Source organism: Periophthalmus magnuspinnatus, chromosome 10 (genome assembly GCF_009829125.3).
Source record: "Periophthalmus magnuspinnatus isolate fPerMag1 chromosome 10, fPerMag1.2.pri, whole genome shotgun sequence".
Lineage (NCBI taxonomy): Eukaryota > Metazoa > Chordata > Actinopteri > Gobiiformes > Gobiidae > Periophthalmus > Periophthalmus magnuspinnatus.
Window position 1 is genome coordinate 16,858,412 of NC_047135.1, and position 144,179 is coordinate 17,002,590.

At 40.2% G+C, this 144,179-nt stretch overlaps 4 protein-coding genes across 7 annotated transcripts in view; all 4 read right to left on the reverse strand.

The window, feature by feature from the left end:
• Positions 1–2,235: 2,235 nt before the first annotated feature.
• On the reverse strand, positions 2,236–61,828 carry slc36a1 (solute carrier family 36 member 1). 2 transcript variants are annotated; one of them, XM_033974093.2, is made up of 12 exons: positions 61,629–61,828; positions 53,197–53,254; positions 45,170–45,269; positions 44,128–44,218; positions 43,263–43,351; positions 36,535–36,624; positions 33,892–33,976; positions 32,352–32,579; positions 25,588–25,686; positions 21,522–21,688; positions 19,815–19,984; positions 2,236–3,761 (listed from the first exon to the last, which is right to left on the reverse strand). In XM_033974093.2, exons 2-12 carry the CDS (start codon positions 53,228–53,230, stop codon positions 3,487–3,489), a joined length of 1,428 nt encoding a protein of 475 aa, XP_033829984.1. In that variant the 5' UTR covers positions 53,231–53,254; positions 61,629–61,828; the 3' UTR covers positions 2,236–3,486. The 2 variants fall into 2 exon arrangements, with proteins under 2 accessions (XP_033829984.1, XP_033829985.1); XM_033974094.2 differs by lacking the exon at positions 53,197–53,254 and having other exon boundaries at positions 61,629–61,822.
• Positions 61,829–73,787: 11,959 nt separating this feature from the next.
• On the reverse strand, positions 73,788–108,297 carry LOC117377644 (long-chain-fatty-acid--CoA ligase 1-like). Of its 2 annotated transcripts, XM_055224571.1 has the most exons (23): positions 108,224–108,297; positions 97,536–97,633; positions 94,043–94,129; positions 93,710–93,939; positions 90,063–90,174; positions 89,402–89,466; positions 89,222–89,323; positions 88,299–88,398; positions 87,234–87,409; positions 87,123–87,155; positions 86,732–86,783; positions 86,549–86,622; positions 85,725–85,802; positions 84,905–85,039; positions 84,562–84,696; positions 83,960–84,055; positions 83,809–83,881; positions 83,189–83,277; positions 77,954–78,070; positions 77,401–77,544; positions 76,836–76,940; positions 76,660–76,731; positions 73,788–75,046 (listed from the first exon to the last, which is right to left on the reverse strand). In XM_055224571.1, exons 4-23 carry the CDS (start codon positions 93,893–93,895, stop codon positions 74,906–74,908), a joined length of 2,085 nt encoding a protein of 694 aa, XP_055080546.1. In that variant the 5' UTR covers positions 93,896–93,939; positions 94,043–94,129; positions 97,536–97,633; positions 108,224–108,297; the 3' UTR covers positions 73,788–74,905. The 2 variants fall into 2 exon arrangements, with proteins under 2 accessions (XP_055080546.1, XP_033830001.1); XM_033974110.2 differs by lacking the exon at positions 94,043–94,129 and having other exon boundaries at positions 73,792–75,046.
• A 2,323-nt stretch (positions 108,298–110,620) lies between these two features.
• st3gal5 (ST3 beta-galactoside alpha-2,3-sialyltransferase 5) lies at positions 110,621–128,255 on the reverse strand. Of its 2 annotated transcripts, none has more exons than XM_055224725.1 (8): positions 128,138–128,255; positions 127,626–127,742; positions 121,037–121,157; positions 120,255–120,464; positions 114,079–114,203; positions 113,016–113,202; positions 112,185–112,343; positions 110,621–111,618 (listed from the first exon to the last, which is right to left on the reverse strand). In XM_055224725.1, exons 2-8 carry the CDS (start codon positions 127,688–127,690, stop codon positions 111,364–111,366), a joined length of 1,122 nt encoding a protein of 373 aa, XP_055080700.1. In that variant the 5' UTR covers positions 127,691–127,742; positions 128,138–128,255; the 3' UTR covers positions 110,621–111,363. The 2 variants fall into 2 exon arrangements, with proteins under 2 accessions (XP_055080700.1, XP_033829994.2); XM_033974103.2 differs by having other exon boundaries at positions 110,632–111,618; positions 127,626–127,737; positions 128,138–128,155.
• Positions 128,256–129,659: 1,404 nt separating this feature from the next.
• polr1a (RNA polymerase I subunit A) overlaps positions 129,660–144,179 on the reverse strand; it is a 55,279-nt gene continuing 40,759 nt past the window's right edge. Inside the window, exons 29-38 of the mRNA XM_055224751.1 lie at positions 138,390–138,557; positions 137,671–137,806; positions 136,061–136,218; positions 135,334–135,463; positions 135,134–135,241; positions 134,203–134,463; positions 132,837–133,037; positions 132,048–132,165; positions 131,641–131,805; positions 129,660–129,784 (exon numbers count right to left, since the gene is read on the reverse strand). Coding sequence (XP_055080726.1) covers positions 129,684–129,784; positions 131,641–131,805; positions 132,048–132,165; positions 132,837–133,037; positions 134,203–134,463; positions 135,134–135,241; positions 135,334–135,463; positions 136,061–136,218; positions 137,671–137,806; positions 138,390–138,557 — 1,546 coding nt within the window. The 3' untranslated portion in view covers positions 129,660–129,683. The remainder of the gene's footprint in view (positions 129,785–131,640; positions 131,806–132,047; positions 132,166–132,836; positions 133,038–134,202; positions 134,464–135,133; positions 135,242–135,333; positions 135,464–136,060; positions 136,219–137,670; positions 137,807–138,389; positions 138,558–144,179) is intronic.

Consider the following 144,179-nt stretch of genomic DNA (forward strand, 5'->3'; position numbering starts at 1 on the left):
CCATGTTTTGATGTCTGACGCTCTGTTATTCAAGTTAGACTTGAATAACTGATCTTTATTTATTCATTTTTTGATAGCTTAGCATTAGCCAACAGTTTTTCAGTGAGTCACTCTCACCTTTTGTTGAAAATCAAACACCTAAATAGGACCATAAACACTTGTATTCACGGGCTCTTGAAAATGTGTTGTTTAAATCCATGGCATTTTTTTTTACTTGACTTCTTGACTTTTCTTGACCCCCCTCATGGTTCAAAATTGTGTATTATAAGCCTTTTAATTGGTGTAAAAGTAAACAAACATGTACCGGCAGACAAGCATCGGAAAATATGGTCTTTAATGACATTATGATCACATGCAGAAATAACTTTTCTTATTGTTCAGGTCAGATGATAAAACAAAAATCTACTTTAAAGGTCTTACATTACGCAAAATTGACTCACGTGAGCTTTTCACCATGTTGGAATGTTACCTTCTCAAAAACATACACAGCGTTGTGTTTTGTTTCATTCACACATTATTAGTCTGTCTACATCTCCAAAGCTCAAAATGGTCATGTGCAGTAGTTTTGAAGTTAGCAGCTACCTTTTACTTTTTGTTCAGTAGAAATGAGCAACTCCAGGGCTGAAATTATCCAAATTGTTCTACTGAAGGTGTATGGACTTTAAAAACACATTGTGTTTTTCTTCCCAAACTGTTCCACTCTGTGATGTCATGTAATGCTACTCAAAGTGCTCCAGACTAAATATGCAGGGTTTGTGTGTCAAATGTGTGAACAAAACACAATCCCAGATGAGGAAATAACATAGCACAGACCAGAAAATAGTAATAATATAGGCCCTTTAACTGTAGCTGACAAACTTTTACTGCTACCATGTTATAGTAATTGTTTTGAAGAACTGACCCCATACCCATATATATATATATATATATATATATATATATATATATATATATATATATATATATATATATATATATATATATATATACATACATATATGCATATATGCATATATGCATATAAGATTTAACACAATTGTGGAAAATTGTGGGAATGCATTTAGATATAGGAATACTTACCATAATTACATTTAAAAGCTTGGAGCAGACAGGAGGAAAAATACCAAAAAAAAAAGTTCAAAATAAAATAATAAAATATTGGACACTTCAAAGTTGTGGCAAAAACTTTTACATCTAGGTGCAATAAAAACATTGAGCAGATTAAAAGCATGACAGACAATAGGGCTGGGTGATACTATGACATATTTGACATTTTGTATTGAGTGCATAACTTGAAATTGTAGAACAAAATGTAATCTCTTAAATAACTCAATCTTGCAGAAAATTATTTACCCATTTATGAATATTTATCAGAATAAAAAGCTTTCGTGTTATATAACATAGCAGCATATCTCAACCTATAGAATCAATATTAACTTGTCTTTTTAAATCAATGACCTTCAGATGATGATCAATGATGACCTTCAGAACAAACTCATTTTAGCCTAGAATCTTTAAAAACACCACTGAAAATGTTATAAATGTTTTCCAATAAATAATTTCCCCATGCAGCAAAGAATGAGAATTTTGAAAACGTATAAAATCTGTCAAATAATACCTGTATTTCTGAAGCAATAACCTATCATGATTTACATTAAAGTATCTGATTTTTACCATTTTAAAAGTGTGGAAAATTGAACTAGTTTACTATCACATTTCAAGCATTCTAATCATTCACAACTCCAGGCCAGAGTAGCAACTAGCAACTAGCATGTCAATAGTGCACCATCCCTTCCTGGTTCACGGAGGACATAAAAGGTTTATAATTAAAGAGCACACAGCGATCTCATTTTGACCCTAAAAGCTGCTTTTACAGTATATCTGTATGGGGTTAGACAAATGTTACTTTATAAAAAACCTTTAATTTAATGACATTTAAAATACATTTTGACTATCACCCAGCCCTAGTCCATTAGATAAGAACTAGTTAAAAGCCTTAAAACTCAGACCTAATGTTATTTAAACTACAAATCTACTATTACAGGATTATAATATTGCACTGTTTTACACCAAATAAGGCAAAAATGTAAGTGCACAAACATTAAATGAAATGAAATCTGTGTTGTCATAATTATGAATTATAAAACAAAAGGTGAGATCATACTTCATAATTTAAAGGTACACTATGTAACTTATCAACAAAATGTATATACTTATCTATCTCCATGGCAGCAATAAATATGTGTTGTAGTCATAAAAACACCTATTTGAATAAATGCAAGATAGACAAGTTTAATGTCATACTGTGGACCTTTCCAGGCAAAGCAATACCATTCCTATGGTCCCCATTACATAATGCATCTTTATCAATATTATATGGACACTTTTATAATGTATTTAAATTTGGTACATTTTTGAGGAAAGCCAATGGCAATATAATCAGTCAGAATGTTTTTATGGGGGTAATCAGTAATGAAATATATTTTACAGACAGTTTGATTAAAGTTTAATAATTTATTCATAATGACTTCTTTAGACATAACAGGATAGGCGTCAACATTTTCGACTGGTGAAATTACAGTTTACACTGGGAGGTATGAACTATACAAGTTACATTCTGAATGCATGGCAGTAAGTTCACCATTGGGGTTTTATGTTGCTGGATGACATTTTGAGGATCCATTAATGAAATTCCTTATGTCTGCTTTTTGATAGTTGTGTGTTCAAGACAATTATTTTGTCTTAAAAAAAAGTTGCCATTTTGAGGGCTTTTAACCATTTAAACCATTTAAGCATGTCATGATCTTAGGTGGAGGACAGGTGTCTACACATTCAATTGAACTTTATAAATACTGATTAGGGATTGGTCCACAAACCTACACTATGTCTCGCCATGAACATTGTACCAGGTTTTGTTTCATGTGGATAGGGCCCATAGTTACAGAGATATTAACCATTAAAAGCTATTTAACATTTTAAACGCAAATACTACCTCACAGTTCCAAAAAAAACAAACAATTATTTTAACAACTATGGGTAGCTTTGAATGTTATGACTCTATAAATGATTGTAGACATGACATGCTGGGGCTACATAGAGTAACTGAGGAGTGCAATACCTACTTGTCAATGCCTGAAGTCCCTGGTTAGTATTTGGGCTGGCCCTGGTTAGTATTTGGATGGGAGATAACTGATAACACTAGATGCTACAGTTGGGCAAGAGTAGCTCTAGCACAAACTGATGTGTCTTTAGGCAGGAGACTTCACCCTCCTTGCCTAGTATGAATGTGGTGTGTTTGGATGTTGGTGACAGTTGAAGGGGCCAATTGGCAGCCTCACTTCCAATGCATTATTATTATTAATGAAGTAGTAGTAGAAATATAAACATGGTTGGACTCATGTTGCACATGGCCCCAAGACACATTTACATAATATAGAGGAGAAATCTGAAAATGTCCGACAACTCCACCTATATTAAACGTTTTAACTATTGGACCATGTAGGAGGCTGTGGCTTCTATGTGTTTCTGGACATTCCTGGCGATGATTTGTTCAATCGCGATGTACGTTCCTGCCAAAAATCCAATGAAGCCAACAACACTGATCACAAGATTCTTAATGGAGACAAGAGGAGAGAGGCCATCGTTGTGGAACACTGCAAGCTGAAGGAGAGGAGGGAAAATCAGGGCCAGGAAGCTGCTGCTGACGGAGCCCACCAGAGAGATGACCAGGTCCAACTCTGGGATCAGCACAGCCAATGCACCTGAGGACAAAGACAGAGAGGGAGGTTAGAACTGCGGTGGTGGAGAGTGTTAAGAGCACTTACACAGCAACCCAAAGGTCAGCGGTTCAAACTCCACTTGGTTCTGTGCAGACTCTGCACACCTGACTGGGCGACAGGTGCGTCGGAGGAGAAGCACTTTGTCTGAAAGGTTAAGGAAACTCCCGCACACTGTCTCACGCTTGATTCATTTTTATTCTTACAACATTTCAGTCCCTCTGACCGAAACGGTCCCACTGACTTGAGGAAGGTCAGAGAGACTGAAACGTAAGAAAAAAAGTGAATCAAGTGAGTGAGTCAAGGGACAGTGTGCGAGAGTTTCCTCAACTCCACTTGGACCAGACATGCGATCATTGTGTCCTTAGACTTTGACCACCTTGCTTAAGTATGAATGTGGTGTGAGTGCTGGTGATGGTTGGAAGGGGTCAGTTTACCCCACCAAGTATGAATGAATGATACACGAAAAAAATGTTACATTTTTACAGGGCTTGGCAACTGATATTTGGCTATTCAAAATGTAAAAAAAATTAGGTAAAATAATAATAATAATAATAATAATAATAATAATAAATTAAAACTGCAAGGAGTGATAAAGGCCCTCGCCACCCCTTGCGACTGCGGGGTACATGCCACCATGGAGTTCCTGCCTCTCGTTCCCGCTTACATGAGGTGGCTTGGGCATCTGCTCAGGATGCCTCCTGGACGCCTCACTAGAGAGGTGTTTTGGGCATGTCCTAATGGGAGGAGGGCCGAGGGGGCGCTACCGAGTCATCTTTCATTATTTTTTCTCTGGGTCTTTTGTGACAATTAGAGCTCCTTGAGTTCTAAATTTTGACACCACTCACTGGCATGTCAGGGCGTGTTTACTACTTGATTTTTGCCATTTTCCAGGTTTCAGACGCGGTTTTAATGAGCCTAATAATAATAATATTAATAATAATAATGGAAATGCATTTTCCACCCATTATTTTTCTCCCAAACCATAACAGCTACAGTCATGTGACTTTCTCACATTGTGCCCCATCACAAATAAGGCCCCTGTGAATTTTTCCATAAGTCCATGACAAATCATTTGTCTTCTGCAAATTTTTGAAAATGAAATTTGAAGAGGGCGCTAGAGAGTCATTTTGTGAAATAGTGCCATCATTTGCATATCATTGCGTTCGGCTCACAAATGTGCATAAGCGCTGTATTAGTGTTTTCCTAACATAAATTTAGAAAAGAGAAATATTTTATTGAAATATTCCAAAAATTGCGATTTTGTTGAAAATTCACCATGACCACACACAAAGTCATATCCAAAATGTAATTGATAATCTTTAATAACACATGGGTTTAGTGGGATTTGTCCAAATTTGAAGTGTTTGTGATAAAAACTGTGAGGAGATGTCCTGAATGTGAGGGTGTGCACTTTTGTCATTCCTGGGTTTGATCCAATATGGCCGACTTCCTGTACATTTTAGGTCGAGCCATAATATCATTTTTGTCAGGTCCTGACATGTTCTATTTTTTGATGTGAGTTTCAGATTTTTACGTTGACTTTTTTCTGAGTCGGGCTCCCATTGGCCCCATGAAAATCTAAGTTTGAGGTGGCGCTACTGATTCATCTTTTGTTATTTTTTTCTCGGCATCTTTTGTGACAATTAGAGCTGGTCGAGTTTTAATTTTTGACACAACTCACTGCCATGTCGGTGCGTGTTTACTACTTGATTTTTGCCATTTTCTATGCTCCGGACGCAGTTGTAATGAGTCCCTCGCCGGGACGTCCCAGGCTCGGGCCTAATAAAAAATAAGGTAAATGCTGGGTTCCAGTAAATGAAACGCAGCAAAAGTTATAATTTTGTTTTATTTTAAGTTGAAATGGCTGAAGACAATGATGTAATGAACCATCAGCCTCATGTGAGGACAAAATTAATATTTAGAAGTTTCTTATATCTTTTATCATGAGCATTCACACAGACAGTGGCTCCCTCTTTCCTGCATCACTCACAAAAACTAAAACACAGCTCTGCACATGCCAGTCTATCTTTCCCACAGTCAGGGTATAATTTAGCTTATCTAAATGCAGAACTACTATTTCAACTACAAAAGCACAAATAATTCCCTCATGACAAACCGGAAGCTCTAAACAATGACTGAACCCCAGCAGTGACTGTGGCCTGAGGGAAACTGTGGATGAGGTCAGACACACAGGACCAAACAAGAGCGCCTCCTGCTGAGTGACACCAGCATCACACGCATGACTCTCAATCTCCTTGTTAATAGGAGAAATGCACCCACTGCTCTGCACCTATGGGAGATGATCGCTTTCACCTGCGCCTTTAGAGATGCGAGTGCAAACAACCGCAGGCTTCTGAACCTAAACAAAAGGCCCCACTAAATCCAGTTTGAAACCAGACTAGGATGCTGAGGAGCGGAGCAGAGGCAGTGAAAGATATAAGCTGGGAGTTAGAGAGGCGATTCAGTCTGGTACAATACAGTGTGAGTCATCCCAGAGTGTGTGTGGAAAAACAAAAATAGACATTTAGACTGAAGGTTTCACAAGTGCCATAGATCTACTAATCGTATTCTGCCCCGCCCACTTTTGCCTATAAATGCTAAACTGGGCTTCCGGTTAAGCGAGAATCCCATTCAGGTCAATGGAGACTGAGAAAACTTTCACCTATATATCTCAAAATGCTTCAGCCTTTTTAAAATGCACAGAAAATAAAACACTGCATCATGGATCTATAACCATATATCCACAGCTTTAACAAAGGTCGGATTTTGGATTTGGGTTTCTACAGTATTTTAACAACAACAAATTTTAATTTTTTAAATCCTCAAAGCACCTAAAAGTTAGCTTCATAAGATCTAGCCTAGCCTAACTCCACTCTAGCAGCTATCGCTGTGATTGGTCAGAAGTGATTACGAGGTGCACTTTTTTTATATCAAACGCTGGATGGCGCTAGGCCAGTATTCATTAAGTAGGAAGGGGGAAAAAAACACTTTTTTGATATTTTGGGCCAATGACCAGAGACCACAGACAACCAACACAATGCCAAAATTTGGTTCATCTTTTTGGTTGATCTTATACTTTTATGGTGAGAATATGTCAATTATGCAAGAATGTGGGAATATTTCTGAGTTTAGCAAAAAGCTTCTTGACCCCTCCTCTTGACCCATCTTCAGCTCCATAGTTAAATAAAAGACACGACAAAAATTAAACGAACTGTTCAGACAGGCTACATTAGCATTAGCGCCTGGTTCTATTAACGTGCACATGGTCCTCCTAAGCCCTCGGACCCTCTCCCTTCACATGTCTACTCCCGCAGCAAGGCCTTCTGTGAAAGCTGTGTAATATTTTTTTGATCTGCCCACCAACTGCTTATCTTCATGAAGATGTTATTGCTTTGCTTGGAATGTTTCTGCAATCCCTCATTTGTCCAGATCGGGTTAGGTTTTATTTTGCGATGGAACCGAACTACCCTAAATGGACTCAAGTGACATTAGGGTAGTCGAATGGACTTAATAGCAGATACTGTAAACAACTAGGGTGTGCTAGTTTCAGTGTAGTTATTTCCTCCCTTCAGACAGAACCCTGTTCCGTCAGAACTGAAGAAGCTGCTTGGATGAGTGACAAGTAACATTCACCAAAAAAAACAGTTGACAGAATTAAATGTTTTCTTTTGTTTTGCTTGGAATATTGCACAATATAGAATTGCGTGCTTCTCAAGGTATTTTAAAACACGGTAATTTAATAAATTCTACACAGAGTAAATAAGTTTAATGCCTTACTGTGGAACACTTAAAGGCAAAGCAAGGCAAGTAAAAATAAGTTACGAAAGTTATACAAATAAAAGAAACATACACAGACTACTAATATAATTTTAGATCACTAGTACTTATACTTATTTTGAAGTTGATTCTGAGGTGAATCTTTGTGTAAAAAATGTTAAGCCACCTCAAGCCTGGCTTTGGGCAAATGACCAAAAATGTGGCTAATGTGGTTAATGTGGCTAAGGTTAATTGTGTGGGTGCATTTCCACTCTGCAGAACACTAGCTTTTGTATTAAACTTTGCACAGACTCTGGAGAAACAAACCGATCACAGGAAAGGTGCTAATGCATTAGCTCATGCTACTGACCTATATTCAGCAATGCAGCCCAGGGCCCAGGGACTCATCTCCCGATCTGAGGCTATGACTCAGGACTTAGCCGGAAGATTAGCCTATTGTGCATGTTTTGGATTGATAGAGGAAAACTGAAAACACAGGGGAAACCCACCCAGATGCTGTAAGAACGTGCAAACTCCACACAAAAATGCTCCATATGAACTAGGTTTCACATCCAAAACTTTCCTGAGAGGCAAGAGCTTAGCGTTTTCTTTTTAAAACCACATTGTGTAACTTGTTGGTGGAGAGTCCGTATGGGTATTGATACTTTGACAACCACGGTGTCATCAAACAATCAGCATTTTTCTTGAATTGTGATACATTTAAAATCCAAACCTCAGATTCTAGATTATTTTCATCAACTGCCCACAGCTCTATTTCATCTGAAGCAAAACACTTTTCAAAATTAATTAAAAAGAAGATCCATTTGCCCTAAAACCCTCAAGGCAACAGAAATGACACTGCATTTTTCATTTGCCCAAATATTCAGTTTAATTTAGTGTGTTTACGTGTGTTACGAGGTAAGAAGTTCCACTGAATCAAAAAATACAATTTGAGAAAAGAATTAACTATTACATTGTATTTCTCGCTGAAAAGAAATTGTGATTGTAAAAATAATTAAAGCCGCAAGCGGCATCAAATGGTCCTCGCGGGCCGTGCTTCGCACTCAGCCAACCTGGCAGTCCCTGAGAGTGGCGCCACTTGCCTGTGTTTTCTTACAGCTTTAGGCTGTATTTGTCACCAAAGTTTAAACACAGTGGAAGGACTGATGCACAAAATGCAAAAACATGGGTTTTTCCAGGCATCGCCATGGCAACACCGTGCAAAATACAAACTTGGCCCCCGCACTTTTTTGACGGGGGTGACCTGAAGAGTCACTGTGCCAAATTTCACAGTCTTCAAAGAAGCTAATACGTTGTAATACGACTTTTAAATGTATGAAAATTAGGATATTTTCCCATTAGGATAACATGGGTTTTTTCCATGGCAACACGGTGCAAAAAACAACATGGGTTTGATTAACTTTATTGAATGGGATGACCCAATGGAATTTTGTGTCAAATTTGGTAACATTTCGGAAAACAAAATTTTCGGCCATCCATACAAATATATTAGATATTCTGAAGGGGGCGCTATTGTGCCAATTTAGTTTATTTCATAGTGAGTAGGTTTAGGCCAAAAAGTTTTACAATTGATTTGAATTTGAGCAAAATCTAACTTCGGAGCTAATTTTCACATGTGAAAATTTAAAAAATTACAATGGAATTTTGCGGCTTCGCCGCACGCAAACCGTGATAGGCATAATCATAAATTTGATAACTTTTGATGTCCCACTTGTCTAGATGATGTACAGTGATTTTCAGACCTGCCGGTGAAGCCCCCTCAGAGAAGTTGATTAAAATGCCACGTGAGCGATAATACTGAAATTGCATGAAAAAAGGTTGTCTTGTTCAACAAGACAAAAACATCAATTAGCTATTTTGCATTATTTAATCTTTGTAAACTTTGAGTATCCTCTTAATCCACTCAATAACACCAATCTGAACACCCATGTGAATGCCTGTTTGAATGACGATGTGAACGCCCATGCTAACACCCATGCAAGTTTATTTGTATAGCACAATTCGTACACAAAGTAATTCAAAATGCACAATAATCATAAAATTAACATTAAAACAGAAGAGTGCAGAATAAAAACCTTTCAGTCAAATGCACAGCTAAACACAACTGTTTTGAGCCTGGATTTAAACATTGTCAAAGTAGAGTCCATGCGAACACCCACACGAATGCCACGTGAACGCCCACGCGAACGCCCACACGAACACCCACAGGAACACCCACAGGAACACCCACACGAACGCCACGCGAACGCCCACGCGAACGCCCACGCGAACGCCCACGCGAATGCAGGGAGATTCATTGGCGACCAGACATACATTTTCATAAAGTATTTCAGAAGTGTGTATTCTAGATCCCCGGCACACAAGATTGTAAAATCACTTATAAGCTCATGGCGCTGAACAGTTCATATGCAAGGAATGTGTTAGTAAAGTGAAGAATAACTATAGACCAATGCAAACAGTTTAAAAAGAACAAATATATATTGAATAGATATTCAAAATAGCCAATTAAAATCCAATGTCACCACCTATAGCAAAGAAACATGGACTAACAGTATTACAATTCATGTGAGATGAACAGTTGACACGGGGACATGTATAAAAGATGTTTTGCCTTGACAAATGTGTCAGCTTTGTAACTGAAGCATTCTTCTACAAGAATATAATGTAAAACCAATCTCGCTCAACAGCCTTTCAAATGCCACTTATAGAAAACATTAAAATGGTTCTTGTGAAAGGTGCATGGATAGGCCTGTTTACAATGTACTTAGACTGGATCTTTAATGAGTTTTTGGAGTGTTCTCAGGTTATAAATACAGAAATTGTGTTACACTATAAAAAATAGTCTCTGCTAAGTGATTTTCAATAGCAAAGAAAACATTGCTGTGATTTAGGCTTAGTAACTTGACCTACTTTGTCTTGAAGCTTTTGGAAAGATTCAAGATATTATAATCGCAAACATCTCAGCTGCAGTTGTGTTGTCAGTATCAGATGAACAGGACAGATGACTTTTAGGCACCATGACCTTCCCTGGTCTGAACCAAGTTTAACTCTGCTCCTCAGGCTTTTACTCAAATCTGCAGTAGCCAAACACAAGGTCATCAACAAAACACTACTCTGACCCACAGCAAAAAAAAGGAAACGTATAACCCATTAAAAATAGGGCTGCAACTAATGAATATTTTGAAAATCAATCACGATAACAACAATGTTGTTGTTAAGCCGATATATTGCTACACAGAAATGCTGCAATAAACATTAATATAACTACTTTATGTCACTTACACAAAGCAGGATAATCCCAGTAACCACATTTTAAAATTTGCTGTATCATTAAAAGTCATGAGCTGCAGCAAATAAATAACAGAATGAACTTATAATTAACAGTAGAAGTTATTTATTTTACTTTACAGCTCAAATCTTACATTAATGCATAAAATGGCAAAAATCTTGCAAAGAAAATACACACAAGTATGGAACCCCAAAATATATTGTTCCAGCTATCATATATTGAACAATGAGTCGATACAGTATTTATTGTGCCAAGCCTACCTGTGTATAACAGGTAGGCTTGGCACATTTCCCATGTCATTTTATGTCATTAATCCTCATAAAGTTAAACACACTTTACTTAATAGTGTTATAATGTTTCCCCTCACCATGAACGTAAAACTGAAAGCTACAGCTGAAAGAGTCCTTGTTGCATGTTTGAGTAATCTTTATTCTCACATTCAAAGCAACGACATCTACATAGAGACAAGTAAAGGGTAGACACAGAAAGGCTAGATATTGCATCCTTTAAATCTCCATATGTTTGCTATTAGACTAAGTGGGCATGTGTTGTGATATGGCGGGTCAGGTTCTAAACAGTTGTGCATCCACAAATCTATTTGTGTGTTTTAAAGGTTAAGTATTTGACAGAGTAACACTGCACCTCTGGACCTCTGCTCCAGGAACAACAAGACAAAACAGAATCCAGAGTCACACCACAAAGCCTCTGTATGATTTACTCACATCACAAACAGTTCCAGAAGTGTGAGCAAAGTGAGAAGGAACTGAGGAGAAAGAGGAGAGGAAAATAGAGGGGGAGAAAGAGAGAGAGAGAAATGAAGAGGGAATCAAAGGGAGAGAGAGAGAGAAAGGGGGAGAGGGAGAGATGGAGTGAGGGAGAAAGGCAGAGAGGAGGAGAAAGAGAGGGAGAGAGAGAGAAATGAAGAGGGAATCAAAGGGAGAGAGGGAGAGAGAAAGAGGGAGAAGAAGAGAGCAAGGGAGAGAGAGGGAGAAAGACAGAGAGGGGGAGAAAGAGCAGGAGAAAAAGCGGGAGAGAGAGAATCCATCAGCACACTCTCTATGTTTACATACTACATAAACCGTATGTATACATGGACCTAGCTAAACCACTAGGGGTGTGTCAAATAGGAAGTGAGCATGGGCGAACTTATGGCTCCAGTTTACTTCCAGCCCTCTCTCTGTAAATGCTCATCATTTTGATCTTAAAATCCTTGCCCTACATGATGCTTTTGTCTGTAAATCAACATATGAACATTAACCCCTTAATGTTCTGGCCGTCGCCTTTACATTACAACTTTACAGCAATGTACGTATACTTCTGCGTCACTCACACAAACAATCTACACATCAAATGAAAGCTACGGCACTCATCTTTCTGAATATTTAAGCTATTTACACCTGTAATCACCAGTGTAGACAGGAAAGCCAGAAATGTGGATTTGGACTTCACTTACCTTTGAGTGCTCTGGTTCTGTCAAACATCAGCGTATTCACACAAAGTTGGCCTCATTCGTTTCGTACAGGTCCAGAGAATATAATCCAGTGAAGAAAATTATGTCCACAAAAGAAGTTAGATCCTCCATGTCCATTCCGCTGCAGGAAAGTGAAATCTGCTCTGTCACTTTTTTGCATTTCTTTTGTCGATTTCAAGCATAATAAACGTCTGACAGCGACAACTTTGTTCCTCAGTGCAAACCAAACTTGTTGTGATGGACACCAAAATTGGCCAATAAGTTGGGGGCTGTGGGTTACTGGAGCCCCGGAAAGTGAATCAGTGCTACAGATGACTGAAAGTACGGCCCACTCTCCCCCTTGTAGAAGGGGGAGAGTGGGCAGTTACATTATACACGTTTAGTGATGTTTTCCCCTTAGAGCCAATGAGCAGCTGAACACAATGATGCATGACATGCAATGGTTTCCCGTAAACAGACGGAGTATGCTGTGCGCGTAAAAGGAGGAGACTGGATACAAAGATCCATGCGTAAAATTATGTGCGCATAATTATGTAATTTTATGCACTGTTTTGCAGCAGTTATGCATTTTAAACATGACGAAACGGACAAAACAAAGGAAGTATGGGACCGAGGACACTGTGGATGTTTGTACAAGTTAAACTAGAGGCATCTCGGACCTGGAACGGTTCATGGAACCGAGTGAATATCTCATGATGAGATTCAGGAGTAGAGGACCCCAGGACGCAACCGGGACGCAACCAGGATGCAACCAGGATGCAACCAGGACTAAACCAGGACGCAACCAGGACTAAACGAGGATGCAACCAGGACTAAACCAGGACTAAACCAAGACTAAACCAGGACTGAAGCAGGACTGAACCATGACTCAATCATGACTCAACCAGGACTAAACTAGGTCTTGGACTGGACCAGGACTAAACTAAGTCTTTTGACTGAATCAGGAAGAAACTAGGTCTTGGACTAAGCCAGTACTAAGCCAGGAGTAAGTCATTATTAAACCAGGACTAATGGTACGTTCTAGTCATCCTTAGACATCGGATTTCTCTAGTTCTGACTTGCACATGAGAACTGGAGCGCATAGTGATACCAGGATATTCTGAGATAAAACATCAACTGAATTAACAGCAGTACAGGTCACAACACAAGTCACAACTGCGCCCTGCACCAAGAAATGGCACATACTCACGTTATAGCCACTGGGTTTTAACATCTGTGCCAAGTGACAAAAGCAGTGTATTTTCTTATTGGTAACAGAAGAGTTGAAGAAACAGTGAGTCCAGTGCAGGACTTTTACAGTGTCTCACAGTCAAAGTGTGCTTAATAATATCCACATTCAGTCACAGTCTGCAGTATTCGCGTGTAAAGTTGAAACCAAACACATAATATGAACCAAACTCCACAAAAAAAACTCCTCCTCGGTTCTGGTAAAAGTGTAATTCCCAAGTAAATGTGGTGTAGCAAATATCCATGTGGAGCGCGTGTGCGTAAGATGCAGCCAAATGAGTCCGCGTAAAGCGCCATAATCATCCTCTTTCACTCGGGAAACCGCAGAGTGATATCTTATAGTTATCAAAACAAAAGTATGTGTCCGCAGCGCTGTCTTTGTTATTAATCGCCATAAGGAGAAAACAAAAGTGAAACTTAAGTGCATCCGCATGAGCTTCAGATGGCAAATAGTAGTATAATAATAGCCTCATCGTAATAACAGATATTGAATTTATGATTAGGTATCATTACAGCTCCCTTCAAAGGATAGTTCTAAATCCCATCAACTTATTGACCCCCCAGACCAAACTGAGAGTTTCACCCCTGGTTCCAAATGAAAAATTATGGTCTTATCAATGAATGGGAAATTAAATATGAAAGGTATAAAAGTAAATGGGCAAACTACATTTCTTACAAGTACAGTGGGTACAGAAAGTATTCAGACCCCCTGAAATTTTTCACTTTGATATATTGCAGCCATTTGCTAAAATTACTTGTAATTTTTTTCCTCATTAATGTACACAGCACAAAATATTGACAGAGAAACACGAAATTGTTGACATTTTTGCAGATTTATTAAAAAAGAAAAACTGAAATATCAGCCACAAGTATTCAGACAAAGGAACTGCCTGAAGAGCACACAGACAGAATTGTGGCAAGGCACAGATCTGGCCAAGGTTACAAAAAAATGTCTGCAGTACTTTAGGTTCTTAAGAGTACACCTTTAAATGGAAGATGTTTGGGACGACCAAAACCCTTCCTAGAGCTGGCTGTCCGGTGAGAGAGGGGAAGAACCCAAAGATCACTGCAGATGGGAGATAGGAGAAAGTTCTAGAAAGTCAACCATCACTGCAGCCCTCCACCAGTCGGGGTTTTATGGCAGAGTGACCTGATGGAAGCCTCTCCTAAGTGCAAGACACATGGTGAGCAATAAGATTCTCTGGTCTGATGAGACCAAGATAGAACTTTTTGGCCTTAATTCTAAGCATCAAAAATGAAGCATGGTGGTGGCAGCTGTGGGCATGTTTTTCAGCTGCAGGGACAGGACAACTGGTTGCAATTAAAGAAAAGATGAGTGCGGCCAAGTACAGGGATATCCTGGACGAAAACCTTCTCCAGAGTGCTCAGGACCTCAGACTGGGCCGAAGGTTCACCTTCCAACAAGACAATGACCCTAAGTACACAGCTAAAATAATAAAGGAGTGGCTTCAGGACAACTCTGACTGTTCTTGAAAGGCCCAGCCAGAGCCCTGACTTAACCCTTTAAGGACTGAGCACACTATAGTATACCGGTATAGCTCGCCTCGACTTTTATTATTATTTTTAGCTATAAAATTTATGTTAAAGCAAGAATCAGAATGTACTGCATTTTTTTCACACAACTACCTCTATTTTACATATCCATCTGTATTTTTCCTTTGACGCATTATATAAGTGACTGGGAAAATCTCCGCAGCATCTGCGCTCTCATTCGTCACTTTCGAGGGACAACGGAGGCAGATTACCGTAATAACGGTAAAATATTTAAATAACCCCATGCCTCTGCTTTGAGACGGCATTTGAATTTACATGAGAGCACAATTAGTTCCAGAGTTATGGTAATGGAAAGTCCACAACTGCGCTCTATCGGCGACAATAGCATCCACCACTATAGGGTTAAACCCAATTGAGCATCTCTGGAGGGACCTGAAAATGGCTGTCCACCAACATTCACCATCCAACCTGACAGAACTGAAGGGGATCTGTAAGGAGGAATGGCAGAGGATCCCCAAATTCAAGTGTAAAAAACTTGTTGCATCATTCCCAAAAAGATTCAAAAGGTGCTTCTACTAAATACTGAGCAAAGGATCTGAATACTTATGGTCGTGTGATATTTCAGTTTTTCTTTTTTAATAAATCTGCAAAAATGTCAACAATTTTGTGTTTCTCTGTCAATATGGCGTGCTATGTGTACAATAATGAGGAAAAAATGAACTTAAATTATATTAGCAAATGGCTGTAATATAACAAAGAGTGAAATATTTAAGGGGGTCTGAATACGTTCTGTACCAACTTATTACAAACACAACACCACTATCTAGTGGTCAAACAAGTGAACTGTAACATGTATAATGAACCGCACATAACACATACGTAAACACGTACATGACGCATTGACAGCAACCTGAATATGTGTCTAGTTTGTTAATGTAAGATATTAACAGTTAATCAGATAAAACTAAAGCATAAAAAACAAGCTAACAAGTTTACTCTTGATCTCACTCCAAATCTCTAAATGCAATGAATTCTTCGTCCTCAGTGTCTCTTCTGAACAACTCTGCCTGCTCCGGAAGTAGATGAAGCACCGCTCCAGAAATAGATGGCTGCCAACAAACTTAGGGTGTCCTTGCGCAGGTGACATTGTGACAATAACCAAGATGTGAAATTATACATTTTAATAATTTTACATATAACTCGCACATATAAGTCTCACCCCTGGCCAAACTAAGTGCGATTTATAGTCCGGAATATACAGTATTCCTGTGATTGTCCTGTGTGGTCCCTTCTGTTCACTGTGAGCATAAAAGAAGGCTGCTTGAGTCCTGTCTTAGGACTGACCTTTACCAGACCTGAATCAAGACTCCTATTTAGTGCTAGTTTAAGTTCAGGTCTGGTGCAGTCCTAGTTCAAATGAGCTCAAAAGTGACTAAACATGTGGGATTTTAATATCATAAGTAAATATGACTGACACATGCGGTAAATTTCGCACATTGCCCCTGATGGAGCGCTAATCCTGCGCGTGCATATTGAATCATGTTTTTAGCGTCACTCTTGGTTTGCAGACATTTGCCACCATTTCTCTGGGATCACTCACTCTTTGAATATTTGAGATTGGACTCATCTCAGTCCCGCTCTGTGTACAGCAGGGACCTCTTGCGTGCTTCCTCATGTCCAGTGTACAGACACAGCAGACCCACGCCCTCTGCGTGTATGTGCTGAGAGAGAGAGGGCGAAAGATGAGTGCAGCGGCTCACAGACCAGAGCAGGGCACTTTGATCCTGTGTTTTTAACTAACATATGTGACCTGCGTTAATGCGCGACAAAACAATTAACCGTGATTCATTTTTTTGAGTTAATGTGATAGAACGCACTAAAATGCAGAGCCCTAAAATATATGTGACTTATATATGTGCAAATTGCATTGATGCTGAACTTTTAAGTATTATGCCATGTAATATGTAATAGAGAGGTGTGACTTTTGAAAGATAATCAATATTGAAATTATTAGTATGAAAGAATATAACTTAAAGTGCATACAGGTTAGACTACTACTGTGAGTACTATGCTACTAAAACATAGTTTGAGATTTTACTAATAGTCTTGCCTAGTCTTTTCTAATTTTGTAATTCTGGTGAAAGTTATAATTTTATTTCCTGTTTGGACATGGGTAGCAGATATGACATACATAGAGGCAACCATAACATTAACAAGGACCAAAACTTATCTAGATTACAATAGTTATGGTTTGACAAATAAAACTGCATAACATTACCTTTATTTTGTTGTTGTTTAAGCTGTCAGAAGATGACAGTTGATATTGGTTGAGGGCATCCATTTTAGAACTCACTGCTACTTCCTGTATTTTACATTTCTTCTCAAGCTTGCCTCTTAACTGATGTAAAATTATCATGAATATTTACCACACGCACTATCCAACCAAACCAAGTCATAATTAGAAAAAAATAAATAAAATTCTTAAATGCCCTTTAAATGTTTCTTATTTGAATTTTTGAAGTTAGGCAAATTTGTCCAGTATGTAATATACAGAAGGGTATGTTGAGAAATAATATGCAACAATCATGCAAAACCTGACACAGGTACTAGCTTATACTAGCTTATAAAATGATGCAACAATCCACCAAACTCTCTCTAATAACAACAGTAAACAAATGAAAAAAGTACGTAATTCAATCCGCTACAACATCTCTTCCCTTAGACACATGAGGAACAGCCTGACAGTAGAGGCCGCTTTTACATATTTTAATGCCATGATTATTCCACACCTGACCTACTGTGTCTCCTGCTGGTCTCAGGCCAATGAGAGCGCTTTAAAATCTCTCAGATCCACCTATAATCAGGCAGTAAAGGCACTCGATAAAAAAACCCTCCATTATCACCACTGTAACATCTTAAGTAAATATAAAATGTTCAGTTTCAATAATTTAATTTTGTATTCAAATCTAAGAAAATTCAAAATTATTAATAATGCAGCTTCACCTACATTAAAAAAATTTACTATCCTTTGTTCTGAACAAACTACCCGACCCACTCGTTCCTCCGTAAACCGAAATTGCATAGTTCCAAAAAGATCCTCGGCCTTTGCTCAATCGGCTTTTTCTAATCAAACCATTAGGCGGTAGAATCAGCTTCCAGACAGTCTGAAATTGTCTGTGGATTTTAATAGTTTTACTAGAAATTTGAAAAAGTACATTTTAAATAATCAAATGTGTCCACATCAGTCTAGTTAGTTGGTGCTGCTCTGTCCTCACTGTATAAACCTGCACATAATGATTTTTATATTAGTCTGGACTGGGGGGGACATACTGTATTGGACATGGGGTCATTTTTTATTGTATTTAATTGTTATTGTTGTATGGCAAATTGGTAGTTGTATATTGTAATTGTTAATTGATATGTGTTTTTAAATGTGTGTTCACCTGCCCAGGGACTGCAGATGGAAAGTAGCAGTAGCTAAATCTGGTACAAATCATGTTTTCCTTGTAAGATTAATGAATTTGTACATGGTCCCTGTCAAATAAAGAAAACAAGAACAAGAATGTTTTTATTTCACCTTTGTAATTATCAAGGGTGTTTGATTCACCACAGGAGGTGGCAATCACTTTATCTCAAACCAACTCATTTATTTTTCCATTTCAGCTTTGAAGAGTGGTTTATCTGCTGAGCTCCTGCTGTTTTAATCTAAAAACAACTTAATTATTGGCAGAGAACTCACAAAACAAGTCTGATGACCTCATATCACGGTCTTGGTTTAGATGACGTAAAAATCCTACAATGTCAGCAACAGTTTTCAGGAAGTTACAAATATACTAATTTTATAAGTTTCACAAAAACATTTTAATTACAAACTACATTTAAAGGTGCTGTACTTATGGTCTTAAAACATGAAAAACAGAACTAGTTCATTTTTAAATGGTTTGCAGTGGTCCAAAGTTACTCCTCACTTACCTTACTGCGTTGAATAATTAGGGTGCTCTGAATGCATGAGAGCGCTTGAAAGCTAAAAGAAACTACAAAGTTTTGTATTAAAAATTACTGTCTATTGTATAAAAATAGTGTTAAACTCATCTATGGTTTATCAAAATCAGTATTGATCCTTTGTACCAAAAAAGTTAACATTTTTAGTAACATTACATTAACTCACACACTAAAGTGTCTTACACAAGGACACAGCAGCAGCAGCAGCATGTTCTGTCTGTATGGTTTTGTACTCACACACCATGTTCCCACTCAGTAACGTGAGTCATGTGTCTTGCTCAATGACACCGACGCAGTATGCTCTATCTGTATATTTTTAACATGACAAAACTAACTCCCACACCAAATGCCCACGATGAGTGGGTGATGTGTCTGACTCATACCACATACACCTGAGACTATAAAAGTTTCAAGTGTATGTGGTATGTAGCTCGAGGACACAGCAGCAGTATGGTTTTGTATTAACATGTTGTGATGACAAGTCTAAAGGTGTGTGACGTGTCTTGCTCGAGGACACAGCAGCAGTATGGTTTTGTATTAACATGTTGTGATGACAAGTCTAAAGGTGTGTGACGTGTCTTGCTTGAGGACACAGCAGTAGTATGGTTTTGTATTAACATGTTGTGATGACAAGTCTAAAGGTGTGTGACGTGTCTTGCTCGAGGACACAGCAGTAGTATTCTGTGTGTGTATGATTTCAGGTGAGTAAACTGTCTTGCCTGAAGGCACAGCCGCGGCATGGGTTCATACTCACATGTTATGATGACCAGGGCCGTCCTCATGAGCAGGTCGACCGGCCGTTCCCATCGCTGTTCAACTCGTGCCGTGAGAGGAGGAATCAGGATTTCAGCCGGAACATAAAACTGCAGCGCAAAAGTGATGAAGATCCCAAAACAGTAGAGCAGCTTCACCGCCTGGTATGTCCTGAGGGAGAGTAGGGGAGTAAACTATGTAATATGCACACTGTTATTCATTTGTTCACAACATTCTAAACTGTCCATAGAGCTCAGGATTAAACATCAAAAATAGTGAACTACAATTAACCAGTGTTTCCCACAGGTTTATACTGAGACTATAGAAGCACAAATAGGGATGCAACAATCCAGCTTTTTCAGGTCTGAAACTTTGACTTTAAGTATCTGCCGATGCCTGATATTTCCTTAATAAAAAAATACAGTTAACTTATTACACAAGCAATCCAATCCAAATGTGTAACTGTTATTTATACTTCAAATAACCATGGAACAGCCTCGTATGATAAAAAAGTTCAAACATTATGAGATCAGCCTGTAAATAGTCTTATTACATCCAATGAAAGGCCCAACCATCATCTTAACTGACATCATGGAACTGATATTTTGTCAATATTGGTGTCAATATTCAAATACCAGTATCGGTATTGGTGCGTGCTTAGGTACAAAGGATCCATATTTGAACCCATATTTATTTAATACAATTTTTTCAGTAAATATATATATATATAAATGTTACTTAATGCCCCCACTGATCAAAAAACCACTGATAACAAATTAAGTATAGTTACTTACTCTATGGTTTTGCCAATACTATAAACAAAGTATTATCTGTGACACCAATTGTTATTCAGCTTCTTTTTAAACTATAGGCACCACCATAGTCTCCTCTATTAATGGAATACACTGGAAAGTAACAATTATTTTAGTAGTCGAGTAGTCAGACTCAGCAATTAAGTCAATTTATTATGCATTGAGGCTTTAAATACCTTATCTGCCAAATGGAGATTAAACAAATAGCAAGTGGCAAATTAGTTTGTATTATTGTGAAAATCTGTTTTTAGTTAAATAATGGTGAATAAAATTGTACTGTAACTAAAATTTAAAATGTCTCCAGGAAGAGAAGCTGACCCAGTATGCTGCAGATACTAATGGGGATCAAAATAAACAAACAATAAAATGCTGACTGGAGGCTTCTAAATAGAGACTCTCTGAACAAATTGTGATACTGATGAAAATCACAATAATGAGACCATCTTTCTTCTACAATCTGTATGGTCCAGATAAGGGTATTTTTTTAGTAGACTAGTCAAGATTAGTCAATTAATAGTTGCAGCCCTAAAAAATATTTTTTTTTGCAAAATCCATCATTTTTGGAGAGACATTAGCCAAAAAATATAAGCTATGGACAAACTCGTAAGAAAATGATCAATGTAGTGACTACTTTTAAATGTATGGTGAGTATTTAGCATCTTAAAATCTAAATAGATTTAACGTAAACTGACTAACTATAAGAAAATACTATAAGGTGTGACCACACACTCGATCTGTATAGGTCAGTTGAACATTTAACCCTTGAATGTAATAAATAAAACAAACAAATATTATCTGGCTTCTGTCTTTGCAGACTATAAAAGTAATGTTTGAGCTCAAAAGTGGATAACCCAGACTTGATATCTTTTGTCACAGAGTTAATCTTTTCTTCATACCAGCAGTTGGGCAGGTTGAGTGTGATACTGCCCCCTATGGAGTCTCCAAAGCACATGTATCCGATGGTGCCCAGGCTGATGTACAGAAAAGTCACGATGCCCATGCCCAGGAACAGTACCAAGGTGAATCTCTGGGGGCGTTGCATTTTATTCTCCAGAGGCAAAACCTGGCACACAACATAGAACAACATTTACCAACTATAGGACAACAAGATTAATCATACGTGAATCAAAATTTAAATGGACGGAACTGGTAAATCGCAAAGGCTGCAATTTTGAAGTACCATAATTTCCTCCACAAACAACAAAATCTCCTGTGTTAGATCTTAGATCTGAAATTAAATATTTTAATAATTTCACATATAAGTCGCATCTGAGTACAAGTCGCATCCCTGGTCAAACTATGAAAAAAAGTGCGAATATAGTCTGGAAAATACGGTATATGACAATATGAAATGATTTGAAAATATATTTCTTGCACAAACTTTTAGATATGATTTTTTTTTTTGTGTGTGTGTGTGTGTCGACCCTTTCTGCATTTAATGTTTTGTGCTTCCAATCACATCAACTTGCATCCTTCCATTTTCTTCTGCTTATCCGAAACCGGGTCACCGGGGGCAAGCAGGGACTCCCAGATGTCCCTCACCCCAGACAGGTCCTTCAACTCCTCCAGTGGGACCCCAAGCCGTTCCCAGGCCATCCAAGAGACATAGTCCCTCCATTGTGTCCTGGTTCTTCTCCGGGGCCTCCTCCCGGTGGGACATGCCCAGAACACCTCCCCATGGAAGCGTCTGGGAGGCATGCTGAGCAGATGCCCGAGCCCCCTCAGCTGGCTCCTCGTGACGTGGAGGAGCAGCAGCTCTACTCCGAGCTCCTCCTGTGTGACTGAGCTCTTCACCCCTATTTCTAATGGAGCATCTAGCCACCCTGCGGAGGAAGCCCATTTCAGCCGCATGTATCTGCGATCTTGTTCTGTCATTACCCAGAGCTCATGACCATAGGTGAGGGTAGGAAAGTAGATTGAGGTAAATCGAGAGCTATGCCTTTCAACTCAGCTCCTTCTTTACCACGATGGTCCAATACAGTGACCGCATCACTGCAGACCCTGCATCGATCCGCCTGTCAATCTCACGTTCCATCTGTCTTTCACTTGTGAACAAGACCCTGAGATACTTGAACTGCTCCACTTGAGGCAGAGCTTCTGCTCCGGTCATACAGAGACCGCACAGCTGTTAGAAAAGAGCCCCAGACCCCATACTCTCGGGGCACCCCCAAAGGAAACCACAAGGGACACGGTCGAATGCCTTCTCCAGATCCACAAAACACATGTGGACTGGTTGGGCAAACTCCCATGAACCCTCAAGGACCTGATGGAGAGTATAGAGCTGGTCCAGTGTTCCGCGACCTGGACGAAAATCATACTGCTCCTCCTGAATCCGAGGTTCGTCTATCAGACAGATAGAATAGACCTTACCGGGAAGGCTCAGGAGTGTGATTCCCCTATAATTGGAACACACCCTGTGGTTTCCCTTTCACATGAAGTGAAGACCGTCGTGTCAGGTTAGTTTTACCTTACTGATGGTGTGTTGTTGCAATAGTAATCCTGCTCAGTATGAGAAGAACCGCAGGTTCAGACATTTGGTGCACGTGCTTGGCTGAGGAGCCAATGGGGCGACGCTACCATCTGTGGGATTATGACTGAACGCCTCTAAGTCAGAAGCCCTCCTCCTATCTCGCACCTCATGCTTGTGGAGAACCTGGTCCTAAATGACTTGCAGACGACCTGATTCACATAAACTTCAAGTTATAAATCATATGCTTCTTTAGGATCCATTAGCAATGCAAACACTAGTACCGTATTTTTCATAGTTTGGCTGGGGGTGCGACTTACTCATATGCGAATTATATGTTAAATTATTAAAATATATAATTTTATATCTTCGTTATTGTCACACTGACTTGGTTATTGTCATGCAGACAATTGTGCACTGCCCCCTAAAAGAAAATCATATTCTGCTAAGCCTGATGACAGCCATGCAGAAGAGGAATTTGGAAGTTGTTCAGAAGTGACACCGAGGATGAAGAATTCAATGGATTTAGTGATTTGGAGTGAGATTGAGAGTAAACCTGTTAGCTTTTTATGCTTTAATTATCTGATTAACTGTTAATACCTTACATTAACATACCAGACACCTATTCAGTTCACTGTCTATGCTTCATGTAGCTCAATAAATATAAATGTGTTAAGTTAGTGCTAGTATTATTATAACTTGCATTTAAAGATAAAATGTCTGCACTTGGTCTCAGATTTTGAGAAAGTTCCCCCAAAAATTCGACTTATAGTCCAGTGAATGTTTTTTTCTTCATTATTGTAATCGTCCGCACAGCAACCTTAGCGGTTCAACGAGGAAAAGAGCAGAGTTGAGACAGTTTGTCCAGTGCAGACCCCAGTGCATTTATTTGAACACCAAAAATATTTACAAAAACAAGAAACATTTTAAAAGAATCGGCATGGCAGTACCTCTTGTACCCACAGCACACTCTCCCTAGCCAACTGAGGTTTGCTCCTTTTATAGAGCACCTCCCTAATTGGCTGAGCCCACTCTGTATTACAGGTAAGTTTTCTCACATCGAATTCTATTGTTAAAAATGTGCTCTAATCAAACAGTGTAAATACACTCACCTAAAGGATTATTAGGAACACCTGTTCAATTTCTCCTTAATGCAATTATCTAATCAACCAATCACATGGCAGTTGCTTCAGTGCATTTAGGGGTGTGGTCCTGGTCAAGACAATCTCCTGAACTCCAAACTGAATGTCAGAATGGGAAAGAAAGGTGATTTAAGCAATTTTAGTGATTTAAGCGTGGCATGGTTGGGCCGGTCTGAGTATTTCACAATCTGCTCAGTTACTGGGATTTTCAGGCACAACCATTTCTAGGGTTTACAAAGATTTGGTGTGAAAAGGGAAAAACATCCAGTATGCGGCAGTCCTGTGGGCGAAAATGCCTTGTTGATGCTAGAGGTCAGAGGACAATGGGCCGAGTGATTCAAGTTGATAGAAGAGCAACGTTGACTGAAATAACCACTCGTTACAACCGAGGAATGCAGCAAAGCATTTGTGAAGCCACAACACGCACAACCTTGAGGCGGATGGGCTACAACAGCAGAAGACCCCACCGGCTACCACTCATCTGCACTACAAATAGGAAAAAGAGGCTACAATTTGCACGAGATCACCAAAATTGGACAGTTGAAGACTAGAAAAATGTTGCCTGGTCTGATGAGTCTCGATTTCTGTTGAGACATTCAAATGGTAGAGTCAGAATTTGGCGTCAACAGAATGAGAACATGGATCCATCATGCCTTGTTACCACTGTGCAGGCTGGTGGTGGTGGTATAATGGTGTGGGGGATGTTTTCTTGGCACACTTTAGGTCCCTTAGTGCCAATTGGGTTGGGCATTGTTTAAATGCCACGGGCTACCTGAACATTGTTTCTGACCATGTCCATCCCTTCATGACCACCATGTACCCATCCTCTGATGGCTACTTCCAGCAGGATAATGCGCCATGTCATAAAGCTCGAATCATTTCAAATTGGTTTCTTCAACATGGGTAAGTTAAAATTTGCAACAATTCAATTACACAATCAATTAATCAATTAATAATCATTTATCAATAAAACATTTGAAATTTTTGTGTATATTGTCCTTTCTTACTGCTAGCCTCAAAGATAGGTCCATGTAATGGACTAGCTATATTACAATTTTTATGCATTTTTTGGCTGACACAACTTATACTTTGGAGTGATGTATAATCCGGAAAATACGGTAAATGTAGTAGTTTGAATTATAGGCAAGACACTTCACTCATCTTGCCTGTGTATATAAATGTGGTTTGTGATAGGGGTAAAAGATATCACAATTTAAATGGACGCATCGATACTTTTGTTACTTCATCTAGACGTGTTCAAAAAGTGAATGCTGAACAGAATCCTAGAATTTAAACATAAATCGCTAATTGCAATCATAATGCTTTGGTCAGCCAGTCTGTATGAAAACTCACCACTCCGATCCCTTCAAAAGCAAAGATGGCTGTTCCAAAGAAGAGAGGGTAGTCTTTGGCCCGTCCTACTTTAGGCAGGTTGATTGGATACGTAATATGCTGCAAGAAAACACAAACAACATAATTAAATATTATTCTTATTCTTAAGTGTGACAAATTCGTTCAAATCCACACACAAGTCATAACTGAACCTAATGGACTCAGAAAACTGTCTGAAAAAATTATTCTGAATGAGTTGTTGCTTCAAATTTCATCAGCATGAGATAAATGGCCTCAAATGAGACACAAAATTGGATATCGTGAAAGAAATTGTTAGTTCTTAGAATCATTTCATTCATTCATTTTAACAAAAGATTCCATGTTTCGGTCTGAGTCATGACTAGCATAATAATAATAGTTCATTATAAAAAGTGTCAGTGAACTAGGTCAAAATACATTGCTTTTGGAAAAATAAATTCAACCTGATTTTTAGCATCTTAAAAACAAACAATAAGAATTTCTTTTAAACAGTTTGCAGCAGTCCAAAGTTATTCAGAGCCTCCTAATTATTCACCACGAGTTTATAAATATGTTTCACAACTTTCAAAATAATGGCGTTTTGCTGTCACAGTAAAGCTGACAACAGCTAGCGGGCCAACAGTGTACTTCCTGATTATCAGACAATAAAACACTTTCTAATTACATCCAGACAGTACACAGGACTTATTTTGACCTTAAGAGCTGCTTATACATTATATTTGTACTGGGGCAAGACATTTTGCTCAAATACATGGGAAAAAGTTAATATAATAGCACTAATAGTGTTATGAGTTGTAATAATTAAGATACATTTTCAGCAAAAGAAATTAATGTTTTGGTCTGTGTCATGAGAGACATAACAGTTCATAAAAAGGAGGACAGGTCAGTGTTTGTAAGGCACATCAAATAAACTCTTTACAGCTGCAATCTGGCTGACATTTACAAACACAAAGTAGACTTAGCAAAAATATAAATAAGATGATTTAATCTGGCTGTGTGAAGGAGCGGTTTGGCAGGTCTTTCCTTCCTGCTGCTACCAGACTGTACAATGAACACTGTTAACACTGAACATGTGTCATTCAACCACACCTACATGCAATACTCAAGTCACTTTACGGAGATGTTATATTAGAGTCTATTTTTAATTTTTATGTCTATTTTTTAAATTATTTAAAGCTATTTATCTATTATCTTGTTTTATTGCATGTACCATTTTCCTTCTGTTCTTTAACTGTGCGGTGCAATACTGGAATTTCTCCACTGTGGGACTAATAAAGGCATATCTTATCTTAATTTGTTTTAATACATAGTTAATTCAGAATTTCATACAAAAATAGACATATTGTAATATAAAAAGCAATCATTTTCTTGAGCAAATGTATTTGCCCATTTGTTTTGAAAAATGATAAATGTATTTTATCTGGACCATAAACTAAAGGTAGACTACTAACTTGTGAATGTTTCACATTATTAAAATAGAATTGTCATGACATTAAAATTTCAAACTTGATTTTGATATTAAGGAATAGACTCTATACCGATTACAATACAACGATAATAAAAACTCTTTCGTTAGACAATAGAATGTGGTTTTCAACATTAAATCCTAGTACCTTCTTGTATGTGACCATGCATCTTATATCTGTGTAATCCATGGTTCCATAGTGGCCCATGTGGTGTATACTAGTCTATGTGGTCTTGTTTTGATACAACTCAAGATCATTCAGAAGTTATTCAGGAAAGGTTAAATTCTGATTTTCAATACTTTTGACAACCTCGTATTAAACATCTATTTCTATGGAGAGATTCATGAAGAGGTGACACAGAAAGCATGTTTTCAATGTATTTGTGAACAATAAAAACACTTGTAAAGTATGGCATAAAACTTATCTATTTTAAATTTATTCAATTACAACATTCAGGTCAATAACATCACCACGGAGACCAGCAGATGATGCATACTCTCTAACCGAGGAGTTGCACAGTGCACCTTTAATATCTCCCTACTCTACCACATAAAACAAAAAACTATATTTTTTCACGCCACAATATTTTCCATTTCAAATGATGCATGTGCAGACCTAAACCCCAAAGGCCAATGTTCTTAATGCTGCACATTTGTCCAGATTTTTTTTTTTTTTTTTTTACACCTTAGAGATGGGTGAAAGTGTCTTATGACACAGAATGTGTGAAAAGGCCAATGTGATGATAAAACACAATGTTAGGAGCAGAACAGGTCATTTGCAGCTTCTGTCATGAGAGGTTTTGATGTTATCCATAAAAAAGGCAGTAGGGGCCAAACCAATCCTCCACAAAAAGGAAGAGCCAAGTGTAATATGATCAGGACCATAATAGGGTGATCTATAACTGAAACAGTTACAATTTTTTCACAGGACTATTTAGTATCCAATGTAATCATAATGACTGACCTGCATTTAACTGGAAATAAATAAACTGCAACTATTAGAGATGCACTGATCCAGATTTTTCAGTTTCAATACAATATTGATACTTTGACTTTAAGTATCTACCAATACCTGATATTAACAGATAGTGTAGGGATAGAAAGTGGAACGTACTAGTTTTCTGTAATGATGTTTTTACAGCCCTGCAGTGTTTCAGCGCCTATTTGTTAAAAAACCACAGCTTGCCATTTTGGGACAATTTAAGTAGTAAACACGCCCCGACATGGCAGTGAGTGGTATCAAAAATTAGAAGGCACTCTCTCACAAAATGGCTCACTAGCGCCCTCTTAAATTCCATTTTCAAAAATTCATAGAAGACAATTTATTTATCGTGGACTTATGAAAAGGAGCCTTATTTGTGATGGGGCACAATGTGAGAAAGTCACATGTTTCTTTCTATCTTTTATGGTTTAGGAGAAAAGTAATGTGTGGAAAAAATGTCCATTATTATTAGGCCCGAGCCTGGGACAACATCCCGGTGAGGGACTTATTAAAACTGTGAACAAAACCCGGAAAATGGCAAAAATCAAGTAGTAAACACACCCCGACATGGCAGTGAGTGGTGTCAAAAATTTGAACTCAGTGAGCTCTAATTGTCACAAAAGACCCCGAGAAAAAATAACGACGACTCGGTAGCGCCACCTCAAACTTTGATTTTCATGGGGCCAATGGGAGCCCGACTCGGAAAAAAGTCAACATAAAAATCTGAAACTTAAATAAAAAAAGAACATGTCAGGACATGACAAAAATGATATTATGGCCCCGCCCTAAAATGTACAGGAAGTCGGCCATATTAGATCAAAACCGGGAATGACAAAAGTGCACACCCTCACATTCAGGACATCTCCTCACACAGTTTTCATCACAAAGACTTCAAATTTGGCCAAATCCCACTCAACCCATGTGTGATTAAAGATTATCAATTGCATTTTGAATATGACTTTGGATGTGGTCAGGGTGAATTTTCAAAAAAATCGCAATTTTTGGAATATTTCAAAAAAATATTTCTCTTTCACACATTTTTTGTTTGAAAACGCTAATACAGCGTTTATGCACATTTGTGAGCTGAACGCAATGATATGCAAATCAAGGCACTCTCTCACAAAATGGCTCTCTAGCGCCCTCTTCAAATTTAATTTTCAAAAATTCATAGAAGACAATCATTTTGTCTTGGACTTGTGAAAAAATTCACAGGGGGCTTATTTGTGATGGGGCACAATGTGAGAAAGTCACATGACTGTAGCTGTTATGGTTTAGGAGAAAAATAATGGGTGGGAAAAAAATTCCATTGTGATTATGATTATACAGTACATGAAGCCATTTTTGACCCCCCTGAAAGTGAACGAAAAGTCAATTTTATTGGACCCAAAATTCAAGGTTGGTGAAAAATGTATTAGTTTGATGTTCAAAAAAATTAACGTATCAAAATGACTCAATAGCACCATCTCAAAAATCAAAATACATTACCTCAATGAGAGACCTTTTTCATCATAGACAAATTAAATTTGGTACAAACATAGAACATGTCAAGACAAGTAAAAAATTATATTATGACCCCACCCTAAACCCTACAGGAAGTCGGCCATTGTGGGCGGAACCCCATTTTTTCAAAATTTTACCTCTCGCATTTGGATTTTTTGCGCCGTGGATTTTCATTCAAGAAACTTGCAAATTGGTCAAAATGAACTAGATCTATAGGCTACTCTCCTGAATTTTTTTAAGTTATAAAATGTGGGTGTGGCCAGCCTGCAAAGAAAAAAGACGTTTTTTGAAGTTTTAAATGGCCCGTAACTCAAACGTGCAGTGTCCTATTTCCCGGCATTAATATACGTTTTGTTCAAAATCTTGATCTGAATGCATAGATACGCGATTCACATATGTCAAACATTACATCCCCCTTGAACTTTTGAATTGTACTCAAAAAAATTACTTTGTCACAAACATTTGAAATTTGGCATGGACATCCCTATTGCGATACTGAGCAAAAAAGCCATTGACACCATACCTCTATTTTCAAAGGTGTTGCCATGGCAACGTCTGACATTTCTCATTGAAATACATGGGTTTTGGTTCACTGGGATAAAAAATAATTACTTTGTCATACACCATTGAAATTCACAACACATATTCCTCTCATCATACTGAACAAAAAAGCCAATGAAGACATACCTCTATTTTCAACCGTTCAGGCGTGACAATGTCATAAATTCTCTCATTTGAATGAATGGAGTAGTATTACTGAGACGCTGATTTTGGGGGGAGGGGCGATGTAAGCAGGAATGAAAGGCAGGATCTTTACGGTGGCATGTACCCCATGGTCGCAAGGGGTAGCGAGGACCTTTATCACTGCTTGCAGTTGTAATTAAAATTTGTTACAGTATTTCTAAAAGCTGTCATGTTTATATACAGTATAGTATTCTGTTTTGTTCTATAATATTGTGCTTTGTCTTTTTTTTTTTTTTTTTTTTTACGAAGGTTTAAACTTTGAGAGTGTGTAAACAAGAGAGAAATGTGAGAAAATGTTAATGCCTGTCTGAGAAATTGTAAAAAATGAAGTTTTCTACTTCGGGTTTTTCGTTTATCGCGGGTTATTTTTGGAACATAACCCCCGCGATAAACAAGGGAACACTGTAATGTACAAGCTCTGACATTTTAAAACTTGATAAAATACTGAAAACAAAAAAGTGTCTTTGAGGTACATTTGGTTAAAATAGACTGCCATTTTTCCATTGTTCTGACATGACTCTTGAGTCCCACTTTTGAATGTGATTTAAGTGTTCAAAGGCAAAAGTTACAGCAGAAATGATAGTATTGCTGAATGGATGTATGCAGGTTCATCACATTTATTTCAAGTTGACCTGAAGTACAAGATAAAATTGTACTAAAGCATAGGAAACAGTTTCATTAACAGCTCTCTCCATTCATAGTGAAGAAATTGCAAATGTTTCGGATTGGTTACTCTTCACCTGTCCCACCTTGAATTTACTTTAAACCAAGCAGTAACTGACCATTAAATAAAAAGAGAAAATATTTGTTAAAAAACAAAAAAACAAAAACTACCATGACTGTAAATAGAAGCCTTTCTAAAAACCTTTTCAATGGTGGCAGAACAGTGAGTCTGGGATTGGCTCGTAGAGACAAGATAATTGCAATGATAAGTAAAATGCCCAAAATGTACTGCAATTATTATCTACTCTTTTGATCATGATAAACCATATTATTGTTTATTGTCCCATTTGTAGCATGACATCTAGGCCAGTCATCACAAATTTTGAAGTATACTGATTAAAAAAGATATAAATAATAAATGATAAATGTTATTATGCCAGTGGCACAATGTCCCTAAAGCGGCATTTCCCCCAAAGTGATTCTATATGTACAGTATTGTTAATGAACATGAGCTGCAACATATCAATGAAACACTTAACCCTTTAAGGACTGAGCACATTATAGACCAGTATAGCTCGCTTAGATGTTTATTCTTTTTTAGCCATAAAAATCCTGTTAAAGGAAGTATCAAATGTTTTTCACACAACTACCTCTATTTTACACATCCATCCATATTTTTCCTTGACGTATTGAATAAATAACTGAGAAAATCCCTGCGGCACCTGCGCTCTGATTAATCATCTTCAAGGGACTATACAAGAAGATTACCGTAATGACAGTAAAATATTTAAAGAGCCCCATGCCTCTGCTTTGAGAAGCTGTTTGAATTTACATGAGAGCACAAGTGGTTGCAGAATTACTGTAATGGAAAGTCCACAACTACGCTCTATCAGCAACGGTAGCACCCAACACTAAAGGGGTAATGAGTAATTGAAGTTATTTATTCTACCTCTACAGCTCAAATCTTTAGAGAAGTACAAAAACTCACTAGTACAAAGAGAAGTACCTATGATAAATAATGACCCTCAAAAAAAATAGTTCAATGTGTATAATGATAAGTGGATACAGTCATTATCATGACAAGACTATTGAGACCAGTTGAACTAAACTGTAGTACACTCCTAAACCCTGGCCAGCACCTCACTCTGTCCTGATGAAGAGAAATGAGATTCTAAACAAAAATACATGTTATACTTTCAAAAAAATTATAATTTTATAAAGTCCATGAGTCTGTGCACATTTGGTCCATCTGTAGAAAATAGGCATACCAACCCATGCCCATACTGTAGGCTTTCAAAATGCTTGTATAGAATTTCAAAATAAAACTCTTATATGCTCAAATGTAGTAGCCCATCACATTTCTAAACTGTAGCTTTCAAAATAAAGTCTTACCGTGAGAGAGTAGAAGTAAATGAGGACCAGACTGGCGCTCATGGCCAGGTTTGCCACCAGGGATAAAGGAGCCAGATACTTGAGGTTTGGGGTGAAGACAAGGAGCACGATGAAGGGCAGAAAGCACAACATATAGAGCCGCGAATCGAAACTGGGCACAAAGACATTCGTCTGGTTTGTGAAGTTCAACGCACAGCTAAACGTGGTGGTGTTGGCAGCTTCTACCACCTGGAAAACAAATACAAGTAATTTACGCACAAAACAACTCCACAATTAGTTATTAAAAAGTGAACTAAGTAACTTTTCTAATAGAGAGTCCACAACCTGCTGGTCTCTCTATTGTGCATGCCCTTATTTGTATTTATTCAGTGTGTTTTATGTTGCACTTTATCACCGAAGTGAGTTCCTAGTTTGTGAACTCTGATTCTGATAATATGCCACAGTGTGGCATTACATTTATCTATTGTTATGTATCAGAATGTATCAAAGTATAGTTTTAACATTTTACTAAGTTATATAGTTTTACTTTAATATTTATGAAAAGTATCAAGTTTTGAATTACCAATAAATCAATAAAAGTAAACAAAACCAAATCCCAACAAGCAAAAATTCATCTATTTTCAAATAAACTGCAAAACATTGACAACCTGTTGTGTCTTGTCTGTTCTGAGAGCCACAGTATAAAGACCAGGAAAACACCAACCTCTAGTGGAAACAAAGTCACACTACCAAAATAAATATTTCTTCAGTAACTCATTTTGGTTTGCCCTTTGTTTTGGGTATTAAGTAAACATCATAAAACGATGCCTACATTTAGGATGTAGTAAACTAAACTAAATTGTAATGTTCTGATATTTTGGGACATTTTAAGCAAGGCTCCCAAAGAAGTCCAAAAATATAGGGGATAATTCAGTGTCTAAGGGCTTAAATTTGTGAAACTTGGGGTTAAACTTGATCATGAAGTCTAATTATAAACCACAAAAAATGAGCAATCAAATAAACTGAACATTTTGCTCAAAATAAGACCATAATCTGCCCAGGGGGATTAGTTTAGTTTGGAAAAAAATAGCAAAATAAAAAGGCACCTAGGCATATCACAGTAACAAATTTTGAAGCACAGTATATTGCTAGAGAGATATACTGTGATAAACAATAATACTGAAACTACTTTTTGCCACTTCTAGAAGTCACTTATTCAACCCTTTACAATGTTATCGTAGTACAACAATACCTAAATCTGCCCACTTTTATAAAGAAATTGTACATATGATGAATATTAAGCCCCAAAATATATTGTTTTAGCCATAATATATTACATGTTATGTCGCTATAGTAATTATCGTGACAGGGCTATACTGTAGATCCCTAGATGCTACAAGTAATTAAAATCTAAATGTAGATGTAAAATATTACAGTTTACTAGTAGTAGCTTCCTTGCTCCAGTTTTCAATTCCATATCACTTTTGTCATCCTTCCTTGACTTTCTTTCAGTATAAAGTTTATTGTTTCACATGTCTTTTATAACAGACCGTGCTCTCACCTGTTTCACGTTGTCACTCAGAAAAACAAAGTAAACGCAGCAGAATCCTAACTGAGTTATGATGAGAAACAGATCCACAATCCTCCTAAAACACAAAATAATGTATTATACATTATCATTATATAAATAGATTATATATATATATATATATATATATACACACACACACACACACACACATACATACACCTGGAATAGGAGAAATCCGCTTTATTTCAGCTTTATTTTTGACAATTATTATATATGTTTTAAGGCTGTAAAACCCCTCACCACACACTTTAAACATTTTTCTCACACAGGCATTAACATTTTCTCGCATTTGTTTAAACACTCTCAAAGTTCAAACCTTCATAGATTTAAAAAAAATAAGTACTGTATTTTAGAATGAATGAAATACCTGTTTTCAGGCACAAACATTTGTTTGAGAAATAAAAATATAAACATTTTCCTATACTGTAAATAAAAATTAGAGCCTTTAGAAAAACTGTCATAAATTTAATTTTAATTAAAACTGCAAGCAGTAATAAAGGCCCTCGCCACCCCTTGTGACCGCGGGTTACACGCCACTGCGAAGATCCTGCCTTTCGTTCCAACTTACATCACCCCTCCCCCCAAAATCTGCACCTGTGTAATACTACTCCATTCATTTCAATGAGACCATTCATGGCATTTTCACGCCTGCACGGTTGGAAATAGAGGTATGTCTTCTTTGGCTTTTTTGTTCAATATGATGAGAGGAATATGTGTACCAACTTTCAATGGTCTATGACAAACCTGTTTTTTTTTTCCATCCCAGTTAACCAAAATCCATGTATTTCTATGACAAATGTTGGGCATTGCCATTGCAACACACTGGGAAAATAGAGGTATGTATTTGAAATGTTTGCAATAAAAACTGTGCAAGGAGATGTCCTTAATGTGCGGGTGTGCACTTTTGTCATTCCCAGGTTTGATCCAATATGGCTGACTTCCTGTACGTTTCAGGGCGGGGCCATAATATCATTTTTGTCATGTCCTGACATGTTCTATTTTTTATGTGAGTTTCAGATTTTTACGTTGACTTTTTACGAGGCGGGCCCCATGAAAATCAAAGTTTGAGTGGGCACTCCCAAGTCGTCTTTTGTTATTTTTTGTTTGGGTCTTCGGTGACAATTAGAGCTCCCATATATACATATACACACACATACATATATACATATATACAGATATATAGATATATAGATATAGATATAGATATATACACATATATATTATAAAGCTGACTATTTTGCAAATTTTGCGGGCTATTTTTAGAACATAACCCCTGCGATAAACAAGGAACCACTGTATATATGTATGTGTAAACATGCATACATACATATATGTACATACACACACACAATGGGTACGGAAAGTATTCAGACCCCCTTAAATTTTTTACTCTTTGTAGTATTGGAGCCACTGGCGAAAATCATTTAAGTTCATTTTTTTCCTCATTAATGTATACGCAGCACCCCATATTGACAGAGAAATACACAAATGTTGAAATTTTTGAAAATTTATTAAGAAAAAAACCCTGAAATATCACACAGCCAGAAGACCCTTCGCTGTGACCCTCATATATTTAACTCAGGTGCTGTCCATTTCTTCTGATCATCCATGAGATGGTTTTACACCTTCATTGCAGTCCACCTGTGTTTGATTATACCAATTAGATTTGATTAGGAAGGTCACACACCTGTCTATATAAGACCTTTACCGCTCACAGTGCATGTCAGAGCAAATGAGAATCATGTGTGGAGAAAACCAGGCACTGCTCATTACCTGTCTAATACAGTTGCAACAGTGAAGCATGGTGGTGGCAGCATCATGCTGTGGGGGTATTTTTTAGCTGCAGGGACAGGACGATTGGTTGCAATCAAAGAAAAAATGATCCCCGAGATATCTCCAAGTACAGGGATATCCCCAAGTACAGGGATATCCTGGACGAAAACATTCTTCAGAGTGCTGAAGACCTCAGACTAGGCTGAAGGTTCACCTTCCAACAAGACAATGACCCTAAGCACACATCTAAAATCACAAAAGAGGGGCTTCAGGACAACTCTGACTGTTCTTGAAAGGCCCAGCCAGAGTCCTGACTTAAACCCAATGGAGCATCTCTGGAGGGACCTGAAAATGGCTGTCCACCAACATTCACCATCCAACCTGACAGAACTGGAGGGGATCTGTAAAAAGGAATGGCAGAGGATCCCCAAATCCAGGTGTAAAAAACTTGTTGCATTATTCCCAAAAAGACTCATGTGGCTGTATCAACTCAGAAGGTGCTTTTACTAAATACTGAGCAAAGGGTCTGAATACTTATGGCTGTGTGATATTTTCATTGTTTCTTTTGTAATAATTCTTTAAAAAAGTCAACAATTTTGTGTTTCTCTGTCAATATGGGGTGCTATGTGTACAATAATGAAGAAAAAATTTACTTAAATGATTTTAGCAAATGGCTGCAATATAACAAAGAGTGAAAAATTTAAGGGTAATACTTTCCATAGTGTGCGTGCGTGCGTCAATAAACCACTATTGGTTATTAAAGTGCACAGTCCCCACAGCCATGACAGCTCTGCATTATTTGCAGAAGGACACAGTGTAAAAGGAGGTTTTGAATCATACTTTCCCCAGTGAGAGTGTCTCCGGAGCCAGGACACGTTCTCGATGCCGTATTGCACCGCCTCACCGTAGGACAGAGAAGGACGGTTCATCCTAAACAACAAGAGTTTTAGTCACATTTATTTATAGGAAAATATTAAAATGTAATGGAGACATTTGTATTATTCTTTTTAGATTTAAACAATAATATAAAGGCTTTCCCTCATCATTAGTTTACTCAAAGTTGCATGTTGATTGATTCCTGCATGTTTGAGTAATCCTGTATTCTCCTACATTTGAGGCTTAAGGCTTAAGTGCTCAAATGCACAGAAATTCAGAAATGTTGTGTACTCAAAAATAAATCTGTTTCAACTCCATCCATCCATCCATCCATTTTCTTCCGCTTATCCGGGGCCGGGTCACGGGGGCAGCAGTCTAAGCAGGGACTCCCAGACTTCCCTCACCCCGGACACGTCCTCCAGCTCCTCCGGTGGGACCCCAAGGCGTTCCCAGGCCAGCCGAGAGACATAGTCCCTCCAGCGTGTCCTGGGTCTTCCCCGGGGCCTCCTCCCGGTGGGACATGCCCAGAACACCTCCCTAGGGAGGCGTCCAGGAGGCATCCTGAGCAGATGCCCGAGCCACCTCAGCTGGTTCCTCTCAACGTGTAGGAGCAGCGGCTCTACTCCGAGCTCCTCCCGTGTGACCGAGCTCCTCACCCTATCCCTAAGGGTGCGCCCGGCCACTCTGCGGAGGAAGCCCATTTCAGCCGCTTGTATCCGCGATCTTGTCCTTTCGGTCATTACCCAAAGCTCATGACCATAGGTGAGGGTAGGAACGTAGATTGACCGGTAAATCGAGAGCTTCGCCTTCCGGCTCAGCTCCTTCTTTACCACAACGGACCGATACAGCGACCGCATCACTGCAGACGCTGCACCGATCCGCCTGTCAATCTCACGCTCCAACCTTCCCTCACTCGTGAACAAGACCCCGAGATACTTGAACTCCTCCACTTGGGGCAGAGACTCACCACCCACCCGGAGAGAGCAAACCACCTTTTTCCGGTCGAGAACCATGGCCTCGGATTTGGAGGAGCTGATTCTCATCCCAGCCGCTTCACACTCGGCTGCAAACCGCCCCAGTGCCTGCTGCAGGTCCTGGCTTGAAGAAGCCATCAGGACAACATCATCTGCAAACAGCAGAGATGAAATCCTGTGGTTCCCAAACCAGACCCCCTCCGGCCCCTGGCTGCGCCTAGAAATTCTGTCCATAAAAATAATGAACAGAACCGGTGACAAAGGGCAGCCCTGGCGGAGTCCAACATGCACTGGGAACAGGTCTGACTTACTGCCGGCAATGCGAACACAGCTCCTGCTCCGGTCATACAGGGACCGGACAGCCCTTAGCAAAGAGCCCCGGACCCCATACTCCCAGAGCACCCTGTTTCAACTCAATTCAATTTATTTTTGTAAAGCCCAAAATCACAACAGCAGTTTGTGATTTTTTTATTTAAAACTAGAAAACCTAAGCAGTTGCCTCTTAGGTTTGCCAGTTTTAAATAGGAAGTCAATGGACCTGTTTCTATTTTTGAAGTCATTTTAGATCAATATTGCATTTTACAAAGAACATAATGCATTCACTATGTGCCAGATTATTATTACATATAAAAAGACAAAAGATAAAAAAAAAATTGAAACCATTTAAATGAATGAGGTCAAATATTTTGGGCAAATCATCAGGAGTGATTTCAGAAATGATGATGACATACAGAGGCAGTACTGCAAACTGTACGCACAAGCTAATATGTTGGCACAAACATGTCATATGTGTATAAGTAATGTTAAAATATCTCGCTTACTGCACACCACTGTAAACTGCCCATCTATGTCATCTATGCAAGACCAAAAAAAAAAAAAAAAAAAAAAAGTGATCTCTCTTGGACCCTCGGGGACTCAGTGAGAAAGTGTGTTCTCAGAGTGTTTTTCACACTCTGAGTGTGAAATCCCCCCACCCCCAGAATAATGTTCCAACACTGAACATTATGATCTGAAAAATTATGTAATTAAAAATGTAATAACAATGCCACTTCATAATGTAATAAAAATCACATTTTGTAACAATATTCCTTACTTTGTAATAAACTACCTTAATGCATTGTGTAATAAATTGTTCTACATTTTGTAATACATTACATATTGAGAGAATTATTACAAAATGCAGCTGATAAGCTTTTTTTTTTTCAAAATATAATAACATGGTGCATCATATAATAGCTATCACAATGTGTATATTTTATTATTAGTAGTAACATTAGTATTCAAACCTTATATTACACTAATTATATCATTAAACACTAAAGTAAGACACTAGGGCAAGGCGAGACAAGTTTGTCTGCATGGCACAATTTGTACACAAAGTAATTCAAAGTGCTTTACAGAATTAAAAAAAATCACAATACCAACAAATCAACACATAAATAATCATCACAATGTTCATTACATTAAAAGAGAAAAGTGCAGAATAAAAACCATTCAGTTATATGCACAAGTAAACGTTGTCAAAGTAACGGCCTGTCACATCTTCAGGAAGGCTGTTGCAGGTTTTAGCTGCATAAAACTTTCTCACTGCTCATCTGGAGAGGCCAGTGAGCATGCCAATACAGTAATAACATGCTGGAGACAAATGCATGCATAAGTCTCTCCAGGTCTGGTTTAGACACTATACATTTGATTTTGCAATTTTTAGATGGTAAAAAGCTGCAGATGTTCTTGATTTGATGTGGTTATTAAAATTCAAGAACAAGTTATTATGCCTAGATTTCTTGCCTGATTTGAAAAAAGAGAGACTGGAGTTGACAAAGAGAAAGTGTCAGCAAAAACTATGACTTCAGTCTTGTCTGAGGTTGACTGGAGAAACTTATTTTACATCCAGACACTGATCTGCTAGATGTACTGACAGAGTGAATCCATGTGTCCATATCTACCTGCTGTCAGACATAGATCTGAGAGTCATCTGCAGAGTTGTGGTAGGACACATTATTCCTGTGTATAAACTGGGTGTGTGAGTGTAGAGATTGCACAAATGGGGGTCCCAGGATTGACCTCTGGGGCACCCCACAGGTCTGAAGCACAGTTTCCAATTTCAGCAAAGTACTCCCTGTCTTCTAGAAAGGACTTGAACCAGCTTAGTGCAGTACCAGAAATGTCCACCCAGTCCTCTAGATTCTGGAAGAGGATCTCATGATTGACACTGTCAAAAGCAACACTCAGATCTAACAGAATCAAGACTGAAACTGTACATGCTCAGTGTTCAGGTGGATGTCATTTGTCACCTTGATAAGAACAGTCTTAGTACAGTGGTAGGGTCTAAAACCTGAAAACATCAAAGGAGATGTTCATTTGGAGAAAATTGGTAAAGCTGCTGGTAAACAACTTATTGAAGAACTTTGAATAAAAGCAACAGTTTTGAGATGGGTCAGTAATTGTTCAGTACTGTATCATCAAGCCTGCTCTTCTTTAGGACAGGCTTGATAACTGCAGGTTTCAAAGCTCTTGGAAATGTTCCAGATTAAAGTGAGATGTTAAATATGCATGCGAGATAGGTGACATGGTGAATCTGACCAATGTTTCAAGGACAGAACTGAGCTCTTCAGCGTCTCTAATCACATATTATCACATTAAAATCACTTGTAACAACTAAACCATCAAAGTCTGTGCATACGACTGAAAGCATCTCAGTAAAATCATCAATAAAACTGAAAATGCTACAGAGATTTGTATATCACCAAGTACAGCATGGAGAGTGATTGTTTTAGCTACATTTCAAAAGGAAACATGCTTAAATGATGAAAACACCTTAAATGACACCTGTGAGTAACTACACACTCCCACCCTTCTTGCTTGCTCATGTTTCAAATTAAATTTGAAGTTGGATGGGTGTAGGTTCTAGATTCCACTAGAACTACATTACTTTGTTTTAAACCAAAACACGGCTTGACAAAAACACAAGTCAAGCTTTAAAGAAGAAATAAAATGATTAAATAAAAATTATTTGTTACATAAAGATCTGACATTGAGCACAGGACGTTTCAGATTAGATTAAGTAGAACTGGATGTTATCCTCTGGAAATTTTAAAATAAACTTATTTGATTGGACAGTTGAACTGTCCTTCTGTTAGTCTATTGAGGTTTATCTGGTCTTCCATTAATTTATTTTAATGGATTGTTTTTCCAGACCAAGGTTTAGTTTTTTTTTCCATACCTAACACTTTCAACTTCTCACTAGCAGTCTTCCTCAGAGTGGTCACATGATGTTGCGGTGACGTGTCCGGTCAGCTGAGACAGAGGACAACACACATTGTTGCTGAATTAAGGAGGAAACTGAAATAGAGAAATGTGCCCACGGGACTATAAACCAGGACAAGGGGGCTTTTTTACTCACACCTGGGATACAGCCCTGAAAAAGTCAGATTGCAAATAGCACTGTCGTCCTGTCTCCAGTGGTAGAAAGTCAGCACCAAGACCTGTTTAAATCAGATGACCAGACACCTCACGGCAAGATCACGTTACCACGAAAACTGCTAGTGACCAGTCAAAAATAATAATAATAATAAAATAAAATGTAAAAATAATAATCAATGCCCTCATCAAGACCATTCATGTTTTATTACACCAGTTTTCGGGGGTATAAGAGGTACTTTGCTGTAAATTAATTATTTCTATAAGAATAGTACAAAATAAAATACAATTATTGTATAAAATATTGAATCCGATCAGATCACATCCACACTTTTTTCTGTTCCCCCAAAGCAGAGTCCTCAGAATGATTGTGACTTGAAAATTGCAGGGGTTCGCAAGCTGCTCAATTCTATGTCTTTCCTGTTCTCTAACAACTCTCCTCCTCAAGATCTTTTCCCACTGGACCAAGATGGTGGAGCTGTTTGGCGCTGCTTCTGAGTGGATGGAGGCTACAGGCTCAACTTCCCTGATGGATGATTTCACGTCAGTAGGGGCAGCACGTACTGGGACCAGGTGTTGTCCTAAGCTGCTGTGCCCTTGGATGGAGTCTATCTTCTGCTAGGTTACTTGTGACTGGGGCAAACCTCTTGCAGCCACGTGCTCCATCCAGGATTGGTGCTGGGAGTCCGGGGTTCTGGGTCGGAGCTGGGGCACTTTCTGTCCTCCTTCATTTGGCTTGGTGGCAAGCCTCCGAGCAAGATAGACTATAATGCTCATGGACAGGTGCAGCTCAGGTTGTCCTGTTGGCTAACAATTTGGCTTTTGTTATGGGGTCACTGGACCGTGCCCCAATGCCAGCTCAGAGCTGGGTGGAGGGGACCTTGAGCAAGCATGTCATCTCTGGCATTCCAGTCTAAAGGACCAGGAGAAGCGTCAATTGATGGACCTCCCCATGTCCAAGGGCTAGGTCTGACTGCATGTTTCTTTGCCTTTCGCCCTGATAGGCACTCTTGATAGTGACTGCTGTGTGTTGTGTGCAGATGGCCTTTGCACATCTTTGCTTTTTTCTTGTGAAGTACACATGTACACAAGTACACATGTTCTTGATACATGTGACTGGTGGTACTTTGCGATTTCTGTATTTTTTCTTGTGAACTGTCATTTACTCGTCCCTGGGAAAACCAACCTCTGCACATACGGTTTTGTAGGTGCCTTGGGTGAACTGGTCCTCGGGGTATTAGTTAGCTCGTGCACGCTCCAATCACACCAGGCCTGATCTCCTGCAGCCTTCATGCAGGTTTGTATCCAACAGACATTGAGGGCGTAGAAACAGAAATCTTAGCTACCTTATGTAATACTGAAATGATTTTAGTTCTTATTACATAATGCACCATGTTTTTAAATAGTAAAAAAAAGGTTATCAGCTGCATTTTGTAATACTTTTCTCAATGTCATAAAATTACAAAATGTAGAACAAATTATTAAAAAAATGCATTGAGGAAGTGTATTACATAATAAGGAAAACGTTACAAAATGTGGTTTTATTACATGATGAAGTTGCAATGTTATTACATTTTGGATTTTTTTGTACATGTGACATGGCTACATAATGTAGAGCTAAAGTCAATTTAGTGTTCCTGGTCTAAAATCAACAAAAAACATTGAACATTTACATTGAACAAACATGGACATGTTCAGCCCAGAAGGTAAATAGCATTGAGTAATAATAGCTCATTGTCAGTAGACATCACCAAAGAGTAGTCAGGCCCGAGCCCCTAAGGCAGAGGGCCTATTGCCTGCAGTCTGTTAGTTAGATCGTTTAGATAGTTTCATGGAATTATAGATAAAAAAATCGATACTCAATGACGATAAGGATACCATTATGATGATGATAAAAAAACACTTTCAAATGCTTTCTTTAGACAAAATAGAATGTGGCTTTCAATAATAAATAATTGTGGTGTTATATCTATGTAATCTATGTAATGATGATCTGTATACTACTATACTATCTGTCTGTGTGGTCTTACACTTGTTTTGATACAGCTCAAGATCATTCTAAAGCTATTCAACAAAGTTCAACTTTTTAGTACTGATACTGCTCAATTGAGTATCTAGTATTGATCCTAGTTTTAGTATTGATTAGTATCTGATTTTCGATACTTTTAACATATGCAACTATAAACAATCAAATTGTATTCATCCAGTTTCTACAGTCTGATGTAGTCATTGCTTAAACACAGTACAGAAATACAGACTCCTACAGTTCATAATGTAGAGTGTGGAGATCGTACTCACTTTTCACTGAGGTGGTGAGAGCATTTTACCAGCAGCCTCATACAGTGAACAGCTATGATCCCCATCACCAACAGGCTGATCGGACCCAACTGCAAAAACACACAACTTTTAACCAGTTTAGCTTTTTTTTCTAATAAGGATTATCTGCATATTGTGACTTCCTGTAACGTCTTTTGAAAATGGTAGAAGAGTACAGGTAATCCTTTAGGGCCTATAATACTGCTTCTTAAACTGTTCCTACTGTTCCTTTGAGCTAAAAAGTTGTATGTTTATGCAATCTTTAGAACAGTTAAAACAGATTAAAAATGCACTGTGGATTTTACAGTAACCTTTTCATACTGTGACTGGGTTTGCCTCTCCACAGATCTGACCAGTCCCTTGCCCTGGTCCCAATGGAGATGGAAAAGCTTAATGCCTCATTGTGAACATTACAGGAAAAGTAAAAATATCTCCATAGAAACAAGCAAGTGGTAGACACTCAACCAGAAAAGTTAATTAGTTACAAAAGTTACATTTATCTCAGATTTATTTTACGTGTATCTATTTTTTACAAAAGGTGAAATGTTTAAGAACTTTACTACAACTTATTTCAGTTTGTGGGCCTTGCTATGAAATTTAAAATACTGATACCGATACAGACAAATATGGATTATTGTTTTATGGATTGTTTTTGTTATCTTTTTTTTCTTCTTTGGGTGAATACTATAACTTGGGTTAACTAGGGTTACTGTGCAGCTGTGACAGTATAATTATTTTTGACTTGACTTCTTTGTAACACAGACACAGAAGACTTCCCTGGCTCTGGCTTTGCTCATGTGATTAAATTAAATTGAATCAAGGTAAATAAAACATGTGCTCTGCTCACCACCAGACCGGCGTTCTTCACAGCTAGAGGCAAACCCAGCAGACCAGTGCCAATGTTTCCTTTCAACAAGTGGATCAGTGTCTGGAAGAAACTAAAAAAAAAGGAATATTTATATTATATCTGGACATTTTTACTTAAGATAAGATATGCCTTTATTAGTCCCACAGTGGAGAAATGCCAGTATTGCACCGCACAGTTAAACAGAAGAAAACAACAGCTTAAAATAATAATTTAAAAAAAATAGACTTAAAACAAACTAAAAATAGACTCTAATATAACAACTTGAGAAAATGAAGGATGGAAATAAAGAAACTAGGGGTGGGTAATATAGACAAAAAGGCCATTAGAAAGGTGCTAAAACATTTATTTTATATTATTTACCCTTACAAACCTTTTTAAGTTGAGTTTATTAATACAGATGACAAACTTGATATTCTGATTTTGTATATGTGCAAAACAACAGATATGATACATTTTTCAATACATCTCCCACCTCTAACTTCAAAAAATTTGTGAAATAGTGTTGTCAAAATACAAAAAATACAATGTGGTCTTAAAAGTATGGCTCAAATAAAAGCTAAAAACAATTCTAAAACTATTCAGGCAAGTGTAGATACTAGTTTTAATATTTATTATTATTTGGTTTGGGTATTCCATTTTACCTACTTATTCAATATCATTTGACTAAATAACATCTTACATTCTTTTTGGTTAAAAGTTGCACTATGTAACTTTTCTGGTGGACGGTCCACCACTCCATGGATGTTATTGCTTTACCTGGACTGTTCCACAGTATGGCATAAAATCGCCATGAACACCAGATCATGTTACCGGACAGATTTTGATCCCACTTACATTAACAATGCTTTTTTTTTTTTTTTTTTAGATATACCTGAGCAATAAAAACACCTGTAACTGAATAAACACAAGATGGATATGTTGGATGTGTCTGATGATATACAGGTAGGGCATTAACATCTTCATGGAGACAAACAGAAAAGTTATGCAGTGCATCTTTAAACTTGGTTGTATTTAGACTCACGTGGTGCCAGTGCGCTCCCCCATGCGCTCATAGTTTCTCTCAGGGCGAGAGGGGCCAGGGGGACTGGGGCACAGTGCGTCCATCTCTGAAGGATTGTGATCTGAAACCAGAGACAGATAATGTGGTACATTTACTCTGCACAGCCTGAACACACAGACAGAGGCTAAAGTGAGAACAGGGCACTATTCAATTAGTCATTTTTTAAAGAAATTTTACTACTCCAAGTACTTTTCTAGCAGCATACATTTACTCCTACTTGAGTGATATTGATTTTATTGAGTAACAGTACTCTAACTTGAGTAAAAGTTTTGGTTAATCTTCCCACTTTTGAGTCTACAAATGGCAAAAGTTTTATGTTGACAATACAAAATGATTTGAACATTTGTTTCTTGTACTGCTCCTTCAGATGTGATTTAGTTTCTCATTTTTTTTGTGTTTATACTTTGAAAATATCAGATTTTGCTCATTATTTAATGCTTCGTCCTTCCAATCCCTTTAACTTCAAATCAGATGTCACGTCCTGACAGTTACTCTTTGTTACTCCAAAAACAGCCACAAACTACAGAATTTTTCAGTGTTAAACAATTTTCAAAGATAGTAATAATATTAGTTCTCATAACACTAGTATAATACGAGTCCAGTATATGTGGTCTTATACATACATCTATGTGGATATAAATCCACATAGTAATATTAAAGTACTATGATAATAAAAAAATTTTAAAAAAAGATTTCCAACATTAAATCATTGTGCTATCAGAATCAGTATTTGAGTATTGAGTCAATTCTCTATGAAATCAAGTTTGAAATTTTAGTATTGTGACAACACTAGCTGCAACAAATAAATTAAAAATTTCAATGAGTCATAGACGCTATTTGTTCAGCTCAAATCTACAGAAAATTACAACAACAAACAAACTTTATTTATAAAGCGCTTTTCATACAAAAGATGTAACACAAAGTGCTTTACAGTGCATTAAAAACAGTCCCACCCACCAAACCCACCCCACAGCCAAACAACCCAACCCCAACACATCAAAAACATAACCAGACAACCCCCCACTCTAATGCACACTCCCACCCACCACCCCAACACATATTAAAATACCTTTTGTTTCATTAAAATATGTTTAAGTGCAATAGGTTGGATAAAGATGAACCAGATGAGAGAGCGCCACCAAAGGAACCATCTGCACCAGGAGAAGGGTCACCTGCAACCACAGGACACCAGCTCACGGCCCAGAGAAGAGATGAGGTCAAGACCAAACCTCCAGGGCCCATGAGCCAGGGCCCAGGAGCCACAGCCAACCACAGCTCCCGGTGCAGAGGGCTCCCCAGAGGAAACACTGGCAAATCTAAAATTATTAAAAGAAATAAAATAAATCAAAGCTAAACAAGTAAATAAAACATACGTAAAACAAGGATATCAACATAAACACACTAGCCAGCCTAAATAAATAGAGAAGTAAACTAAAGTGATAAATACTAGTCAAAAGCTATGCTAAAAAGATGGGTCTTGAGCCTGCTTTTAAAAACCTGAATGTTCTCTGCAGAACAGAGAACAGAAAATTAAAAGTTCACCACTCGTACCAAAAAAGTGATAAATACTGACCCCCCCCAAAGTAATTGCCCCATCTATCGTGCATTGAATGATTTGAATGACAAGTCAATGTAGTAATTGCCATGACATGCCTAGCCCTTACTTCCAAATAACTCCCTCATGCTATATCCCCCAGGGTCCTCCTCACACTGGATTCACAAATGTCACTTTGATCTGAATGTCCAAGGCTTTAGTCAGAGACATGAGACATGAGGAACAGTTTAAAGGGGGAAATACAGAGGAATGTGCGATGGCTTTGTGAAATCTCAGAGGAGTGAGACAAAGACACAATATGTTCAAGATAATCAGTCAGTTTGACAAAGATATTTACTTAGTCTTGCCTCCGAAATGTCACTAGAATAATATAGGGCTGGAATTCAGGATTATTTTAGTAGTCAACAAGTCAAACGATTTTTTTTTCCATTCTACATTGAGATTTTTAAAAGTCATAGTATGTAAGTTTTATTGACAAAAACTAGATTATGGGTGTTTTTACTGGCCCAAAAAAACATGTGTCCTTACTGTAGCTTGCAACTCCACAAATCTGACTCAGGAGGACCAACTCCTGCTGGTTTACATAGAAATGTTGTTCCTTTGCTTTTCTTACCTTGTACAGTATAACAAAAATGTATATGTCCATGGAGAATATTCCGAAGTATGGTCCATGAAATCAAGATTTTGAAGTTCCACACCCAGAAAGTTACACATTGCCTTTAACCAAATAAAGGCCGCAGTATATTGACTGAAGGGTTCTAGATTTTAAATACTTACAAAAAGGTGCAATATTATTAAAAATCACAAACTGTTAGGTATTTGTTGACATTTTGATTTAATAATGTCACTTTTACACTGCAGCAGTTGTGTGGTTCTCTGTGTTTGTTAATGTAATCTGAAACAAAACAAAATGAAAGCTCCAAGCGGCGTTAGATGGCCCTCGTGGGCCATGCTTCGGACTCAGCCCCGCACTCCCTAATGGTCATGCTAACACGTCGCTTCCATGTGTTTTCTTACGCCTTTGGGCTGTAGTTGTCACTAAACAAAGTCTACACACATAGGAAGAGCTGATGCGCTAAATGGAAAAACATAGGTTTTTGAGGCATCACCATGGCAACACCGTGCAAAATACAAACATGGCCCCTTGGACTTTTTTGACAGGAACGGCCTGAATAGTCACTGTGCCAAATTTCATGTTCTTCAAAGAAGTTAATATGTTGTTATAAGACGTAGGAATATTTGGAATTTTTTCCATTAGGATAACACGGGCTATTTCATGCCTCGCCATGGCAACCTGGTGAAAGATATGACATGGGTCCAATTGACTTTTTTGATCAGGATGACATGAAGAGTCATCGTGCCTAATTTCACATTATTCCATAAACTAATATTGTTCTCATAAATGGGAAATTTTGGGATCACTCCCATTAGGATAACATGGTGCAAAAACAACATGCATCTGATTGACTTAATTGATTGGGATGACCCAGTGGAATTTTGTGTCAGATTTGGTAACAATTTTCAGACCTCCATACAAATTTATTTAGACTTTAAAGCAGCTCTGCTTGTGTATAAGTCTCTTCATGGCCTAGCACCAAAGTACATCTCCTTCATGTTAGTGCCACATGAACCATCTCACACTCTGAGGACCTCAGGGACTGGCCTCCTGCTGATGCCCAGAGTCAGGACTAAACATGGGGAATCAGCGTTTCAGTTTTATGCAGCTAAAACCTGGAACAGTCTTCCTGAAGATGTGAGACAGGCCTCTACTTTGACAATGTTTAAATCCAGGCTCAAAACAGTTCTGTTTATCTGTGCTTATGACTGAAAGGTTTTTATTCTGCACTCTTCTGTTTTAATGTTCATTTTACGATGATTACACTGGTCAATATTAAATTTATTGTCTAAGATTTTTTAGCTGATTTAGGATAATTTTGATGTGCTCAATCCAAAAATCACATTGGTTTTGCTCAATCAGGTCAACTTTCTGAACTAAGCTACACATTTGTTTTTTGAAGATTTTGTTTACATATGAGTATTTTCACATCATATGATGCAAAATTCTGTTATATTTCTTGCTATAAACAAATTCTGAAGATTTTGCATGTGCCAACTTATGACTAATTGTTTTTTTTTTATATATTACAAGTGAATGAAATGGTTTCGACTAGAAGATCTTGCAAAAATAAGCCTGACATATTCTGCTACATCTGTGGTGAAAACACCAATGTTCCTAACAGGAAACAAGTCACAAGTTTCATAAAGCGTGCTTACCATGCTTATTTTGGTATTAAACCTGGTGACCAAAATAAAGCTTGGGCGCCACACATGGTATGCAAGTCATGCACCGAGTATCTGCGTCAGTGGACTAAAGGCAAGAAGAGCTGTCTGAAGTTTGGAATTCCCATGATTTGGAGGGAGCCGACAAACCATGTCACTGACTGCTACTTCTGCTCTATTGATGTGACTGGGATCAACAGAAAGAACCGAAGCAGCCTCAAGTATCCTGATCTTGAATCAGCACGTCGTCCTGTAGCTCACTGTCATGAAATTCCAGTACCTGTCTTTGGAGAAGTTCCTGACATCAGTGACAAAGATTCCCCCAGTGTTCAAGAAGATGAAGAAGAAGAAGTCTTTTTTAATGATGATGCTCCACATCCTTTTTCCCAAAAGGAGCTAAATGATCTAGTTCGCAATCTCAGCTTATCAAAGTCCTCTGTCGAGATATTGGCATCCAGATTGAAGGAAAAGAACCTCCTCTCTGACAGTGTTCACATAACCTTTTACTGCAATAGACAAAGAGTTCCTCCGTTTTTTCCTTGAAGAGAAGGACTTGGTGTACTGTACAGATATTGCTCAGCTTCTGCACAAGCTTGGAGTGCCACAGTATGAACCCAAAGATTGGAGACTGTTCATTGACAGCAGCAAGTGATCGCTGAAATGTGTTCTGCTTCACAATGGCAACCAGTTTGACTCTGTACCCCTTGCTCACTCGACTATGAAGAAGTTTGAAGGAGAAGTATGAAGTGGTAAAGTATGTGTTGGAGAAAATTTGTTATGATCAGCATGAGTGGCTTATTTGTGTTGACCTGAAGATGGTGAATTATTTGTTGGGACAACAGTCCGGCTTCACCAAGTACCCATGCTTTGGGATGCATGTGGGATAGTAGAGACACTGCTCAGCATTATACAAAGAAGGACTGGCCTGTGTGGGAGGAATTGGTGCCTTGCAGAGTAAGGAACATCATCAACAATCCTCTGGTAGACAGAGACAAGATACTCTTCCCACCACTACACATCAACCTCGGCTTGATTAAACAGTTCACTAAAGCTCTAGACAAGGATGGTGGCAGCTTCACTTACTTGTGCCATGCTTTTCCAGAATTAACCATAGAGAAGTTGAAAGCTGGCATCTTTGATGGTCCTCAAATCTGTCAGCCCATCAGAGATCCTGAGTTTGAAAACTCAATGAACGAAGTGGAACTGCAAGCATAGAAGGCTTTTGTTCTGGTCGTGAAGAACTTTCTTGGCAACAAGGCCAGGAACTATGCAGAACTTGTCACCAATATGCTGACTGCTTTCAGAAACCTTGGATGCAACATGAGTGTCAAAATGCATTACTTATTCTCACATATGGATCGGTTTCCTGAGAATCTGGGATCACTGAGTGATGAGCAGGGGGGAGAGATTCCATCAGGACATAAAAGAGACGGAGACCAGGTATCAGGGACGCTGGGATGCAGTCATGATGGCTGATTACTGTTGGACTCTGAAGAGAGACATCCCTGCTGCTGAGCATTCAAGGGGTTCAAAGAAACGGAAGTTCATATCCTGAATTTTGCACAATGATAACGTAACGTTTCAATTTACATGTACTGACCTTTATCAATTAACATAACGTAACATTTCATTAATACATTCTATTAGAAAACTATTTATCTCCTAAAACATTTTTTGGATGAGAAATATTAAAGAAAATCAACTGATAATGTCACAAAATTGTAATCAATTTAGCCAGAAGATCGGATTTTTCAAAATCAAATTAGCATAAAAACCTGACCTGACTGAGAAAAATGGATATCATTTTTGGATTCAGTGGTGCAAAATGGAAAAATGCAAAATTCAGTTGAAAAAACACAGACAACTTTAAAAAATGTTTTTTTTTTTTGTAACCCGGTGTTATTTGTGATTATTTATGTTTTGATTTGTGTGATTTTAATGTCCTTCTTATTCTGTAAAGCACTTTGAATTACTTTGTGTACACATTGTGCTATACAAATAAACTTGCCTTGCCTTCTATAGGCCAATAATATTTAATACAGATGGGGCAGCTAAAATTATTATTGTTATTATTAAATTACAGATTTTGTTGTAATTTAGAGAGTTTATGGCTCTAATCACTAATAGAAATGATCAGGTTCAACATTCGTGCATCATTCTAGATGCATCTGGATTTTCTTTTGATATACTGATCATCAGAATAATCAAAATCATCATCAGATACACTTTGTGATACACTTGGTCTTAATTTGTAAGTCTTATTGTTTTAAATGAGGACTAGTAGAGTTAAACAGAGTTAAAGCTACCATCTTTAAGTTCATAAATTTTCTTTTCACCAGTAGATGGCAGATGTGAAACCTGTCCCCTGGCCTTTGTTCAGGAACACTTGTGCTCTCTGGCCATCTGTCAGGTCGATGCTGGCACACTATCAGACTGCAGGAACATAGATAGCATCTAGAATGCAACAGGGGCAAGCTGGCAAATCTAACTGCAAATGGTAGCTTTAAATATTTTCTGTCGTACATTTCCTTGTATTGTGCAGTATTTTTTTTTAAACTGTTTTAGTTTATGAAATGTGCTATATTATTAATAAAGCGGATACATGTTATAAAGGCATATCTGGACACTGGCATATCAGAGATGAAAGCAGTTTTGGTGAGTAAGTGTCATAGAAATTTAAGTATATTCATGTTGTGTCCTCAAAAGCATTTGATTTGTGTCAGTCTGTCAGACCCAGACTAGACATGTGTGAAGGCTCTGTCTCCACGCCACGGGAAACTCGTTGTTCTACCTGTGTAAAAGTTCATTATTGTATGGGTGTGAAACAAAAGTCACTCTAATTTGAAATATATGTAGCATTGTCATTCTGGCATAAACAGTCAGAGCTCAGATGCTCGAAAAAGGAAAGACTGGGGGAGACGCCGAAAGGCTGACAGTCTGTGTCCAGGGCAGGCCTGGGCCCTGTCCTGTATCTGCTGTAACAAACAATAAACCTTTTTTCTGTATTTCAAAACTCACCGAGCTTCGCAAATGGATTACTTTTCATCTAGAATTGCAATTTTTCCACAACAGTCACTGTCTGTGTGTTCCTTTGGATTATATTATAATCCTCAAGTGTCTGTACTGTAGACATATCATTTCAATACTGGCCTATTATTAACTCTTATTATAAACTCTTTTTACATGAATGGTAAAAACGCATTTGACAATGTTGGCCCAATATATATGCATGCATGTACACTACCAGTACACTTCCTTTTTCATTTAGGTTTGTTCTTCCTTTCTATCATTTACATTGAAGATTTTCACTGATGGGATCAAGAGTAAATTAACACATATGGGATGTTGTAAATAAATAAATACTCAAAATAACGCAAAACTTGTTTTATATTAAAATCTATTTAAAAATAACCACCCTTTGCTTTGATCACAGCTTTGCACTTTTGCCATTTCTTGACCCTAACACGGCACCTGTGAAGTGAAAACGATTACAGGACAATCCATCAAGAATCTCATTGAGAGAAAGCCAAGGGTTTGTACATACGAATGCATGTATGCAAAATAACAAATGTTTGTCCCCCCCAAACAAGTCCATAAAAGAGATCATCAATAGATATTGGTTTTAAAATTATAATATCGAGTAAGCCATCTAAAAAAGCTGCAATGACATGATAAGAAAATAAAAAGGAACAAATAATTGCAGTGTAATCTTCTATAAAAGGGCTTATCAAGATATATCTGTGTGAATATCTCATTTCAGTACATTTCCTCAATTTGAGCACCAGTATTTTTCTCTATGCTGCCCTAGTTTCTGTGAGCATTAGATTTGTCTTTTTGAACAGACAAAAGACAAGCGAGTTACAATAAATAAGAGGAAAAAAGAGGTGGCTGTATGTTTGCACAATAATCATAAAAGGACAAATAAATATATTTTACATACAATTTTTGTGGGAAGTTAATTGAACTTTACACCAACATCAATTGATTGCAATACTGGAAAATATCAGAAACAGCTTTCGTATTTAGCAGAATTCAGATGGTTGCAAAAATATAACATGATTATCTTTGTGAGTTGGGAGATTAAAAAACAAAAAAAAGATGCTGATAGATTATCTGAAATTGACTGATTGTTTTACGGTCTCCTTTTACTCACCATCACTGCGGTCGACATCACTAGAGGCCATCATTTTGGAGTCTTCGTGGGATCAGACCTGAGGCAGACATGGACAGGCCACTATGGCATCAAACAACACAGCAACAACATCAGGTCATCACTGCAACAACACAATCTACACAACAAAGTCTGCCAGAGCCTTCATGCATTTTCTGACAAGACATAGCTTTTGGAAGGACAAAACACAACAATACTGTTATTGGGAGCATCAAGGAGTCTGTAAAAGAAAATGTGTCTGAATATGAAGACAAAGTGAGAAACCTCTTTATGGAGAAACTTCAACTGAATCAGGGGCAACAGTGGCTCAATGGTTAGAGTGTTAGTCCCCCAACCCGAAGGTCGGAGGATCGAGTCTTGCTCGTTGTTGTGGTTGGAGGGGCCGATGGCGTAGATTGGCAGCCTCGCTTCCGTCAGTCTGCTCCAGAGCAGCTGTGGCTACAATAGTAGCACCAAGTGTGGAAATGAATGAATAATGACTACAGTGTAGCGCTTTGAGAGACTTTCATAAGCTTGCACACAAAAGTGTAAGCCATAATTATTATTATCATCTCAAAATTGAGCTGGACCAAGTGCATAGAGCTGTGCCTAGAAACTCAGAGACCTCATCCTGTTATGGTGAGACTGAAGGACAAAATGACTGTGCTGGGCCAAGCCAACAGGCTAAAAGGCACAGGGATGTTCATTAATGAAGATTTTTCCTGAAGCTGTCAAGTAAAAAAGGAAAGAAGATCTGCCAGCTCTGAAAGCAGCCCGTGAGGTGATGTGGCTTATTTAAAGTATGATAAACTGTTCATTCACCTCGCAATTTACCTCACCAAGCTAATTCTATTGCTTAAGGTTTAATGTGATTGGTCCTTCAAGCAGAGGATGTTCTGCATTGTTCTCTCCAATTTTGTATAGTTTGATCACCATCTTCCCGATGGCTGAAAGCTTAATATTTGCTAATAGGCCTTTTGATTCTACTAACTCTTATAGTGAAATTTACCCTGATGTGCACTTTTTTCTACTTACTATGCTTTTAACCTGTGTGATTATTATAGTGTAAAAAAGTTTAATGAACCTTTTCTAAACATGCATCCTACTGCATTTTCAACTTTTTATCTAAACATTAAGATAAATTCACACATTTCCTCTACTCTTTGAATTACTGTATTATCTGGACTATAAGTCGCACATTTTTCAAAATTTGGCTGGGGGTGCAATTTATACTCAGATTGGACTTATATGTGAAATTATTAAAATATACAATTTCACATGTTCGTTATTGTCACACTGTCCACCACGCGAGGGCACTCTAGGCTTGTGTACCAGCATGGCAGCCACATGGAAGTGGAAGCGGCGCTTCATCTACTTCTGGAGCAAGCGGAGTTGTTCAGAAGCAACACCGAGGATGAAGAATTCAATGCATTTAGTGATTTGGAGTGAGATCAAAAGTAAACTTGTTAGTTAATCAGCTAAAACTAAAGCATAAAAAACAAGCTATTAATATCTTACATTAACATACCAGACATCTATTCAGTTCGCTGTCTATGCTTCATGTAGTTGAATAAATGTGTTAGGTAACAGTTGATTCACTTGTTTGACCAATTGATGGCGCTGCTGTGTTAATTGTAACAAAAAGTACTTGTTTTCCTTTATACATTTCATATTGAAATTTCCCCTTATTAATTTCCCCTTCATTTATAAGACCATAAAGGTGATCATTTTTCATTTGGAACAAATGTTTAGTTTACATTAAGTCGACTTTAAGGTTACAAAAACTACTTCCTGTTTTCCGGCTCAGCCATTTACATGTTCACTATTGAGAAGTTTTATCCGACAGAGCACTATTTAAGAAACAATTGAAAAATAAAATATAAACTTTTCAGTTCACCGATTTGTTTACTAGCAGCAAGTGGTATGTATATTTTCCATGTGTTCATAAACAATTTTGTGTGTATATGTAATATGAGCCAGAGCTTATGTCATATTTTATGTGTTTGGCAGTTCTAAGGTGTGAACTGTGATGAAATAAGACCACAGTAAACATCAGTGAAAAGAACTCTCGTGTCTCTCGTGTCTGTGGACAAGCCGGCATATGTTACGTTAGTGTATTCATCTAATTAACTGTTAATATCTTACATTAACATACCAGACACATTCAGTTCGTTGTCTATGCTTCCTGTAGCTGAATAAATATAAATGTTTTACATTAGCGCGCAGTACTGCTATTTAGACTGTTATTCTCCATTTTATTGTTGTTATTATTGTAAGTAAATTTTATTGTTATTATTATAACTTTAAAGATAAAATGTCTGTTCTTGGTCTGGGATTTGGTAAAATAAATTTCCCCCAAAAATGCGACTTATGTTGGGTTTTTTTTCATTATTTTGAATTTTTTTCGCTGGTGCGACTTATACTCCGGAGCGACATAGTCTGTACACATTTACGATTATCACTATTAGAAACATGGCTTACCCAAGACACATGTGAATTTTTTAAGTTGACTAATTATCAATTAATCAATATTTTGTAAAAAAAAAAAAAAAAATAGAGTAGGGGGTGGTGTCTGTCTCTTTATTTAGAACAATTATAAATTCAAACTAAGGAATGACCTAAGGCTTATTTCAGATAAAGGGGAAACAGTGTCTATTTGTGAAGCTTTCTGGTTGCGAGAGAAAGAATGTTATTGTTGGAGTTATAAGTGGCATTAAAGATTTTACTGAAAGTTTATCTGAATCTCTCTGCTAGATTTGGGGATATTTTAACATTAATATTTTGAAAGCCAAAACAGTGCCATACACAGATAAATTTATAAATACCCTTTTCTCAAGTAATTTTTTCCCATTAATTAATAAACCAACAAGAGTGAGTGACAAGACTTCCATCTTGATTGATAATATAAATACAAACAATTTAGGCAATGAAAATAAATCTAGGATTATCTACGCACATTTGTCAGACCACTTTCCTATATTTCAGTACTGCTCACTTAAGGTTAAAAGCAATCATGAAAAAAAAAACATAGCAAAGAGGAATATGAGCAAACGTAATGCAGAGAAGTTTAAATTCAAGATAAGTAATACTTCTTAGGATAAACTGTATCTAGACGATGCATACAAGCACTTCATGCTGCAAATCAAAATACATTTTTATGATTCTTTCCAAGAAAAAAAAGGAAAAAAAAGACTTGGTGATAGGTGAAATAACTGATTAATTAAAACCATCCTCTGCTGGGCATGATGGCATTTGTTTCTGCCTTCCTTGTGACGCAATTTAAGCTTTACATTTTGAAACCGCTAACTCACATCATCTCACTGTCTTGATGATCTCAAGGTAGACAAGGTCATTCCCTTAAGAGGATAGAGCATGTTTCAATAAATATAGACCTATATCTGTTTTACCTTGCTTTTCAAAAATATTAGAAAAAGTTGTTTATAAAAGCTCATAGAAATAATAATTCAATTCTTTATAAAAATCAATATGGTTTCTGTAAAATCACAGTACTTACATGGCTCTGATTGTTAGATGAGATAAACTCAATTTATTTGTAGTATTTTTAAATGGTTGCAGTTCTGATAGACCCGATATACAGTGTGGACTGCCTCAGGGGACCATATTGGGTACTTTAATAATAACTGCAATAATTTATTATTACTAGTAGTACTAGTAGTAGTATTTAATCATACATAAATGACTTATGTTATACATCTTAAGAGCTTACCCCAATAGTGTTTGCTGATGATAATACATTATACATACCTAATTCAAACTTCAATGTACTAATAAATCAAACCAATGCTGGATTGTCTGCTTATCGCCTCTTTTAATATGAAAAAACAAAGGCAAAAAAAACTAATTATATGATTTTTTTTTCTGGCAAAAAACATTTCCAACTAACCTTAAAATAGAAATGGATTCATTTGAAATAACTCATGTCTCATCCACCAAATTTCTGGGTGTCATTGTTGACTAAACTGGAAAAAGCTTGCCGAAAAATTAAGAAATATGTTGGTATTACAAGAAAAGTCATTAAATTTGTGGACTCAGAATCAATACTATCGTTTAAGTTACCCCTATTTGTCATATTGTAATATAGTGTGGGCAAGCACTTTCCCAACCTCTCTGAAGAAAATACTAATGGTACAAAAACGTTTTGTTGGAATTGCGACTCATTCTGTGCCAAGATCTTCTGCTAATTTAACCTCCTAACCAAGCTCTTGCATGACATGCTTTTTGAATTTCTCTTTGTTATTTGGGCTGATTGGGACCTGATTTATGTAAATAGAAAGAATTATCTTGTTTTAAGGTGCGTAAATGTTTTTAGGTTTTTTTTATAATCCAGAGCCTCTATGTGATTTTTTGTGAGGTATTTTAGCAAAATGTGTCTTGCCCTGGCACAGATATATTATATAAGCAGCTCTTGAGGTCAAAATAAGTCCACTGTGTACAGTGCATCTAAATATAAAGCATTTCATTGTCTGAGAAACAGGAAATACACTGTTAGCATGCTAGTTGTTTTTAGCTGTAACCTAACGGCAAAACGTTTTGTGTGGTTGGTAAAAATATTATTTATAACACAATATTTGAAATAACGCTGAAATATAAACTGCTAAACTAAACCAAGAATCCCATGCATTTCAGAACATGTTTGTAGAGAGAGCAGAGCTACAGGGTTAGCAGCTTTAACACAGAATAAGACTTCACGGGGACACAGGGAGGGCATCTGACACACAGGGAGGGCATCTGGCACGCAGGGAGGGCATCTGGCACGCAGGGAGGGCATCTGGCACGCAGGGAGGGCATCTGGCACGCAGGGAGGGCATCTGGCACGCAGGGAGGGCATCTGGCACGCAGGGAGGGCATCTGGCACACACAGGGAGGGCATCTGGCACACACAGGGAGGGCATCTGACACACGGGGAGGGCATCTGACACACGGGGAGGGCATCTGACACACGGGGAGGGCATCTGACACACGGGGAGGGCATCTGACACACGGGGAGGGCATCTGACACACGGGTAGGGCATCTGACACACGGGGAGGGCATCTGGCACACACAGGGAGGGCATCTGACACACACAGGGAGGGCATCTGACACACAAGCAGGGCATCTGACACACAAGCAGGGCATCTGACACACAAGCAGGGCATCTGACACACAGGCAGGGCATCTGACACACAAGCAGAGCATCTGACACACGGAGAGGGCATCTGACACACGGAGAGGGCATCTGACACACGGGGAGGGCATCTGACACACGGGGAGGGCATCTGACACACGGGGAGGGCATCTGACACACAAGGAGGGCATCTGACACAGAAGGAGGGCATCTGACACAGAAGGAGGGCATCTGACACACGGGGAGGGCATCTGACACACAAGCAGGGCATCTGACACAAAGGGAGGGCATCTGACACACAAGCAGGGCATCTGACACACAAGCAGGGCATCTGACACACAAGCAGGGCATCTGACACACAAGCAGGGCATCTGACACACAAGCAGGGCATCTGACACAGAAGGAGGGCATCTGACACAGAAGCAGGGCATCTGACACACGGGGAGGGCATCTGACACACAAGCAGGGCATCTGACACACAAGCAGGGCATCTGACACACATGCAGGGCATCTGACACAAAGGGAGGGCATCTGACACACAAGCAGGGCATCTGACACACAAGCAGGGCATCTGACACACGGGGAGGGCATCTGACACACGGGGAGGGCATCTGACACACGGGGAGGGCATCTGACACACGGGGAGGGCATCTGACACACAAGGAGGGCATCTGACACACAAGGAGGGCATCTGACACACAAGCAGGGCATCTGACACACATGCAGGGCATCTGACACACATGCAGGGCATCTGACACAAAGGGAGGGCATCTGACACACAAGCAGGGCATCTGACACACAAGCAGGGCATCTGACACACAAGCAGGGCATCTGACACAAAGGGAGGGCATCTGACACAAAGGGAGGGCATCTGACACACAGGGAGGGCATCTGACACACAGGGAGGGCATCTGACACAAAGGGAGGGCATCTGACACACAGGGAGGGCATCTGACACACAGGGAGGGCATCTGACACACAGGGAGGGCATCTGACACAAAGGGAGGGCATCTGATACACAGGGAGGGCATCTGATACACAGGGAGGGCATCTGACACACAGGGAGGGCACCTGGGGAGGGCATCTGACACACAAGCAGGGCATCTGACACACAAGCAGGGCATCTGACACACAAGCAGGGCATCTGACACACAAGCAGGGCATCTGACACACAGGCAGGGCATCTGACACACAAGCAGAGCATCTGACACACGGGGAGGGCATCTGACACACGGGGAGGGCATCTGACACACGGGGAGGGCATCTGACACACAAGGAGGGCATCTGACACAGAAGCAGGGCATCTGACACAGAAGCAGGGCATCTGACACAGAAGCAGGGCATCTGACACACGGGGAGGGCATCTGACACACAAGCAGGGCATCTGACACACATGCAGGGCATCTGACACAAAGGGAGGGCATCTGACACACAAGCAGGGCATCTGACACACAAGCAGGGCATCTGACACAAAGGGAGGGCATCTGACACAAAGGGAGGGCATCTGACACACAGGGAGGGCATCTGACACACAGGGAGGGCATCTGACACACAGGGAGGGCATCTGACACACAGGGAGGGCATCTGACACACAGGGAGGGCACCTGGGGAGGGCATCTGGCACACGGGGAGGGCATCTGACACACACAGGGAGGGCATCTGACACACACAGGGAGGGCATCTGACACACACAGGGAGGGCATCTGACACACACAGGGAGGGCATCTGGCACACAGGGAGGGCATCTGGCACACAGGGAGGGCATCTGGCACACACAGGGAGGGGCCGAAACTATAGGGTTAGCAGCTTTACACAGAATAAGACCCCATGGAGACACAGGGAGGGCATCTGACACACAGGGATGACATTATATTACCTTAATAGCTGCAGTTCCACTTTGCGATTTGCCAGTTGAGACCATTCAAATACCAATTGACAGCGAATAATTTTAGTCCTTCTTAGTATGACTTAAACTATCCAATGAATGCAGTTTAACACGGAAGATACAATAAGCACTAACTAACATGTGACAGTTTAAACCACAGTGTCAAAGCATTAGCACGACTCAGCAACTTTAAGGTCAACTCAGAAAGTGGAAATAGCCTAAGTCACAAGAAAAGTACAGCAAGAATACAATTCAGTAAGGCTCAAATATTATTCAAATTGAAATCTGAATGGATGCAATTAGCAAAAAAGCCTGCAATTTTTGAAGTACCATAATTTCCTCCACAAACAACTAAATATTCTAATTCTGCATAAAAACCTGCTAAACCCAAATGTGATTCTTGTATTAGTTTGTCAGTTCATATATTGTCAATATTTTATAATATTTTTCACAAATTGTTCAGTCCCACAGTTTAGTCCTGATTAAGTTCTCCAAGTCTTGTCCAGGCTTCTAACTTGATATTATAGACCAAATATTTATTTCATTTGAATGATTTCTGGTGAAAATGCAATAAAAATGAATACACTATGAACAGAATGTATAGGGCATTTAAAAGTCGAGTTAAGTTGTCATTTAGTCCCTACTTTGGCCATGGGAGGTCTGTGTGTTGTTTTGAAGATTTGCAAAATATGATGTATCTTTTACAATAATAATAAAAAGTCCTAGTTTGTTTGTATAGAAGACACAACAGGTTAATAAGAGTGACTAGACAGATATCACCAAGATATCACTAAGCTAAATCCAAACCAAATGTGATCATGTTTACAATGCTGAACCGGTACAATGCACTAATCTCCAAGGCTAGCAGAGTTTTAAATGTTTCCTAATGCAAAGTGACAAGCCATTCTAACCCAGTTATAAGCTTATCTTGTATTGTTGTGCAATCTTTGGCCACGAATGTTATTTAATGGGGAACGCAAACAGTCGTAAAAGTTTAAAGTAAAAGTAACAGCTGTAACGTCTGACCAGGCAAACAGACCAATGAATGGCTTAAAACTAATAATACACTGGATATTTGTAGAGGATCTGAGAATAGCAAAGTGAGTTAAAATAACTTGTTTTTTTGTTTTTTGGGGGGTTTTGTTGTTTTTTTTTTCAATATTTGTTGACAGTACAATTACAGCATAATCATAAAAGCACTCAAAATACTTGGAGAGCCGAAAATATGATTAGCAATAATCCTAAAATACAAGTAAGATTTAAAAATCACTTGCTATTGAAGCCAGTAGCCAAAATAGACCATATTCAGAGTTTAACTGCAGGTTTATATTGTTTTTATAGCGTTATTCTGTCATAAATCTTTGCTAGTTGACATGCTAGTCCAGTCATCTAAAGCTAAACGTGAACGCGGACATGAACCTTACCGCGGTATAATCCCGTGTTTTCAGTCTCGCACTCGGGTTTGTGTTGGGTTTATGTGGTCCGTGGGGGTCCGTGGGGCTCCGTGGGGCTCCGGGGGGCTGTGTTCATTTCTCCAGAGGCTGTGGATGCATGGCGGCGACGAAAAGATCGGGGAAAGCGCAAAGAGCAGCGGTTTGTTTCAGGCTCAGGGCTGGAGTGCGAGTCGGTCCTGACGTAGAGGCGGGGACAGTCACGTGACCTCCTTGCAGCCCTGTCACGTGACTGTCCCCGCCTCTACGTCAGGACCAACGTAGTGTTACCATAGACACGGATTATAGCGTCTGTCAAGTGTATTTTCCCTCTTTTTTGTCTTTAATTTAATTTTTAAACGCATTTCTTAAATATCTGCATACAATTTTAATGTTATTATTATTATTTTTTTAACTCTCTTATTTCTATTGCCTATTTATTTCCATTGGTAGGTACAGTAATCGAATAGATTAGGAAAATAAAAATGCATTTACCATGGAAATCCGTCTTGTTTGTGGCAGCAGTCAAAAATTCTCATAGATATACAGTATTAGTCAAAACAACATTAAAAAGTAAACGAAAGCATGGTGGAACAACCCAATAAATAGCTGGTCCATATAACCCCCATTCTAATGAAATTGGGACGCTGTGTTTATTTAGTTTACATTCCTTGTAAGAAGATAACATCCAGCCCTGAAACTAATCTGAAATTTGCTGTGCTCAATGTCAGATCTTTATGTAACAAGTTATTTTTAATGAATGATTTTATCTCTTCTTTTAATCTTGATTTTATGTTTTTAACCGATTCAACCAAACATGGCTTGAGAAAAACAGGTAATGCAATTCTAGTGGAAGCAACTCGACCCAACTTCAAATTTGAATCTGAAACACGAGTAAACAAAAAGGGTGGAGGTGAGTGTGCATTTTTTAGAGATAATTTGGTCACTTTAATTTGGTAATTTGGTCACTTTGGTCATCTTTTGAGTATGTTTCCTTTAAAATGGAGCTAAAACAATCCCCCTCCATACTCTACTTAGTCATATACAAACCTCCCCAGCACTGTCTGAGTTTTATTGATGATTTTTTTATTGATGATGCACAGACTTTGATGGTTTAGTCCAGTGGTTCTCAAATAGTGGGGCGCGCCTGGTGAGATACCGGGGGGGCGCGTATGACTCCGCGTATGACACTGTAGTACTGTACGCAGCGCGCACGCAGCGCGCGCACAGCAAAGAGCAGGAGAGAGCGAACAGATCGTGACACAGGGCAGTGAACAAGAAACACTTTTGCTAAAGAGACACTATGGAAAACATTTTAACAGGAATGAAAAGAAAGGCAGATATAGACGGAGGTAAAGTCACCCGAAAAATAAGACGAGGAAGTCTGATGAAGAGTATTTAGCACTTGGCTTCACCGTGACGGTATATATGTATATGTGATGCCCCTAAGAAACTTTATTCAATCAATATGCATTCCATATTTTTGATATATGTATTTGTAATGCAACTTAAAAGCTTTATTACTTGACATACCCTTCAACATCTAAATTCAGGGTTCATGGCATTAAAAATGCCATAAATTCCCTGACGCAAATAACAACCCAGCATCCATCTAGACACTTAGAGCTGACTCACTTTGCACTTGTAACTGACAAAACTGTCCAACAGATTGTCACCAGTCTGATTTCATCTACATGCTGCCTCAATGTAAATTTCTAAAGTCTGTGCTCAACAGTTTGCTGTCACCATTAACTTTCATAGTTAACATGTCACTTCAATCTGGAACATTCCCAAGACCTTTAAAAACTGCATTTATCAAGCCTCTAAAGAAGAGCAGTCTTGATGACACGATATGGAACAACTACCAACAAATCTCAAATCTGCTGTTTCTAGGCAAAGTCCTTGAAAAAGCTGTTTACCAACAGCTTATTAACTTTCTCCAAATGAACAACTCCTTTGATGTTTTCCAATCAGGTTTTAGATCCACCACAGCACTGAGACTGCTCTTATTAAGATGACAAATGACATCCGCCTAAACACTGATGCAGGCAAAGTCTCAGTCTTGATCCTGTTAGATCTGAGTGCTGCCTTTGACACTGTGGAACATTGGGATCGTCTCACAGAGACTAGAGGACTGGAAGAGCATCTGTGGTACTGCACTAAACTGGTACTAGTCCTCTAGAAAACAGGGAATACTTTGTTGAAATTGGAAAATGTGTTTCAGATAAAATGTCCCTGACCTGTGGGGTGCCCCAGGGGTCAATCCTGGGACCCCTGTTGTTCAGTCTCTACATGCCGCCATTAGGCCAGTTAATACACAGCAATAATGTGTCCTACCACAACTCTGCAGATGACACTCAGATCTGGTGATCAGGTGATCTGACGTCATTTCCGGGTGAGTGCATTCTGTTTTGCGAGTTGTATATCTAGCGTCTCTCTCCTGAAATTGTTAATCCACGAATCCTTACAGTTTTAAAAGCACTTTTTAACATCTACACTAGTGCCTGAATACTTCGTTAAACCACCGAAGTTTTATTCAGCATCTATTGCTCCGTACTTCTTGGATTAAGCCCCTCTATCTCTCGGTTCAGCCTGAACTAGCCTAGCCGACTAGCATCATGGCTAAACCTTCCTCCGCTTCTCTCGCTCTTCCCTGCCCAGGTTGTCATATGTGGAGTGATGACCCTGGCTTATTTGATGATGATAGGCACAGCTGCGTTAAGTGTAGTGTAGTGGCAGTCCTGCAAGCCAGGGTTTCAGAGTTAGAAACGCGGATCCGCACACTGAAGGCTCTGACCCCGAGTTACAGTCAGGGCTGAAAATAGGACTGTAGAAGACCAGGGACATAGGGTTGAGAGTAGAGAGCTTCCCGTCCAGAACAGGTTTGCTCCCCTGAGCTGGACCCGGGACACTTTAGTCATAGGGAGCTCCATAGTCAGGGACGTGGCAGCTTCCACGCGGTGTTATCCTGGAGCCAGACTGGGTGACACCGAGGGGAATCTTAGGCTTTTAAAGAAAAGTAAGAATAGGTACCGCCGGATCGTTATTCATTATGTTAGACTAAATCAGTGCTTCTCAATTATTTTCTATCATGCCCCCCCTATAAAGAAGAAAAAATTCTGCGCCCCTCCCCCCCCCCAAAAAAAAATAAAAAAATAAATTAAATAAAATGAAATTGAATTAAATATCAAATAAAAAATAAAATTAAATAAACATCAAATGACTAAATTAAAAATTAAATAAATATCAAATTAAAACAAGTAATTTAGCAATTTGGTACACCACCTTATATGATGCTCAGTACTTGCTGCTTTAAGTGACATTTACAAAGCGGGATGATTGTTGGCAATATTTGGCACGTTTACGCTGAAAAAACTCCAGCGTCTTATCAGCGTGACTGAGGTGTAATGAGGTGGTGTCTTAATTTATTTGGCTTCATACTGTCCACTGCCAACATTTTCAGACACAGCAGACACCGGTCTGTCCTCGTGTCCCACCGGAGTCACGGTGAAGCCAAGTGCTAAATACGCTTCATCAGACTTCCTCGTCTTATTTTTCGGGTGACTTTACCTCCGTCTATATCCGCCTTTCTTTTCATCCCTGTTAAAATGTTTTCCATAGTGTCTCTTTAGCAAAAGTGTTTCTTGTTCACTGCCCTGTGTCACGATCTGTTCGCTCTCTCCTGCTCTTTGCTGTGCGCGTGCTGCGTGCGCGCTGCGTGCGCGCTGCGTACAGCGCGTACAGTACTAGTGTCATACGCGGAGTCATACGCGCCCCCCACGGCATCTCACCGCGCCCCCCCAGGGGGGCGCGCCCCACTATTTGAGAACCACTGGACTAAATGAATCTACACCATCAAGTCACATGAACTTTCAGAGTGCCCGGAGCACAGGTCGAGGTGGTAGTGTGGCCGTCATCTCTCATTCCAGTCTAATTCTCAGCCCCAAACCCAACTATACATACCTCTCCTTTGAAAGCCTCGTACTCTCCATTACGTGCCCCAATTGGAAAAACCAAAAAGCTGTTATATTTATAATAATTTATCGACCTCCTGGTCCATATGCCGAGTTCCAGAGAGTGTTGTCTGATTTCATTTCAAGTTTAGTTTTGAATTGGGAAAGGATTGTTATAATTGGAGATTTCAACATGCATGTTGATAACGGCAGTGATTGCCTCAGTAATGCTTTTGGCGCGCTCCTGGATGGGATCGGTTTCACCCAGAGTGTGAATAAACCGACTCACTGTCACAATCACACTCTCATTCTAACCTACGGCATTGAGATTAATGATCTAGTTGTTCTTCTCAAAACCCTATACTCTCTGACCATTTCTTAATTACCTTTCAATTCATACTAAAAGACTATCCAGCCCCACAGAAAAAAACTATAATGAAAAGAACATTATCAGATAAATCGGTTACAGAGTTTAAAGAAATTATTGAGCCATTACTAAAAGATATGTCATGTGACAATGAGAATAATTTTAATCCAATTGTCACTGATCACTTGGTTGACAGAACAATGCTCACCTTTAAATCTGCTCTCGATGATGTAGCTCCGCTAAAACAGAAAAGCATTAAACCAAGACCTCCGGCTCCATGGTACACGTTACAGCTCAGGACACTCAAACAACATTTAAGACACACAGAGAAGCTTTGGCGCCGCTCGAGCTCTGAGCAGTCTCTGAAGGCATGGAAGCTCTGCCTGCTCACTTATAAGGCCGCTCTGCGGAAAGCCCGAACCAGATACTATTCAAATCTAATAGAAGTAAACAAAAATAACCTCGGATTTCTGTTCAGCACTGTAGCCAGGCTGACAAACTCCCACACTGCTAATGAGTCTCTTATCCCCTCGAACATTAGTTGTGATGACTTTCTTCAATTCTTCCATTACAAAATTACAACCATTAGAGACAAAATCAGCAAAGCTACTCCAAAAATCAGCTCTGAGCTAATCCAGTCTGTAATGCCAATATGCCACATGGATCCTCTAATAATATTAGATAAATTTACTCTTGTTGATGAGGTGGAGATTACTTCAGCCATCATGTCGTCCAAACCATCAACCTGTATGCTCGACCCTATTCCAATCAGACTCCTCAAAGAAGCCCTCCCCCTAATAATAGATTCCATCCATAACATAATAAATATGTCATTAGAAAATGGCTACGTTCCTCTGTCCTTTAAGTATGCTGTGATTAAACCCCTTTTGAAAAAACCTAACCTAAATCCTGATGAACTAGCCAACTACAGACCTATCTCTAATCTTCCCTTCCTCTCAAAAATTCTAGAACGAGTGGTGGTAAAACAGCTTTGCCGCCACCTGCAGGACAGTAATATATTTGAAAAATTTCCATCTGGATTCAGAGCTCACCACAGCACAGAGACTGCACTGCTTAAAGTAACAAATGACCTACTACTAGCTGCTGATAACGGGCTGGCTTCAGTCCTGGTTCTACTGGAACTCAGTGCTGCGTTTGACACCATTGATCACAGCATTCTACTGCAGAGGTTAGAATGTGACATTGGAATCAGAGGGACCGCCCTCAAATGGTTTAAATCCCATCTATCAGATAGGTACCAGTTTGTTACTATAAACCAGAGCACCTCTCCCTGTTCTAAAGAAGCCTGTGGTGTTCCACAAGGATCTGTGCTTGGTCCAATCCTATTTACTCTGTATATGTTGCCATTGGGTAACATTATCAGAAAACATGGCATTAATTTTCACTGCTATGCTGATGACACTCAGCTGTACTTATCAATAAAACCAAATCAGACTGATCAAATAGATAAACTCAGTGCCTGTGTGAAGGACATCAAAACCTGGATGACCTTGAATTACCTGCTCTTAAATCCTGAAAAAAAACAGAGGTCATTGTCGTTGGTCCCAAAGGTCAAAGAGATTCTCTGTCGGACCAGATAATTTCACTCTACAATGTGAGTATAGCTTATAGCCCTACTGTAAAAAATCTTGGAGTCCTATTTGATCAAAATCTCTCATTCACAGCCCATATAAACCTAGCTTGTAAAACCGCATACTTTCACCTGCGATGTCGTAACGGGTGCGGGAAGGACCAAGAGGTGCAGACTCGGGGCAAGGTTACAGTGTTTATTATACAAGTCTTTAGTGAAAAACAGTCTTAAACAGTCTGATAACAAGTACGAGGATCCGGGAAGCAGGAGGCAGACGAGACGGACGGAGAGCGGGTCGGGAGCGGGAAGCCGGGGCCGGAGTGAAGAGGGAGACGGAGACGAGACCAGGACAAGCGGGACCAGCGTAGTCCAGGAAGCGGGACCCAGAGTCAAAGGCAGGCGGGACGCCAGAGACCAGGACAGGCAGAGCAGAGGGAGTTGACGGTACCGGAGCGTAGAGGCGGGTGCAGGAGCGGGCGAAGGCAGGAGTCTGGAAAGGGAGGCAAAATCCAGAATGAGAGCTGAGCAGGCAGGTAACAAAATACAAAACTGTGCTGGAACATTCACGTTTACACGCGGATGGTCTGGCGCCGAGTGTAGTCTACCGAGCCCTCAAGTACTCAGCAGCAGGTGGCGGTGATTACGCTGATGCGCTCCAGGTGCGTGCGGAGAAGTCTCGAACTCCGCCCAGCTCCGGGCAGACAGGTCGGGGAGGGGTAGAGAGCACGGGAGGACAGGAACAAACGGGCGTCATGACATGCGAAATATAACTAAAATTAGAAATATTTTACCTAAAAATGATGCTGAAAAACTCATCCATGCATTTGTTACCTCCAGACTTGATTACTGTAATTCTTTGCTCGCCGCCTGCCCCAAAAGTACTATAAGGAGCCTCCAGTTGGTCCAAAATGCAGCGGCCAGAGTCTTAACAGGAACTAATCCTATCTGCAAGATGCTATTGTCCCGTACCAGCCAAACAGAGCACTCTGCTCTCAGAATGCAGGACTATTAGTGGTTCCTAGAGTGTCCAAAAGTACAGTGGGAGGGAGAGCATTCAGTTACCAAGCTCCTGTGCTATGGAATCAACTCCCTGCTGATGTTAAACAGGCCCCCACAGTCACTGTATTTAAGACCAGGCTTAAAACCTCCCTCTTCGGTATAGCTTATGACCAGGTTACTTAGTTTAATGTCACTCTGAACTAACTATGACCAGATTGGCTGGGAGTGACATTAAAACCCGGGATAAGATAGGCTGCAGTAGGAGATAACAAGCTGGGAGAAGTATGGCAACCTGAGCACTATCCTCTGCTTTGTCTTATTTTCTCATCAGCAATGCTATTCACATGTTATCCCCTGTCCCACTCCCCCTGTGGAGTGTAACTCTTTCAGATGCCCCAATGACAGCTGGACCCTCTCCTCCTCCCCGCCTGGCCCTCCTCCACCGGCCTCCCTCTCCTCCTCACCTGGCTCTCATCCTCCTCGCCTGGTCTTCCTACTCCTCGCCTGGCCCTCCTCCGCCCCTCTCTCTCCTCCTCGCCTGGCCAATTTTTCTTGTTTTGTCTGATTTTTCCTGTTGTTTGATTTTCCTGTTTGTTTTTGTGTGTAGGCAGCACAGTGGCTGAGTGGCAACACTCATGCCTCACAGCAAGAAGGTTTGGTTCGATCCCCGGTTTGCCCAGGCCTTTCTGTGTGGAGTTTTGCATGTTTCTCCCCGTGTCTGGATGGGTTTGCTCCGGGTACTCCGGTTTCCCCCATCAACCAAAACATGAACGCCCTTTGAGACAACTGTTGTTGTGATTTTGGGCATTACAAAATAAAATGAATTGAATTGAATTGAATCTATGTCTCACTTGCAGCAGGTGAATATGGACCAGTGGATTCACTCTGCCACTGCATCCAACAGATCAGTGTGTGGATGCAAACCAACTTTCTACAGCTAAACTCAGACTGAACTCATCATCTTTGGCCACAGAAACATAGAGTGTCAGCATCACCTCCAGTCTCTCTCTCTAAAACCTTCAAATCAGGCAAGAAATCTAGAGGTAATACTGGACTCAGACTTGAACTTTAACAGCCACATCAAATCAATAACATCTGCAGCTTTTTACCACCTAAACAACATGTCAAAAATCAAAGGTAAACTGCCAAAACCAGACTTAGAGAGACTTATCCATGCATTGTCTCCAGTAAGTTAAACTATTGTACCGACCTGCTCATTGGTACGAGTACCAAGTACGAGCACATAAGTCCTGTGCTCAGGTCTCTGCATTGACTTCCTGTAGGTCAAAGAGACTTTAATGCAGCTCGGCTTGTCTCTCTATGGCCTAATCTCAAAGTCCATCTCCAACATGTTAGTGCCATATGAACCATCTCACACTCTAAGGACTTCAGTTCTGTTTAGCTGTGTATAAGACTGAAAGATTTTTCTTCTGCACTCTTCTGTTTTAATATACATTTTATGATGATTATTTGTGAATATTCATGTTTTGATTTGTGTGATTTTAATGTTCTTCTTATTCTGTAAAGCACTTTGAATTGCTTTGTGTATGAATTGTGCTATACAAATAAACTTGCCTTGCCTTCCCTGGCCTATACATACAGTGAAACAAAAAAGTATTTGAACACCCTGTGATTTTGCAAGTTTTCCCACTTAGAAATCATGGAGGGGTCTGAAATGTTCATCTTAGGAGTATGTCGACTGTGAGAGACATAATCTAAAAAAAATCACATTGTATGATTTTGTAAATAATTTATTTGTATGTTACTGCTGCAAATAAGTATTTGAACACCTGTCTATCAGCTAGAATTCTGCCCGTCAAAGACCTGTTAGTCCAACTTTAAAAAGTCCACCTCCACTCCACTTATTATCCTAAATTAGAAGCACGTGTTTGAGGTTGTTAGCTGCAAAAAGACACCTCTCCACCCCATACAATCAGTAAGACTCCAACTACTAACATGGCTAAGACCAAAGAACTGTCAAAATGCACAAGAGTCAAAATTGTAGACCTCCACAAGGCTGGAGAGGGGTACGGGGCAATTGCCAAGCAGCTTGGTGAGGAAAGATCCACTGTTGGAGCAATTATTAGAAAATGGAAGAAGCTAAACATGACTGTCAATCTCCCTCGGACTGGGGCTCCATGCAAGATCTCATCTCGTGGGGTCTCAATGATCCTAAGAAAGGTGAGGAATCAACCCAGAACTACACTGTAGGAACTGGTCAATGACCTGAAAAGAGCTGGGACTACCGTTTCCAAGGTTACTGTTAGTAATACACTAAGACGTCATGGTTTAAAATCATAGATGGCACGGAAGGTTCCCTTGCTTAAACCAGCACATCTTAAGTTTGACAATGACCATTTGGATGATCTAGAGGAGTCAGGGGAGAAAGTCATGTGGTCAGATTAGACCACAATAGAACTTTTTGGTCTTATTTCTACTCGCTGTGTTTTGAGGAAGAAGAATGATGAGTACCATCCAAAGAACACCATCCCTACTGTGAAGCATGGGGGTGGAAACATCATGCTTTGGGGGTGTTTTTCTGCACATGGGACAGGACGACTACACTGTATTAAGGAGAGGATGACCGGGACCATGTATTGCAAGATTTTGAGGAACAACCTCCTTCCCTCAGAGCATTGAAGATGGGTCGTGGCCAGTGTTGGGAATAACGGAGTTACATTATAACGGCGTTACTAACTGCGTTACTTTTTCAGTAACGGAGTAATCGAACTAATTACTTTTCCCAGCGTCCTAACACCGTTACCGTTACTGACAATAAAATTTGGCGCGTTACTTTTAATTCAGTTCACTCTTCTCTTCATCAGAGTCTCTCAGCCGAGGAGCTGCAATGCGGCTCGGGTGAGATAAAAGGCTTGTTTGAGATGAGGCGGGCGCAGATACTATCGCCGTCGATCGGTGCGCGGTGCATGCCGGTTAGTTTTGTGTCCAAGATGCCACCGACTTGCGCTGACATAACCTGTGCGCCGGTAACGGGAAGTTTTTGAGCAAGGCGAGCGCAGCAGCTCTCCACCGCCAGCGGCCGCCTGCATGGACTACAAACGCGTAATGCATGACGGGAAATGATGTCCTGTCCACACGTGCATCGACAGCTTATTGGATGGATAGATAGATGAAAAAAGGAATAGATACGTGTTAGAGGGATTGTGTGAATCTTTTAATGAATGTTAAAGAGTTGGATAAAGTTCAGTTTATGTTGAAGTAAGAGTGATTAATATTTGAACACTGGGCAGAGAATTACAGTGTGTGGCCAGAAAAGCTTAAAGGCTTTGTCTTATTTTACATGGTTTACATTTGAATGCCTTAGTTTTGCAATACATTGCAATGATTTTTTTCAGTATTATAATGAAGAAAATATTTGAAGTACAGTTGTCTGAAATTGCATGACATGTTGATTTATTTGCACTTTTTTTTTAAATATATTTTTTATTTTTGATACATTCTATAATTTACTTGTAAACAAATACAATATAGTGGCAATCTGTTAAAGTGAAATAAATGTTAAAGGTTCACATCTGTTGTGTTTTTATTGTTTTAACATAATAAGTAACGGCATAGTTACTTTGCCTAGTAACTAGTTACTTCTCCCAAAAAGTTACTAACTCAGTTCCTTTTTGGGAGAAGTAACTTGTAACTATAACTAATTACATTTTTGAAGTAAGATGCCCAACACTGGTCGTGGCTGGGTCTTCCAACATGACAATGACCCAAAGCACACAGCCAGGATAACCAAAGAGTGGCTCCATAAGAAGCATATCAAGGTTCTGGAGTGGTCTAGCCAGTCTCCTAAACCCAAAACCCAGACCTAAACCCAATAGAAAATCTTTGGAGGGAGCTCAAACTCCGTGTTTCTCAGTGACAGCCCAGAAACCTGACTGATCTAGAGAAGATCTGTGTGGAGGAGTGGGCCAAAATCCCTCCTGCAGTGAGTGCAAACCTGGTGAAAAACTACAGGAAACGTTTGACCTCTGCAATTGCAAACATTACTGCACCAAATATTAACATAGATTTTCCCAGGTGTTCAAACACTTATTTGCAGCAGTAACATACAAATAAATTATTTAAAAAAATCATACAATGTGATTTCCAGATTTGTATTTTTTTTTTAGATTATGTCTCTCACAGTGGACATGCACCTAAGATGAACATTTCAGACCCCTCCATGATTTCTAAGTGGGAGAATTTGCAAAATCACAGGGTGTTCAAATACTTTTTGGCCACACTGTACATACAGTGGGCACATAAAGTATTCAGACCCCCTTAAATTTTTAACTCTTTGTTATATTGCAGCTATTTGCTAAAATCATTTAAGTTCATTTTTTTCCTCATTAAAACTGAAATATCGCATGGCAAATTCAGACCCTTTGCTCAGTATTTAGTAAAAGCACCCGTTTGAGCTAATACAGCCATGAATCTTTTTGGGAATGATGCAACAAGTTTTTCACACCTGGATTTGAGAATCCTCTGCCATTCCTTCTTACAGATCCCCTCCAGTTCTGTCAGGTTGGATGGTGAATGTTGGTGGACAGCCATTTTCAGGTCCCTCCAGAGATGCTCCATTGGGTTTAAGTCAGGACTCTGGCTGGGCCTTTCAAGAACAGTCATAGAGTTGTCCTGAAGCATCTCCTTTGTGATTTTAGCTGTGTACATAGGGTCATTGTCTTGTTGGAAGTTGAACCTTCGGCCTAGTCTGAGGTCCTGAGGGCTCAGGAGAAGGTTTTTGTCCAACATATCCTTGTACTTGGCCACATTCATCTTTCCTTCGATTACAAGCAGTCCTCCTGTCTCTGAAGCTAAAAAACACGCCCACAGCATGATGCTGCCACCACCATGCTTCACTGTTAAGACTGTATTGAACAGGTGATGAGCAGTGCCTGGTTTTCTCCACACATACTGCATAGAATTAAGGGCTTATCAGACCAGAGAATCTCATTGCTCACCATCTCGGCGTTCTTCAGGTGTTTTTTTTGCAAACTCCATGTGGTCTCTCTTGTGACTTACACTGAGGAGATCTTGTCGGGCCACTCTGCTATTAACCCCGACTAGTGGAGGGCTGCAGTGATGGTTGACTTTCTAGAACTTTTGCCCATCTCCCCACTGTATCTCTGGAGCTCAGTCACAGTGATCTTTGGGCTCTTCTTCCCCGATTGCCCTGTTTATTTGTGTATATAATCTGTAGTTTAAATATTTTGAAACTTAACTACCATTAGAAATGACCATCAAAGATGTTGAGTGAACAATTTAATTCATTTTTTAAAAACAATTAGATCAACAATCATTAAAAAACAGTCAAGTTATCTATTACATTATGATAAAACCTCAAACATGTAATTTCATAAAATTTTAACGTGAATGTGTTTTGTTCATTAAAATAATTTCACTTCATCTCATTGTATCGCCCTATAAATAAATAAGTTTTATCCCTGTAGTTGAATGGAGCAGGAGCTTTCTGATCATTGGCGGATGTGTAAAAAGTTACTACTGAACCTATTGAGTGCAAACATTTTAATTGGACATCTTATCTTAAAGTTACAGCATTAAAAATAAAACTGTAATTGGTTGAGGTTTGAAAGACACTACTCAATTTTGTCTTTAGTTTCTTCAATACGGCTCAATGCACTAATAACTAACAACAAACTAAAACTCATTCAAACCAAGATTTCACAAATTAACACCATGTAAAACTATGTGCATAAGGCCTATTTAAAATAGATTAACTAGTACAGCACCATTAGGATTAGAATAGCCTTGTTGATGGATTCCTTTAATTACTTCTTTTTATAGGGTGCAAAGGCAATGTCAAGCCATTATTTGGAAGAAAATATATCAGGTAATGTATGGTTTTCTTTAGATGGAAAAACAGATGGAAATAAATAAAGCTCTGTGTTTGTGGCTCCTCCTGGCTCTATAGTTTCCCCCAGGCTTCCATTAAGTGTCAAGATTTTACATGCCTCAAATGAGGTTGCAAAGAATTTTAAATGGGGTTGCAATACAGCCTTTTGCACTCCTGTAGGCTGTAACCAGGTTGCTTTTAGCCTTATTCTTAACTGCTTTAAAATCTCCGTCCACAAGTTGTAATGCATGGTTAAAAATCTGAGCTGAATATACTTGCTAAGGTACACTGATTGTCCCTGTCCCTCCATTTCCATGGAGACAAGCTCCTCTCAGAAAAGTTATCTAATGCCCTTCATTTGAATTCATTTGTATTACAGCTTTGATTGTTGGGAAAAAGCTAAAGCTTTTAATTTAGCCAACACCTTCTCCTTGGTTCAGTGTTAAAAATAGCCTTTCTTGTTGCTTCCTGTGGTCTTGTTTGAGAGATCTTTGGCAGCCATGTTGTTGGTTACAGGTTTATTTGGGTGTAGAGTTGGTCGATTTGACCCCTGAAGTACTGACGCAGTTCGTTTCTTTTCGCTTTCATCGTTGGAGTTAGGAACCCGTTTTCAATTGTGAACAGCTCCGTGTGAACATGAATCAACTTCACCTTTGACATAAAAATATATACATTAGTCACATTTTATAAATAAGTAACTTTTAAAGTGCCGCTATAACACATTAAAAACATTCCTGGAGTTGTGTTGTGTTGTTTCATTCATGCATGTTTAACACACAAACACACACACATTTGGATAATTTCAGCCCTGGAATTGCCCATTGCTACTGAATTAAATGTATTATCACAAGGTGGAACAGAACATTTTGAGCTTTGTAGACTGATTAACAGTAAAGGGTTACTCAATTATGTGTGAATTCAACAAAACAACTCTGGGTATGTTTTTGAGAAGGTAACTACATTCTAACATGGGGGAGCTAAAAGCTCACAAGAGTCAATTTTTTTAATATACAACCTTTAAAAGAAAGATTCATTGACAACAAACAATACAGGGCGCTCTTGGTTTCAGAACTCTGCTGCTCGGGTCCTGACTAGAACCAGGATGTACAAGCACATACGTCCTGTGCTCTGCACTGGCTCGTGTGGGTCCGAGAATAGACTTTAAAGCAGCTCTGCTTGTGTCTCTGTATGGCCTAAAACCAAAGTACATCTGCAACATGTTAGTGCCATATGAACCAACAGCCCACTGCTGGTGCCCAGAGTCAGGACTAAACATGGAGAATCAGTGTTTCAGTTTTATGGAGCTAAAACCCATCTTCCTTAAGATGAGCCTCTACTTTGACAATGTTTAAATCCAGGCTCAAAACGTCTCTGCTTAGCTGTGCATATGATTGAAAGGTTTTTATTCAGCTCTCTTCTCATTTAATGTTCATTTTATGATGATTATTTATGTTTTAATTGTATTGTGATAATTAATATCTTTCTGTAAAGCACTCTGAATGGCTTTGTCTATCAACTGTGCTATACACATAAACTTGCGCCTTGGACAAATATCCGTTTGTTTCCAATGTGTCTGTTATTGAGCAATGGCTGTTTCACTGTTTGAATTTTGATAAGCCCTTCGAGGTGACTTCTAGACTTTGGGCTATATAAAAAAAATACTGCATTGAACATAATTTTTGACATAGCACTTTTAAACAGCACATTAAGGCTACTGGCCTTAAATGTCTAACAGAACAGTTGAACACTTCAGCATGAAGAGATAACTACAGAAAATATGACTACACTGTTCTCTTTTAGGTTTGTGGTATAATAAGAACTATGGGTTTGAGTTTGTACTATATAAATGATATAATTTGGGAAAAATAATCACGATCGGCCCAATATATCAGCCCTATATATTAGCCCAAAAATATCGGCCATCAGTTTCTCTTGATTCAAAAGAATCGTATCAGCATCAGTCTAATAACGGCCAATCTGTAACGGAAATAACAGGTAGAAAAGTCTATTATATTAATCATATGGTAACTCATGTTGCTTGTATCATTACTAGTTTATTTGGTGGGAACCATAGGCGCTGATTTATCTTTTTTCCAAGTGGGTGGCTCAGAAGATTCCACATGAAACTAAACTAAAATGAACTCATGGTGAATAATTGAACATGAAATTAACTAGTTTGGTTTCTCACATAAGTTACAGTGCCTTTCAGTAGGGGGGAAAAAAAAAACTATTAGAATTTTGTCCACGATTCAAAATTGTTTTACCTGCTCAAAAGATTTCAGACCTCCTTCTTTGCCCAATCGCAACATATCCTCCAAAATGACTGCTTTGACTTCCTGTAGAGAAGTGAGAAATATTTATGTGTCTTGTCTTATATTTAACCTTTGCATGGTACTTAATACATAATGCAATAGAACAGCATCCTGGTAGGTAGATTTACCTTTCTACTACATAAGTCCAGATAAGTTCCCTCCAGTCCCAGAGTCCTCTTGGTCCAGTTACAGAGGAAGTCTGGGTCCGGAACCACGACAGCAACTAAACAGGACTAACACAATATAATATATTTTACTACAAAAAGCTTTTTAAACATGTAAAATGGTTATGTAACACATTAAATAAATTCCCATGAGTAAAAATAAAATGTGAGTAGCTTAATTCCATTAAACTTCAATTACATAAAAATGCACATATCAGTTAATACATTTTTACATATATATTACAATCAAATTAGATGCTTTCCCCCCAAAAAATCTCAATTATAAACCATCTATTATATTGTGTAGGATTAAATTGGTGTTTTACTATCTGATATTATGCATGTATACGGAGCCAAAATGCCTAGTTCAAAATCATAATATTTTTAAAATTTTACAAAATTTTCTCTTTTCCCTTGTGTTGATTTTTCACAATATTGAAACAATTGGATCTTGATTAAATCAAACTTTTATCAAATCATCCAGCCCAAGTCAAATATTCGATCCAGAACACTGTATTACATACTGTACCTGCAGACTGTCGCCGTGGACGAACACTTGGGCCAAAGCGCTACTTCGAACATAAATGTTTTCGATCTTCTCTGGAGCGATGTATTCTCCCTGAGACAGTTTAAAAATGTGTTTCTTTCTGTCCAAAATCTTCAATGTGCCGTTCTGTTGGTAAACATATACACAAACTAAAATGTCAAAAAATAACCAAGACATCTTCAGCCCTGCTCCTCTAAAATCAGATTAAGATGGTAGAGACACAGGAAAAAATTACTCTTTAGAAAATGTGAATCTATGAAATTATATTCTGCATGCAGCTGATTTTTTCACTGAGCAGCAATAAAGTAATGTTGAAAATTTGAGATTTAGCTGACTATAAAATGAGTGACAAGTGACAACCCACCACCTTTCTGAAAGTAAATTTTCCATAGTTTTTTTATACACACAAATACACCCCTACACACATATATACACACACACACACACACACACACAAACTTAGAGCGGGTCGTATGGACCAGAAGAAAAGGACAGGGTCAGAGGAGCAGAGGATCATAATAAATACTGATTTTACTGGAAGCCATTTTCCGATGTCGCCAGTGTGAACCCAGCCTTCTTCGTCAATTGTCTCTTTAGTTTTCTCTGGGTCTTTCAGGTATCCTTTAAACACATTGGCACCTTTTACACAGACCTTAAACACAACAGAAAATAACAGTTTAAAATAAGGATGTAGTCAACTAAATAAATTCTTGGTTGAATAAATGCATGTCCTGCTGATCAGTTAGTTGACTAAAAAGGGGATGTGGCCAAACCTTTCAAAACTATTGCGTATTTCTATGTATCTGACCCAAACACCTGACCTGTCCCTGCGCCTTCGAGTCGGGGGCAGGTCTCTCACTGTTGTGTCGGCCTTCGGGCCAAACAGCAGTGCAGAGTACCCGGCCTTCTTGGAGTCCCTGGGAGGGGTACTAGACAGTGCACCGACTGGGGACTCCGTTGTTCTCCTGGAGGACTTCAACGCCCATGTGGGTAATGACAGTGACACCTGGAGGGGCGTGATTGGGAAGAACGGCCTCCCTGATCTGAACCTGAATGGTGTTTTGTTATTGGACTTCTGTGCTAGTCACAAGGGTGTCCATCGGTGCACGTGGCACCAGGACACTCTAGGTCGGAGGTCGATGATCGACTTTGTTGTCGTGTCATCTGACCTCTGACCGCGTGTCTTGGACACTCGGGTGAAGAAAGGGGCTCCTGAGGCAGCCGATGAGTACAGGCGGGCCAAGCGTGCCGCAGCTTGTGCGGTTACAGAGGCAAAAACTCGGGGTTGGGAGGAGTTTGGGGAGGCCATGGAGGAGGACTATCGGACGGCCTCAAAGAAATTCTGGCAAACCGTCAGACACCTCGGGGGGGAAGCAGTGCTTCACCAACACTGTTTACAGTGCGGGTGGAGAGCTGCTGACCTCGACTGGGGATGTTGTCGGGCGGTGGAAGGAATACTTTGAGGATCTCCTCAATCCCCCCGTCATGTCTTCCGAGGAGGAAGCAGAGACTGGGGACCCGGAGGCGGACTCGTCCATCACCCTGGCTGAAGTCACCCAGGTGGTTAGCAAGCTCCTCGGTGGCAAGGCTCCGAGGGTGGACGAGATCCGTCCCGAGTACCTCAAGTCTCTGGATGTTGTGGGACTGTCTTGGCTGACACATCTCTGCAACATCGCGTGGTGGTCAGGGACAGTGCCACTGTAGTGGCAGACCAGGGTGGTGGTCCCTCTGTATAAGAAGGGGGACCGGAGGGTGTGTTCCAATTACACAGGAATCACACTCCTCAGCCTTCCCGGTAAGGTCTACTCCAGGGTACTGGAGAGGAGAATCCGACCAATAGTGAAACCTCGGATTCAGGAGGAGCAGTGTGGTTTTCGTCCCGGTCATGGAACACTGGACCAGCTTTATACTCTCCATCAGGTCCTCGAGGGTTCATGGGAGTATGCCCAACCAGTCCACATGTGTTTTGTGGATTTGGAGAAGGCATTCGACCGTGTCCCTCGTGGTGTCCTTTGGGGGGTGCTCCGGGAGTATGGGGTCCGGGGCCCTTTGCTAAAAGCTGTCCGGTCCCTGTTTGCTAAGGGCTGTCAGTCTCTGAAGGCATGGAAGCTCTGCCTGCTCACTTATAAGGCCGCTCTGCGGAAAGCCCGAACTAGATACTATTAAAATCTAATAGAAGTAAACAAAAATAACCCCAGATTTCTGTTCAGCACTGTAGCCAGGCTGACAAACTCCCACACTGCTAATGAGTCTCTTATCCCCTCGAACATTAGCTGTGATGACTTTCTTCAATTCTTCCATTACACAATTACAACCATTAGAGACAAAATCAACAAAGCTACTCCAAAAATCAGCTCTGAGCTAATCCAGTCTGTAATGCCAATATCCCACATGGATCCTCTAATAATATTAGATAAATTTACTCCTGTTGATGAGGTGGAGATTACCTTAGCCATCATGTCGTCCAAACCATCAACCTGTATGCTCGACCCTATTCCAATCAGACTCCTCAAAGAAGCCCTCCCCCTAATAATAGATTCCATCCATAACATAATAAATATGTCGTTAGAAAATGGCTACGTTCCTCAGTCCTTTAAGTATTCTGTGATTAAACCCCTTTTGAAAAAACCTAACCTAAATCCTGATGAACTAGTCAACTATAGACCTATCTCTAATCTTCCCTTCCTCTCAAAAATTCTAGAACGAATGGTGGTGAAACAGCTCTGCCGCCACCTGCAGGACAATAATATATTTGAAAAATTTCAATCTGGATTCAGAGCTCACCACAGCACAGAGACTGCACTGCTTGAAGTAACAAATGACTTACTACTAGCTGCTGATAACGGGCTGGCTTCAGTCCTGGTCCTACTGGAACTCAGTGCAGCGTTTGACACCATTGATCACAACATTCTACTGCAGAGGTTAGAATGTGACATTGGAATCAGAGGGACCGCCCTCAAATGGTTTAAATCCTATCTATCAGATAGGTACCAGTTTGTTAGTATAAACCAGAGCACCTTTCCCTGTTCTAAAGTACCCTGTGGTGTTCCACAAGGATCTGTGCTTGGTCCAATCCTATTTACTCTGTATATGTTGCCATTGGGTAACATTATCAGAAAACATGGCATTAATTTTCACTGCTATGCTGATGACACTCAGCTGTACTTATCAATGAAACCAAATCAGACTGATCAAATAGATAAACTTAGTGCCTGTGTGAAGGACATCAAAACCTGGATGACCTTGAATTACCTGCTCTTAAATCCTGAAAAAACAGAGGTCATTGTCGTTGGTCCCAAAGGTCAAAGAGATTCTCTGTCGGACCAGATAATCTCACTCGACAATGTGAGTATAGCTTCTAGCCCTACTGTAAAAAATCTTGGAGTCCTATTTGATCAAAATCTCTCATTCACAGCCCATATAAACATAGCTTGTAAAACCGCATACTTTCACCTGTGAAATATAACTAAAATTAGAAATATTTTACCTAAAAACGATGCTGAAAAACTCATCCATGCATTTGTTACTTCCAGACTTGATTACTGTAATTCTCTGCTCGCCGCCTGCCCCAAAAGTACTATAAGGAGCCTCCAGTTGGTCCAAAATGCAGCGGCCAGAGTCCTAACAGGAACTAAAAGATGAGACCACATCAGTCCTGTACTAAAATATCTGCACTGGCTTTCTGTCGAGCTTAGAATCAAATTCAAAGTCCTCCTCCTGACATACAAAGCCCTAAATGGTATGGCCCCATCCTATCTGCAAGATGCTATTGTCCCATACCAGCCAAACAGAGCACTCCGCTCTCAGAATGCAGGACTATTAGTGGTTCCTACAGTGTCCAAAAGTACAGTGGGAGGGAGAGCATTGAGTTGCCAAGCTTCTGTGCTATGGAATCAACTCCCTGCTGTTGTTAAACAGGCCCCCACAGTCTCTGTATTTAAGACCAGACTTAAAACCTTCCTCTTTGGTATAGCGTATGACCAGGTTACATAGTGAGGGAGTTAGGGACATTAAAACCCAGGATAAGATAGGCTGCAGTAGGAGATAACTAGCTGGGGGAAGTATGGCAACCTGAGCACTATCCTCTGCTGTGTCCTATTTTCTCATCAGCAATGCTATTCACATGTTGTCCCCTGTCCCACTCCCCCTGTGGAGTGTAACTCTTTCAGATGCCCCGATGACAGCTGGACCCTCTCCCTCCCCGCCTGGCCCTCCTCCTCGCCTGGCTCTCCTCCTCCACGTCCGGTCTTCCTCTTCCTCGCTCGGCTCTCCTCCTCCTCGTCTGGTCTTCCCCCTCCTTGCCTGGCCGATTTTTCTTGTTTTGTCTGATTTTTCCTGTTGTTTTGTTTTTGTGTGTAGGCAGCACGGTGGCTGAGTGGCAACACTCATGCCTCACAGCAAGAGGGTTTGGTTCGATCCCCGGGTCGCCCAGGCCTTTCTGTGTGGAGTTTTGCATGTTTCTCCCCGTGTCTGGATGGGTTTCCTCCGGGTACTCCGGTTTCCCCCATCAACCAAAACATGAACGCCCTTCGAGACAACTGTTGTTGTGATTTTGGGCGTTACAAAAATAAATGAATTGAATTGTATGACCGGAGCAGGAGCTGTGTTCGCATTGCCGGCAGTAAGTCAGACCTGTTCCCGGTGCATGTTGGACTCCGCCAGGGCTGCCCTTTGTCACCGGTTCTGTTCATTATATTTATGGACAGAATTTCTAGGTGCAGACAGGGGCCGGAGGGGGTCTGGTTCGGGAACCACAGGATTTCATCTCTGCTGTTTGCGGATGATGTTGTCCTGATGGCTTCATCGAGCCAGGACCTGCAGCAGGCACTGGGGCAGTTTGCAGCCGAGTGTGAAGTGGCTGGGATGAGAATCAGCTCCTCTAAATCCGAGGCCATGGTTCTCCACTGGAAAAAGGTGCTTTGCCCTCTCCGGGTGGGCGGTGAGTCTCTGCCCCAAGTGGAGGAGTTCAAGTATCTCGGGGTCTTGTTCACGAGAGAGGGAAGGATGGAGCGTGAGATTGACAGGTGGATCGGTGCAGCGTCTGCAGTGATGCGGTCGCTGTATCGGTCCGTTGTGGTGAAGAAGGAGCTGAGCCGGAAGGCGAAGCTCTCGATTTACCGGCCAATCTACGTTCCTACCCTCACCTATCGAGCTCTGGGTAATGACCGAAAGGACAAGATCGCGGATACAAGCGGCTGAAATGGGTTTCCTCCGCAGAGTGGCTGGGTGCACCCTTTGGGATAGGGTGAGGAGCTCAGTCACACGGGAGGAGCTCCGAGTAGAGCCGCTGCTCCGACACGTTGAGGAGCCAGCTGAGGTGGCTCGAGCATCTGCTCAGGATGCCTCCTGGACGCCTTCCTAGGGAGGTGTTCTGGGCATGTCCCTCCGGGAGGAGGCCCCGGGGAAGACCCAGGACACGCTGGAGGGACTATGTCTCTCGGCTGGCCTGGGAACGCCTTTGGATCCCACCGGAGGAGCTGGAGGACGTGTCTGGGGTGAGGGAAGTTTGGGAGTCCCTGCTTAGACTGCTGCCCCCGCGACCCGGCTCCGGATAAGCGGAAGAAAATGGATGGATGGATGGATGACCCAAACACAAGACGACTCGGCACTCCTGAGTTAATTCAAAAACATACTATACTTGTACTAGGAAAACCATGTATTTACATAAAGACACAGTCAATTGTGAATCATACAATCATATTTTTGTCATATTGTGCAGACATAATTACAACTAGTGAAATTTGATGTGTTATTTTGTTTTGTTTTTTACCTCTCCTTCTCCATTCGCTGCCCAATAGTTCATCTCAACAAAGTCTACAAGCTTCACATAGTTACACGGAAGAGGAGAGCCAACATGACCTGTGTCCAACGAGAGACTTCATTTAAAAAAAAAAATTAAAAAAAAATCAACAAAATTTAAATATTTGACTTTGTTATAGCTACCAGATTAAACGTGTGAAGTGGAACTGCAATTTGAATGGTTGCAATTAGCAAATCTCACAGGTTTTTGTTTAGGTAATATAATGTACTCTTTGGGAACTAATTGTCCCAGTGTCTCCTTAGGGGCATTTCAGAACATGTTTGTAGACGTCTGAACTACAGGTTTAGCAGCTTTTAAGTAGAATAAGACCCCAAGTGTCAGATGCCCTCCATATCTCTCCATAGGGTTTCATTCTAACCGTGTAGTTTAGCCCTCTATAAACATCTTCTGAAATGCATGGGATTCTTGGATTCGTTTAGGTATTCAGACTGCTAAACTTCTCTCAAATACCAATTCTCTGAATGTGCAGTCTGGAGTGAATTTTGATTTAGAAAAAAATATCTGTAAAATCTTATTACAATTGTCAAACCTGTTACTGTACACTTGACCAAGTTCTATTCTGAAATTACCTGCAGACCAGTCCCCAGGCATCGTCAGAGTGCAGCCAGCTGTACACTCAGTCTGTCCATAACCTTCATAAAACTGGACACAAAAATTTAAATTGTGAATTATCAAATACATTTATCTCAATTTCATTTGGAAGATAATTTGAAGTTTTACCTGGCAGCCCATAGCCGCTCTGATGAAGGTGAGGACTGTGGGAGACACTGGAGCTGCTCCGATCAACATGAGGCGCACACACCCGCCCATACTGGCCTGTAGGGGGCAGCACACTTCAGCAATACTGTCCTTATAAATCACATCTATCTGCTTTTTGTTAAGTTATGTTTTCTTATGTGCCCAAGTGGGAGGTTTGGGAGGTGTGGCACTGTGTTTGGCGTGGGCTTGCAGTTCACGCAAGAACGTCTGGGGTTAGCTACACTTGTTCACTAAGATGCTAAGGGCTGATGAATAAAAGTTATCATAAAAAAACGTCTTTTTATTGGATGAACACTTTTATCAAAATAAAGTCATTTGTGTACATTTTCTGTCCATCTTTAAATTTTAACCTGTTTTTTTTGCAGCCAGACTAGTATACAATTTGCTTATTCTTAGGTTTAAATGCAGAGTTTTACTGCATTTAAACTTCGCACTTTGCATTCATGCAAGAAAAAATTACTCAACATAATCATTTCAGCATTAGGAGGCCTGTCTTCTAATCTACATGCTACAATTTCATCTGAACTGGTTTGACCTACAGAATACAGGTGAATGATTTTTACCTGGACTTTTCTGAAGATGAGGTGGTCCCATATACTGTCCCTCCTCATGAGGCCCCTCTGAAGTTCCGCCTCTTTTCGCCGGTAAGCAAATCCCAAAACCCACTGCTTCAGGGCAGAGTTCGCCTGACCAAAGATCTAAGGTAGACACATTTTCACATAATAAAAAGAAGTCCTACTTTACGTTGTACACAATATTTGGTTTTCTGGCCATTGTATTACCTAAAACATGTAGAAATTACAAAATTAGCATTTGCCATTCATTCATTGTGCAATCCTACAATTAGAGAATGTTTTTGACGTAAGATACAAAATCCTAAAGTGTTACAATATATCAGACTTGTACCTTGTCATACATTCTGTTGAGCAGTCGGGGGACCACAGGAAACACAGAGGGTTTTAAAGTGGCAACGTCGTCCATCAGCAGCCGGATGTCTCCTTGAAAGAAGCCGATCTTTGCTCCATGCACCAACATCACACCCTGACAGTAAGGAAATAGAGTTATGAGAGACTATACAACCATAATAACACAATGTGATATTTGGGTAAAAGGAGAAAAGGAGCTCTACGGATAAGGGAAAAAACAAGAGACTACTGTAAAAAAAAAAAAAAATAAAAAAAAAAAATAAAAATAAAAATCATAGTGAGTGGTTAAGCACACTATTTTAGAAATCGGTTTTATACATTGTTAAAATGGCCTTCATCAAAACATACTATGAGCCAACCAACTTTGACATTAGCAGCTACTATTTTTAGCATGAATAAAACTTCACTTAGCATTGCACCAGCACCTGGAGATTTTGTGGCCTCTGTTGGTTCATCTTGTATGTCCATAATGCCTCAGATAAACTGACTTTATTTCCATACACACTGTATTACTTAAAATGATGTATCATTGTACAAAAGCAGTTAAAACCCTTAGAAATCATTGCATTGTAATTCCTTACCCCACCTTATTTATTAAACTCTTTTTCAGATTTGATGACTATTCATTTTGGTCAGATCTTCAGAATTAGTTATATTGTATTTTTTACATATTGCATCCAAGTAATTTTCAATGATCAATAAATTTGGTTGACGTCTAAAAACAAATGTAAAAAGAAAATTGCATCACATCACAGTATTCTCTTGTTTTATTCCTACTATAAAAGGATAAAGGGACCTACCTGGGCTACTCTCTCGAACATGTGAGCCATAGGGAGGTATGAGATGTGCGTGTCACTAGGAGAGAGGGGAACAGAGTTCTACGACACAAATACAGAAACAAAACAAAAAATTAAATTATAAAACTGTACCTCGACCACTCGCTCAAACATGTGAGTCAGAGGCAGAAAAGACCATTAACATCCTCTGGAGTGGTCTTTTCTGCCTCTGACTCACATGTTTGAGGCAGAAAAGACACCATTAACATCCTCTGGAGTGGTCTTAGCAAATGACGCGGAGGAACAGAAAATTTGTCCTGGTCGAGTCCTTGCTAAAACTTGGTTTTGTCAAGTTCTAGTACAAATCTTGTAGGGTAGTCCCAATCTGTAACTGGTTTACTCCTGGTTCAGTCTAACCTGGCTAACGCCAGACTGATATGTGTAGCACTCTTAAATGGGTTCAGTACAATTATAAGGCTGGAATGGCTTGTGCTGAAAGTGATGGGGATGTTAAAATATAGACGTCTGTTCCTCCACAAATACACAAAGTGCTTCCCTCTGCACATTTTCCACAAACTAGTCTGTATTTCTGCTAAAATAGGCTGAAGTACGTCAGTCTGTGTCACTATATTTTTATTCGTTTGGGCGCCCAAACCACAATGCTGCCCTGTGGTTGGTCTGTGGTTGGTCTGTGGTTGGTGATTGTACCAGTGGCATTCTAGCCAGATAGATTCTTGTGAGTTTGTTAACTCAAAAATATCATGAGAATTCATCTGGCTGCACAAGGTTTGGTTCACTTGGTTTCAGACCTGATTCAGTTCTGGTTTCTCTCCCGGTTCAGTCCTTACCCGTGTAGTTTTGATAAAAGCTGAGCAGTTGGACACAACATTACAATGTGTCAACATCGCCCCCTTTGGGTTCCCTGAACAAAACACAGACAGATGCTTAAACAATTTATCACAATTATGATTTTTAACATTGTACATAAAAGAAAGCACAAACTAAATGAATAAACCTAAAAGAAAAGTGACCTGTAGTTCCACTTGTGAAACAGATGAGGGCCATGTCATCAGGCTGTGGGGGCTGCAACAGAGAAAAGATTTGAGTCACTATTTTGTTTATTCATTAATTCAGCCCCTTTTTACTAAGTGTTGTGGTTTTATGTATTATTATTTGAGTACTAGTACTAGCAATATTTTCAGCATTTTACACTTGAAGAAAGTGTTAGTCCTGGTTGAGTCCTGGTTCAGCAGTCCTGGTTCGGCAGTCCTGGTTTCGTGCAGCCCTTATAGGAAATTCCTGATCAGAACTAGTCAGTGTCAGAGGGTTTTTTAGACCTGGCTTGGACCTGGTTTAGTTTAGTCTTTGTTTGGAGATGTAAAATAAATAAATTTTAATTGAAAAAGACCTATTACAACTCACCACTGGGGGTTGATGATTTGCTTTGCCGATTGCCTGAAAAGTGAAAGTTTAACATTTTAGACATTCTGTGCATTAACCTGAATTATTTATAAGACTGACTAAAGTACAAACCTCCATCTCCTGCAGACTGATGATCTCAATGTCGGCATCTTGTCCCTTACTGATGAGGTCACCGCTGGGTGCCTGCATCAGGATGATGGTTTTCACAGAGTGAGTTTTGTTGCTGACACACTCCAGCACCTGGTTTATTTTCTCCTCCACATCGCACACAATTGTGGAGATGGAGGCTTAAGAGAGATAAGTCGAGATGGGATTATTAGCATTTTCCAGTAATTTTCTTCGGTGCTTTACAACTAATGGTCGGACTGCTCAACAACACATTTATTTCAAACAATTAGTTGTATTGATACTTTGCAGCTTAACATTCCCTAGGGGTGTGAGGCTAACTAAAGACACTGACTGAGGCTTTGTTAGACTTTAATTTGAGCTTTATTTTAACACAGACTGACCATAAAGAACTGACTTACCGGTAATCGGAACTACAACAGGTGAGCTCACCGACTGTTAAACAAGTCTCTCACAAAAAATTACAGTCAGAAGCTAGCTAGCATTAGCCAAATGTTTTTCAATTAGTCACTCACCTTTTTGTTGCAAATCAAACACTTAAACACAACCATAAATGCTTGTATTGATCATAGACTCTTAAAAATGTTTTCAGACCATCTAAAAATGTTTTTGACAGTGTTTGCCAATATGTGCATCGTGCCACCATGGTAAATGCTGAACATTCCACCACAGAGATACATATAGAACACCCCCAGTGTGATGCCACAGCAGTATCAATAGTAGTATCAGTACTGTCAAAATTGACCTAGAGGAAGTATAGACCTAATATATAATCTTTTGTGACATTTTAAACTTCCATGTCTTATGCAGATTAGACCTGGCTTTACTCCTGGTTTTGAGCAGAAGTGAACACACAGACCTCTACAAACCTGTTCTGAAATGTGATTCATGAAAGTTCAGATTTTCTCAAAAAGGCTAATGCTTTGTGAAGTAATTACACAAACAAAAACATAAATCACTAATCCGACCACATTATTGATCAAAACAAACAAAAATAAATAAATTCCAATTACATTGATGTGTTTGTATATTTCTGGCATGTTGCTGTACCTTTGTCGATGATGTAGGAGATGGCTTCTGTTCCCAAAGTGTCATAAAGTGGAACTGAGATCAGAGAGTATGTATAACAGGCTAGCTCTGTCACAGTCCACTGAAAACAGGAAAATATTATATAAATATTATTTGCTATAAATGTTATGAGACTATAATAAGTAAAGAAAAAAAATCGTAGTAAAACCTTTTTCACTTGTGAATAGGTTACAACATCACAGACAGTAAAATCTGAAATTGTCTTTCCTCAATTAATCAACTAAAAAAGTACAACTTTTCTGGGGTGAGTCCACCACTTGGGGTGAGTCCACCACATGGGGTGAGTCCACCATCTTGGAGTGAGTCCACCATTTTGGGGTGAGTCCACCATCTTGGGGTGAGTCCACCACATGGAGGGAGTCCACCATCTTGGGGTGAGTCCACCACTTAGGGAGAGTCCGCCACTTGGGGTGAGTCCACCACATGGAGTGAGTACACCATCTTGGGGTGAGTACACCATCTTGGGGTGAGTCCACCACATGGGGTGAGTACACCATCTTGGGGTGAGTACACCATCTTGGGGTGAGTCCACCACATGGAGTGAGTCCACCACATGGAGTGAGTCCACCACATGGAGTGAGTCCACCATCTTGGAGTGAGTCCACCACTCTACACTCCATGGAGAAGTTATTGCTTTGTCTGGAATGTTCCATGGACAAAAAGCAGATCGCACCACCGCCGGATGTGTAGAGAGGCTACCGCAATAACAAGATTTTTTTGAGTAATCAAAACACTCAAAATGAATTAAATCTGAGACAGATTAGTGCCAAACTGCAGAACTTTCCAAGGAAAGCAACAATGTCGCCCTGGTGACAAGTAGATTGTGGACGCTCAACCAGAGAAATTCCATAGTGCACCTTTAAATATAATGAAAAAGTTTGTACTTCTGGCTTGTTTTGGGAGAAGATTCCAATGTGTGGGTCCTTTGATTTGGAGTGTCCTTTGTACACAAAGGCAGATCCTAGGTTTTCACTTCGCTGGATAACCTAAAAACACACATTTATCAGACTATAAACATAAAGCATGATTAAAAACATTATATATTAAATCTCAGAGCCTCTCACCTCTTTGTAGGAGAGCCATTCATACAGCTGCTTGGGTTTTCGGAAGCCTAAACATGGACCATTATCTGGAGATGGGAGAATGAACAATGTATGAATAATAAATACAACTGACCAATTTGACCTAAAGTAGTAGTGTTAGTAGAAGTAAATAGTAGTAGCAGTTGTAACAATGGTAATAGTGATATTGGTAGTGACAGTAGTAGTAATTGTAGTAAAGAATAAAGCAGTTGCAGCAGTAATAAACAGCTTAAAAGCAGATGTACCTGATTCATGTAATCAAAGTTTCTTTTGCACCCATACAGATATATCACAAAAGCAGCTTTTAGGGTCAAAATGAGATCACTGTCTGCATCTAATTATAAAATGCTTTATTGTTCACAAACCAGGCAGTAAGCCTGGTGTGCTGTTACCATGAAAGTCATTATTAGCATTAGCATGACGGAAGAAACTCTGCTCTACTCACTAAAAGTTGTGAAAAGCTCTTATAAACTCATTATGGATAATAATAAGGATGCTAGGAATGTGTTGAGTGAGGAAGTTAGGAATAACTTTTGTAACCGTTTAAAATTAACTACATTTTTCAGGTTTTTAAGACAAGAGAAATCAGGTACAGTGCCTTTAAATATATAATGATAGTTTTAATAATTTTTTAAATACTCACTTGAAACGCAAGCCCCTCTAAGGAAAAACTCATACATGGTTTTGGCATCATCGTATATATGTGTCAGAGGCTCATCTCCATCAGACAGCACAGAGCGCCGTGCCAGACCTCCCTGGAATAGGAGATTTAGGCTTAGAAATGATAAATGACAAATTAAAATGACATGACTCTCAAGGACTCCTGGCATCGAACCCTACCCAAACACCCATGCCGTAGGCAAGGGCCATATTTATTACTGCTAAAATGAATGGGAGTCAATGGGAGGTGAAGGGCGGACCCCGAAGTCACGCCATTGTCCCCACGGTGACAGTAAACACGCCCCGACATGGCAGTGAGTGGTGTCAAAAATTTGAACTTGACAAGCTCTTATTGTCACTGAAGATCCCGAGATGACTCGGTAGCACCACCTTAAACTTTGATTTTCTTTGGGCCAGTGGGAGCCCCACCTGGAAAAAAGTCAATGTAATAATATGAAACTCACATAAAAAAATAGAACATGTCAGGACATGACAAAAATTATATTATTGCCCCACCCTAAAACATTCAAGTCAGCCAGCCATATTGAATCAAACCTGGGAACAACAAAAGTGCACACCCTCACATTCAGGACATCTCCTCGTACAGTTTTCATCACAAACACTTCAAATTTGGCCAAATCCCACTAAACCCATGTGTGATAAAAGATGATCAATTACATTTTGGATAGGACTTTGTGTGTGGTCATGGCAAATTTTCAACAAAATAACAATTTTTGGAATATTTCCAAAAAATATTTCTCTTTCACACATTTTTTTGTTGGGAAAAAGCTAATACAGTGTTGAACACAATGATATGCAAATCAAGGCAGTCTCCCAGGCGAGGGACTCATTAAAACCGTGTCCGGAAAGTGGCAAAAATCAAGTAGTTGTCATAACGGTGCGGGTAGGACCAAAGAGTGCAGACTCAGGGCAAGTTGACAGTGTTTATTTACAAGATCGTGAAGTTTCAGTCTTTAACAGTTCACTCGAAACACACACAAGAACCCAGGGAGCAGAGGGCAGGTCAGGCGGGCAAAGTGCAGGACGGACACGGGAAAGCCAGGACCGGAGCGGAGACAGGTACGGGGACGAGACCAGGGCAGGCGGGACCGGCGTAGTCCAGAGAGCGGAACCAGAGCAGGGAGCAGGCGGCACGCCGGAGACCAAGACAGGACAGGTGGTAAGACAGAGGGACGACTGTACCAGAGCTGGAGCGCAGAGGCAGGAGCAGGCACAGCTCCAGACAGACAGGTAGGGGAGGGGGAGAGAGTACAGGAGGGCAGGAAAAACAGGCATCATGACAGTAGTAAACACACCCCGATGCGTCAGTGAGTGGTGTCAAAAATTAGAACTCGACGAGCTCTAATTGTCACAAAAGACCCCGAGAAAAAGTAATGAAAGACGACTCGGTAGCGCCCCCTCAAACTTTGATTTTCATTGGGCCAATGGGAGCCCAACTCGGAAAAAAGTCAATGTAAAAATCTGAAACTCACATCAAAAAATAGAACATGTCGGGACATGACAAAAATTATATTATGGCCCCGCCCTAAAATGTACAGGAAGTCGGCCATGTTGGATCAAACCCGGGAACCACAAAAGTGCACACCCTCGCATTCAGGACATCTCCTCACACAGTTTTCATCACAAATACTTCAAATTTGAACAAATCCCACTTAACCCATGTGTGATTAAAGGTTATCAATTACAGTGATGCTCTCTAGAGCCCTCTGCAATTTTCATTTTCAAAAATTCTTAGAAGACAATCGATTTGTCTTGGGCTTGTGAAAAAATTCACAGGGGCCTTATTTGTGATGGGGCACAATGTGAGAAAGTCAGATGTTTCTATCTTTTATGGTTTAGGAGAAAAATAATGGGTGGAAAAAAAAAACCTTGAACGTTAACGAAAAGTCAATTTTATTGGACCCAAAATTCAATGATGTTAAAAAAATTAACGTATCAAAATGACTCAAGAGGGCCACCTTAAATATTAAAAATACATTACGGCAATGAGAGACCTTTTTCATCGTAGACAAATGAAATTTGGTACAAACATAAAACATGACCCCACCCTGAACCCTACAGGAAGTTGGCTATTGTGGGCGGAAGCCAATTTTTTCAAAATTTTCACTCACATTTGAATTTTTTCTGCTGTGGATTTTCATTCAAGAAACTTGCAAAAGGTCAAAATGAACTAGATCCCTGTGGGAATATATTCTACTCTCTTGAATTTTTCTAAGTCATAAAATGTGGGTGTGGCCAGCCTGCAAAGAAAAAAGACGTTTTTTGAAGTTTTAAATTGCTCATAACTCACACATGCAGTATCCTATTTCCCGGCATTAATATACATTTTGTTTAAAATCTTGATCTGAACGAAATGATATACAATTTACATAGATCAAGGGAGCACTGTGGAACAAAAAAAATTTCGGAACTTTTGAATGGGACCAAAAAATTACTTTGTCATAAATATTTGAAATTCGGCATATATGACTTTGGGTGTGGTCACGGTGAATTTTTTGCTGCTTTGGGCTGCACTTGTCATCAAACAAAGTCAAAAGACATTGGAAGCAGGGGGTGTGGTCAAGCTATCCATGGAGTAACACGTGAGTTCGTGAGCTCTGCACTTAAACTCCTGGCATCACTGAAAGACAACATTGAAGGTATCATTAAGAAAGAACTCCAGGATGCTCTCGGACTTGCGCTATTGCCTGTTAGGGCTGATCTACAGGCATTGCAAGCGCAGCTAACGGCTAAAAAAGCTGTTACCGAAACTACACTGGCTGAGTTAAAAAACACTATGGAGGGTGTGGAGACGGTCCCGTCTGACTGTGCTGATGACATCGCTGGTATGAGAACCACTATCACATGCCTTTGAATTAAAGGCAATGGGCAGAACTTAGTCATTGTAAAAAGATGACAAAAGTTTTCAGAGGAAATAAAAGCAGATGGCCCATGTTGGCGCCGTTTTATTTTCTAAACATGCAAGTATGTTCATCCTGTGTTGACAGTGTGTGGGTGCCGTACTGACGATTTTCAGGCAGTTTACAGTCTTTCGGCCTATATATGTACAAAAATTTTTTTTTTTCAAATCTAGCTGGTATGGCCTATATTCAGAAGCTCTCAATAGTAGAAATTTAAGGTACATGATTATAATAAATATTTGTTTTACCTGATTTTAATCCAATGGATTTGAGCAATATTTGTCTTGCCCCAGTACAGATATATTGCATAAGCAGCTCATGTTCTGTTTCCATCCAATTAGAAAGCATTTTATTGCCGGATAATCAGGAAGTATACATTAGCATGCTAGTTGTCGTTAGCTTTATTGTGACTGCAAAACTCCTCTCTGGTCTCTGAAGTTTGTGAAATGCAGATAATACTCATCGATGCTCAGAATGCCTAAGGTAAGTGAGGAATAACTTTGGGCCATTGCAAACTATTTAAAACCTGTTCTGTTTTCACAGTTTTAAAACAGTAAAAATATCTTTAAATAAATTGCAAACCACTTTGTCAGGTTTAGTAATAAAGATTTCTGGTATTAACATTTTACATGAAACATGTACTGGCACCAGAAAACATTTTTTTGTAATTTATTATTAAATATAATAAAAAAAAAATAAAAAAACTCACCTCCACCTCTACAGATTGCTTTTGAAGATCACAGGCTGGTGGGAGGGGCTTAGAGTGGGTCGCCAGGAAGTACGCTATGGCAACCGCACCAATACTGATGAGAACCGGAGTGGAAAAGGAGCTGAGGTACTGCCTGATCTCATCCAGATCTGGTAACCATAGCTTCTGTAGTAACTCTTGATTCATGGTGTGACAGGGTGAAGGGGGAGGTGTCTGAGAGGAAGAGAGGCCTAGAGAGAAAACAAATACTAAGACTACACATTTCATCAAAACTACTAGTAACTACAATTATTTATTGTAACTTATCCATTCATTTTGGATGGTAAAACTGACTGTCTCTTTCTTTGTATAATAGAGTTCTTGCAGTGCGGGGGTGGGTGGGTCGGTCGGTGGGTAATAAAACCTATCAATTCTCTCAGTCTGAAAGGCAATAGTACCTGGTCAGTGACAGTGATAATTATTTCAGAAATCAGTAAAATCAGAATTCTTTTTCATAGTTTATGTATCAAAACAGGCAAGGTTAAGTCAAACAGCAATGTGCTAAGTTTAACAAGTGAGGTAGTTAAAGACCTTTAACCAGCCTGGTTAAATGACTCACTATAGTTCAGACAGTTCACAATATCTACTTTCGACTGGGACATAATTTGTTAAAAACATGCCAACTTCTGCAAATTAAGGCCACTGCTTAGGTCAGATCACACTAGCAGAAGCGCGGCTAGTCTTGGTCAATGGAGTTCCTCTGGTTGACGCAATAACGGAGAGCTAGGACTGATCCAAAGGAGGGTACGGCAGGGATTTTGAAAAATACAGAGATAAAACATTTTGAATAAAATAAATAAATAAAGATTATGCTTTTAGCTGCATCAGCACACTTTCCTCACTTCCTTAGAATGATGAGTGTAGTGCACAGTTGCCAAACTCAAGGCCCGCGGGCCAAATGTGGCCCTCCACATCATTTCATGTGGCCCTCGACAGGGTAAATTAAAGGTATGATGGACTTAAAATGTAATTTTATCAGGAGATAGACAGTTACAAAGACATATTTTAACATTTAGGAAAATGCATATTTAATATTTGTAACTTGAATAAGTAATAAATACAGAAACAGTTAAACAAATTTAAAAAGTAGTTAGATTTATTTTACATCTGGCCCTTTGAGAGCAGCCATTTTGTTAATGTGGCCCTCAGTGAAAATGTGTTTGACAAACCTGGCATAGTGGGAAAAGACAGAACAGGAGAAGGAGAACAAGACGAGCTAACATGCGCCATTTGTACAGTGGTTTTCTGCTGCGGCCTTGGTGGATGCAATTTTATGCAAATTTGGATCTTTGTGCTTTGGAGAGTTACTTTCTGATAATGTAATGTAATGTCATAAAAATCTGTTTACACAAAAGTTAGAGATTGAGCAAGGATCATCTGTGGGATTAACCAACGTTTACCACTGATTCACCCCTGTAATGAAATTACAGCATTAGCATGAGAAATTAATTTAATGAGAACATTTGTCGGTGTAGCATTTGGCAAAACAGACATCAATATAAAGAATTACACATATGTACAATTGAAAAAGTCAGAGTAACATTGTCCCATCAGAAACATTTTTGTTTCTTCGTCTTATGCATTTATCAGTCCAACATGGTAAGTTACAATTTTAACCAGTCCAGTGATAACTTTTTCAAATGGCACTTATCTGTTTTTGCAAATTAATTCTTAAAATGTAAACAGCACAATAATCAAATTTCTTTCTGATATGGTCCTTCTGATTACTCACATCAAATTGTGCACTTTGTATGTCCTGTAAATAACATGTGAAAGGTCTAGAAATCAGATATTAAATGAGATTTTTGGTTTGCATGTAAACAAAGACATAGAATCTCAATTAAAATCAGACTTACTGCACAACCCTTGTCTAGACTGTAAACAAAAAAAGTGCTTTATGAAATTTTCCATAATAGATAGTAAGGTAATAAAGGTTGTGTAGTAAATGACATTCCAGAGGTTAAGAATAGCTTGAGGTTTACAAACTGGAAGAACTGGCCTTAAAACTCCAATGAAAGTACTTTTACAATGTCAAATGTCATCATCATCTGCCTCATGTACAGTTTGTATAGAACATACTGCGTCCTTCTCGAAAATGAAGAGCCAGTATAATGTATCTATGATTAATGTGTTCTGTATCTATGATGATCATTTATATCACATTATAATTATCTAACCACACCACAATATCTGCACGTTAAAAGAGCCTGTACCCAATTTTTTCCCCATGTGTCTGAGCTAAATGTGTCTTGCCCCAGTACAGATATACAGTGGTCCCTCATTTATCGCGGGAGTTGCGTTCTAAAAATACCCCGCAACAGGCGAAATCCGAGAAGTCATCAATTTCATTTAAAAAAATTATTATATATGTTTTAAGGCAGCAAAAACCCCTCACCTGAAATATTGTACAGTTTTCTCAGATAGGCAATAACATTTTCTCACATTCCTCTCTTGGTTAATTAATTAACAGTGACTCGTGTATTTCACAGTTCTTCTGACCGTACCTCTTCATCCTGGTGCCGCTCTGCTGTAGTATCGATCAAACGTTTATGTAAATTTGGCAGACTGAAAGCATTCTGTGCTGTGAGGGAGACGCGGCACGGAGAAGATCGATTGACTGTGTTCTGCAGTCCCTTGGCCGGTCGGGAAGCAGAGCACAATGTGCGTTCATACACTGTAAAAAAGCGTGTAAAACTGCAAAACAGTGAGACCGCGAAGGGTGAACCGCGATATAGCGATGGCTCATTGTAGTGTAAAAGCTGTTTTTGAGGTCAAAATAAATCCACTGTGTCTGCATCTAATATAAAGTGCTTTACTGTCTGATTATCAGGAAGTGTGCAGTTAGCCTACCAAGTTGTTGTTAGTATGACAGTGGCATTAAAACTCTGGTCTGGTCTCAGAGTTGTGAAGAGAGCTTATAAACTCACAGTGGTGAATAATTAATTAAAATGTTCTGAATGCATAAGGTAAATGAGGAATAAATTTGGACCACTGCACACTGTTTAAAATGAACTAGTTTTGATTTTCATGCCTGGAATACGCTTTGTCATTGCAAATAAAATTAAAACCCTGCAAAAAACATTTAGCAATATTGAAATGATGCCTTATTGCAGTATTTAGTGTCGTGATAGGATTTCAGAACATGTTTGTACAGGTCTAAAGTACAGGGTTAGCAGGCGTAATACAGAATAGGACCCCAGGGAGACAAGGACATTTAGTTCTCATGATTTGGAAGTGCATATGTTTCTTGTTTTTCTAATAATGACTTGGTTTGGTGTGATAGTACCTGTGGTGAATATCAGTTAAGTGGCAGTTTGTGGGAAAAAGTTGAAGAGTTCTAAAACAGAATACCTCTACTTATGTCAACAACAAAGACCATTTAAACACAACAAGGTATTTTTTCAAACAGTTTAAACCTTAATTTTAACAAAATAAAGGTCTTGTCACGTATTTTTATTAATTAAATCATAACTATTGTGTAATTTAAACGAGTTTTGGCCTTTGTCAAATTATGGTTGTTAGATAATCATTAAAATTGCCTGTATGTATGTCACATCTGCTGCCCTGTGTCCAACCTGGAAGTAAAATGATAGGATATAATTTTGGTGAAGCCGGTTACAGAACTGGTTTAGATAAGGTGCCACTCAGAAAGCAAAATCTTTTTTTTGGTGGTACTTGGGGTGAAAAGTTTGAGAAACACTGGCCTAAACTGTCATATGTATTTTAAACTGATTATTCTTTTTTCAGCCGCAAAGTAGGTCTAAAATGAAACCTGCTTGTTACTCACCAGTTGATCTTTAGACTACAGCTGTTGTTTTGGAGTTGTTCTTTGGAGAAACAGCAGTGACCGTCATGCAGCCAACCAGAAGTATGACCTGGGGCAGTCTGTCAATCAGAGGCCAAAGGTCAGAGGTCAAATTGAGGTCTGAGCACTGTATCACTGATGAGGTAATTGATTTTGCTGAATCTTGTTTTATCACAGAGTATGAAAGCATCATTTTAATCACCAGTACTGAAACTACAAGAATGCTAGTATACTACTTCACTCATAGTATTGTACAACATCACTTCCTCAACATAATATGCCTTGATAGGTTAGGGCTGGGCAATTAGTCATGTTCAATTGTCAATGATGAGGACGGTATTTTTGAATGGAGGTCTAGAGCCAATCCTCTGTCAGTAAAAGAATGTGGTTTGGAGCAGATGCAAGACTTGATTAAAGACTAAAAGTCTATTGTTTATGTTTATTTATTGTTTATGTTATTTATAAGAGCCATATTAATTAGTTTTTTTGAAAAATCCATTCCTGTTTTGTGCATTACTTAGACTTTTCTTATATTGATGAGTAGTGACTGATGAAGGTTAGGGTTAGGAAATTAAGCAGTTTTCATCCCATTTAAATGATAAAATGTTTTATTTCTAAACATTGTGATTCTATTTTCTTACTCAATATAATAACTTTTAACATTTGTCTCTGCGCAGCAGCAGCAATGGAAGCAGTCCAGACAAACCTACATTTTAATCTCTGAAACTCTAGCATATTATGCAGTTGTGCTGTTGGTCAATATGCATTGTCCTTGTTATTTATTTACAAATAAATAATATAAATAAATAAATGGGCACATTTTAGCACATTTCCAAATGATTGCCATGACACTGTCCAAATTTCTCATTAAAAAAACAAAAAAAACCCAACTATTCTCCTCTAATTGAATCCTGATTGTTCCGAGTGTTGTTCCATCCTAAATGACAGTAATCATTGTCTCATGTGATTCACTGAAGTATTGCAGTTCAGTGTTGTCCTTCCCTTTGTCCTGGTGCCCTTATCCTGTGCATCCGACCAGATAAATGCTTCTATCAACTCAAACACAGAGTGAGCGGGACACAGTCCGAACATGTGGTTTTTGTGCCCACCGACACCGACAGGAGAAGACAACCTTCAACTTGTAATGAGGAGTTTTCATTTCCTAATTATGAGTTTCAAAGTCCTAATTATGAGTATTAATCTCCTAATTATGAGTTTTAATCTCCTAATTATGAGTTTAAAACTTGTAATTAGGAGTTTTAAACTCATAATTAGGAATTTTAAAGTCTTAATTGAGCAGTGCAAACATTGCAAGTGAGTGTACAGGGCAGAAGAGACAAGAGGAGGACTGTTGTGTTTATCACCTACGTACTTTTATCAATGAATAAATTAAGCCCCAGTAAAGTTTCTGGCGTCTTAAACAAGTCAGTGGACTGTGAGCGCTATTCTGACCACTGTTTTGTGCCGTGAGCGCTGTTCTGACCACTTTTTTGTGCTGTGAGAGCTATTGTGACCACTCATGAGCTCTGGTCTGGGTCTGTGAGTGCTCGTCTTCCGTGGTCTGAGCGGAGTGTTAGTTTGGTCACAACCCCTGCTAGTTTATTGAGGAAATTATCAAAATACCAAATTAATTTAATCAAAATTGATAAGCTTCACATTTTGTAAATGTTACATTCCCACAACTACAAGTTTTAAACTGATAATTAGGGGTTTTAAAACTCCTAATTATGCCCTAATCAGGGCTTGTTCTGCACTACGAGTAGAACAAGCCCTGAACTAAGGGCAGCTTTGGGTAAGCAACAGGCTTTTTTCAAGAGACCAGCGAAAAAGTCACAAAAAGCGACTGAGATTTATTTTAAAATATGTAAGTTGATTTTTCTTTATCATTACATAATTTATAACGTTTTGAAACATGGTCCAGCATAGTTTGTTTTGTTAAAAAGGTTTGTCAGTGGCTGGTGAAAACGGGACACTTTTCCTATGAGACGCAGTGATGTAAGTGATCATATGAAAATTTAACAATTACTGAAATTAATAAAGATAAAATGCTGAATATTGATATATGTTTCCCACTTTACTGTTATTGTTGATCATTATTGTGAGAAATCATTAATGTAATCAGTGTCTTCATATGGATGGTTAACATTAATCATTATTAAGAATGTATCACTAAAGGCAAACTGAGCAAATTTGTTATTTCAGAAGAGCATATCATACTGGTAGCCCTTCGTATGACTCAGTACCTATGAAGTAGCTCTTAGTTTCAAAAAGGTTGGTGACCCCTGGTTCCCACTGTGTGTGTATGTCAAAAGAGTCCTAAACCCAAGCAGCACTACTACGACTATGACCCATGTTCTATGGTACAATACAGAGCAGGAGAAGCTGGCGACAGCACCAATGCACGCTCTGAATGTGGCTGGTCTTTACCAGCATATAGTGAGAAGGCTGTGGGAAATGTTTAGAGCCCATGAAGATGTTCAGCAAATCTTTTAGTCACTTTTTATTTTTGGAAAGCCCACCTAATATTAGTGTAGTTTGATGTATAAAAGATTAACAAATTAATAAACGACTATAAACGTGAAGTACCACGGCAAAGTTTCTCACTATTTTTCTGTTGGGTTAAAAGCGACATAAAACGTGAAGTCATGCGTCAGAACAGATGTTTAAGGCTTTAGTTTTCTCCGGAGGGTCTGTCCACAGCCCAGTGAGAGACTGTGCTGCACAGACAGGAGGTGCACAGTGTGCCGAGTGTGCTGGAGAGCAGGGGCACAGGGACAGAGGGCTGGGGTCCGCTACGACTGGCACAGGAGTTAGACACAAATGATTAGTAGCTTGTGGAATACATATGTTAAGATTGATAAGAGTATCCTATAATTGTACTAATAATAAAATAGGTAAAAGCCTATCTTGGGCGATAATCTCAGTTAGGCTGCTGCTTTCCTAGTGGGGGACCCCCAGACCCCCAAAAGAGGTGCACTACATTAGACTTTTGAGAAAAATGCAGGTACAAATGAAAGGGGCCGTCGCCCCAGTGTAGCTGTAGGTTTAGTCCTTGCTTTACGGACTAACACAGTTCGATTGGGCTAGTAGTGTGAGCGCACTTTCAGAATCCATTGATTAAAATATGTTTTCAATGATTAGATATCTAGGTCTAGATACCAAAAATCAGATCAAATTATTGGGTTATCTGATTTTACTGACCATGTAAATGCACTTAATGGCACTCAGCTATGACTAATCACACATCGCACACTACGTCGATACTTCCAAACAACAAACAGGGATGTAACAGTAACCAAAATATAATATTTAAGTCTCACAACACAATATATGGAATCACAAGCTTCTTTGTTTAAATACATTGTTTAACAGCAAAATAACAGATGGAACTATATAGACTATGATTCTTTGCTACATTTTCATGTAGAAGTAACTTTCACTAAGTATATAAATGTAGTAGATCTATAATTTTGCTACCCAAAATATAGCAATGTGAGATGAACACCATGATAAAATTGTACGTTGATATTAAGGCATTATTACATCACTAACAAAAACCCTTCTGATTTGTGGGCGAGAGCTCCACCACTGAGGCACTGTCACCCCCTAAAGTGTGTAAACTGTGTAGGACTAAAATCATATTGATACAGTGAATTATCAGTGTGGCAACAGCTTAGAGTTCAGAAAGTGAATATAACGACATGTTCAGGTTTTAGGTTAATGATTATTTTAAAGAACGGGTCCTGTCTTCACTCGTACACCCACTATTTGAGCCTTATGTTAATGTTTTGTTTATAGACTCCACGGCAACCGAATCTTGTAATTTTTGTATGTGCATTGAAATACTATGATCCTAATAATCCTATAGTAATAAGTTCAAAGTTTACATGAAATAACAAGCTATATAAATATATATATATATATATATATATATATATATATATACACACACACATATATATATATATATACATACATACATATACACATATATACATACACATATATATATATATATATAGTGTTTAGTGTTTATGTATATATATATATATATATATATATATATAAACATACATATATATATATACTTACACATATATATATATATATACACATACACACACACACACACATATATATATATATACACGTGGACAAAATTGTTGGTACCCTTCGGTTAAGAAAAACTCACAATGTTCACAGAAATACTTGAATTTACTTGAAACTTGAATCTGACAGAAGTAATAATACATACAAATTCTATCAAATTTAACCAATGGAAGTCAGACATTGCTTTTCAACCATGCTTCAACAGAATTAGAAAAAAAAATAAAAATAAATAAAAAATAAAATAAACTCATCCCCTCCTCGAACCTTACCGTGGTGGAGGGGTCTGAGCACCCGAATGATCCTGGGAGCTATGTTGTCGGGGGCTTCATGCTCCTGGTAGGGTCACCCATGGCAAACAGGTCCTGGGGGACAGGTCAGGCCAAAAGCGGTTCAGAACCCCCATGATGAGTTTAACAACGAGGCCTGTTACGTCACCCAGATTGGTGTGACCGGGGCCCCACCCCGGAGCCAGGCCTGGAGTGAGTGCTTGACAGTGAGCGTCTGGTGGCCGGGCCTTTCCCCATCGGGCCTGGCCGGGCCCAGCCCGAAGAAGCGACATGGAGCCATCCTCCCGTGGACCCACCATCTGCGGGAGGAGCCATGAGGGGCGGGTGCAATGAGATCTGGGTGGCAGTCGATGGCGGGGATCTCGACAACCGGATTGCCGGATATGGAGACTGGCTCTGGGGACATGGAATGTCACCTCGCCGGGGGGGAAGGAGCCTGAGCTTGTGCGGGAAGTTGAGCATTACCGGCTTCATATAGCCAGCCTTGCTTCCACGCACATTTTGGGCTCTGGAACCCAATTCCTTGAGAAGGGGCTGGACTGTCCATTTCTCTGGCATTGCCAGCGGGGAGCATCGGCGAGCTGGAGTGGGCTTGCTCATTGCCCCACAGCTCAGCCGCCGTGTGTTGGAGTTCACCCTGCGCCTCCGGGTCTCTCACTGTTGTGTCGGCCTACAGGCCGAACAGCACTGCAGAGTACCCGGCCTTCTTGGAGTCCCTGGGAGGGGTACTAGACAGTGTACCAACCAGGGACTCCGTTGTTCCCCTGTGGGACTTCAATGGCCATGTGGGTAATGACAGTGACACCTGGAGGGGCGTGATTGGGAGGAATGACCTCCCCGATCTGAACTCGAGCCATTGGACTTCTGTGCTAGTCACAGTTTGTCCATAAGAAACACCATGTTCGGGTGTCCATCAGTGCACATGCCACCAGGACACTCTTGGTCTGAGGTCGATGATCGACTTCGGTGTTGTGTCATCTGATCTCCGACCGCGTGTCTTGGACACTCGGGTGAAGAGAGGGGGAGAGCTGACAACCGATCACCACCTGGTTGTGAGTTGGATCATCTGGACCCTGTAAGTAAGGGATGGCGTCAGGCTGATGAAAAAGTCCTAAGGACTCCTGAGGCAGCTGACGAGTACCAGCGGGCCAAGCATGCCGCGACTCGTACGGTCGCGGAGGCAAAAACTCTGGTTTGGGAGGAGTTCGGGGAGGCCATGGAGGAGGACTATCGGCAAGCTCCTTGGTGGCAAGGCTCCAGGGGTGGATGAGATCCGATGTTGTGGGGCTATCTTGTCTGACACATCTCTGCAACATCGCGTGGCGGTCGGGGACAGTACCACTGGATTGGCAGACCGGGGTGGTGGTCCCTCTGTATAAGAAGAGGGTCCGTAGGGTGTGTTCCAATTACAGGGAAATCACATTCCTCAACCTTCCCGGTCAGGTCTACTCCAGGGTACTGGAGAGGAGAATTCGACCGATAGTCGAACCTCGGATTCAGGAAGAGCAGTGTGGTTTTCGTCCCGATTGCAGAACACTAGACCAGCTCTACACTCTCCATCGGGTCCTCAAGAGCTCAAGGGAGTTTGCCAAACCAGTCCACATGTGCTTTTGGATCTGGGGAAGGCATTCGACCGTGCCCCTCGTGGTTTCCTTTGGGGGGTGCTCCGGGAGTATGGGGTCCAGGTCTCTTTGTTAAGAGCTGTCCGGTCCCTGTATGACCGGAGCAGGAACCGTGTTCACATTGCCGGCAGTAAGTCAGACCTGTTCCCAGTGCATGTTGGACTCCGCCAGGGCTGCCCTTTGTCACCGGTTCTGTTCATTATATTTATGGACAGAATTTCTAGGCGCAGCCAGGGGCTGGAGGGGGTCTGGTTTGCGAACCACAGGATCTTATCTCTGCTGTTTGCAGATGATGTTGTCCTGATGGCTTTATTGAGCCAGGACCTGCAGCACGGGGGCAGTTTGCAGCCGAGTGTGAAGCAGCCGGGATGAAAATCAGCTCCTCCAAATCCGAGGCCATGTTTCTCGACTGGAAAAAGGTGGTTTGCCCTCTCCGGGTGGGTGGAGACTCCTTGCCTCAAGTGGAGGAGTTCAAGTATCTCAGGGTCTTGTTCACGAGTGTGGGAAGGATGGAGCGTGAGACAACAGGCGGATCAGTGCAGCTTCTGCAGTGATGCGGTCGCTGTATCAGTCTGTTGTGGTGAAGAAGGAGCTGAGCCGGAAGGCAAAGCTCTCGATTTACTGGTCAATGTCCATACCTACCCTCACCTATGGACATGAGCTCTGGGTAATGACCGATAGGATCGCGGATCGGTCACACAGGAGGAGCTCAGAGTAGAGCCGCTGCTCCTGCACATCGAGAGGAACCACTTGAGGTGGCTTGGGCATCTGCTCAGGATGCCTCCTGGACACCTCCCTGGGGAAGTGCTCTGGGCATGTCCCACCGGGAGGAGGCCCCAGGGAAGACCCAGGACATGCTGGAGGGACTATGTCTCTCGGCTGGCCTGGGAACACCTTGGGGTCCCACCGAAGGAGCTGGAGGACGTGTCTGGGGTGAGGGAAGTCTGGAAGTCCCTGCTTAGACTGCAGCCCCGGGTAAGCGGAAGAAAAATGATGGATGGATGGATACACTCATGAAATAGGCCTGGACAAAAATAATGGTACTAATAGAAAAGACTGAAAATATTGTGACCAAAGGGACATGTTAATCCAAGGTGTGTTCACTAATTAGCATCACAGGTGTCTACAGTCATGTAATCAGTCAGTGGGCCTATATATAGGGCTACAGGTCGTCACTGTGCTGTTTGGTGACATGGTGTGTACCACACTCAACATGGACCAGAGGAAGCAAAGGAAAGAGTTGTCTCAGAAGATTAGAAAGAAAATTATAGATAAGCATGTTAAAAGTAAAGGCTATAAGACCATCTCCAAGCAGCTTGTTGTTTCTGTGACTACAGTTGCACATATTTATAGACGGAAATCATGGGGGGGATGAGGGGGTCCGGATCCCCCCTTTGCTGACTAGTGTCCCGCTCTCCCCTCTTACTGTCCCCCCTGCCCATATATTAGAATATACACAGCATCCACAGTTTACTGTCATCATAATCCATAGTCTCCTCTATTAATGGGTCACATTGGGTTTTGTGTTCTGTTAAAGTGTGTTTAAAACATTTACCACTTTGATATCTGATTTTTTTTCTAAATCTAAAAAAAGAACGGTCTGCATGGAGTTGTTAGAGCGTGTTGAATTTGTTTCCAACTTGTCTCATTGTTCCAACAGTATTTTTGTCATGATCCCGGTCTGTCCTGCCTCTTTTGTTGTCCTCCCCCACACGTGTCTGAGTCTGGAGCTGGGCGGAGATCTTGGCTCCTCCCGTGCGCACCTGGAAGCAATCACAATCAGCTGCACCTGCGGTGGATAAGAGGAGCCAGGACCCGACATCGGCGCCAGATCGTCCGCGTGTTCATGTGAATATACCTTGCTTGGCTCTGTTCATGTTTTTCCCTGCTTTTTACATTGCTTACCAGATCCCGCTCCTTGGATCAGCTCAGCACTCCCGCCTTCAACCCTACTTCTCTGTACCGGTACTGTTCTCCTCATCTCAGATTCGGCTCATGTTTTCCCTTGGACCACGGCTAACTCCCCGCTCCTGACACACCATCTGATCTGCCGTCATTTGCCTGTTGTTACGGACTAGTCCGGTTTTTTTTTGGCCTTGCCTCCCATTTTTCCCAGATCCACCCACCGGCTGAGCGCACCTGGAGCGACTCAGAAATCAGCGCAGGATATAATAGCCCGGAGTTGCGCACTCCACCAGCGACCAGTGGGTCCTCCGCTGCAGCATTTTTCTGTGAACTATTTGTATTTTTTTTGTATTATCTAGTTTTACTTTGTACACCTTTTTGAGCACTTTTGTAATAATAAATTTACTTTAAGACCGTTTGACCTGTCTCCACGCTCTCACTCTTGTTCTACGCACGGCTTTTTAACATCAACTTGTTGCGTGCCACCACCCCTGGACCAACTGGCACATAACACCTGTCTACACCTTGTAAATAAACACTGTTAAAACTTCCCCGAGTTCTGTATGTTTGGTCCCTCGTGCCTAACGTTACAATTTTGTACAGTTGCACACATAGCTTATTTGTAAATAAATTAAACTGTTTACCGAATACCTTTTCATTGTTCAAATGGCAAATATTCGCTAGTAGGTTAATAATAGCCATCATAATAACATAGTTGAATTTGAATTTATGGTTAAGTATCGTTACAATGACCTCGAAAGATAGTTCGAATTTCCATCAATTTATTGTCCCCCCCTAGACCAAACTGAGAGTTTTGCCTCTGCACATATTATTCAGAAATTTAAGATCCATGGGACTGTAGCCAACCTCCCTGGATGTGGCCGCAGGAGGAAAATTGATGACAAATCAAAGAGGCAGATAATATGAATGGCAACAAAAGAGCCCAGAAAAACTTCTAAAGAGATTAAAGGTGAACTTCAAGCTCAAGGAACATCAGTGTCAGACACACCATCTGTCGTTGTTAGAGCCAAAGTCGACTTTGGAGGACACCATTTTTGGCCAGGCCTGTTTTATGAGTTTATTTTTTTTTTTATAATTCTGTTGAAGCGTGGATGAAAAGCAGACTTTCATAGGTTAAATTCCATAGATATATTATTTATTATTACTTTTGTCAGATTCAAGTTATTTCTGTGACCATTATGAGTTTTTCTTTCATTAACTGACAGGTACCAACAATTTTGCCCATGTCTGTGTGTGTGTGTGTGTGTGTGTGTGTATAATATATATATATATATATATATATATATATATACATATACTCAATGCAGGGTTCACCACCTCCTTGTCTCCATGAGATGTTATAGCATTGCCTAGAATGTTTCATAGTATGGCATTAAACTTCTCTACACATTGATTTGTTACAGGTCGTCTCATGGTGTTCCTACTTATCTCCAAGGAGATAAGTTTAAACCTAAACTGTGAAACACTCAGGCAAAGCAACGACACCTCCATGGAGACAAACCTGTGCTGGACACAAAAGTTACATAATCCATCATTAAAACAGCCTTATGGCTGTTTCAAAATTCAAGTTCTCTTTCCATTGTCATAATTAATGACAAACATGAATGAGACGATAAGGATATGTTCACACAAGCTGACGGTCCTGGTTCGGTCCTGGTTCTGGGGAAGACCTGGTTTGGTCCTGTTTGTCTAAAAGTCTAAACCAGGACTAATCCAAGAGATCTAGAAATAGGACAAATCCAAATTAACTCAAAACTACACAAAAGTCAAAGCATTCCATAGCAAAGTCTCATACATTTCATCGAATGAAAATCTAACCTAAAAACTACAATTATCTGCAGGCGAAATAATGAAAACTGTTAAACGTATATGTGCTATTGGGAGGAAATCCCACCAATCAAAGAGAGCCGGGTGAGTGTTGTGGACCAATCAGAACTCAATGACCTTTCACCTCAAAATCTGCTCTGTGCTGCAACATGTGCACGTATAGGTCTCCTTGAGTGTCATTCAACATATTGAATACTTCTAAACATAGTAAAAGGCATTAAATTAAAATACTGCACATAGGCAATCAAACTAGATATGATCGACAAAAAAGTCACAGTATATACATAAAAGCAGAAATTACAAGTAAGAACAATAGTATAGAGACGTTAATATAAAATTGTTAACAAAACCGATTTAGAAAACCGATGCAATGCAAAATACAGCTGAAATAGAAGACGATGAATTGCAAAATACCACTAAATGAAAGCAGTAACATCGACTTTGGTCGGTCAATTCGCCTTTATAACTGTTTCATTTACTAGTAAGAACTCTAATCATATTTAGACAATCCCAAATGTCATAAATAACTAAAACGTGCAAAAATAAGTGCTAAAGTTGTACAATAAAGTAGGCAACAAAGGCAAAAGCAAAAGCAGTTTATGGGACCATAACACAGAAGGTCCAACAACCAGACTGTATTTCACTGAAATATTAACATTTAAAGACGTTTAATATACTTTGTGTGGACAGCTCTTATAATATTTGAGTAGAAAATATTTATTCACTTAAAAAATAAAATAAAATAAAAAAGTGGTTCAAATTAAAGGGAAATTCTGTCATTAACGACTTTGATACGAGTTTCCCACGATACACGAATTATTACCCCGAATTTACAACGTTAGCTCGGATACTGACTATAGCAAATATGTTAAATTAGCAGTATTTAAACTTTTCGCACCTGTTTGTGGCGGCTTCGGTCTTCACCACGCGCCTCAAAGAACGAAAGGCAACGTTACTTCCGCTACGAGACCCTTTCACAATAAAATATCAAGTCAAAACGCCGTTTCTTCAAAATAAAACGGACAAGAAAATAATGAATACAAGATAAAACGTATTAAAATCACCACGAAAAACATAATTTAATTTGGCAACTACATAGCAAAGATTCAATAGGCCTACATAAAAATCATATCACTAGTCAGGTCTATGCGGGGAGGGCTAGTGTGACCCCAACAGAGGCATTCTGCACCACAGTAAAAGCTCCAGCAGCAGCTCCACTCACATTATGACATTATGGAGCAGTACAGGTGCGATACAGGTGCGGTACAGGTGCGATACGGGTCGTCTTCACACAAGGCTCTCTGAAGCGACTCCAGTGCGCACTAGATTTAGTTCTGTTTACTTTGCTTTTGGCCTTGTTCATATACACCGAATCATTCACCCCAAACACGCACCATGAGCCACGTGAGAGTCCCATCAGCTTATCGCCTAATTTATTTCGATTCGATTTCGATTTATTTATATTATTTAAGGCAACACAATTTAAGAGTAAAGTCCCCGTGATTAGCGCGCACACTATAGCGGTGGTCTTTTCTATCACAGGAGGAGACACTTACATTAACTTAATCCAAACTGCCTCGACAGACGAAGGCGTCAAACAGCAGCTCTTTTGCGTCCTTCATAGATGTACAGTGACTTGCAAAAGTGTTCATCCCCCTGGAACTTTTTCAAATTTGGTCAAGTCACAACCACAAATAATTTTTTATTTTTTTTGCATTTTATGTAAATAAGTAACAAAAATGGTACATAAGTGTGAAGCAAAAAGAAAATTATACATTTCCAGAAAAACAGAAACAAAACTGAAAAGTGCAGCGTGCAAACGTATTCAGCCCCCCTAAATCAATACTTTGTGGTTGCTTTTTGCTGCAATTACAGCTGCAAGTCTTTTGGGGCATGTCTCCACCAGCTTTGCACATCTACAGACTGAAATTTGTGCCCATTCTTCCTGGCAAAACAGTTCAAGCTCTGTCAGATTTGATGGAGACCGTTTGTGAACTGCAGTTTTCAGATCTTGCCACAGATTCGCAATTAGAACGGCCCAAGCGCACCACTCTTGGAGTGAATGCTCTTGTACATCGACCTAACCAGTCTCAGTGTGAAAACGACCTAAGGCTGGTACTATTATATGCAACTACAACAAGAATTTTGCGTAAAACACTACTCAGTGTTAAAAAATGTTTATGGAATATATTAGACACTAATCTTTGAGTCAACATCTTGTGGAATTATAACTTGTTTGCAACTGTAAAATATGTCAATATACCCAAAAGTGCAAAAATGAACAACGTTGTATTATTCAATTTTAACATTTCTGATGGGGGATCCATTGACAGCTTGTCTCCATGGAGATGTGTTTGCATTGCTTGGAATATTTCACAGTATGGCATTTAACATAGCTGTCTTGCATTTATAATATTAATTGCTATGTCTGGCACCAAAGCCTCCACCAGAAAAGTTGCATAAGGCACCTTTAATCTTTGTTGAATAATACACTACACAAAAAAAACAAAAAAACATGTGCATGTAATGGTTGTAACATTGGCTTATTTTTTAAAAAAAATCTAATTGCCAGTATAAAACAATTTAAGTAAAACAAGAAAGATTGCATTATAGTCAGTGTGTTCCTAACATCAATAACTTCATGTAAAATAATACATTTACTGTCAGTCAATAAAAATTGGTGGTCCGGCTCAGGCATTTAAAAGTTTGGTCTAAAATACACTCAAAAGAAATATATTAAACAAATATAATATAAATATTGCTTCTCTTATTTCTGCCTTACAAAAAGTAACTTCGGTTTGGATTTTGAAATGACATTGCACTGTGTGGCTCTTGTTTGTTCATGTTGAGAATGGATAAGATTAGAAGGAAGATGCAGAGGAGAGGGTTAGATAGAGCAGAGGATGCAGAGGAGAGGGTCAGATAGAGCAGAGGATGCAGAGGAGAGGGTCAGATAGAGCAAAGGATGCAGAGGAGAGGGTCAGATAGAGCAGAAGATGCAAAGGAGAGGGTCAGATGGAGCAGAGGATGCAGAGGAGAGGGTTAGATAGAGCAGAAGATGCAGAGGAGAGGGTCAGATGGAGCAGAGGATGTACAGGAGAGGGTCAGATAGAGCAGAGGATTTACTTTGGGCTTAAGATGTACCTTAAGATGAGCTTTCAAGTATGCTATTAGAAGAGTCAGTAGTTTATTTGCTGCTTAATTAACACCATGATAGTATTTTGTGCAGGTTATTACTTGCATGACAGAAAGCATCAAAGTTAATATCCCCTCTTCAAGTTTTTTTTTTTTTTTTAATGCTGGCCAATTATAAATTATTTAATATCTAATATATTTAAAAAGGGTGGTTTAAAAATCATAGCCCACCAATTCACCACTGCAAAATAAAGAATAGACACATATTTGAAAGGTCCATAGTATAATCCTATATTCACGCTTTTTAAACTACCATTTACACATTGGATTTTAAATTTCATATATGTTGAATTACAATTGTACAATTGTATTGCAGCCAATGTATAAAAGCTAAAACAATAGCATAGAATAGCCAAATGTAGCACAACTAAGTATGGATACTTTGCAGTGGTATCATTTTCAAGAGCCTGTGATCAATGCAAGGGTTTATATTCCTGTTTAAGTTTTTGATTTTCAAAATCAAAAAAGGTGGAGGAGGTGACTAACTAAAAAAAAGTTTGCTAATAGTAACTAACTTATTTCTGTAATTATATGTGGATGAGTGAGACTTGTTTAACAGCACAAATCAGGTGGGGGTTATAAAAAAAAAAAGATAAAAATTCATTGCAAACACAAAAAGTCAAGCACAGACCAGCAGTGCCAACATGGATCAAACTCAGCAGTTAAATTAAATTTAAAATACATGATAAAAAAAAGAGTGGGACATCTAATCCACAACCTCCTGACTGAGAGGAGGAGACAGGACAACCACTTTGTCAACTACTCTGGCAAAGTGGTTATTATTCAGTTTCAGTTTGACCCAGGAACTGAACCTGCAATCTTAGCTTTAAACTGCTAAGGTTGCTAACTTGGGTATAAACGTTGAATGGCTCCGGTAAGATCAGAGAGGGTTCCAGTTTTAACCAGACTTCTGAGCAGTTCACTTTCCCTGTTTATGTTGTGCATCTTCTGTTGAAGTATCGCATCCATGGCTAAATGGTCATAGTAGTGCAGCGGCCATCCCAGCTGGGAGAGGTTATAGCCAAATCCAGCCAGACTGACCTGGTCACAGAGGAGACTGGCTAAGGTAACTGCGGTAACGCCAAGAGTAGGGATATTCTGAAAGAGAAAGATGGAATAGTAGATAGAGTTGTAATATGCTATTGCATTATTTGGTGAATTAGGACTAAACCAAGGCAAAATCAGGAGTAAAACTTATATAAATTGAGTGTAAACAAGGTCTAAATCAGGACTAAAGAAGGTTTACATAGATCAGGTATTGTGAAGTTAGTATGGCCACAATATTGCATTGCTTGAGTAATAAAGACTTAAACTGTGTGATTTTCTGACAAAGGGCAATTGAGCTTATTACAAAATCCATCCAAAGTGTCTTATGTAATGGTAATAATTACTGTTTTGTATCAAAAACAGTTATGATTATGATTAATTACATTATGAGTTGTTCTGGGGCAAAATTATTTAAATCATTAAATAGTGGTATTACATCCAAAGACCTGGATGAGCAAATTTTCCAGGATCAGCACCAATATCTGATACCGGTATTGATAGCCCGCCTCTGCCATCTTAACTGTACATTTACCTTGTTGTACTAAAGTGTTACTCCAATAGAATAAAGTCAATATTACTTTATTAACTTTTTTTTTAACCATTGCAGGGGGTCTTACCGAGTCCCAACCCAACAGTCGACTTCTCGGAGGCGGGTACTTGAGCAGGTCTAAGGCGGTCTCTCGGATCACGTCTGGATTTAAGAGTCTGAATCTGTGGGACTCGATCGGGACCTGGGCCGGAACCTTCTGCCAAAAGAAGAGGCGATCCCAGAGTGGCTGCAACAAGACAACACCACCACTGGTTAGATAATTAAAGGGTTTCAGATTCCTGTTATAGGCCACATTTTAAGGACTTTTCACTATTCAAAAGATAGAATATTTTGTTAATAGTTACATGCTGTGGCAACGGTATTCACTTTTCATAATTTTGAAATGGATGGGTTGAATTCCCATCCCATTCTAGATTCCCTAGAGTTTAAAATTGAGCTGAAGGACAGATCAGAAATCTATGGTGGAATTTTCTGTTTAACTGTCAAGATGCAGAGTTGTAGAAAACTACATTCAAATGAATGCAATTCCTCAGTGATGACTCTATTGACAATAATAGTAACACTAAAAAGTTACCTTGTGGCAACATTACATCATTTATAATAAAACTAAACTTTTATTGGTGGTTTTCAGATTCTAGAATATGATGATGTCATTTTCTCAGATGAGGGCAAGAGCCAGTTTTCCCAATTGATTACACTGTACTTTGTCACGAAACATCTGAAAAGTAAATGCACAAACTTGATAATTTCTGTTAGTAACTCAATGAACTTGCTGTATTACAACAAAAATCTGCATTTCAACAGTATTAATTTTACCTGCTCCCATCTGTATTAAATATCATCGGCCTAAGGAATGTTGTAAACACAGCAATAATGAACAAAAGTGATTATAACTGACCACAGCAGCCTTCCTGATCATGGCAGAGACCCAGTTCAAGTCGACAGCTTTGTAAATCACAGCCACAAACAGCGTACGTGGGTCAGAGTCTGCCCAGAGATGGGGCGTGCTCTCGGGGTAAGCCATACGGATGCTGGTTCTATTCCCCACATCAGCAACAAATTCACCCAGAGGACCACTGTTCAACCTATACGCAGAAACAAAATTATTTTATTATGAACTAAAATTACAAAAACTAAAATTTACTGACTTACATAATTATCCTCAAAGTGCAAACTAGCTGCAGAGTTTTATACGTAAATGAGATTACAGTGTAACACCATGTGAAATTTTAAACCAGGGATGTCCACGTGCTGTGATTTTTATCAGATTCAATTTTGCACTGAAAAGACTATCAAAATATTAAAGGGAGCCCATAGCAGTCTATTTCTATTAAACCATAATATTTAAAAACAATTTAACATTTTAAGTAAAAAAGTAAAAAGGTTTGGCCACTCCTGTTCTAAACTATTTTGTCACTGTCAGCCTGTAGAGGGAAACAAAGGCATGCTTTAGATTCAACAAGAAAACAACAACTGAGCATACATTATCTAACTGCAACAACTATGATTGTAACTACTACTACTACTGCCATCACTTCTACTACTTATACTACTATGCCCCCATGTGTTTACATTTTGCTCAGACAAAAAAAGTTACTTCTTGGGGAGCCATAATTACAAAAAAACAAAAAACAAAACGTACTTCTACAATGGCAGCAAAAATATAAAATAAATGCAAATTGTGAGACCAAAATTGTTAAAGAAGAAACAAGACGACTGACTTCCATGTTAGGAAAGTGCAGTGTATAGTGAAGTCACTGTAAAGATCATCACAAACACTAAAACATGGTTAAAAGCTCTAAAAAGTCAATTTTGCATAATAAGTCAGCTTTAACTGATCTGCACAATTAATTTATTACAAATTATAGCAAAATTGATTTTTTTTTTCTTGCTGGTGTAGATTCAATCTTGCGTCCCATCTGTACTACCAACATAAAGCTCTGTTATTGTATTGTTTTTACCTGATGATGGTGTCAAACTGGTTGATGAGTGGCCCAAGCTCAAGCCCTCTGAGGATTCCTCCATTTCCCACGACGACGCAGCGAGAGCATTTGTCCAGCTGCACTTGAGAACTTGACTCTGGCAACTACAAGAAATTAAGACAAATAAATAAACAAATGATTAAACAACAAGCCGGACTGTAAAACGCAAACGAAAGCATGTTTCACTAGCAGCTAAAATATGTCCTATGTAATATTTCTTTTTTGTAGCAAACGACAAAGTTCAAATCTGTCAACTGGACAAATTGTTGTAGGAGTGAAGACGGTTCACCTCTCATCAACTGGCCTTTTTAGATTGTGCAGTAACAATAGGAGAGGATCGGCGCCCACACACACTGACCAATACCTGCTGTTTGATTCACGCCACCCACTGCAGCACAAACTTGGAGTGACTCTACAACACAGAGCTCAAGTGGTGCCTACAACCCCAGAGGGAAAAGTGAAGGAGGAGCAACATGTGGAGAAACCCCTCTCTGCTTGTGGATATCCTTCAATAGATCTAAGAGCTAAAAAACAGGACAACAGGGAATCTAAACCAAGAAGGAGAGGTGTTACCATTCCAGCGGGTGTGTCTGAAAAACTTCAGAGAATTTTCAGACAGTTTGAGATTCCTGTCTTTTTCAAACTCACAAACACTTTAAGACAAAAACTGGTTCACCCAAAAGACAAATCCCCGAGCCATAAACAAAGTAATGTAGTCTACTCCATTCAGTGTAGTGAAGAGTGCAGTGGGCGTTACACTGGAGAAACTAAACAGCTGCTCCATAAGAAGATGTACCAACACCAATGTGTACACCAGTCCACCGTGCATCTCCATCTCAAAGCCACTAACCACTCCTTTCAAGATAGTGAAGTTCAGATCTCTGCGGGGAGAGAGGAGATTTAAAGAAGCTATTTTTGTTAGGAAAGAGAATCCTTCCTTAAACAGGAATGGGGCCTGAGACATACATCTACAACTCCATCCTCAGACCCAGAACAATGAGAACAATAACAGGGTCGTTAAGGGCTGAATAGGGTAGTCTCAGCTGAAACTGGAAACAAAAGCTGTTTACAGTTTCAGTGTGGTTAACCCCTCCCCTCAGACAGATATAAGGCAGTGTCCATCAGCATTCTGACCGGACCTGAAGAAGCGGCTTGGAGGAGCAGTGAAACGTCTTCACTCCTACAACGATTTGTCCAGTTGATAGATTTGAACTTTGTCTTTTGCTATGGATCAGACCTGGACGACTGAGGGTCTACACAGACATTTCTTTTTTGTGGTAAAGAGTTCACCAACTTTTCCATGGAGATGTTATTGGTTTGCCAGGAATGTACCACTGAATAAAATAAAACTCATCTACCTCCATGGATACAAGCAGGTAACATCACCAGGCCAAGTTGCTGATCAGATCTGTGGCGAGTCAAGACTGCACACAGCAAGAATGTATTTTTTTAAGTTAATAGAACACTTGTAAGTGAATACATGTAAAATAGATTAGTTTATTATTAGTTGAACATTCCAGGCAAAGCCATACCATTTCCATCAGACAAGTAAGCGATGTACCCTCAGCCAGAAAAGTTACTTAATGCACCTTTAACTATCAAATAACAAGTCACAATTTTACAATGCTATACTTTTTGAGATACTACAGAGCAGTTCAAAAAGGCAGAGAGCTGTCCCTTTTAGAGGATGAAATAGATGGGAGTATATTTAGATTCCTTAAAGCATATCTATTATGCAAAATAGGCTTTTCAGAGATTTTAACCATGTTATAGTTGTTTTCTCACCATTTACACTTTTGAAATTACATTTGGAGTGATTCATGCATGTGTGAACAATCTTTAATAGCTTATTTTCAAGACACTATATTCCCAATCAACTCCTGTTTTATACGCCCACAGCTCTACTTACTTTGTTCTCAAATTTTCTTTTCTATTTCTATTTTCTTCTTCTTCTTTTCTATTTTGGTACAAATTAAAACAAAACCTGCTGCTCGCTGGCATGATGTGCAGCTATTAATCAGAGGTGCCGACAGCACCACGGCTCTTTGTTGTGATGTTGTTTACGGCGACGTTGGCCACCATTGGTGACAGTTTTCTAGCACATAAGTCAGCGGACTGGTTTCCTTTATTGAGCCGTTTTAGATGAATATTGCAAGTTAAATTATAACTTAATGATCTACGGGAGTCATAGATTAGAACTATATAATAGGCACAAGCACAAGATGTCATCTTTAAATCATAGTCTCTACTAGTATGAAAAATAGACTTTTGGATTATTCAGTGTCATATTTAAAATTCTTAAATCCTTAGAATGGGGTGGACAGCTACTGCTAGCTTCTGAGCTACAGGTTGGAGACCCCAGCTAGAGATGGTCATCTGTGAATAATATCCCTAACCAATTCCTGACCAACTCCTACTAATCACATCCAACCTATTTGTGAAGAGTAAATTTGAGTGCAGCAGAGTAAGTACTTTTTTCAAGGTCATTTCTCAGCCTTCGCCCCCATTGTCAGTATGTGTTAGTATGTCCATATGCTGTATATAGAAAACAGGAAGCCAAAAAAAAAGAGTGACGACATCTGCTGGTGGAGATAAGAGATACAGAGATAACAGATGTAACAGATGACAGAACAGAAGGTCACTGGAAACCACTCAATAATGCAGGTGAAGAAACAATGAAAACACTAAACCAGCAACCAACCTTTTTCTCTCTAGATTGGCTTGGGTTTGTTAGTTTTACTGGTTAATTGAGATAGGGTGACCAGCTCGGTCACACGGGAGGAGCTCGGAATAGAGCTCTCGACTGGCCTGGGAACACCTTGGTGTCCCACTGGAGGAGCTGGAGGATGTGTCTTGGGTGAGAGAAGTCTGGAAGTCCCTGCTTAGACTGCTGCCACCACAAACCAGCCCCGGGTAAGCGAAAGAAAATGGATGGATAGTCAAAGTAAAACACAGGGACAGACATGTATAGTAGAAATAAAAAATGTGTGGGGACTTCACCAAATAATGCTCTGGCAGGCTGTTTTTTTACTGGATTCTGTCAATTCTTCATGGCTCTTATTATCTATGACACCCATTGATTGTTATATTATAATTGGCATATTTTAAATTGCAATATTCATCTAAAATGATTTAAAACAAGTCAGTTGACTTCCACATTACAAAACTGTGATACCCAATGGGAGCTGACATCGCTGTAAAGGTCATCAAAGGTCAACAAAAGGTTGCGCAGCTGTCGACCCCCACTATAGATAGCGAGCGAGTTGCTAATGTTTTTATCATTTTTTACCAAAATGACTACGTGATGCTGCTGAATCCTATGTGTACCTTCGATTAAGAAAATAAAACTGGAGAACAAAAAAAGTGCAGAGCAGTAGGTGTGTACCGGTGGCAGTGAGAACGGGAGTTGGCAAAATGGTGTCTTGAAAGTAAGCAATTAAAGGTTGCTCAGACATGTATGAATCATTCTAATTACAACTTCGGATAACATGGTTAAAAGCTCTAAAAGTAATTAGCATAATAGGTCTCCTTAATATTAATTTAATTTTATACATCATCTATGTTTTCAGTATTTTCAAAATCAATATTTGATTGACATTTGCCTCCATCTTTGGACTAATGAACATGTCTTAACACCTGTTGCTTTAAATAACTTACTTTAACAATACTATTTACACTGCTAGCTTTCTGTCCATTTACTGTATTTTGTTTGTATATTTACTCAAAGTTGATCTTATTGCTAATACCTAAACTTACTATAATTATTCATTTTTATACACCATATCACTGAAATAATCATAGTTAGTAATTTTTGTTCACTGGCAATAATTAGCAAGCTTTTTCTAAATATGTCAATACCTTAATAATTAAATTAGTAGCAGAGAATGCCAAAAAAAAAAAAAGTGTATTGCCCAACGACAAAACTCAACTAGTTGGTCAAAAATTTGCTGGCAATTATTTGAACAAGTAGTTATGAATAGGGACTGATTTAAAAAAATAATAATAATAAAATAATAACAATAATAACAATAATAATATTAGGCCCAAGCCTCGGACAACGTCCCAGCGAGGGACTCATTACAACCGTGTCCAGAACATGGAAAATGGCAAAAATCAAGTAGTAAACACGCCCCGACATGGCAGTGAGTGGTGTCAAAAATTAGAACTCGACGAGCTCTAATTGTCACTGAAGACCCCGAGAAAAAGTAATGAAAGACACTCTGTAGTGCCCCCTCAAACTTAGATTTTCATGGGGCCAATGAAAATCTTGATTTTTGTCATTTTTCATGCTCCTGACGCGGTTTTAATGAATCCCTCGCTGGGACGTTGTCCCAGGCTGGGACAAATAAGGCCTAATAAGAAGAAGAATAATGGAATTTTTTTTCCCACCCATTATTTTTCTCCTAAACCATAAGAGATATAAACATGTGACTTTCTCACATTGTGCCCCATCACAAATAAGGCCCCTGTGAATTTTTTCACAAGTCCACGACAAATAGATTGTCTTGAATTTTTGAAAATGAAATTTGAAGAGGGCACTAGAGAGCCATTTTGTGACAGAGTGCCTTGATTTGCATATCATTGTGTTCAGCTCACAAATGTGCATAAACACTGTATTAGCGTTTTCCCAACAAAAAATGTGTGAAAGAGAAATATTTTATTGAAGTACTCCAAAAATTGCAATTTTGTTGAAAATTCAGCCTGAACACATCCAAAGTCATATTCAAAATGTAATTGATAATCTTTAATCACACATGGGTTTAGTGGGATTTGGCCAAATTCGAAGTGTTTGTGATGAAAACTGTGTGAGGAGATGTCCTGAATGTGAGGGTGTGCACTTTTGTCATTCCCGGGTTTGATCTAATATGGCCGACTTCCTGTACATTTTAGGGCGGGGCCATAATATCATTTTTGTCATGTCCTGACATGTTCAATTTTTTTTATATGAGCTTCAGATTTTTACGTTCATGTTTTTCCGAGTCAGACTCCCATTGGCCCCATGAAAATGAAAGTTTGAGGGGGCGCTACCGAATTGTCTTTCGTTATTTTTTTCTCGGGATCTTTTGTGACAATTAGACCTCGTCGAGTTCAAATTTTTGACACCACTCACTGCCATGTTGGGGCGTGTTTACTACTTGATTTTTGCCATTTTCCATGCTCCTGACGTGGTTTTAATGAGTCCCTCGCTGGGACGTTGTCCCAGGCTTGGGCCTAATAATGGAATTTTTTTTTTCCCACCCATTATTTCTCTCCTAAACCATAAGAGATAGAAACATGTGACTTTCTCACATTGTGCCCCATCACAAATAAGGCCCCTGTGAATTTTTTCACAAGTCCAAGACAAATCGATTGCCTTCTATGAATTTTTGAAAATGAAATTTGAAGAGGGCGCTAGAGAGCCATTTTGTGAGAGAGTGCCTTGATTTGCATATCATTGCATTCAGGCCACAAATGTGCATAAAAACTGTATTTGCGTTTTCAAACAAAAAAATGTGTGAAAGAGAAATATTTTATTGAAATATTTCGAAAATAGCGATTTTGTTGAAAATTCACCCTGACCGCAACCAAAGTCATAATCAAAATATAATTCATAATCTTTAATCACACATGGGTTTAGTGGGATTTGGCCAAATTTGAAGTATTCATAATCAAAGCTGTGTGAGGAAATGTCCTGAATGTGAGGGTGTGCGCTTTTGTCATTCTTGGGTTTAATCTAATATGGCCGACATCCTGTAAAATTTAGGGCGGGGCCATAATATCATTTTTGTCATGGCCTGACATGTTCTATTTTTTGATGCAAGATTCAGATTTTTACGTTGACTTTTTTCCAGGTCGGGCTCCCATTGGCCCAATGAAAATCAAAGTTTGAGGTGGAGCTACTGAGTCATCTTTCGTTATTTTTTCTCGGGGTCTTAAGGGACAATTAGAGCTCACTGAGTTCAAATTTTTAATATCACTCACTGCCATGTCGGGGCGCGTTTACTACTTGATTCCTGCCATTTTCCATGCTCTGGATGCGGTTTTAATGAGTCCCTCGCCGGGACATTGTCCCAGGCTCGGGCCTAATAATAATAATAATAATGATGATAATAATAATAATACATTCCCAACAGCCCCAGTCTAATGACCAATGACAAACTGTTGTTGATATTTACCAGCTGTGTCAGATCAGTGAACTGGTCCCTGAGTCCTTTAAATCCAAATGGAGGAGGAAACAGAAAGAGCTCTTCAGGCAGAGAGCTGTCCCGCCAAAGAAAAGGTCTGGCGTTTTTACTGGAATGTGGCAGGAGGCGGAGTAAAGCCTGACGTGCTTGACCCTGAAGACACTCACCATCCAAAACGCTCTGAACGTGTTTATGAACCAACTGTAAAGACAGAAATACAGTTAGGGATTGAGTGGTGCACAATTATCAATCTGGAATGATTCTTGCTAGAAGAGGTTGGAAAAGCGAGAAAAGCTAAAATAGACTGAAGACGGAAGACTCTTGAGTGTATTGTTTTATATTCAGGAAATAATACCTACTGTAGGGCTGTGTATTTATGTGCTACGACAAAACACCATAATAACAATATGCATGACACAAAAGTTAATCTTCACATCTAAGATAAAATAAGATAAGATATGCCTTTATTAGTCCCACAGTGAGGAAATTCCAGGCCCATCTAGCCCATGTTTCTTCTTATTCTTATTATATCTCTGTAACTACGGGGCCTGCAGGAAACAAAAACTGGCACAAAGTTCAAACTCTTCTTAGTCTGTATAAAGAAACAGCCTCAGAAGGACTTTATTCAACCCCCAAAATGTGAATAAAGTCAAGATTAGAAGTTTGTGGAGCCAATCTCAAACAACTGTAAAAAAAACACCTGAATCTTCCAACATGATCGCAACCAATTCTAAAAACAAAACTTCTACCTGTAATATACTTTATGTAGTTACCTTTCTGTGTGTGGGGTCAACGTGCCACTCCAGAGGCTGTGGAGGTAGAGAGTCGAAGAGGGGGAGAGAAACAAATGCCAAACCAATCAAACCCAAGACCAGGAATAGAACCAGCATCCTCCTGTACAGAGAGAAAGGGGGAAAGTGAGGGAGAGGGCAAAAGAGTGACAGGAAGAGAGAAGGAAAGAGAACAACAGAGAGAGAGAGATGGAGGGAGAGAGAATATGAGAATAGGAGGCAAAGGGTAGACGAAAGGAGGGAAGAGATAATTGTTAGTGATTTAACAATGGATTAATTAAAACCACAGCAATACAATGGCTAAAACTGAAAAAATATCAATCAACCAAACTTTATTTCTATAGCACCTTCCAACAACCAAAGCTGCCCAAAGTGCTGTACAACATTAAAAACATGATTAAAAATCATCCTAATGATGTGCAAATCATACAAATCAACAGAACACATTACACCATTAAAATAAAGAAAGTGTCACAGGGCCACTAAGTGTTAAAAGCCACTCTAAATAAATAAGTTTTAAGTTTGCCCATTCAGTTACGTTCCATCTCTGACCTGCCTCTGTTTAAAGCCAAAGAGTTCCAGAGTTTTGGACCGGCCACTGCAAAAAAACGATCGCCCCTCTGTTTGCACCGGGACAGGGGGACCTCCTGCAGATGTTGCCCAGCAGATCGTAGAGCTCTGCTGAGCTGGTGAGGGGTCAAAATGTCACACAGATAAGAAGGTGCAAGGCCACTGAGTGCATTAAAAACAAACATCACAATTTTAAAATTAATTCTGAACTGGACAGGGAGCCAGTGCAAAGAGTACAGGACAGGGGTGATGTGGTCATGTTTGCGACTGTTAGTGAGCAGACGAGCTGCAGAATTTTGCACGAGCTGCAGGAGGTGAAGATCAGTTTGGTTAATCCCCACATAGAGAGCATTACAATAGTCTGTGCGGGAACTAACAAAGGCATGGATGGCTTTCTCCAGGTCACCACGTCTCAAGAAAGGTTTGACTTTCGCCAGGAGGCGGAGCTGAAAAAAGCTTGCCCTGACCACAGAATCTATTTGTTTGTCAAATTTTAGACTGCTGTCCATTTTCATCCCCAAATTTTTGACAATGTGGTTAAAGTGGAGGCCCAACAAGCAACAAGAGCAGGAGCTGAGATACTGGGCAGGTTGGATGTTCCAAACACAATGCATTCTGTTTTGTCCTCATTCAAACAGACAAAATTCTGGGACAGCCACAGTTTAATATCATCTAGACATCTGTTGATGGATTCCAGACTGTCAGAGGAATTAGGAACAACTGGCAGGTAGATTTGTAAATCATCTGCATACAGATGGAAGGACATATTGTGATTTAAGATAACTGCACCTAAGGGCAACATGTACAGAGAAAATAAAATAGGGCCCAAAATGGATCCCTGTGGCACACCAGAGATCAGAGGGGCTGAGGAGGAGGAGAGGTCACCAATCATAACAGAGAATGTCCTATCTGTTAAATATGACCTAAACCACTGCAGCACAGGTCCCTGAAGTCCGACCTGTTGGGCCAGACATGTTAGGAGGACTGAATGGTCCACGGTGTGAAACGCTGCAGTAAGCTCTAACATAACTAGCAGGACAGGTTTTTTCGCATTAAGGGATACAAGAATATCATTCTGCATTTTGGGCAGTGCAGATTCGGTGCTGTGTCGTGTCCTGAAGCCAGACTGGAATTTAAAAAAAATGTGATTGTTTTCCAGAAAAGAATGTAACTGTAAGAAAACTATTTTTTCCAAGACCTTGGACAGGAATGGCAAATGGGACACAGGTCTAAAATAGGAGGATCAAGGTTGGGTTTGACACATCATGGATGACAAATAGGGGAAACATAAGAATAAACAGCAAACTCAGATTGTATATTCTTGTGCGGTTTCTTGTTTGCAGGTACGAGCTGCCAGGCCTGTGCTGCTCACTGTGGCTTCAGGTTCATCACAATATGTCCATTCAAGACTGACCCTAATTACCAGGTTACACAGAGAAATTAATAAAACATACAGATTTACTTAACTCAGAGGAGAAGAGCTCATGACCATAGGTGAGGGTAGGAGCGTAGATTGACCGGTAAATCGACCACTGCAGACGCTGATCCAACTGTCAATTTCACGCTCCATCCTTGCTTCACTCGTGAACAAGACCCCAAGAAACTTGAACTCCTCCACTTGAGGCAAAGGCTCTCCACCCACCCGGAGAGGGCAAACCACCTTTTTCCGGTCGGGAACCATGGCCTCGGATTTGGAGGAGCTTATTTTCATCCCAGCCGCTTCACTCGGCTGCAAACCGCCCCAGTGCCTGCTGCAGGTCCTGGCTTGAAGAAGCATCAGGACAACATCATCTGCAAACAGCAGAGATGAGATCCTGTGGTTCCCGAACCAGACCCCCTCCGGTCCCTGGCTGCGCCTAGAAATTCTGTCCATAAATATCATGAACAGAACCGGTGACAAAGGGCAGCCCTGGCGGAGTCCAACATGCACCGGGAACAGGTCTGACTGAACACGGCTCCTGCTTCAGTCATACAGGGACTGGACAGCCCTTAGCAAAGAGCCCCGGACGCCATACTCCTGGAGCACCCCCCAAAGGACACCATGAGGGACACAGTCAAATACCTTCTCCAGGTCCACAAAACACATGTGGACTGGTTGGGGAAACTCTCATGAACCCTTGAGGACCTGATGAAGAGTATAGAGCTGGTCCAGTGTTCCACGACCAGGACGAAAACCACACTGCTCCTCCTGGATCCTGGATCCGAGGGTCGACTATCGGTTTCTCCTCTCCAGTACCCTGGAATAGACCTTACCGGGAAGACTGAGGAGTGTGATTCTCCTGTAATTGGAACACACCCTCCGGGCCCCCTTCTTATACAGAGGGACCACCACCCCGGTCTGCCAGTCCAGTGGTACTGTCCCCGTCAGCCATGCGATGTTGCAGAGACGTGTCAGCCAAGACAGTCCCACAACATCCATAGACGTGAGGTACTCGGGACGGATCTCGTCCACCCTCGGAGCCTTGCCACCAGGTCTTCCGCCTCCGCCAGCGGATCCAACTCACCACCAGGTGGTGATCGGTTGATAGCTCAGCCCCTCTCTTCACCCGAGTGTCCAAGACACGCGGCCGGAGATCAGATGACACGACAACAAAGTCGATCATCAACCTGTGACCTAGAGTGTCCTGGTGCCATGTGCACTGATGGACACCCTTGTGCTTGAACATGGCGTTCGTTATGGACAAACTGTGACTAGCACATAAGTCCAATAACAGAACACCACTCGGGTTCAGATCAGGGAGGCCGTTCTTCCCAATCACGCCCCTCCAGGTGTCGCTGTCATTACCCACATGGACGTTGAAGTCCCCTGGTAGAACAATGGAGTCCCCAGTAAGTGCACTGTCTAGTACCCCTCTCAGGGACTCCAAGAAGGCCGCACTGCTGTTTGGCCCACAGGCCGAGACAACAGTGAGAGACCTGTCCCCCACCCAAAGGCGCAAGAACGCGACCCTCTCGTTCACCGGGGTGAACCCCAACACGAGGCGGCTGAGCTGTGGGGCAATGAGCAAGCCCACACCAGCTCACCGCCTCTCCCCGCGGGCAACGCCAGAGAAATGGAGAGTCCAGCCCCTCTCAAGGAGTTGGGTTCCAGAGCCCAACTGTGCGTGGAACCAAGGCCAACTATATCTAGTTGGTCACACTCAACCTCTTTTTCAAACCCACAAACACTTTAAGACAAAACTGGTTCACCCTAAGGACAAAACCCAAAGCCATAAACAAAGTAATGTAGTCTACTTCATTCAGTGTAGTGAAGAGTGCAGTGAGCGTTACATTGGAGAAGCTAAACAGCTGCTCCACAAGAGGATGTACCAACACCGGCGGGAGAGTTCCTCTGGACCCCAGTCCGCCGTGCATCTCCATCTCAAAGACACTAACCACTCCTTTGAAGACAGTGAAGTTCAGATCTTAGCCAGAGAAAATAAATGGTTTGAGAAAGAAGTTAAAGATATTTTTGTTAAGAAAGAGAATCCTTCCTTAAACAGGAATGGGGTCTGAGACATAATCTCTCCCCCATCTACAATTCCATCCTCAGACCCAGAACAATGAGAACAATAGCAGGGTCATTAAGGGCTGAATAGGGTAGTTTCAGCAGAAACTGGAGACACTAGATGTTTACAGTTCTAGTGTGTTTAACCCCTCCCCTCAGATAGATGTAAGGAGGTAGCCAGTAATCTCACTCGAGCTGAAGAAGTGGCTTGGATGAGCAGCAAAACGTCCTCACTCTTACAATGGTTTGTCCAGTTGACAGATTTAAACTTCGTCTTTTGCGAACAAACTTCTAACCTTCAAACCAAAACAAACCTAACTTACCTTATGCATTCCGAGCATCGTATTTATTAATGCGATGAGTTTATAAGTGATTTTTGACAACTTTTGTTAACCAGGGAGAAGCTTTGCCATCACAACGCTAACAAAAACAACTACAATGCTACTGTGCTCTTCCTGATTCTTGAACAATAAAATGCTTCATAATTAGATTCAGACAGTACCCTGTGGACTTATATTGACCTCAAGAGCTGCTTACAATAAACAAATTGCTCAAATACATTGGAAAAAACTACCCTACCCTAAATTATCAATGCTTGGTGCTGGAACAAAAATTGTATCTAAACTCATTGTGGTCAGATTATGTAATTAACAGTACAAATTAGTGTTGTCATGATTTACTATACTACACCATTCCTCTGTAGCTGTACATGAGCTGCTCATCTAGTTCATCTGCAAAAGCTATTCCCATGACTTCACTGTTCAAATATGCAGCCGCCACAAAAACGCAGGTGTTTGTACTGCTCTGAATAATACACTGCCTGGCCAAAAAAAAAAAGTCGCCACCTAGATTTAAGCAACTCTTCTGCTACAGGTAAGCAAACACACTGTGCTTTTGGCACTTGGCACAGATGTTAATATCCAATGTCTACAACAAGTGGTGGCATTATCTTGGTGCAGGGCACAGTTGTGACTTGTGTTGTGACCTGCACTGCTGTTAATTCAGTCGACACATTATCACACTGACTGTCCAGCATTGTACGAGTTCAGATATTGTACCTAGAAAGTGTAAACTCATCGTTTCCCACCAAATTGGAACAATATTGTAAATGTTTAGTTTATCATAAGTTTATGTAAAGGATTTTATATTTTATAATGCTTATTCTACTATTCGCTATTGCGAATCCTCCCCCACCATATCAGACACATAGTGGGGCTTTAACACCAAATATGGTACGAGCTGTTACAAGTGCCACTACCCCTCTCAAGTAAAACCAGTCTCTGCCTTCTGTTTCGTATTTTCTTATCTAGATGAGTAGATAGAGAAAGTATTGCACTATTTAAGAAACAAATGAGAAATCAAATATAAAGTTTTTGGTTCACCGGTTTGTTTACTAGCAGACCAAAGTGGTATGTATATTTTCGATTCATTCATATGCAATTTTGTGTGTATATGTAATATGAGCCAGAGCTTATGTTATATTTTATGTGTTTTTTAGTTATACGGTGTGAACTGTGATGAAGAAGTAAGACCACAATAAACATCAGTGAAAAGAACTCTTGCGTCTCTAGTGTTTGTGGACAACCCGGCATATGTTACATTGGTGTAGCTATCTAATTAACTAATTATCTTACATAAACACACCAGACAGGTTTTTGTCTATGTGTTACGTTAACATGCTGTACTGCTATTCAGCCTGTTGTTCTCCATTTTACTGTTACTATTATAACTTGCCTTTAAAGATAAAATGTCTGTTCATGGTCTCTGATTTTGTAAAATAAATTTCCCCATCGACTTATAGTCCAGTGCGACTTACATGTTTTTTTCTTCATTATTTTGCATTTTTTCACTGGTGCAACTTAGTCAGGAAAATACGATACTTAAACATGCATGGATTACACCCTCATTAACATATAAACTGATAAAAGCCAAAAGTAAAAAGAGTCAACAGGACAAAAAAGTTGTAGGAGTGAAGACGTTATGCTGCTTATCCAAGCTGCTTCTTCAGTTCTCGTCAGATTGATGACGGACACCTGTCTATCTGAAGGGAGGAGCTACCTACACTGAAACTCAAAACAGCGATTGTTTACAGTTTCTATAAGTAGTCTAGGTCCATTGAGCTACACTGAGTCATAATTAGCACATTCATTCAACTCTTAATGGGCGCTGCCACATCTATTGGCATCCTGGCTAGCTCTGTTGTTATCTTTGTTTCCTTTGTTTGCATTTGGTATGAGGATGGATTTATAAAGATAGATGATGTCTAAGGCCACCATTCCTGCTCAAGGAAGGAGTGGTTAGTGGCTCAAAGCCAGAATCCACCAGCAATCTGACCAGACCTGAAGTAGCAGCTTGGATGAGCAGAGAAACCCATCATGCCTAAGTTTTTGTCCAGTTGACAGATTTTACCTTTGGCTTTTACAATGGCTCAGACCTGAACGACTGAGGGAACACTCAGAATCACACACAAATGAATAATTTGACGTCTTTATGAGGTATTACCCCGCTCCTTACCTGTTAGTAACCCAGTGTTTAGCCCTCCGCATCTTTGCCCTAGTCTTCTCCTTTAGGCTGTACATGGTGGGATTGGTCACATGTACTGCTCCTCTACCTCTCAGGTTGTCCCCTGCCCTAGACAAAGGTTATTACTGTCAGTCAATACTTGGTTTAAATTGATGCTTGGCCCCAACACAATACAAAGCCTTTGGCCAACTACTACTACTGTAAAATGCATTTCCATTATGATTATGAAAAGGCACTGAAAATTATTAGCACTTAAAACAATACATTTGGTCTAATCCAATGTTATTGAATAATTTTACTGAAGTAAATATGTTAGTTCCTGCTTCTACTATGTGACAGACCTTGATTTGGTGCATTATTATATGAGATAAAGGGATATTTTTAGACACCGTTTTGTCGCTGCTTGGATTAGATCGGCGTAACCAAGCGATGCACGAAAATTCCTCTAATATCTTAACTATTAACTTTGCTGTTGCTGGCTTTATTAACATAAAGTGTCTTACCTTCCCCTGTATCGTGAAGCACCATGAAGGACTGTAGCTGAGGCGAATATGTGAAAATATTCATGCGTAGGTTTTTCTTTAAAAAGAAAAAAGGCCTGCGCAGGCAGCGTGCTGCGCCGCAGCCAATCAGAGGCCGACACACGAGCACAACTTCCGCTCTTTCATAATAAAAGCCCCAATCCACAAAATAAGGTCAAAACTAAACATCACCAAACTTTGGAGCATTCCACATAAAGCAATATCCATAGAGACAAGAAAGCAGTCGGTAGACCTAAACTAGATAAAAGAAAAAAAATGTGTGTTGATGTCTTAATATAACCAAACTGAGGTGAATATTATGATAAGTTTGTGGTTAAAACAGGGGCACTGAAATGACTAGAGGCATCTACTACATGAAACCAAAACTAGTAAAACATTTACAAAATCAGCACAAAGGAATCATTTTTCATCACTATTGCATCAATATGAATAAAGCAAGTATACAAAATAATCAAATTATTTTGTTTTAACAGCAGTTAAATCATTACAGTTGTAACACAATGTAATATGGGCCCTTTTAGAGTTTAAAAAATGTTTTTTCATCTACGTTATGTACTTATGCTGTTAAAAACATGTCCAAACTTGTCTTTTGTTTCATTCACACGTTTATCACACAAATCCTGCATATTTATGCTGAGTTGTTCTGTCAAACAGAAGAGACTCCTTGTAGTGCCATTTATCAACATCGGAAGGGCCCTAGTCTGTTTTTAAACGCCATACTCCTTTACTAGAATCATTTGGATAATGGATCAGCCCTGGAATTGCCAATCTCGACTGAACAAAGTGTAAAAGGTAGATGCAAAGTTGAAAACTACCAACTCATGACATCATAAAATGAATCAGAGCATTTTGAGCTTTGGAGATGCAGCCCGCCTAAAAGTGCAGGATTACTCAAACATGTGTGAATGGAAAAAAAACACAACCCCAGGTCCAGGTATGTTTTTTGAGGTAATATTATAACATGGTTTAAAGTTCACAAGAGTCAATTTTGCATACTAAGAGGACCTTTAATAAGAGTTGAAAACCTAAAAGATGAAACCGAAGAACCAACTGGCATTTCATAGGCAAAAATATAGAAAAGGGTTTGAAAATGTACATATAATATTCAGACACATTTGAAAAATTCTTTCTTTCTACATTCTCTTCTTGATTTAATAATAAAATATAACACATGTATGCTTCAACTGCCAAAACAATAACAATAATAATTTAGATTGAAAATTTCACATTATTTCACCAAAAAACAAAAGTTCAATTTAACAAGTTTAGTAAGTGAATAATACGTTTACAAACCTAGAGCCATATACAGCAGCTTGATAATCCAGAACATCTCAGTTGAGTTGGTACATTGTTAGTCCATTATCAGTAAACAGACAGGTATGTTTTGTATCCAACAACAAGTTTATATGTATACAAACTTATACAAACTTATATATATGACACTGACAAAATTCCAAAAAGTTTAATACATTTTAAGAATTTTTGGTTTGGATTTTAAATGTGTGGTTTATTGAAGAGGTTGTTTCAGTTCAAAGATTCCAGTTCCTCCTTTCACAACTTTTCCAACAACAAGACAAGCAGATGGTGACACCAGCTCATCACGAGTACCTACAAAATATACAAAATGTTCATATAAATAATATATATACATACATATACTGTCACCCCCCTGCATATAGTGGCTTGTAAAAGTATTGCCACGTCACCACCACAAATTAAAATAAAATTTCGCAGCATTTTATGTGAAAGAGCAACACAAAAAGTGGAAGGAAATATTTTACAAGATTTCCACTTGTAAAAACGTAAAAGTGCAGCGTGCAAAAGTATTTAGCCCCCTGCAACCAACTGCTTAGAAGTTGCCTGATGATTTTGGAAAGATTGAATGTTGACCTAATGACTAACAACAAACAAGAAGAGCACTCATCAGAGATGCAGCCAGGAGGCCCGTGGTGACTCTGGAAGAGCTGCAGAGATCCACAGCTCAGGTGGAGGAATCTGTTCACAGGACAACTATTAGTCATGCACTGCACAAATCTGGTCTTTATGGTCTTTATGGAAGAGTGGCAAGAAGAAAGCCATTGTTGAAAACCATCCATAAGAAGTCTCGTGTACAGTTCACTAGAAGTCATTTGGAGGACACAGCAAACATGTGGCAGAAGGTGCTCTGGTCTGATGAGACCAAAACCAAACTTTTTGGCCTAAAAGCAAGACGGTATGTGTGGAGGAAAACTAACACTGCACATTACTCTGAACACACCATCCCCACAGTCAATGGGGGTGCTTTTCATCAGCTGGAACAGGGAAGCTGGTCAGAGTTCATGGGAACATGGATGGAGCTAAATACAGGGCAATCTTGGAAGAAAACCTGTTGGAGTCTGCAAAAGACTTGAGACTGGGGCAGAGGTTCACCTTCCAGCAGGAACAGGTGAACTAAACATAAAATGGAATGGTTTAAAGCAAAACATATTCATGTGTTAGAATGGCCCAGTCAAAATCCGGACCTAAATCCAATTTCTGAATCTCTGAGAAGATCTGAAAACTGCAGTCCACAAACGGTCTCCATCAAATCTGACAGGTTTTGCCAGGAAGAATGGGCACAAATTTCAGTCTGTAGGTGTGTAAAACTGGTGGAGACATAACCCAAAAGACTTGCAGCTGTAATTGCAGCAAAAGGTACCACAAAGTATAGACTTAAGGGGGCTGAATACTTTTGCACGCTGCACTTTTCAGTTTTTTTTTGTTTATTTTTTAATCTGGAAATGATGTATAGTTTTCTTTCTACTTCACACGTATGTACTATTTTGTGTTATGTGTACATAAAATGCAAATAAAAACATTTAAATTTAAATTTGTGGTTGTGACTTGACAAACTTTCAAAAATGAACGCTTTTGCAAGCCACTGTAGCTTTAAGTCTAGTAACGTCCCTGCTCAAGACAAATGATGTGGTCTGAAAACAATATTATTAAAAAGTTGTTCCAATAAACCTAGCCAAGTACTACCCACCTCAGAGTTTGCCATAACTCAAAATGTCTGCCAGGCCTCACCATAACAATTCAGATGTATAAACAGGTTATGGTGTTACATTTTTTCAGTTTCTAATACTCTATTGTAAAACTGGGAAGAAGACCACATTTTCAAACCCACAAGCCCAGCTACAAAAACTGGCTCAAACTACTCTAAAACTACTAGATGTATGGAATGTTCTGCAGTTATTTAGAATTACTCCATTAAAATGCTATATTTGCGGAAAACAATGTATTAAAATGTTTAAATTAGTTTCAGTTTCAATTTTGCTCACTTTGCTCCCTCCCAGGTTTGTGAAGATGTAGTCTATTGTTTCTTATTCTGCTCTTGTCTGCTCTGCTTCTGAAAAAGTGCTATATAAGGCATAAAACACATCACACTCTTGGTGATCTTAGATCAACCATGATTTTCATATTTCTAAATTATAATCCCCTCTTACCAAGCATTGTGGCCTGCTTGAGGAATTTGAAGCTGGTTTCAAAGGTCATCTGCTGCAGAGGGGAGGAGTTGGACTGCATGGCATGTCTGTTCAGAGGTTTGTACACTCCCTCAAAACACATGTAGTCTGCCACAAGAGACAGGTGCCGTGGGTCCACTTCAATACCTGCACAGAGGGTACAGGGTTAGATCTGGTTTAGTTCTGGGATATATTTGTAGTATAATTCTTGTTAAGTCCTAGTTTAGGACTTAACATTGAACATTGGTTCAAATTGGTTTATAGTCCTGGCTCAGTTCCACCTTAGCCCTGGTTCAATCCTGATCTAGACGATTTAGGTCTGGTTAAGATATGGCTTTGTCTTGTTATGACCTGGCTCAGTCCTGGCAAAATTGCTTGTGAGCATTTACCATAGACGGCAAACACATCCTTGATCTCCTTCTCGATGACTTTCAGACCAACTTCAATGCCGTAGGTGCCGGCCATTGCGTGGACCTCATTACAGTAAAGACGTTTCAGGTCCAGGATCTGTAAAATAAACAAGAAATCAGAGCGACCAAACATAATATTATAATTGTTGCTTCCAATTTCATAACTTCTTCACTAGCACAGTAAATCATTTTATTAAATCAAGTAATACTTTAAAATACAGTGGTTCAGCGGTTAGCGCTCTCCCCCACAAACCCGAAGGTTAGAGATTTGATTTCAGCTTGATCCAAGTTCTGTTATTATGTCCTCAGGCAAGACTTTTCACCCCCCTTGCCCATGTATATTAAAGTGAGTGAGAGATTGGTGTTGGTCTAAGGGGCCAATGGCGCAGATTGGCAGCCTCACATCTACCAGTCAACCTAAGGGCAGCTGTGGATGTAATAGTAGTAGTAGTAGTAATAGTAAAAGGGGGGATGCAAACAATGTAAAATGAACATTACTGTCCAAGTAGGAAAATGATCCTTGATCAATTCAGTAGCAGCGCTGACAGTAGCTGTCAGTCCTGCTCCTGAAGCACTGACAACGTTTTCAGTAATATCAGAGGTGATAATAGTAGTGGTAGCAGTACTCACTTTGCAGTACTTCAACAGCTTATGCATGTTGATAAACTGTTCAGTAGAAGTAGTTATGGTAGTAATAGTAGCAATAGTAGTAGAGGTATTAAAAGGACTAGTAACAGTAGCAGTGGTAGTAGTAGCATCAGTACTCACATCACAGTACTTGAACAGCTCATGCATGTTGATTCCCTCTGTGTTCAGTACAGTCTCTTTCTCTCCATTCTTTGTGGTGACTTCGCTCAGGAGGCAGCGCGTCAAACCCTTTGTTTCAATGACAATGGCACTTTTGGCCAAAGACGACACGACACTGGTGAGGTCAAAGTGCACCTTGGTCACCGGTAATGCCACGTCCACCTACAGAGAGGAGGAACATGTATTACTATCAGAGACTGTATAAAGAAGTGGACTAAGGCAGAGTGACGTCACCCATAGTGTTTAGCTCCAGCCAAATGAAGCTCATGGAGATGAGCAGTTTTGCTGCGTTCAGGCCGCAGTGTCAAAAACTAGTTGGACGCCTCTAGTTGGACGCCTCTAGTTGGACGCCTCTAGTTGGACGCCTCTAGTTGGACGCCTCTAGTTGGACGCCTCTAGTAGGACGCCTCTAGTAGGACGCCTCTAGTTGGACGCCTCTAGTTGGACGCCTCTAGTTGGACGCCTCTAGCTGGACGCCTCTAGCTGGACGCCCCTAGCTGGACGCCCCTAGCTGGACGCCCCTAGCTGGACGCCCCTAGCTGGACGCCTTTGCATTTGAGGCTAAATGCCTCCGAAGGTCATCCAAGGCATCCGTTGCGGTCTGCGAGTGCCTTTGGATGTTTTGTTTTCCTGGTCTCTTTGTAAACAATGACTGACCTAGTTGAGAGAGTGGCTTTAATGCCATAACCCCCATTGCTAACCTAGGCTGACCGTTGCACCCGGCATAACTAATTTGCCGCTATTTTTCTAGCTGATGTCTTTCTCCTTCTTCTAGATGTCACTACATCACTGGAGTTTAGTCTATGGATTTGCTGTGGTGTCTGGCACTTTAGGCATGCGAACAGAGCATCAATGCCAGATTCGAGCTGCACTGATTCTTGAAACTGCACCGCAGAAACAAAGGATTGCCTAGGCTAGGGGTCATCAACCCTGTGCCCGCGGGCGCCATGTTGCCCCCAAGCCCCACACGAGTGGCCCGCAGACCGGTTCCAAAAATAGCACAACTCACTAATGAGCTGCATCTAAAATTTAATTTTATTCTGTTGCTATTTTTTTTTATCACCCTTGCGTTTATATAGATTAAAAAATGACAATATCTTAAACATAAGTTCATTATACGTGAAGTTTAGATAAGTTAAGGTGAACTTTGGCACTGAGGTTTTCTAAAGCAGAAGTCAGTAGACTTGTTTCTTGTATCTATAGCAGACAAAGGCACAGTATGTCTTCTTTCAAAGAGGAAAACATTTCCAGCCCAAATATCATGTATTGCTGTTTGAATCATTGGTCATGTTTAGCTTGACCAATCTTTATTTCTAATTGTGCCCACCTCACACCAGAGCTCGTTGACATGGTCGTATCTGTATCCCTCTATGGAAGGACTCGACACTAGCACAGCATTCACTCTCATCTCATCCATGATCTCGGCCGCAGGTTTAACTTTACTACGCTTCAGCTTCCTCAGTCTGGTGACAGGGGGCGCTGTGGGGTTCTCCTCTTCACACATCGTCTCGTCCTTCGACTGAGTTTCATCGTCCTCTTCGGGTTCATCTGCCTCCTCCACAGCCTGCTCGTCGCTGTCATAGTCAACCTGGAAAAATAAAATAAAATACACTAGGGTTTATGCAAATATCTGCAAATTAAATTTAAAAGTTTTTAGAAGTATGTGTGTTTTCTGCACATTTCATCAATAAAGTCATATTGAACATGAATGATTTCACGCCCTTGTAAAGCCCTCATTAAAGATTTTAATGGAACAACAGACAAAAAACAACATATTTAGATATTTGAAAATGTATCAGAGGCAGGGCTGGGCCTTGTTAGTACTTGATGAATGGAAAAACGCTGTGAATATCAGGTGCCAGTGGGGCAGCAGTGGCAAAAACGGCCATTGTGTCCTTAGGCACAGATTGGTAGCCTCACTTCAGTCAGTCTGCCACAGGGCAGCTGTGGCTACAATAGAAGCTTACCACCATTGAGTGTGGAGTGAATGAACAATGCACTATAAAGTGTTCCTTGTCAAAAATGTTAAGCCGATACTTTATTATGATATTAATGCATAGAGTAGTAGTAGTAGTAGTAGTAGTAGTAGTAGTAGTAGTAGTAGTAGTAGCAGTAGCAGCAGTAGTATTATTATTAGTAGTAATAGCAGCAGTAGCAGTAGTAGTAGTAATAGTAGTAGCAGTAATAGTAGTAGTAGCAGTAGTAGTAGTAGTAGTAGTAGTAGCAGTAGCAGTAGCAGTAGGAGTATCAAGTGTTGCCTCTTCTTCCTGTTTGTCTTTGTGTTTAGCGTCAGTGGCATCCGTATCTCCTTCATTTTCTTTGTCGTCCACGATGTCCTGCTCCTCATCTCCATTGCCCTCATCCAACTGTTTCACAAATGAGATTAAATTATATATTTTTATTTTAACCAGAATATGGACTTAAAATATACTGTGATGTCTCATAAATGACTCCCTACCGCTGCAGAGCCATTTAGTCCCTCTCCTTCATTGTCTTTGTCTTTGAGAGTTGCCTTTCTTGTTTCCACAGAGATGGAGGCTAGTTTGGCACTGTGTTTCTTTATGGCATCAGTGAGAAGTCGGAAAAACCTGATAACAAAATTAAGATTGTTGACGATTGCTGTTATTGTGAATTGCAAAATATGAATGACTGACCCTCTGTTCTTCATCCTCTGCTCCATCTGACCCTCTCCTCTGCATCCTCTGCTCCATCAAACCCTGTCCACTGCATCCTGTCCCATCTGACCCTCTCTTCTTCTTCCTCTACTCCATCTGACCCTCTCTTCTTCATCCTCTGCTCCATCTGACCCTCTCTTCTTCATCCTCTGCTCCATCTGACCCTCTCCTCTTCATCCTCTGCTCCATCTGACCCTCTCCTCTTCATCCTCTGCTCCATCTGACCCTCTCCTCTTCATCCTCTGCTCCATCTGACCCTCTCCTCTTCATCCTCTGCTTCATCAAACCCTGTCCACTGCATCCTCTGCTCCATCAAACCCTGTCCACTGCATCCTCAGCTCCATCAAACCCTGTCCACTGCATCCTCTGCTCCATCAAACCCTGTCCTCTGCATCCTCTGCTCCATCTGACCCTCTCCTATGCATCATCTGCTCTATCTGACTCTCTGCACTGCATCCTTTGCTCCAACTGTTAAATCTTGTATTTTAATAATGAATCCTGTTCTCTCACCTTGTCTCCATGTAGCGCAGAATCTGGTGTGGGGTCAAAATTTTATCATCACTGTAACACTCAGGCGACAAGAAGTGAAAGGTAACTTTGAATGTCCGCATTTTGTTGTAAGGTCCAGCGATTCGCAATGACTCCACCACATCCACTTTCTGCAATACCTGTTTACACAAAACAAATAAACAGGAAATTATGACTCAGGACAAGATTTCTCTGTCAGCACAGACATGAAGAACAGTAGTACAGTATAATCAAACACAGCTGGACTCATCTCAAGGATGATCATAAGAAATGGACAGCACCTGAGTTAAATATATGAGGGTCACAGCAAAGGGTCTGAATACTTATGGCCTTTTATCTTTTTCTAATAACTCAAAAACTTCAACAATTTCATGTTTCTCTGTCAATATGGTGTGCTGTGTGTACATTAATGAGGAAAAAATGAACTTAAATGATTTTAGCAAATGGCTGCAATATAACAAAGAGTGAAAAATTTAAGGGGGTCTGAATACTTTCCATCTATTTCTTTTCATTTTATTTTTATTGAAATGTTGATATGATCTTCTCAACTTTACACACGTATGTGTCTTTTCAACTTTTGTATTTCAAATACACCTAAATGGACAATGGTCACTAAAATCCAGGGTGAAAACACCATTCGCCTTATAATCTTAACAAACAAACCCCATAATTATATCATTGAGTGTGCCTAGAGTATGTACTCGGAATAGAAATTAGTTGTGCAAGATTCAGGCCATTGCATAAATACCAGCAATGGCTTATTTTTTTATCACGATCAATTACATAGTTTAGAGACAGACAGATATTCAAAACATTTACGCTTTGAGGAGGAGAAAAGAAGTTCCACATACAGGTGATCTTTAACATGGCAACACCACATCCTTAAGATTGTCTTTCACAATAAAAATCTTTGATTTTCAATATTAATTTCCTTATCACACTTATTTTATTTGATAGCCAGGTTTCAGAAAATATGAATGATCTGGATCTGTTTGATCTGCCCAGACTTTAGCCTAACCTAATTTAGCTGAGATACTACGTACATTTATATGTATAATTCCCAGCCCCGTCACTGTCTTGAAGCTTTTTCATATAATTTCATCGGGATACAAGGTTTTTCTCTACTGAAGTGTCCCTCCACATTGTGCCACTTTGCCATCACTACAGTTGCCCCGCAGATGAGACACATGCAGATTTCTTTTACAGTCGTAAGATTCATTGTGAAAGTGATAATTTTTCTGCCATGTTTTTGGGCTAAACTGCATTCAGCGCATATCTTCACAGCGCTTGCGAGTTGAGCACTGGTTCTGTCACGCGCACAAAACTAACCTTTGAACTGAGTAGGTCAGAGTTTACCTGAACTTTTCTAAACTTCACTTATAATGAGCATATTTTTAAGATATTGTCATTTTTAAATATATATAAATGCAAGGGTGATTAAAAAAATAGCAACAGAATAAAATAAAATTTTAGATGCAGCTCATTAGTGAGTTGTTCTATTGTTAGAACCGGCCTGCAGGCGACTCATGTAGTCCTTGGGGGCGACCTGGTGCCCGCGGGCACCATGTTGGTGACTTCTGCTCTAAACTGACCTCGGCCAGGTAGACGCGTGTGAGCATTTTCCTCAGAATCTTGGCTTTCTTGTGGGCTTTTCTCGTGCACAGGACTGGGACACTCATCATGGGAGTCTTTATGTTGGAACTGGCAACCATAAGGATCTCCCTCAATCTATAAAGAGAAAGACAGTGTAGAGCAAGAAAGAGGGTGGTTAAGATCTGTTTCATCAAGATTATGTCTTGGTTTAGTCCTGATTAAGTATGGATTTAATACAATTTATGCAATTTAGTTCTGGTTTATTGTGATTTGTCCGAGTTCATGCCCGTCTAGTAAAGTTTAGCCTCATCTTGAAGTGCATGCTGCAGGTTTTCATGTATTGCTAATTATGACTTGGTTTGGTGGGATAGTACTTCTGGCAAATATGTTTTACATCAGTCAAGTGGCAGTTTGTGAAAAGTATAAAAATACAAGGAGTATTTATGTGTAAGGAGGAAATTGTTCTATCATTTAACAGAATAAAGCTGCTAGTGGGTTTTTTTGTTTTGTTTTTTTTTAATCAAATTATAACTACTGTTAGTGCTAGGTAACAATTTGTTAACAGGTACAGTCTGGGATCATCACTGGTTAATCTCTAGCCCTAGTAAAATTAAAATTATTATGACTAAAATTATATCTGAAAGATTTGATATTTAAAATACATTATAACAATATACTTGAAAAATATAATAAAATATCATATTTAAATTAAAATTACCGAGGTATTCCCAGCGTGACGTTCATCTCTCCTCTTCCAGCAAAGTGAAATGTGTTGAGAGTCATCTGAGTGGAGGGTTCCCCGATGGACTGAGCCGCGAGCAGCCCCACAGCCTCTCCAGGATCACACAGAGCACGCTGCCATTTGTACTGTAAAAGATGACGAAGGCTGGACAAAGCAGACAAACGCGGGGTAGAAACACAAAATACAGACAAAATTAATTACATTCTAGGGCTCCAACTAATAATTATTTTAGAAGTTGACAAGTCAGCGAATAATAATTATATATATATATATATATATACACACACACACATATATACACACATACATACATACACTCATCTGAAGGATTATAAGGAACACCATACTAATACGGTGTTTGACCCCCTTTCGCCTTCAGAACTGCCTTAATTCTATGTGGCATTGATTCAACAAGGTGCTGAAAGCATTCTTTAGAAATGTTAGCCCATATTGATAGGATAGAATCTTGCAGTTGATGGAGATTTGTGGGATGCACATCCAGCTCCTGTTCCACCACATCCCAAAGATGCTCTATCGGGTTGAGATCTGGTGACTGTGGGGGCCATTATAGTACAGTAAACTCATTGTCATGTTCAAGAAACCAATTTGAAATGATTCGAGCTTTATGACATGGTGCATTATCCTGCTGGAAGTAGCCATCAGAGGATGGGTACATGGTGGTCATGAAGGGATGGACATGGTCAGAAACAATGCTCAGGTAGCCCGTGGCATTTAAACGATGCCCAATTGGCACTAAGGGACCTAAAGTGTGCCAAGAAAACATCCCCCACACCATTACACCACCACCACCAGCCTGCACAGTGTTAACAAGGCATGATGCATTCTGTTTACGCCAAATTCTGACTCTACCATTTGAATGTCTCAACAGAAATCGAGACTCATCAGACCAGGCAACATTTTTTCAGTCTTCAACTGTCCAATTTTGGTGAGCTTGTGCAAATTGTAGCCTCTTTTTCCTATTTGTAGTGGAGATGAGTGGTACCCGGTGGGGTCTTCTGCTGTTGTAGCCCATCCGCCTCAAGGTTGTGCATGTTGTGGCTTCACAAATGCTTTGCGGCATTCTTTGGTTGTAACGAGTGGTTATTTCAGTCAACGTTACTCTTCTATCAGCTTGAATCACTCGGCCCATTCTCCTCTGACCTCTAGCATCAACAAGGCATTTTCACCCACAGGACTGCCGCATACTGGATGTTTTTCCCTTTTCACACCATTCTTTGTAAACCCTAGAAATGGTTGTGTGTGAAAATCCCAGTAACTGAGCAGATTGTGAAATACTCAGACCGGCCCATCTGGCACCAACAACCATGCCACGCTCAAAATTGCTTAAATCACCTTTCTTTCCCATTCTGACATTCAGTTTGGAGTTCAGGAGATTGTCTTGACCAGGACCACACCCCTAAATGCATTGAAGCAACTGCCCTGTGATTGGTTGATTAGATAATTGCATTAAGGCAAGGGCAAGGCAAGTTTATTTGTATAGCACAATTCGTACACAAGGTAATTCAAAGTGCTTTACAGAATAAGAAAGACATTAAAATCACACAAATCAAAACATAAATTAAGGAGAAATTGAACAGGTGTTCCTAATAATCCTTGAGTGTATATATATATATATATATATATATATATATATATGCACACACACACATATATATATATATATACATACATATATATACACACATACATACATATATATACACATATATACACACATACATACACACACACACACACACACACACACATATATATATATATATATATATATATATACACACACATATACATACATACACACACCCACACACACGTGTATATATGTATATATACTATATATGTATGTGTGTCTACACACACACACACATATACACAGTGGCTTGCAAAAGTATTCATCAACCTGGAACTTTTTCACATACTGTCACGTCATAACCACAAATTTAAATACATTTTTTCAGCATTTTATGTGAATGAGCAACACAAAATGGCAAAGTGTGAAGTGGAAGGAAATATTTTACGAGATTTCCAATTTTTTAAATATAAAAAAACCTAAAAGTTTTTAAGGAAGGTGGCGGTTCCCCTCCCCGAACCGCCACCTTAACGTGGTGGAGGGGTTTATGCACCCGAATGATCCTGGGAGCTATGTTGTCGGGGGCTCCATGCCCCTGGTAGGGTCACCCATGGCAAACAGGTCCTTGGAGACGGGTCTGACTAAGAGCGGTTCAGAAGCCCCCATGAAGAGTAATACAACAAGGCCAGTTACGTCGCCCGGACTGGCGTTACCGGGGCCCCACCCTGGAGCCAGGCCTGGGGTGGGTGCTCGGCAGCGAGCGCCTGGTGGCCGGGTCTTTCCCCACGGGGCCCGGCCGGGCCCAGCCCGAAGGAACGACGTGGGGCCGTCCTCCCGTGGACCCACCACCTGCGAGAGGAGCCATGAGGGGCGGGTGCTGAGAGATCTGGGCGGCAGTCGAAGGCGGGGACCTCGACGACCGGATCTCCGGACATGGAGACTAGCTCTGGGGACATGGAATGTCACCTCGCTGGGGGGGAAGGAGCCTGAGCTTGTGCGGGAGGTTGAGCATTACCGGCTAGATATAGTCAGCTTCACCTCCACGCACAGCTTGGGCTCTGGAACCCAACTCCTTGAGAGGGGTTGGACTCTCCATTTCTCTGGCGTTGCCCGCGGGGAGTGGCGGCGAGCTGATGTGGGCTTGCTCATTGCCCCACAGCTCAGCCGCCACATGTTGGAGTTCACCCCGGTGAACGAGAGGGTCGCGTCCCTGCGCCTTCGGGTCGGGGACAGGTCTCTCACTGTTGTGTCGGCCTACGGGCCAAACAGCAGTGCGGAGTACACGGCCTTCTTGGAGTCCTTGGGAGGGGTACTAGACAGTGCACCAACCGGGGACTTCGTTGTTCTCCTGGGGGACTTCAATGCCCATGTGGGTAATGACAGTGACACTTGGAGGGGCGTGATTGGGAGGAATGACCTCCCTGATCTGAACCCGAGTGGTGTTTTGTTATTGGACTTCTGTGCTAGTCACAGTTTGTCCAAAACAAACACCATGTTCGAGCACAAGGGTGTCCATCAGTGCACGTGGCACCAGGACGACTAGGTCGGAGGTCGATGATCGACTTTGTTGTCGTATCATCTAATCTCTGACCGCTTGTCTTGGACACTCAGGTGAAGAGAGGGGCTGAGCTGTCAACTGATCACCACCTGGTGGTGAGTTGGATCCGCTGGCGGAGGAGGAAGCCGGACAGACCTGGCAGGCCCAAGCGCATCGTGAGGGTCTGCTGGGAACGTCTGGCGGAGCCCTCTGTCAGAGGGGTCTTCAACTCACACCTCCGGGAGAGCTTCTCCCTGATCCCGGGGGAGGTTGGAGACATGGACTCCGAGTGGGCCATGTTCTCCTCCCCACCTCTATTGTCAATGCGGCTGCTCGTAGTTGTGGTCGTAAGGTCTGTGGTGCTTGTCGCGGTGGCAATCCCTGAACCCGGTGGTGGACACCGGAAGTAAGGGATGCCGTCAAGCTGAAGAAGGAGTCCTATCGAGCCTTGTTGGCTCGCGGGACTCCTGAGGCAGCTGATGAGTACTGGCGGGCCAAGCGTGCCGCGGCTCGGGCAGTCGCAGAGGCAAAAACTTGGAGGAGGAGGAGTTCGGGGAGGCCATGGAGGAGGACTATCGGATGGCCTCAAAGAAATTCTGGCAAACCGTCCGACGCCTCAGGAGGGGGAAGCAGTGCTTCACCAACACTGTTTACAGTGCGGGTGGAGAGCTGCTGACCTCGACTGGGGATGTTGTCGGGCGGTGGAAGGAATACTTTGAGGATCTCCTCAATCCCACTGTCACATCTTCCGAGGAGGAAGCAGAAACTGGGGACCCGGAGGCGGACTCGTCCATCACCCTGGCTGAAGTCACTGAGGTGGTTGGCAAGCTCCTCGGTGGCAAGGCTCCGGGGGTGGACGAGATCCGTCCTGAGTACCTCAAGTCTCTGGATGTTGTGGGACTGTCTTGGCTGACACGTCTCTGCAACATCGCGTGGCGGTCGGGGACAGTACCTGTGGAATGGCAGACCGGGGTGGTGGTCCCTCTGTATAAGAAGGGGGACCGGAGGGTGTGTTCCAATTACAGGGGAATCACACTCCTCAGCCTTCCCGGTAAGGTCTATTCCAGGGTACTGTAGAGGAGAATCCGACCGATAGTCGAACCTCGGATTCAGGAGGAGCAGTGTGGTTTTCGTCCTGGTCGCGGAACACTGGATCAGCTCTATACTCTCCATCGGGTCCTCGAGGGTTCATGGGAGTATGCCCAACCAGTCCACATGTGTTTTGTAGATTTGGAGAAGGCATACGACCGTGTCCCTCGTGGCGTCCTTTGGGGGGTGCTCTGGGAGTATGGGGTCCGGGGCTCTTTGCTAAGGGCTGTCCGGTCCCTGTATGACCGGAGCAGAAGCTGTGTTCGCATTGCCGGCAGTAAGTCAGACCTGTTCCCGGTGCATGTTGGACTCCGCCAGGGCTGCCCTTTGACACCGGTTCTGTTCATTATATTTATGGACAGAATTTCTAGGCGCAGCCAGGGAACCACAGGATTTCATCTCTGCTGTTTGCGGATGATGTTGTCCTGATGGCTTCATCGAGGCAGGACCTGCAGCAGGCACTGGGGCGGTTTGCAGCCGAGTGTGAAGTGGCTGGGTTGAGAATCAGCTCTTCCAAATCCGAGGCCATGGCTCTCGACCGGAAAAAGGTGGCTTGCCCTCTCCAGGTGGGTGGTGTGTCTCTGCCCCAAGTGGAGGAGTTCAAGTATCTCGGGGTCTTGTTCACGAGTGAGGGAAGGATGGAGCGGGAGATTGACAGGCGGATTGGTGCAGCGTCTGCAGTGATGCGGTCGCTGTATCGGTCCGTTGTGGTGAAGAAGGAGCTGAGCCCAAAGGCAAAGCTCTCGATTTACCGGTCAATCTACGTTCCTACCCTCACCTATGGTCATGAGCTTTGGGTAATGACCGAAAGGACAAGATCACGGATACAAGCGGCTGAAATGGGCTTCCTCCGCAGAGTGGCCGGGCGCACCCTTAGGGATAGGGTGAGGAGCTCGGTCACACAGGAGGAGCTCGGAGTAGAGCCGCTGCTCCTACACGTTGAGAGGAACCAGCTGAGGTGGCTCGGGCATCTGCTCAGGATGCCTCCTGGACGCCTCCCTAGGGAGGTGTTCTGGGCATGTCCCACCGGGAGGAGGCCCCAGGGAAGACCCAGGACACGCTGGAGGGACTATGTCTCTCAGCTGGCCCTGGAACGCCTTGGGGTCCCACCGGAGGAGCTGGAGGACGTGTCCGGTGTGAGGGAAGTGTGGGAGTCCCTGCTTAGACTGCTGCCCCCGCGACCCGGCCCTGGATAAGCGGAAGAAAATGGATGGATGGGACTTAAAAGTGCAACGTGCAAAAGTATTCATCCCCCTTTTTCTTGAATGCAATCAATTGCTTTTAAAAGTTACCTGATGATTTTGGTAAGCTTGAATGTTGACCCAATGACTAAAAAGATTCCACCTGTGTGTAATCTTGTCTCAGTATAAATGCAGCTGTGCTGTGAAGGCCACAGAAGTTTGTTAAGAGAGTGTTGGGGAGCAAACCATCAGATCTTGAACTGTTTTGTCAGGAAGAATGGGCAAAAATTTCAGTCTGTAGGTGTGCAAAACTGGTGGAGACATACCTCAAAAGACAAGCAAAAGGTGGTTCCACATAGTATTGACTT

Bases quoted from the DNA above. Each gene is read 5' to 3' on its own strand.
- slc36a1 (XM_033974093.2), bottom strand. From the start codon at position 53,230: ATGATGGCCTCTAGTGATGTCGACCGCAGTGATG. The intron at 36,625-43,262 runs GTGAGTACGATC...CTTGTTGTTTAG, and splicing joins TCTCACCACCTCAGTGAAAA to GATGAACCGTCCTTCTCTGT. The intron at 25,687-32,351 runs GTAAGACTTTAT...GTTTTCTTGCAG, and splicing joins TTTACTTCTACTCTCTCACG to CATATTACGTATCCAATCAA.
- LOC117377644 (XM_055224571.1), bottom strand. From the start codon at position 93,895: ATGAATCAAGAGTTACTACAGAAGCTATGGTTACCAGATCTGGATGAG. The intron at 89,324-89,401 runs GTGAGAGGCTCT...GTGTGTTTTTAG, and splicing joins AATGGCTCTCCTACAAAGAG to GTTATCCAGCGAAGTGAAAA. The intron at 83,882-83,959 runs GTAAAACTTCAA...TTTTGTGTCCAG, and splicing joins GAGCGGCTATGGGCTGCCAG to TTTTATGAAGGTTATGGACA.
- st3gal5 (XM_055224725.1), bottom strand. From the start codon at position 127,690: ATGTACAGCCTAAAGGAGAAGACTAGGGCAAAGATGCGGAGGGCTAAA. The intron at 114,204-120,254 runs GTAAATATCAAC...AATTTCTTGTAG, and splicing joins TCACTGATCTGACACAGCTG to TTGCCAGAGTCAAGTTCTCA. The intron at 112,344-113,015 runs GTCAGTTATAAT...GTCTTGTTGCAG, and splicing joins TGATCAGGAAGGCTGCTGTG to CCACTCTGGGATCGCCTCTT.